Consider the following 144,179-nt stretch of genomic DNA (forward strand, 5'->3'; position numbering starts at 1 on the left):
TCCTCGAGGGCCTCTGTCGAGCTGACGTCACCGGATGTTATAAGTAGGACGCACAACGCCCATAGCCTCAGTTGTAGTATTTTCCCAGACTGTGTGGCACCAATCTTCTGCCAGTATGACCACAGAAAGCCTTGCGGAAACGTAAGCTGCAATCGGATAAGAGATTCTGTAGCGGGGCAGGCATGGAGGGAGCGATATGGAATACGTCGTCGGACCATCACATCGAAAGAACATTACCAGGTAAGAAAGTATCTTGTTCTTCAAGGGGATTGGGTCCTCCGACGTATTCCATATCTATGACAGACTCCCAAAGCAGTAAAAACATATGGAGGAGGAAAAATAATTTAGAATATAGAAATTTAGAATGCCCAATCAAATTACAGAATAGAGGACCGCCTTGCCAAAGGCCATATCGTTAACATTAATAGAATCTAGGGAGTAGTGTCTTACAAAAGTATGGACCGAAGCCCATGTGGCTGGTTCACAGATGTTACAAATAGGAACACCCCTCTGCAGGGCAGCAGAAGCATCCATACCCCTAGTAGAATGGGCCCGTAAGCCTACCGGAGGGTCCTTACCCGCCAAGCAGGAACATTCAGAAATTGCCTAGATAATCCATCTAGCCAAAGTCTGCTTAATAACAGCTTGTCCCAAACGCCTTCCAGCGTATTCTATAAAGAGCTGATCATCCACTCTGACCCGGGACATGCGTGAAATGTAGAAACTTAAAGCTCTCCTAGGATCCAACCTATGGAGCCTCTCCTCTTCCTTACCAGGATGCGGAGGAGGATAAATGCTGGAAGAATGACCTTCTGTCTTAAATGAAATTCCGACACCACTTTCGGAAGAAAGGAAGGACGAACCCTAAGGACAACCCTGTCCTTATGAAACACTGTGAAGGGTGGCCTAACAGAAAGTGCCTGCAACTCACTCACTCTGCAAGCGGAAGTAACCACAACTAAAAATACAGTTTTAAGGGTTAACAGTCTCAAAGGAGAAGAATGTAAAGGCTCAAATAGAGCACCCATTAGGAATTTTAGAACAAGGTTCAAATCCCAACCGGGCACCTGGAGAGGTGACGGTGGAAACACATTAGTGAGCCCTTTCAGAAACTGAGAAATTAAAGGAATTTTGAAATAAGAACACTCCTCAGGCGAGCGCTTAAATATGGACAGCGCCACCAGGCAACCTTTAATGGTACCCACTTGCAGGCCCTTGTGGGCTAAAGAAAGCAAAAAAGACAGAACCACAGGAATGTCACATGAAAAAGGATCCACATTCTTAACCCTGCACCAGTCGCAGAACTTTTATCCAACGGCAACGGTACAGGGACTTTGTTGCAGGCCGTCTGGCCGAAAGCAACACCTCCATCACGTCTTCAGGGAGGTCCCAATCCTTATACCTCAACCTTTCAGAAGCCAGGCATGAAGGTTGAGGGATCTGACCTCTGGATGAAGAACCTGACCCCCTCCCGTGAGAGCAGATCGCCTCGGTAAGGAAGGCGACGTGGAGGGTAGATGGACAAGTCGAGACGGTCCGGGTACCACGTCCTTCGGGCCAGTGCCGGAGCAATGAGGATCATCCGGGAACCGAACCTCCGTAACCTCTGTAGCACTTGCGGGATGACAGGGACTGGAGGAAACGCGTACAGCAGTGGGAAGGACCACTCCACCACGAACACGTCACCCAAGGCGCCTCTTGGAGGAAATTCCCACAAGCAGAACCTTTCACACTTCCGGTTGACACTGGAGGCGAAGAGATCCACTTGTGGGGTCCCCCAAAGGGCAAAGATCTCCAGGAGAATCTCCTGAGCCAGCTCCCACTCGTGAGAGATCGCGCTCTGCCTGCTCAGAGCATCCGCCTTCTCGTTTTCGTCTCCGGCCAGATGAACTGCCGAGATCGAAAATTCCTGCTGGATGGCCCAGAACCAGAGCTGCATCGCCTCCCTGCACAGAGGAAGTGACCCTGTCCTCCCCTTTTTGTTGAGGTAGTGCATGGCCACTGTGTTGTCCGTCAGAATCAGGACATTCTTCCCTCGCACAGTCGGCAGAAAAGCCTTCAGGGCAAGCCTGACGGCCCTCAGCTCCAACAGATTGATATGGAGTCTGGACTCCGACGGAGACCAACGACCGCGGACTGTTAACTCGTTGGCATGAGCTCCCAATCACGTGAGGGATGCGTCCCGTCACAATCGTCACCTCCGGCCAGAGTAGCCAAAACAGAGTCCCCTTCATCAGATTGCCTTCGACAGCCCACCACAGAAGGTCCTGGGTGACCGAGGGCGGCACCTGAACGGGGTCCGACATCCTGCCGGAGAACTGTGACCACTGCATCTTGAGAGCCCACTGCAAAGATCTCATCCGCAGGCGAGCCTCTGGCACCAGAAGAATGCAAGATGCCATGAGGCCGAGCAACCTCAAGAACTCGAACGCTGGGAGACTCTGGGCATGTTGAAACTTGTGCGCCATCTGCTGAATGTGATGAGCCCTCAGCTGGAGAGGGAAACACTACCCCGGGGATGTACTGGAGCCGCTGGGTTGGCGTCAAGTGGGACATCTTTAAGTTGCGGGAGAAGCCCAGCTTGTGAAGGAAGTGGCAGGTGACTGACAGATGATCCCGGACTTGCTCGGGAGAGCGCGCCCTGATCAACCAATCGTCCAGGTAGGGGTAGACGTGAATCCCCCCCTTTCCCGAGATATGCTGCCACCACCACCATGAGCTTGGGGAAAACCCTTGGGCGGAGGTCAATCCGAACGGCAAGACCCAAAACTGAAAGTGCGAGTCGCCAATCGCGAACCTCGGGTACTTCTTGTGCTTGGGATGAATCGGCACATGAAAGGAAGCGTCCTTGAAGTCGAGAGACACCAACCAGTCCGGAAGTTGAAGGGCCTGGAAGACTTGAGAGAGTAACCATCTTGAACTTGTCCTTCCTGAGGAGCTTGTTCAAACCATGCAAGTCCATGATGAGTCTCAATCCTCCGTCTTTCTTTGAAATAACAAAATAAGGGGAATAGCATCCCTTGTTCCTCTCCGCTACAGGCACCAGTTCTATGGCGCCTTTCTCCAGCAGGCCTTTGATTTCCTGCGCAAGGAGCGGATCCGGACTCTTCAAAGAGAGATTCCCTGGTGGATTGTCGTGAGGCCTCTGCCGGAAAGGAAAACAGTAACCGTGAGCTATGATCTCCAGAACCCACACATCTGAAGTAATGGCACGCCATTGTACAAGATGCTGCAACAGCCTTCCCCCAACCAGAGAACCAATGGCACATGGCCTCATGACTGGGCTGAAGCGGCTGCAGCATTGCCTGAGGGTAAAGAGGCAACTGCCTGAGCGGCTTTGGCACCTCGAGTACCTTGCTTTCCACCTCTGGTATTCCTACGGTGTCCTCTTTGACTTGCAGCTCCTCTCGATCTACCAAAAGATGAGTAATATCGAAAGGAACCTCCCCTCCATTGCTGTCCCCTAGGACGAAAAGGCGGAGGTTGGCGAACTGCAATGCTCAACCATTTCGCTGCTGCTTTGGAGGTCTGCAACCTCTCAAGGCTCTCGTCAGCATTGCTGCCAAAAAGATGTTCACCATGAAAGGGCATGTTGAGAAGCTGGGCTTGTACATCAGAAGCAAACCCCGACTTCCGCAACCACGAAAATCTGCGCATTACGGTGCTCGCCGCCATGGACCGGCTGACGCAATCTGCCATGTCCAGACCCGACCGAACTGATTCACACATGGCATCCTTGCCATCCTGAACATGAGCAAGAAAGACATCCCGTTCCTCCCTTTCGGGAATACGTTCAGCCGCCAAAGAGACAATTCCACATAGTATGAGTAAAACGTGCTAAGGCACACACAGAGTTGGCTGCCTGTAAAGCCATAACCCCTGAAGAAAACGCTTTCTTCGACCAGCCATCAAAACATTTGTCGTCCCTATCAGGAGGGATGGTAGGGTATGACGCCTGTTTTGCCAGGGCCGTAGCCGCCTGCACCACCAAGCTCTCCGGAGTGGGGTGCGTAGTCAAGTAGCTGGGGTCGCAACTGGCTGGACGATATTTCTTCGGCAAAGAGTTGCTCACTGCCGGGAGACTCTCCGGAGCAGTCCAAGCCGCTGCCACCCTTCTGTGCAAGGCCATATGGAATGGCAGTACCGGTTAAGCTGGTGGACCTTGGTCAAGGATATCCGCCAGGTCATCCTGCAGAAAATCCACTGGGGCGCAGACCACCCCAAGTATTCCGTCACCCCCGACATAAGGCGCTGGTACGAGGACTCGGCGTGCGTGCCAGGCTCAGGCCTACCGAACTCAGCCTCCAGAGAGGTGTCCAGACCACTGGCGTCGTGCAAAGACTGACACAGGTCTTCCAGCTGGCTATGAGCAGACATGAGTTCATCAGGAACCTCATCAGGAATCATGCCTTCATCAGACCCTTCATCCACCTCAGGGATGTACTCCAGAGGCTGGAACAAATCCCTGAATGAGGGCACAGAAAAAGGCTCAAATACAGGCCTTACTGACTTCTGCAGGGCCTTTCTCAGAGTTTCCACCGGTCTCCGGGGCACCTCCGATAAAGCCTCCTCAAAAGGCGTCAACACACAGGCCTCAAGGACGGAGCCTTGAGCGTGTCCTTCGACAGCCTGGGCGCCGATGGCGTTGGCGGCTTCCTCGGTGGCGGCGCCTCGGGAGAGTCCCTCGACGACCTTGCGCCGAAGACGTTGATATCTTCTTCGAAGACCTCACCGGCTCCGACAGTCTCGAGGGCGTCGAGGACCGGGACCTGGAGAAGGCATGGCTAGACCGATCCACCTTGTCTGACCGGGAACTCGAAGGTGCACGGTGATCGCGACGACCGCTCGAGCCCAAAGGCGTGCGAACAGTGTCTCTAGCACGTTCCCTGCCGGCATCTTTCGACGACGCGGACGGAACAAAGTCCTGCGACGGAAAAATCGCCATCATCTCCTTAAGAAATGAATCCCATTCCGAAGGAGTGGAATGCTTGTTGGGACAAGCAACCCGCCGACAGGCGGAGTCCTCGGACGGGGAAGGCGACCGGTGACGGCGCTTCCGTGAGTGACTCGAAGAGGCAGAGGAATGGCAGGACCCACTCCGGAGCCAAAACCCCCTGGATTTACGCCGACGATGCAGAGAGTCGCCCCTCAGATCGCCAGTCGAAAGCCCAGTGGATTTCGACTTCCGGGGCTTGGACACCTTACCGACAGAAAGCTTCTTCGAAGTCAACGACTGGCAATCGTCACAATCCTCTGTGGTGTGGTCCCCACTGAGGCACCAGAGGCAGGCGTTGTGCGGGTCCGTCAGCGACATCTTGGAACCGCAGTCCCAACACTTCTTGAAACCCAGCCACGGGGTTGAAGACTGAGACATCATGGAAATCTTCACAAACTAACAGGTTCGAAGAACTGAAAGTATAGAACTCAGGAGAACTGAGGGGCGCCGAGATCTCCGAAGCGAACACGTTTGCGGAAAAAAACGGAACTGAGGCTACGGGCGTCGTGTGTCCTACTTCTAACATCCAAAGACGTCAGCTCGACGGAGGCCCTCGAGGACAGTGTATCGACGTCATCGACGCAGGACGCCGAAAATTGTCCAAAGCAGCACAGCTGTGGTGATTACCTGTCATAGATTTGGAATACGTCGAAGGACCCAATCCCCTCAAAAATGAGTTTCTCAATAAAATTGACATCAATCCCCAAGCCTCTGTGGGAGTGGAGATTGAACTAATTGGATGGTTCTGGGGAACTCTAAAATGTAAAGATAGAACATCCAGCCGAAAAGGTATATGTAACAAGGGAAAACTCTGCTTTTGAGTTGGACGCACCAGCAGAAACTTAAAGTGAGGTTAGACCCCAACGCAGAGGATTCTGTATTCGCAGTGGAGAACATCAACATGAAGGAGAATGCGATGAAAGAAGTAAGGAAAGAAGTCTTCCGTGACGCGATTGGATGTCTACGTGGATTTGTGCATAAAATCAGAATGAAGAAGGATCATAAGCCAGTGGTGAAAAAGTTACGCAGCATCTCTCTGTCGATGAGGGAAGAAGTAAAGGTTAAGCTAAAGAAATTGGAAGACCAAGGCATCATAGAAAGCATAGAAGCCAGCGAGTGGGTGTCGCCTCTTGTTGTCCAAAGAAAAAAGACAGGAAAGATTAAGAAGTGATTACTGGTAGCCAGGATGTGACGTTCAAACCGAAAGAACAGTTCAGGAGTGTATCTCCTTTGTAGTAGGAGTTTAAAGTTTGTGCGTGTTCAAAGTATCCTATGGTCATGACAGATATCCCTGCAAGACCATAGAACAAGCTGGGTATGGATGTGTTAGGCCCAGTGTGGAGTAATGATATGATATGGTATATGGCATTTATAATGTGCCTATACACAAGTGTTTCAAGGCGCGACGAGGCAAGGGGGGGGAGACAATGGGAAGACAAACAACGATCCTACTAGGCCAGTTGTCATTCAGATCACGCAAGTGCATGGGAAGGGGGAAAGGAAAAGTGCACAGGGGGAAGGGAGAGGGGAAGTGCAGTACATGGGAAGTGGAATAAATATGACACAAGCAGCCAGCTAGTGGCAAGTGCAAGGAAGTGCAGACGTAAGTGCTAGTAGGGGGGACTGAAGGGATACAAAAAAAAACAGTCCCCAAGTGCAGGGGTTGCCAGGGAGGCAGTGCAGGTGGGTAATTGATGGGGCCTGGGCCAGAGATCAAAAAAAAGGGTGGCGAGGCAGCCAGTGCAATTTCGGTCAGGAATTCAGCAATGGAGAGGAGGAGAGAAAGCAGAAGCAAAGAGGAAGTTTTTGAGGTGTTTCCGGAACCGGAGATGGTTCTCCTCAAGTTTCAGGGAGGCAGGAAGGCTGTTCCAGAGAGGTGTCCCTGCTGAAAAGAGTGATCTGCCACCAACTCGTTGCTTGGAGAAGCGACTGACCCTAAGGGAGTTGGAGGCAGATGAGCGAAGAGCTCGAGAAGGGAGATATTTAGGTAGACAGAGTTGAAGGTATTTCGGTCCCAGACCCCAGAAGGCCTTGTGTACAATGCAGAGGGTTTTGGACTTAATCCTCGCAGCCACTCGGAGCCAGTGCAGAGATTTCAGTCCTGAGAGATACGATCCTTTGGCTTGAGGCCAAGAACAAGTCTCGCAGTCCTGTTCTGGATAAGTTGCAGAGGGCGGAGAGTAGAGGCAGGCAGATTTAGATAGAGGCTGTTACAGTAGTCCAGCTTGGAGAGGACCAGGGCTCTGGAGACAGTGAGCTTCTGGGGGAAGGAGAGGAAAGGACGAATACCTCTAAGGAGGTGCAGCTGGTAGTGTGACTTCTTGGAGACGTCAGATGTGAGGGGAGAAGGAGAGTGCAGAGTCGAAGATGACCCTGAGGTTTTTAGCCTTGCAGGAGGGAGTGGGAGGAGGGTCAAGAGAGGCTGGCCAGAGAGCTAAAGGGAAGGAGGGAGTGGGGGTGCTGATGAGTAGAATCTCAGCCTTACTGGCATTAAGACAGAGGTCGTTGGCGGCACACTATTCCTGAATGGCAGTCAGAGATGAGGGACGGAGAGGAGGCGGCTGAGGGTAGCCGGGAAAATGAGCTGGGTATCATCCACATAGCACTGAAAGTTGGGACAGAGAGCGGCGATGCGGTGGGCAAGGAGTGCCAGGTATTGGTTGAACTGCCAGGGAGAGAGGTTAGATCCCTGGGGGACACCACAAGTAGAGAAGATGTCGGAGAGGAAGGACCCAAGTTGGACCAGAGGAAAAGAAGTCAGCCACGCCAGAGCCTGACCAGTGATACCCACGTTATCATGGAGAAGGTTGAGCAGGATGGCATGGTTGACCATGTCAAAGGCAGAGAGATCAAGCAAGATAAGAACGCAAGGGCTGTTAGAGTCGAGGTTGGTGAGCAGGTCTTCACAGATGTTCAGGAGAGCAGTTTCTGTGCTTCTGGCAGCTCTGAAGCCAGACTGATGGTCATGAAGACAACCAACAGATTCAGTGTGGAGATTGAGCTGGGAGATGGCCAGTTTCTCCAGGAGCTTGCCCAGGAAGGGGAGGCAGTCCTTTTGACTAGTTGTGATTGATCTATTAACCAGATGGGTGGAAGTATTGATCAGACCATACATCACTGCCAAATCTGTTACTGATTTCTTGGATGAAATTAGTGAGCGTGAAGGTCTTCCAAGAGTAATTACAGCTAATGGGTCTCAATTTTGCTTGAAAGACATGGAAGACTACTGCAAAAATAACTCCAAGCACAGACGCAGTGCCAATTACCACCCACAAACCAATGGTGTTGTGGAACGTTTCAACAAAGTCCTCAAGGAAGCCATTTGTTGGGGGTGATCTAATGGTTTGCATTGGAGAAGGCTGTAAGAGATGTAATTGTAGCACACCGTTTCACCCCACATTACACAATGGGTGTTTACCCGTTTTAGTTTAGCAGACCTGCAAAAAGAGAACAGAGGACAAAGAGGCAGACGGGGATGAATTTTATCCGTACATGCTCATTCACCCAAAGTCCTCAGAATGGGAACCGCCGTCCAAGATTGCGGTGTATATAAAAAAAGAGGTTAAGAACACTGCTGGCAAGAGAAGCCAGGAACAAATTGAGGGCAGAGTGCCCAAGGCCACACCTGCCAGAAGGGATCGCAAAGACCCCCGACATTGATGACTGCATGGTGACTTTCATGGGGAGATACGCCAAGGATATAGAGAAAGTATTAGACAGATCCTGGCGATCATGTCAGGACAGAACATCGGATGTGGTCCTACCACTTGCTAAGATAATGGAGATGGCAGAAGAGGGGAAAGAGAAGAGTGAACCTATCGACCCAACCATTTTATCAGGCTGGGCCCAGAGGGCTATATGCCTACTGGGTAACGCAAACAGCGCAATCATGGTGGAAAGGCAAAGGTCAATTCTAGTAAAAATGGACCCCAAATTGAGTCAGTTGGCCTAATCGGAGGCAGCAGCTTCAGTGAAGGGAAGCTCTTTGGAGACACATTAAAGAGCAAACTAAATTTGTCAACTCTTATATGTGGCGATGGACAAAGCCAAGCCTCCCTGAAGAGGGGATTCGGTAGACAGGCTTTCGACAGGCCTGGAAGAGGCAGGGGCCGCTCCTCCGGACGTTTCTACAGTAACAGGTTCCAAAGTGACAGGGATCACTGGAAACAGGACGAGAAAACCTAACCCATTCTTCCCGTCAAGAGGACGAGGAAGAGGGCGAGGGTTGAGACACCCTGGAAACCAAAACCAGCATAACACAGGTGAGAAGAATTGCGCAGGCGCAAGAGACACAATCACAAACTCCCACATTAGGGGGGAGAGTAGCGAAATGTGTAGAGAATTCGAGATTAATCTCTTCAGATGCTTGGGTTATAGGGTTTCCACATAGATTGGATAAGTTTACCAAAACAGGAGAAATGGCTGAAGTTGATAAGGCTCAGCACAGCAGACGAAGAGTTACTAGATACAGAAATAAGAGTTAGCCCAGAAAGATACTATAGAACAAGTAGCAAACATAGGAGAGAGCTTCATAAACAACATGTTTATAGTGAGAGGCTGTCACAAGACAAGGCCGATAATAAGCTTAAGGGAACTAAACACATTCATAGTCTACAGACATTTCAAAATGGAGGGCATACACTTGCTGAGAGATATTTTGCAACAGGGGGATTGGCTTGCGAGAATAGATCTCAAAGACGCTTATCTGACCATACTTATGGCAGCGGAAAAACTGCGGTTTCTGAGGTTTTGCTGGCAAGGACAAGTGTGGGAATTCACCTGCCTACCATTCGCATTTGCCCCTTGGTGCTTCACAAAGGTGATGAAACCGGTTGTGACTTTCCTCAGAGAGAGAGAGAGGAGACTAATCATTTACCTGGACGAAATGTGTATAATGTGTCAAGACAAGGAACTGATCAAGGAACAGGTAGATATTACGATAGATCTGTTACAACGACTAGGATTCCTAATAAACTGGGAGAAGTTGTACCTACAGGGAGACCAGAACAGGGAATTCCTGGGTTTCAGATTAGACACAGTACAGGGAACATTGAACCTCCCTCTGAGCAAGGTGAACGACAGAAAGAAAGATACGGATCAGGCTAACTTCAGAGAAGATATCCCCTGAGAGAGTTACCAAGAATAATGGGACGCCTAGCTTCGTCAATACAAGCGATATTCTCGGGACCCCTACATTACAGGGCCCTTCAGAGACTGAAAATACAACACCTCAGGAAGGGAGCAGCATACGAACAAAGGATACCCCTGTCTATGGATGCGAAAGAGGAACTGCAATGGTGGCTACAGCACATGGATGCCTGGAACGGAAGGGCAACATTTGGCTCATCCCCGTACATAGTGATAGAATCAGATGCCAGCAGGTGGGGATGGGGAGCCAGATGCAGAAATCTGTCAACAGGGGGCAGATGGTTGGGAGAAGAATTAAATATCCACATAAATTTCCTAGAGCTTCTAGCAGGATCTTTTGCAGTGAAATGCTGGACTCCGGAGAGGGCACGATGTTGCGTACTCCTCAAGATGGACAATGTGTCAGCAGTTCGTCATATAAACAGACTGGGAGGCACAAAGTCAAGAATCCTAGCGATGCTAGCTAAAGAATTTTGGCACCTGTGCCTACAGAGAGGGATATCAGTAATGGCAGAATATCTGCCTGGCTGTCAGAACGGGGTAGTAGACTGGAACTCCAGATTCCTCAGGGATGGCAGCGACTGGAAGCTGGATGAGTGTGTGTTCCGGGCACTGATGCAGAGATGGGGTCCATGCAAGACAGACCTCTGTGTGTCGAGGTTAAACAGGCAACTTGCCCGTTTTTTCAGCTGGCGACCGGACCCGAGGCGGAAGTGATAGACGCTTTTCTACAACAGTGGGGTCAGAGCAGAGAATACGCCTTCCCTCCCTTCGCGATGATTGCGAGGACGCTAGCGCAGGTGAGGAGACAGCGGTTATCCATGATACTGATTACGCTGGATTGGAGGGGTCAAGCATGGTTTCCGGACCTGCTAGAGATAATTTACGACAATCCGATAGCATTGCCGAGATTAGATCTCATAGTGAGAGATCCTGCAGGGGAAGGTCACCCTCTAGTGGAGTCAGGCAGTCTCAGCTACATTTCATGGGCAATTTCAGAAAAGCCTGGTCTAGGCCAGGATTATCAGAAGAAGCTGAACTGATTATCGACGAGGCTTGGGGACCTGGGACCAAGAAGGCATATAGAACAGTCTGGTCAGGTTGGCACAGTAGGTGTGTGGCAAGGGACATACATCCCTCTAGAACAGACGTAGTACATGTAGTGAATTATCTGGCGCAGTAAGCAGCCCAGGGTAAGGCTTTTAGGACAATACATAAAGCCCGATCAGCTATTTCTGCGGGTCACCCAAGAATTGAAGGGTTAGCCGTGGGGGAACATTTTTTAGTTTGCAAACTACTAAAAGGGGTTAGAATAAATAGACCTCCGAAACATAAATATGATCAGGTATGGGATGTAGACAAGGTCTTAAAGATGTTCTTGTCATGGCCGGTCAATGATGAGCTATCTAGGAAGGCTTTATTAGCCAAGTTGACTGTTATTATGCTTACTGTCATGCAAGAGGGTCTCAGATGTAAAAGCTTTAGAGATCAATAGTAAGACATTATCTCCTCAGGGCATAACCTTTGATATAGTGAAGAGAACTAACATGTGGTTGAGATCTATTTCATACCAGACATTCCCAGGACAACCAAAATTATGTCCAGTGAGATGCATTACAGAATATGAGTCCATGACTAGGAGAAGGAGACCCCCAGGGGTAAATCAGTTGCTAATAGCCATAAGGAAACCGTTTGGGGCAGTAGTGACAGCCACGCTAGCGAGATGGATTAGATGGGTGGAGGCGCAGGCTGGAGTAGACACAGATGCATATGGGGCTCACTCAGTGAGAAAAGCAATGGCTTCTAAGGCGTTCCTATCAGGAGCCAGGCTAGATGATATCATGAAGGCAGCGTACTGGTCGAATGAAACAACACTTCAGACCTTTTATTTTAAGCCAGTGGAAAAAATTGCTATGTTGGTGATAAGTAAGCTTTAAACAAGCATAATATCAGCCTCTGTGTCTTGACATAGAATGCAGATTTTCCACACATTCGTTACAGAAAGTCATAATTCTATTTAAGACAGAGGCATTATCCCACCCAATAATCGATGTTGTAAATGTGAATGTACTGCATTCTGTGATGAAATGTTATAAAAGATGATATTGTTGTCAAAAGATATATGGAAAGGTTTTTTCATGTTGATTATCCACCCTGGGGACATTAGACTAAAATATGGTTTGTGATTCAGGTACTACGGTGGAGAACAAACCGAACGGATTATGGTTCATTGGAAGCAGGAGGAATAAAAGGTCGTGGTTTACAGCATTTACCGGTTGGGACGCGATGTTTTTAAAAATTGTACAGACAGAAAGAGGAAGGATGAGAGTGTTAAAGAGTATAAAGGACATGGGGCCTCATTACGAGAGTTGCTCTAAAAATCCGACATTACCGGCATGCCGGTAACATGTCTGTGTAGCCTTGATCCCGCAAACAGCAGCTGATCACGAGTGTGTCCGTATGCGTATACCTGCATGCCGGTAACGGTTGTACCGCCATGCTGGTAACGACCCTCAAACCCCCAGATAGCGGCATCATGAAATGCACAGATACCTCCTCCGCCATCGGCATCCCCCAAAAAGTGTTACCGGTATTAACACAGTGGTATTAACGGGTCCGTTATTACCGGCACCGGAAGCAACGTCATCGCGCCGGAATGGGAAATGCTCCGGCAGCCATCTTCAAAAACACAATCCATTGCCATCCTCTACAGACTGGACATGTGCAGGCAAAACCCCTAACACCTTGGAGAAGATGTCGAAAGCAACCCAGAAAGGCACTGCCTGCTTGGGCAAACCCAGATTCAAGGATGAGGAGCTCAACATGTTAGCTGATGCGCTAGTGGAACATGTGGACGTGGTCTTCGGTGCGGACCTGAGGCGTCCAGCACAGCTCAAGAAGAAGGAGATTTGGGAGGACATAGAGAGGAAAGTGAGTGCGGTTGGCACCACTGCACCCACTGTGAAGGACTGCAAAAAGCAGTGGGACAACCTACACCTACGAGTAAGAAACATCGTGTCGGCCAATCGCAGCCAGGGGCTGGCAACAGGCGGCAGTGCCCACTCACCCATAAAATTGGCAAGGTGGGAAGAGACCTGCAGCACATTAATTGATGTTGAGTCCATCGAAGGAGTTGGTGGAGCGGAGTTAGGAGTCCCATCATGGGCAGATTAAGGTGAGTGTCCCCACAAACACCTGACATCCAATGATCATAGTTGTCCAACAAATGTGATTGTGATGCGAGCCAATACATGGCCCATCATACACACATTCACATATCCCTGTCCAGATGCTGGCCCCACCACTGTCACCTCAAAATGCATGCTGCATGCCGCTCCCATACCCAAATACACACCTGATACACAGATGAACCGCACGTGTCACACAGCACGCAAGACACAACACACCCGTAGGCCCCACAGCAGACACCATGGTGAACATGAGAACACCTGAGGGATGGCAACACAACCATCGACATCATCATCTACCATGCCTGCCAGTTCTACTCAGACCAGCCCTGGGCGCAGTTCCCTACGCAGCACTCGGCACTCTGAGATGCAACCCCCTCCTCCAAAGGGTGGTCCGCAGGGGCACTCCGCACATGTTGACTGGCAGTGCATCCGGACACCTATTGTGCCATTGATGTTTTGGGGTGTTGGGGGGAGAGGGGTGTATGGGTGGAGGGGGAGGGGTGTGTGTTGGAGTGAGGGGTGTTGGGGGGAGGGGGGTTGTTGGGGGGATAGGTGTGGGGGTGTTGGGGGGAGGGCGGAGGGGTGGAGGGTTCATTCACATTGTAAATACCATCTGTACAATACACCCGTTGTGTAAAAAAACAACACATGACTGGACATTGCTTCTTCAGTGTGTGTCAATTTATTGCATGACAGTGCACAGTGCCCATATACCCCCACACCCAGTGTCCAGAGTCCCACATACATAGCACCCTCTGCATCCCAGTGCATCAGAAAGAATGGTCTATGACTGATTGGCGCACAGCACGTCCCTCAAGTGTATGGCGACCTGGTCGATGTCCGACATCTACTCCTTCCTCATCTTCAACTTCACCTGGTGGTGGCTGATCCATCTCAGGTGGCAGAGGTACGTTCCGCCGGATGCATATGTTGTGCAGCATGGCACATACCATGATGATCTAATTGTAAGGGGTAACCATCTGCACAGGCTGCGCTTGTTACCTGTTGTATGCTCACTAGGTGTGATAAGTTTGAACAGAGTGGATGAGGAGTGTTCACAAAAAGACACAACTGATTTATGGTGCAATTGATTAGTAAATCAAAGAGCCCAGCTTTAATTCCTCAAGTCAATACTAGGACATATTGATTTAAAGTGCCCCAAAAACAAATGATACATTCTTGGTACACATGGGTACACATTTCATGTGAGAAGCTTGATACTAAAAACAGATAAATACCGGGCAGTGTCCTGCCGGGCAGTGTCCAAAACAAAGTCCATGCATATAATGCCAAAAATACAGAAAATGCCAAACAAATGCCAAAAAATGCAGAAAATGCCACAGATGTCAAGAAATACAGAAAATGCCGTCAGGAAATGCGAAAAAATGCCAACACGTGTTTCAACCTATGAGGTCGTCATCAGGGCATATAGATACATATAGTACATTGGGCTATAGTGCTGATGCTAAATCCTGAACTGTGTTCATTCTAGAAACCTGCCAGGGGGGGGGAGGTGTCAAAGCAAGGAGCAATTGGAAATGGGAGAGAAAAGAAGAAAAGAGAAAAACATACTGTTTAAATTACTGTGTTCATAACATGACTCTAAAGGTAAGTATGCAGGCTATGAAAAATAAAGCATACCTTATTGTAATTGTTCTCTGTCAAACTATAGAAAAAATGGAGCAACGGACGGTTCCAAAAGCATATTACTGGTCAGTACAGTGTGCTGTGAAATATAAAGCAAATGGAGCGTATTTAGTCTATTGAGAAAAGCTTGCTTAGGTAGATAATATAATCACCGATTGTTAGTATCATGTGCAATAAATGAAAGGCAAAAAATTATTACCTTTACTTCTAGACAGGTCGTGATATATTGCTCGGCAGAAATGCCGTTGGTGTGGCAATAATGCAGTAAACAGGTTCGTGTTGGGTGTGCTGATTCCGGATATCTGGCCGTAATCTGTAAAATGAATATAACACCGTGTTTATGTGAGATGGATTTAAATGCGAGCAGTGTAAGTTGCTAAATGCGATAATAAATGCTTACCGGCTTGTGAATTAGACGTGCTCAGTGGCAGGCAGTTTCTCAAACGCTGAATGCAATCGCAGTTACGAGGGGTTACTATAGTAACCTCTGCAGGGTCAGTCAGGTGACGTAGTCACCTGACCAGGTTGCTAAGACTCACGAACCTTCTCAGGCCCATAAATGAGGGTGCCACCCGACCTGCTGAGGAAGCGAAACCGTGCCTTCAACAGGCCAAAGGTCTGCTCTATGACCGCACAAGTGCGTGTATGGTCACGACTGAAGTCCTCTTCGTGCCTGTTCTGCGGATTCCTGACAGGGGTGAGGAGCCACGTCTTCAGGGGATAGCCAGCATCACCTGCTTGGGAGCACAAACAGGTATGTGTAAGGATATTCCTCAATTTCCATTTGTGCTCGGCCTGTACATTGTTCATGCTCATATGCAGTATTTCGTCAATGGCAGCTATTGACTTCACATCTGCACAACTATCTGCCCTGTACACTACTTGGCAATCCATGGTGCTGGTCTTGGGTGACGTACACGATTTAGGGGCCTTGACATTGGAATCACCAGCCACCCACATGGAGTGACAAGGTCCATGATGTATACACATGTGAGGGTTGTGTGGCAGGGGATGAGACCAAATGCATGTTGGGCAATATTTGATGCATTAGGCTGATGGACTACATGATACTGCTTGTTTAGAAAATGATGCATATGGATTATTGTAGACGCCATGCACGTGTCCCTCGACGTCTTCACACTAGTCACAATGGCACAATGTGATTGTTGGTAGTGTCCGCCAGTGTAGGGAACAGTACCTTAGATGAAGCAGGGTGTCGACTTGCATGCTGGTACTCATGTGCTGTGGGCGATTCCCGCAGCACCAATCGCACCCATGTAGATGTTGCTCACTACTTGATGGGTTCAATTTGAAGCATCCTTGTTGCATGTGTTCTCCCCTTTGTATTCATCGCACATGTTGCCATGGTGTTATGCAGAGTTACTGTCGGGGAGAGGCAGTGACAGCAGAATTGCCTGAGGTGGAATTCATACTGCGCACTCATGAATGCTTGACCATCGAGGTGCTTCAATGCGGTAATGGGTATTCAAGCTTTGTGAACATGTGCTAGTGCATTGTGGTGCTGAGGGTATGGTCAGGTGATGTCCAGTGGACATGTTCAAGGGTGTGCGCTGATTGCGAGTCTGACATTTACACATGTGTGTGTGAAACAGCAGGTGTAACAGGTCTTGCTACTTGGCACCGGGCACTGGACTGGTTCGGATCCTGGATCCCTTTACATTTCCTGACAATGCCTGCCAGTGCATGGAATGCTATTTTGGTGTCATTCGCCTCCTGTGGTGTCCGTGGTAGGGATGTGTAGGCCCTTGCGTGCTTTAGGAGTGCATCCAGCACTTGGTTTAGCACAGCGGAGAAACACGGTTGCAAGATGCTATGCAGCTGGCCCACTGTGTGCTGGTATGTGCCTGTGGCCAGGAAGTGGAGCACAGATGCCACCTTCAGTAGAGGGGGGATGGTGGTGCGGATGTTTATCAGGCTGACCAAGTCTTCATGTATTAGTTCCACTACGGTGGTGATGGTGTCCCTGTCCAGGCGGTACAGGGTGTGGATCTGTGCTGGGGTTAAGTTGAATGGATTGGCCCTTATATGTGGGATTGGTGGCTGCCTGTTGGGAACCACTGCCTGCACTGGTGGAATTTGCTGGGCCAGTCTCACCCACCTCCTCCTCCTGTGTCTCCTCTGTGTTGCCTGTTGTACTGCCTGCTCAAGGAGTAGCAGTGCAGGCATGTCCTCCAGCTCCAGTATGGCGACTGCAAGTGGTATCATTTTGATCTTGGAAGGGGTGTGGTGTGTGGGTGTGCTCCTTTTGTGCAGTGCCAGGCTCCATTGCCTCCACCTGTGCTGATTGCATGCACCTGTGGCAGTTGGGAACACAGCAGTTTCCTATTAACGGGTGATCCGTGATGCCGGTATTGCTGGCATCATGGTGGCCCATCTTACCAGCATCTGGTTGCCGGTATGTGCATGTCCATGCAACTCGTAATGTCTTCTTCCTTGCGGTATGCCGGTATTACGGGTATGGAGCCGCACGCATGCCGGTACAGTGGTGCATGGCCACAGCGGGTCTCTTTCGATGCCGGTAGGACCGGCATTGCAGGTCGAGATGGGCCGGTCCCGTAAACGATGCCGGTAATGCCTTACCGGTATCATTACCGGACCGTCAACCTTGTAATGAGGCCCATGGTGTGTGATGATTGGGGAAAGGAATGACGTGACTTATTATTCATGGGCATCAAAAGAATGAAACTGTCACACAAAAGACATTGTGGGAAATGCAGTTTTGGATGCATTTATTTTTGATGATGTTTGTTTGATTTATGCTGCTCTAGTTTTAAGTAAAGATTGAGAAGCATAATCCTTCGCCTCTGTGTGACTTTCTGTAACGAATGTGTGGAAAATCTCAATTCCCTTTCACAGACATTCGCAAGAACAGGCAATTGAGAGAAGTTCATGGTAGTAGAAAGAGGATCTCGCCAGTGATAGGAGTGACACAAGATTAAGTGTACTTTTGTTGTGTTCAACACTGTTTGAGTAAAGCAGAAACCTTTGTGGAAAATAAACAATGGACAAAAGGCATGTGCAAATGAATGGAAGAAGACAATTTCAACTAGTAAATGCTTAAAGTGTTAAAGACATTTGTTAATAGTTAATGCAAGCAGTTTAAGAGACTATCTCCAGCAAACATGTGTAAGACATTCTAAAAGGCAAAGCAACATGTGCAAAATATTTGTTAAAGGCAAAGTTAAAGCTACTACAGTTAGTATCTAGAAGTGTTCTAGCTCTAGTTTCTAAGCGCGTACCAAGGTCAAGTATTCTTTTGGAAGGTGCTGATTGAGCAGAAGCAGATCGTAGTAATTGCAGCTGGAGAGACTAGAATAAGGACTCTCAAATCCTAGTGCAATATATTTAGGGTTTACTAGAGTCAGTCATTTGGAATATATTCTATGTGACAAAACCACGCCTCTAAGCAAATAGCAAAGCTTGAGCAGGTAACAGATTTGTAATTACAGTTTTCCTAATGCATAGTTTCTACACAGTGAATATGTAACCAAGTGTATTTGTTTCACTACAGATACCAGAGGCGGGCCAGAAGGTAGAGAGTCTGCTGTATCTCTTTATTATTTTATCCACTACCCCCTTCCCTTCCTTGGGATTCTCAACTCAGCTGTAAACAGGGTTGAGCGGGGAACTCCTGGTGAGGGTCTGTGGGATCAGCATCAGCTCCTGCGGATTCCAGCAAGCCAATCCTAACACAAGGCACCTAAAGACAAATTACAGCTATGTCTGCCCAGTGTGCGATATCTGGGCCATGAGATCTCCACTGCAGGAAAAAACTTGTCCCAGGATCGGATTGCAGTGATCCATAAAGTCCCTAAGCTCTGAACCAAGAAGCAGATGAGGGCTCATTAGGGTGGTCAGTTACTGCAGCCAATGGGTCCAGGGATACGTATTCCATAATCAGGCCTCTTCAGAACCTCACACATGATTCGACCCCTGATACCCTACCATGGTCTCAAGAAGCAGAAGATGCCTTTGTCGCCCTTAAGCAAGCAATCGGCACGGCTTAGGCTTTAGGTTTGCCCGATTATAGCAAGCTCCTTGTCTTGTTTTACGACAAGCACAGCGTGTCTGCTCAAGGTGTGCTGACTCTGTTACATGATGGTAAGCATCAGCCTGTACCCTACAACAGTGTAGCCCTAGATCCAGTAGCTGCGTGACTCCCAGCGTGTCTGCGAGCTATCACCGCAGCTTGCCTGTTGATCGAGAAAACTGACTCCCTAGGCCAAGGACACCCTGTCACAATTGCAGTTCCCCATGCTGTCTTGTCAGTGTTACTAAAAGGGAAGACCAGCACTTGTGGAATTCCCGGCTTACACAATATGAAAAGCAACTAATTTCTGCTGCAAATGTAACCCTGAGTCACTGTTCAGTCCTGAAACCTGCCTCATTGTTACCAACCCTTAAAGATGGCGAGCTGCATGACTGTCAAGTTGTTGTGGATACACTCGTCACCCCGTGTTGATCTATCTGATGTACCTTTACTGAATCCTAACCTTATTCTTTTTAGTGACGGATCTTGGATCTGTGTTCAGGGGAATTGGTTTCTAGGTATTCTTTATGTACCCCCATGCTGTTCTAGAAGCATTTTGATCATATCAGCACAACTCGTGCCCTCACATGTGCGTGTACTCTGGCTCAAGGTCGATCTATACCAAATCCAGGTACGTTCAAGGGGTGGTCTATGACTTCAACGTTCTTTAGAAGCAGCGTGGATACTTAACCTCCACGGGCAACCAAATCTTGAAGTATGTTTCATCTCTATTGAATGCATTGTTACTCCCTGCAGCTTGAGCCATAGCGAAATGCAAAGACCAGTCTCTTCATAATCCTCTACATCTACAAGGAAATGGGTGGTGCAGCTCGCTCAGAAGCCTTAAATGGGACCCTGGCTCCTAAGGAATGTCTTGTTTGTGTTGTAGTTCCACAGTCACTTATTCCTTCCCTTTCCACCCCGACGATTCTCCAAGGTCAAGCTCCAGAGTCTGAGAAGGTAACCTGGACTCAACGTAGGTGTAGCATGGGAGTAGACTTCCCGTGGCATTCCCCAAACAGCTGCCTAATGGCACCCAAGGTACTCCTCCCCATTCTGGTCCATGAGGCTCACGGCATGGCTCACTAACTAAAAATACTACGATTATGCTACTGCAATGGGACTGGATAGCTCCCGGTTTAGCCTCAGAGCTCTTGTGAAAATTGTGCAACCTGCTTGACAAACAATTTTGGGAGAGCAGAGCCGACGAAGTTGTCAGTTCGTCCCATACTCGATGGTGCTTTTTTACACATGCAGACAGTTCATACAAGTAGGTGCGTAAATGACTGATCTGTATTGCTTGGTCCTGATGAATGTGTTTTCGGAGCGGGTGGAGGCCATCATTGTTGGAAAGCAGTTGCTGTCAAGGTAGCCAGAGAATTGCAAGCTGAGTTTAAACCCCGGTTTGAGTTGCCTCTTAATATAGACAGCGACCGAGGTACCCATTTTACTGGTGAGGTTATTTGGGAAGTTGGCAAAACTCTACAGTTCCATTGCGCTTACTACCTGCGTGGAAAACCTGTGATGAATCGGCAATGATTCCCCCGGAGTACCCGGCCTTGGTCCCTTCTCATGCAGCCAGGGAAAGGCACACGCTTTCTGATCCTGATCTTGGGGGTGGTGGTCTGCAGGAGGATCACATGATGGGGGTGACGGGGGATGGAAGCAGGTCAGGAAGAATGGGAAACCTTGTTTAACTTTCTCCAAAGCCCCACTCTTAAGGGCTTATTGTAAAATGACAGAAATAAGAAAATCTAATCTTTCCGTTAGGGACCTCAAGTCCCAGAATTCCCTAAGTACTGGGATGAAGAAGAGGGATGAAGAAGCACAATGTTGCAGGAGTGGTCAGCTCATTAGTGTAGATGACGCAAAGCTGAGGGAGACAGAGGCTTAAAAGGCCCCATCAGGTGCAGGCCACAGAATTGTTGGTGAACAGTAGAAGTAGTCAGAAGCAGAAGCAGCATTGTCCGTGCTGGGAGCCCAAGCAGAAGGAGGAGGAGCAGGAAGATGGCTGGATCATTGCTGGTCAGATATCCACTGCCAGTCCTGGGAGAGTCTGTGCCCCCAAAAATCTAAAACGCAGTGGTCGTTCAGCGGAACAAGTGCAGGAGAAAAGCTTTCTCCCTTGTGACCTCGTTTGCAGAGGCTGCGCAGCACGAAGCGTGCAGGAGGCTGACTTGCACCAGAGGGCCTCAAGGTGGTCTCCGGTGGCTGGTGTGCACGAAATAGCCTCAGGAGGAGCTCAATTGGAAGTGTTGTGGATGAAGGCAGACTTACCGGAGAAGTTTGTTGGATCGTGAGGAGCCACAGCAGCTGAAGTCATGCGAGAGGTGAGGGAAGTAGAGGTGCACATCTATTCCGGTGAGTGCACAGGTTGTCCGTGACCCCGGAGCGGTCTGTCCCTGCTCGCGTATTGGAAACAGGCACCTGGCGAGTGAAACTTACTTGAAGTAGTATTAAACAGTAGAAGCAGCAATCGTGTGTCAATGAAAGTGAATCACACGTTACTTGTGCACTGTCCGGTCCAGAAGCCTTGTCCGCAGGAGCTTCTGAGCCCCACAGTCCCTCCAAGACGTGTAGTCAACTACTGATTAAAAACAGCAAAAGTCTCAACACCCCCGAGGGAAAGGGGAAGTGGATAAAACAAAAAAAAGACAGGTCACTCGCACTCCAACTAGCTGAGCACCTACAGAGGATGAGAAAAATAAAGATATGATTTCCTTTCTGTTTAAAGTACCCCTCCAAAATTCCCATGTAGTTTCAAATACCCGTTATGCCTACCTGGATTGCTGGCAGGCGAAATTAAAGAAGGATCCTTGCTGCAAGACCTCTCAATCCAAATAGTTACTCAAGAGGAGACTTCTTTTGAACTTGCATTATTTTAAAAATCAATATGTTTTCTTCAATAAAGAATTGAGTTCATAAAATACAAGTTGTAGACTGCAATACTAACTCCCAAAATAGCTGCTTTCCTTAGTATAAAATGTGTTAATCTTAAGTTTACAGGTTAAACTGTTCCAAAACCATCTTGCGCATTAAAATGTCTTTTTTCCCATTAGCAGTGAGCGCACCGTAATATCTGCAGTGTCCTTTAAAACATTCCTTTCTTATAAACACAGCTTAAGCAGTTCTAAAAGGGTTACTCCTACTTTCATTAGTTCGAACGAGAAATGACTGAAGCATGCTGCTCTCCGGTTCAGAGTCACTATCTTTGTGAACACTCGTGAGGGAGAAATGTACGTAGCTCCTTCATTCCGTTTATATTTAAAGACTAGCTGTGGATTGTTTTGATTAGAACGTACAGACCGGATGAGCCGCTCAATATTCATACCCCTCTGGATATATAAAGTCTGCTGTGAGGCCAGTGCAAGAGCCACTTGGAATCAAACCCAACAGGTTTTATGAGTCCTTAATGCGACCTGTGGCTAACCAGACTGAGATGCTAGTCTCCGGAGTCTGCGCGCGAACGGCGTATTTCAAAGTGGATACTCAGCGCGGCACTTGCGCAAAAAATATAAACACAATTGCTGATTTTGACTGAACTTTGTCTCACACAGAATACACATAGATCAGCGCTCATTTCAGGAAAAAGCAAAATTGACTCAGTTACACATTGCTCCGTGTGACAATATTCATAACCTTCCTCAGTTTAACCTTCTTACAGCTGTTGAGAGGATTATGCAGAGGAAAGCGTTCCTACCACCTTGTAGCACTCCTTCAACGTTTACTTTGCCTGCTACCCTGCCAGGCCTATTATCTGCAACAGTTAACCATTTGGGTGTACTCCCCTGCCCGAACAGCTATTCAATACTACAAATGCTTTTTGTGGTCAATGTCAACTGTGTTACGCTCACCTGGCTCCCAGAGGGGCGTCGATCTGAACTGGACAGCTGCGGTCTCCACCAATGTGACGCGTAGTGTCGAGATGACGGACTGGACTGGCCCACCTAGCTTTGTTTGCTTGGCCCGTAGGAATAGTCTTCTGCAAATGGAGAAAGGGAATTAACCAGCCGTGGAGTTGAGCGTTAACCTCCCCCCACTCCCGCTGTTCTCCCCACTGATCACCTTTGATGTCCCCTCTTATAGTCTCACCTGATAGTTTGGAAAGATGAGCTCTCCATCCTGCATTGAGCGCAGGGGCGTGTAGATTACCAGTTGCTTCATTGGCTCGAAGGAATTGGTGAGTTCCAGAACAATATTGACTCTGAGATTCCCGGCAAGACGCCGTAAGTATGTAGTTCGTAAAAGTTCAAATGTCTGACTTTCACTCTTGTCCGATTCCTTGCAGGTTGCAGCTTGACCCTAGCGAAGAGTTCCTCGTGGCAACCGGTAATATTCAGGTAAGGATTTGTATTATCCAACACAGTTCAATTAAATAATGTCAATATGTAACCTGTTGCTTTCTCCCTTATTCAGGCGCTGAGAGAAAGTATGAAGTCTCGGGGAATAATGCCTCCGGCGGTAAAATCAGGTAGGTCTATTGTGGTGAGGAGGTTTCCCCTTGTTTGCCCCTTTGTTTCACCTTGCTGTCCTTTTGTTTCCCCTTAGGGACCGGGGTTGGACGAGGATGAAGTGGAAGCTGCGCCGACCCGTGAAGAGGAATAGTACCCCCGGTGGTAAAATCCGGTAAGTCTATGGGGGGGGGGTAACTAATATTGCCTCTGTGTATTCCCTTGGCTCACCTTGCTGTTCTTGTCTTCCTCTTAGGTGCCGAAGTGCGGCGGGAACATGCAGAAGGATGCGGTGGAATGTGAAGATGCTGCGAGGCCGGTGAGTTCAGCGCGGCGCTGCAGCAGGCGAGGCGACGCGCATAAAATAACTTCTTTCTTCCAGCTCGAAGGTGCGATGGATCGGGAATTCAGGTAAGGATCGAAGGTATTGCTCTTGTTCTAACCTTTTCTCCTTCTTTCTCCCTTTTTCTAGGATCTCCAGACTCGAGGCGGGCGTGGCAGAAGACTGTATGCAGACTTGAAGGCACGGTGAGCAGAATAACGCGAAGCGTGTGCTGCTCTTCGGGCGTGGTTTAAATAGCATCCAAAGTAGTCCCAGGTAAGTATTCCTCCCCAGCCCCAAAGGAGTAAAAAAATAGTCCCTAGGTAAAGTAGTCCCTTCCAAGCCTCTTTTGGCTTGGAGCTCTTGCAGCATGGTCTGCATCAGGTGAGTTTGCAGCATGGTCTGCATCAGTTAAGTTTTAATCTATGAGCCTGACTCTCCAAATGAGCCTGGCGCCATAGGCGAGAGGATTGCACCCAAATAGCCCCTAGCAGGGGTTGTTGGGCTTGCTTAGAATAACTTGATGCCTGCTTCCGGGGTTGCTGGACTTCGTCTGGGTCCCCGGGGGTAGGCATCATGACAAACTCATAAGAGTCCAACAGCTTCACAACATTCAACAAATGGCAGCATTACAAACTTCAACAACTTTGGAAACCAACATTCGGACTGATGCTCTTCAATACCCTAGTGCAAATGATTCTCCTTCCCTTCTGATTATCTGCTCCCAGAAGGGCAGCCTTTTTGCCACTCTTGGTTCCCCACTGCACAAGCTACCAAAGACTGTTTGGGATAGGGTTTCTTCCACCCTCTCCCCGGGTTTTGGCAATGTGTATTTGTCCCATTTTGTACACAATAAGCAACGACGTTTCAGAGTTCATATACCTTACATTAGTCCCCTTTTGTCGTTGGCAATATTGTCTAGCTTGGACTTACTTTGCTTTCACGTAACTGAAACCAATGGCTTTGATATACGTTGCTCTGGGGGGCGACGCCTTACAATCCCAGGAGTAAAAAATCGATAATCTATTTCAAAGAGAATGCCATGAATATAGGATCATGTAAAGAAAACACGGATGTCGCAGGTCACTGTATCCAGACAGTAGTAAAGCCTAACCGTTACCACAAACAGTGTAAAGCAAAAGTGATTCCAGGACTCAGCGCCATCAAATATATGCTTGTTTAATTGTGTTGCATTGTCACACATTCAAAAGCGAAAAGAGCCCATAAACGATAACATGTTTCGGCTATGCTAAGCCTTTTTCAAATCTGGGCTACACAATATTACACAACCAATCATCATATGCATGTGATAATGTTGCCATAATTACATCAAGTAAAGTTTGTAGAGAGGCATGATATCAGCATAAATGCAATGATGAAGTTACAAGAATTGTGACACTGACAGTATCGCGCCATTCCACAGTACAGATTATTACATCAAAGTATTAATGAAAAGACAGAAAAACAGGGGTTGGTTAAAGGGGAGGATACAAGGGTATAGAAAGACATAAAAAAATGAACAATGTTGCAAAAATCAACCAACGAAATAAACCAATGGGGAGACAACACAAAGGAGAGAAAACCAGAAAAGTATAGTGATTAGTGAAATCAATAATAATTGAGCCAATATAGGCACAAGGTCAGCGTATTAACTAGTTACGTACGTGGTGTTAATGCTTACCCATAGTAGTATGAGACAAATCCACAAGACTATTGTCACTGTAGTAGTAACGGGGTAAGATCCCCAGAACAGAGTCTGTAAACAAGTAAGTGTAATTTCAAGTATTGGTATAGCAAAAATGTTGATTAAGTTCTCATTCTAAAAGAAAGTATTCATGCCAAAAATCCCCTATGTTTAGTGCAAGTAACGTGTTGTGATGTCCCTACTTAGTATTAATCACAATGTGTCCGAAAGTATCCGTGGGCTAGGGTGTAATACAAATACAAGAAAGAACAGGAATCCCGTATGCTAAGGGATACTTTCCCTCACTCCGCACCGTATTGTTAGAAGTTTACATGCAAACTCATCCCAAAATGTCTTATTACAAAACAGAAACACTGTGGTTTATAGCTATCTGGCTAGGTATCCGGATTCACGAGTCTACATCTAACAAGACCCGTTGAAAAACAGAGCATTCAAAGACCAGAGCTCATTTTGGCTTACCTTACCTCTGCGAACAGGCAGTCACACGCGTCAGCGAAATCAGAGTGCCGACCGGGGGCGCCATCTTGTTATCTCTACCATGTATGGTGTCCATGGCAATGCGGTAACGTTGCCACGGAGATCTGCGTCTGACGGAACATTTGAAAAACGTCCGCCGTGACCTAAAGTATCATTAACTTCCCACCATCTTGGAGGTGGCAGCCGCCATTACCAAGGCGGTCCCTGAACCCACTACTAACTGTTGTCACCAGTTAACATTATGAAACTTTATCTACCTCATGCTGACTCAATCAAACGTGATAATTTGGAAGAGTACTATATGTAATGCAAGAAAAAGAATTAATTACGCGACATTATAGAAAAACATATCACAGTAGGGGTACCAGCTTTGCACCTGCAATGTAAATCTCCAGGAAAATAAACACATTTCACATTCATTGAGGTGTACAATACTGCAAGTCTAAATGTACTAAAGAGCTATGTTGCAATTTGCCAACACTACAGAAAGGAAACCATTTCATAATCACTGTTAAGACCTGTGACAGTGGAATTGAAATAACAGTGTTCGCGCTTCAGCTTTCCTCAGTGCTTTCAGTCTGTCACCACCCCTTTTATTCAAAGTCACTTGCTGTAGACCAATAAATTTGATCTCAGATTTATTGTGCAGTTGATGTACCATCTGCCAATGTTCTGCTAGTGGAATCGTTGGGTCCTGGCTGCCAATCTTTGCCAGGTGCTCACGTATCCGGATTCTGAAAGCTCGCTTGGTGCTACCAATATAAAATCTTTTACATACGCAGATGATACAATAAACAACAAATTTTGTTTAACAGTAAATTCCCTGTTTAATGGCCCAATGTTTGCCATTAATGTCTTCAAACTCCTTCGTAGGATCATGTGCATATTTACACTGCGGGCATGTGCCACATTTTCTGAAACCCAGATCTTTTCTATATAGCCATGTGCCTTGATTATCTTTCGTAACGTCCGGCAGCAGGGATGGACTAAGTATGCTCGCTCTTTTGTAGATTATACGTGGATACTCACCCACGAAGTTACAAATGTGATCATCCAATTTGAGTAGGTACCAATGTTTGAGTATTTTCTGTATTCTCCGGTGGTCAGAGCAATATCGGGTAATGAAACTTATTACCGTATTCAAATCAGAGTTCCTCTTTGGTCAATATCCCAAAGTGTCTTGTTGCTTCATTGGTTTTGTTTTCATATATGCCCTTGTCACAGATTTATTTGAGTAACCCCTGTTCCTAAAGCGTTGTTGTAAAAGAGTACACTCCTCTTCAAATTTATCTTCATGTTGGCAGTTTCGTCTCGCTCGAATATATTCACCTGATGGTATGTTGAAGATGGTTGAGTGAGACTGACAGCTGCTAGCATGCAACGTCGAGTTCACTTCTGTTGGTTTCCTAAATGTCCATGTCTGTAGCTTATCGCCATCTGTATGTATTGTCAAATCTAAGAAATTGATTTCGTGTTGATCACAGACCCCTGTGAATTGTATATCAAAGCAATTCAAGTTCAGAGCTGTCACAAAATCCTGAAACACATCTGTGCTTCCATCAATGATACAGAAAATATCATCTATATACCGTAACCACATCTTGTTTTTTGTCCTGTAAACAAATTCCGGATAAACGGCTTTGTCCTCTAGCATGCCCATGAACAGGTTAGCTAGGGCTGGGGCATACTTGGCACCCATTGCCACCCCTTTAGTTTGTTGATATATTTGGTTGTCAAAAGTGAATACATTGAGATCCAAAGTGAGCTGCAACATTTCTTTGATCATCTGGTTATGATTGTAATAAGAAGCTGATTCATTTCTGAAGGTATAGTCAATTGCTATCATAGCCCATTTGTGCTGAATGGAAGTATATAATGCCTTCACATCAAGAGTAGCTAGCAGAAAAGTCTTATGCCAAGTAAAGCTCTGTAATTTCAGTATGAGACTAGTAGAGTCCTGTAAGTATGAGTACAAAAGGCTAGCCCTTGGTTTAAGGATAGAGTCAAGGTATTCCGATATTTTCTCAGTAGCCCAACCAATCCCACTCATGATTGGGCGGCCCTCTGGTATAGTATCAAAATGTTTATGGATCTTAGGCAAGAAATACATAGTTGGAGTCAAGGGTTCCTTGATTCCTAGAAAGGCACGTTCCTCATCAGTGATTAAGCCTTTCCTATGCCACATCAAGATATATGTATCAACTTGTTGCAGTGCCGTAAGTTTGAAGTTGTCATTTCTTGTAACATAGCAGCCGGGGGTTGTCAAATGCCGAGAAGCCATTGCTAAATAGTCTTATCGATTCATTATAACAATATTACCCCCCTTGTCTGCTTCTTTGATCACTATTTGTGTATCCGATTTCAGTGATTGAAGAGCTATTTTCTCTCCTGATGTCATGTTATTAGTTGTTCTCTTGTGCTTGGTTCCAGCTTTGTTCAATTTATATAAATCACATGAGACTGCTTTATAGAATGTATCAATGACATTATCGGGTGCGAGTTGTGGCGCAAATTTAGATTGCGCTTTCAGTTCTTTAACTGTCAATGTATCAGATTGAATTTTTAAATCGTCCAAAAGATGAGTACTTGGTACTGGTCATCTTCTACCAATAATCGTATTAAAAAAGTATCCTCAATATCTTGGATTGACATGTCACTGATTGGTATATTCAGTTCCTCTGCTCGGAAATTCCCTGGAGCTTTAGTTGCGAAGATTTTTTTTAATTTAAGTTTTCTGATAAATTTGAACAGATCTATGTGAGTGTCCACTTGACTGAAGTTACATGAAGGTGCAAAAGACAGGCCCTTATTCAGAAGAAGTCTTTCATTATGAGATATATCCCTGTGAGACAAGTTCAAAACTAAATCTCCTCTTACTTGGTACTGCTCATTTCCTTGGAGCTGGCTCTTGGCTGCCGTTTGTTTTTCTGCTGTGAGGCTTCTGCCTTGTCCTTTTCGCCTAACCCCCCCTCCTTCCTCTCCTCCTTGCACCGGTGTCAGAGTATTGTTGTCTACAGGCAGTTGAAAACGGACTGATTTCTGAGCGAAGTTACGGTTGCCCTTCTTGTATCGCTTGATCTGATTCATATAGCCACCTGGCTCCTGCGACCTTGCACTTGAACTTTCTTGATTATCTATTTCAGAGTGCGCATCCGAACTGGCTGATGAGGTATTGGGAGTTGAGTGTCTCGAAGATGGTTTGGAACTAGAGTCATATTTGGTCTGAAATGTATACACTCGGTCTTCCTTGTAATCGCGTTCATCTCTATAACATTTTCTCAGTTTCCTGATTTTAATCTCATCCTGGTAGGTTTGTAAGATTTCATACATTTTATCATAATTTTTAGTTTTAGTAGCTTCGTTAGACTTCATGTCCGAAATTTCTTTTTTGATGATTTCTATTGCATCCACTGCTCTCTGATGTTCTCTAGTTGCATGCTCTATCAATAGGTCCATCATTTTCATTGAACTATTGCTCGAATTTGCTTCCCAGCCTTCAGCTAAATCTTTATCCAGATCATTGTTGAAATTCGGAAAAATGAGGATCCTCAACCCTCTTGGTACTCTGTCATTTGCTACATAGTTTTCAAGCGAAACTTTCTCCCAATACTTATCTATTTCTTTCTTGGATATTCTTTCTAGTTTAATGAATTTAGATCGTAAATCTTCTCGTTTATTGCCAAGGTCCGAAAAAGCATGGGTCATATCTCCCCGGGTAGTGAACAAATTCTTTTGTTTCTTCCTCTCGGTTCTTCAAATAAGCTGCCATTCGCGAAAACTTTGAATATTTGTAGATTGAGGTAACGGGTCAGTCCCAATGGCAACTGCAATAACGTAACTGAAACCAATGGCTTTGATATACGTTGCTCTGGGGGGCGACGCCTTACAATCCCAGGAGTAAAAAAATCGATAATCTATTTCAAAGAGAATGCCATGAATATAGGATCATGTAAAGAAAACACGGATGTCGCAGGTCACTGTATTCAGACGGTAGTAAAGCCTAACCGTCACCACAAACAGTGTAAAGCAAAAGTGATTCCACAACTCAGCGCCATCAAATATATGCTTGTTTAATTGTGTTGCATTGTCACACATTCAAAAGCAAAAAGTGCCCATAAACGATAACATGTTTCGGCAATGCTAAGCCTTTTTCATATCTGGGCTACATAACACAACCAATCATCATATGCATGTGATAATGTTTGCCATAATTACATCAAGTAAAGTTTGTAGAGAGGCATGATATCAGCATAAATGCAATGATGAAGTTACAAGAATTGTGACACAGACAGTATCGCGTCATTCCACAGTACAGATTATCACATCAAAGTATTAATGAAAAGACAGAAAAACAGGGGTTGGTTAAAGGGGAGGATACAAGGGTACATAAAGACATATCAAAAAATGAACAATGTTGCAAAAATCTGAGTCCCCCAGCAGCTTTGCTGGATTTTTGGGGTTTATTTTTTCCTGCTAAGAGTGAGGCTCTTTTTCCCCCACTCTTAGACATGATTTGAGGTGTCCCTTTGACTTTGTATGTGTTTTATGGGCTATGGGGTCCTTTACCCCATAGGGCTTAATATGTTTTTGGTATATGGGTTACACAGCACCCTCCATGCAGTAACCCAGGGGTGTCGTAGCAACCCCCAAACATAGACTCCATACCCTGGGACTAACTACTGTCTCCCAGGGCATGTAAAGTCACCATTGGTTTTACTAGTCCCAAATTATTAACAGAAACCGGTACAAACCATCATATTGTGGACGTACTGGTCTGGGCAATTTGATTGCCCCGGGGTCTGTTGTTCGAGGGGGCACTGTCCAGTCCCCCCCAACCGGGTTTTGGCTGGTGGCAGTGGATACTACTTTTTATATTCGACCGCAAATATATTCCTATGGGATTTTCCCATTGTTCGAGGCTACCACTTTTTAAAATAGCCTCAAACATACTGGCGGTTTATTAAATTAATATAAAGTCACTGGTTGGTATTTTTTGCCGAAACTCGGTTCCAAAATGGCGTTTGTGTTCGCTTCTGTGACTCCAACCCAAGCCGAGCCCTTTGTTCCACTTTTTGGCGGGCTTCTCCACAGAAGCCTCCAAAAGTGGTGCCACTCTGTCTGGGTACCACAGGGGGCGTTGGAGGGAGTTTAGGCACCCTGGACTGAGTTGCCTCAGCAACTCAAGTCGCACTCTTGTGTGACTGGCCCAGTGGTGAGCCGCCCGGCTCACAACTTAGCATGTTTGAGTGACAGCTAGGACTGATGAATGGGGGTTTTCTGCATAAAAGCAGGGCTTTGGGGACTGGGACTTCAGACGTCGCCACAGGACCAAAGAATCCGAAGAGGGAGAAGCTGAGCCGACCTGCAACGACGACACCACCGGTGGAGCCCTGCTGAACCGTCTCACCACTTTTCCCGACGACAGAGGAGATCTTCATTCCGAAGAGTCTTCCTTTGACTGGTGGGGATAACCAGTTTGCCTGCCTTTTCGCCTTCCTGGATCATATCGTGGCTGCCTTGCCTGTGCCAAGCACCCCGGCAACCGGGATACCACGTTTTCTCCACTACTGCGAATAAAAGGGTAGTACCTTTTAACCGGAGAACTCCGCAGCTGGTTTCTTCCCTGGCAGTGCAACGACCTTCAGCCTTCCTCCACGTCGAGATCATCTTTTCCTCTGGATGACGCCGCGACTTGCACCCGCTGCCAGGAACAACTGCCCCCGCTGGAAGATCCTCTCCACTTTAAAGGTACTGTGTCCGCCTGGCCTCCCTCGCAAAGGTCTGTGTGGGGTGACTCTTAAAGCCTCAATTTACCACTTGGGTTGGCCCTAGGCTGGCTAACTGAACTTTTCTAAACTGAACTGATCCCTTTCTGAACTCTCTGCAAGACTCACCAAGCCTTTTAAACTGTGTGATCTTGAGCGCATTGGTGTTCTACTCTCTCCAAGAGGGAGCCTGGTCTCTGAACCTTTTGCTCACAAGTAGACTGACTTTCCTGCCTTGCTGAGTGCTTCTAAAGGATTGTGGTGTGTGCTGTTCCTAATTTCTGCTGTTTCCCTCCCTTTTTCTTAAACTTATTAGAGTGCCATCTTTAGTTAAGCGCTCACCTCTGTCTGGAAATAAGTGGTGTTAACTAAGACTTGTCTAATAAGGAATAAGGAATAAGGGATGTATATATATTAATAGTTACTGTGTTTTTGAACTTGCTTATAATAATAGTGCTGGAGTGTTTCTAAGTGTGTCTTTAAATAATTATATACTTGTTACCAATGCTCTGGTCAGTGTTTGCTTGTGCTACTGTATTTTGGTACCTATCTTGTATACTCTATATACTGTCTAACTCTTCTTGAGAGAAGTCTGGCTGCTCAGCCACAGCTACCAGGTAAATCTGGGTGGTACAGACTGCTACGACTTGGGTTTACTGCCAACACCTGTAGTCGTAAGCCTTTTGCAGTGTTCCCTAAGGGAACTACACAGGTTTCTGCCTACCATTCTCCAGCATGGGTATCTATATCTTTCAAAGATTTACATGCTGTGAATATTCCCAGTCAGGCTGGGAATCCTCGGTAAAATAGAGGAGTTTAAAATAAACTGAAAACTTCAGTCACTTTAGTACTATTTCGTTGTCGATCATACTGCCCATAGCCAATAGGAAATACTCTCTTGACTCCTCCCCTGTCTGCCATCTTCAGATTTGGCAAGCGCATGTGAGTAGCAGTAAGAGCCAAATGACGAGCCATAAGGGGACGAAGGGAGCTTTGCATGTGAATCTATGAAAGACACCAATGGTGGCGAAGAGGAGTTATGGGTAAGTAACTTGTTCCTTCTCCAGCATTGTATCTTTCATAGATTCACATGCTGTGAATAGATTACAAAGCAGTAAAAATAACCAATACACAAGGGTGGAGGAGCTCCCTGTATCACTTACCACAGGACACTTACCAACCTTATGCGAACAGGTCTCATAGAACTGCCTGGCAGACTCTAGACTCCTCTGCCAAATCCCTGTTGGAGTAGAATCTGGTGAATGTGTGCACCGATCTCCAGGTGGCTGCTCGGCAGATGTCTGGCAGCGGGATGTCAGAGAAATGCAGTGATCGTGCCCACTGCTCTAGTGGAATGCGCCCGGGGTGTGCCCGGGAGCGGTCTTCCCGCCTGCTGGTGGCAGAAGGAGAGGCAGGCCGCAATCCATCTAGCAATCGAAGATTTGGAGACAGCCTTGCCAGGCCCCGTAGGTCCAAATGCGACAAACAGTTGATCCGTTAAACGGAACGACTTTGTGCGGGCCACATAGTACTTGAGGGCACACACCACATCTAGTGTGTGCAGGTTGCACTCCGCCGGAGATGCGGGAGAGCCAAAGAACACTAGCAACACCACCTGCTGGTTAAGATGGAAGGACGAAGGTACCTTAGGTATGAACTTTGGATTAGTTCGCAATGCAGCCTTGTTTTTGTGGAACATCAAATACTGCGTTTGAAGAAAATGCCTGTATCTCCCCTACTCGTCTCGCCGAAGTCATTGCCACCAAAAATGACGTCTTCCATGATAATTGCTTGATAGACGCCTGGTGCATGGGCTTAAAAGGGGGTCTCAAAAGCCTTGTCAGCAGTACGTTGAGATCCCAGGCTGGTGCGGGGCAGCGGATTGGAGGGAATGAATGAAATAGTCCTGGTAGGGATTCCTTCACTAGCCGATGAGACCAGAGGGAAGGTCTTCCCGATGACCGGCAGTATCTGGAGATGGCGGCTACTCTAATGGAGGAGTGCGTCAAACCCTACTCCGCCGGAGACGAGAGATACAGCAGCAGTTCCTTTAGCTTGATGGTCTGGGGACGCAGGTGATGGCTCCTGCACTACACCTGGAAACGCTTCCACTTGCTCTTTTAGCATTTCAAAGTAGCTGGGGCTCTTGCCTTAGCCAGCACCTCCCGGCAAGCCTGCGGTAGGGAAAGGATCACAAATTCTAGGAACACAGGAGCCAGGCCGTCAGATTGAGAGAGGCCGGGTAGTGGTGCAGAACCATTCCCTGGTTCCTGGGCAAGAGCAACTGGTGCGGGGGCAGTCTGATTTGAGCGGTCCTCGAAAGAGCCAGGAGCTCCTAGTACCAATACTGTCCCAGCCAAGCAGGGGCCACTAATATCAGCCTGCACCGATACGGTTTGAAAGTGTATAGGACTCACGGCACCAGAGGAATTGGGGGAAATGCATACAGGAATGTACCCTGTCATGGGAACGCAAAGGCGTCCCCCAAACTGTTCAGGTGGGGAAACCGTCTGGCAAAGGTCTTGCATCAGCTATTGTCGCATGTGGCAAACAGGTCGGTCTCTGGGGTACCCCACTCCTGAAACAACAGGTTTAGCTGGTCTTTGTGCAACTCCCATTCGTGACAAGAGCGCAACTCCCTGCAGAGAGAGTCTGCCAGGGTATTGTGGACCCCAGGTAGATGAATGGGAATCAGGAACATGTTCTATTGCAGGGCCCAATGCCAAAGCGCTTGGGCCTCGCTGGAAAGCTGTGGGGACCTGGTCCCCCCTTGCTTGCGGATGTAAAACATAGTCGACGTGTTGTCTGTGTAAATCCAAACCACTTTCCCTCCGAGCAGCAGGAGGAAAGACTTCCGTTCCCAGAAAAGCGCCCATAGCTGATGTGCTCGGTCTTCGGTCTCTGACCACAAACCCCTGGTGTGCTCCCCATACCCCTATGCAGTAGGCTCCCAAGCACTCTAGGGAAGCATCCGTAGTGACAGTGACCTGAAGATCCGGGTGCCTAAAGGGTGCACCTTGCAGGATGTGTTCGGTCACTGACCACCAGAGCAGGGCCTTTCTGAAGGCTGGAGTCCGTGTAATGCGATCCCCCCCAGGAGCTTCAAGCTTGTACCCATCTGTCATCCAAGAATTCTTGAACTAGTCTCATGCGTAGTCTGCAGTTGGTGCCTAGTGGGATGCATTAAGACAACATCCTAAGCAAAGACTTGTAGCTGCAAACTGTGGTCGACAGGGTCTTGCTGAGGCAGTGCATCTTCTGCAGAAGGGTAGTCACTCTCTCGTCCGAGGGCATGGCTCTTCAAGTGCTGGTGTCTAGCAGGGCCCTGAGGTACAGTGCCCTCCGAGAGGGGGCCAGCTGCAACTTTGGGAAGTTGATGGAGAATCCCAACGGTATGCCTACGGTATGAGCTGGGGCTCATCTTAATTAAAGCAAGAGTTACTTGGAACCTACTGAGCCGGTTCAGAAAAACAATGGTCAAAACTCCTGTGTCCCAATTCCAAATGCTGCATAAGCCTGACAACGCCACGGTCCATACTACATTATTTGAATGGAACCTACTCTGCCAGGCTCTATTGAAGGAGTATGACATCAGCCTCCTTACGTTATTAGAGAACCCATATCTTGCAAAGACGAAAATATGGAGAACTGACTGGATAAATACTTGTGACTCAAGAACAAAATCAAAACTGATGCATGAGGTCCCGGGAGAAGCGAAAGCATATGGTCAGCGACATACTTACTTAACCAGTTTACCAGATCAGTACTCAAGAGCCTTGTAAATGCGCTTCAGATTGAATCTGTTACCAACAAAAGAGCGTCTGGGTACTTGGGCGAAGTATGCTGACATTGACCCTGTATGCAGATTTTGCAAGAAGAATAAGGAGACCCTCAAACACCTGGTAATGTCGTGTATAGCTTTTGATCAACAAAGAGACATTTTGGGCAAATGATCAACGAGCATCAGCTCACGAGTACAGAAGACTGGTGAAAAGCACTTTTTGAGGGGCACAACAGAGCAGTTTTATTTGCTCTAATAAACCTTGTGCGAACGATAAAAAGCGGTCTGGATACCGAGAAAGAAAAACTGGGAGTATGCAAACCGGAGAATCCCGCTGTAGGAGGAACTTGAGTCAGTATTTGTGATGATAAATGACCATGTTTCCTACTGTTAATAAAAAATGGAGGGATGGAGAGAGGGACGAAAGTTACCTGTATTGCGTCTTTTTAAAGGTTTGAATAAACCAATAAAATTAAAAAAAAAATTTAAAAAAAGAATCCCAGTTGAAGACATTGGATCGTGACGGCAGTGTTGGCCTCTGCAATAGAGTAGGAGGGGGCTCTTATTAACCAGTAGTCTAAGTAAAGGTAGACATGGACTCCTCTCCACCGCAGGTGAACCACCACTGGTCATGGCATTTGGTGAACAACAGAGGGGTCGATCTGAGCCCGAAGGGAAGAGGCTTGAACTGATAGTGCTCTTCTGCCACCACGAAACAAAGATAGCGCCGGTGTGCAGGGCGAATAGGAATGTCAAAGTATGCGAGATAGAGGGACGCTAGGAAATTCCCCATGTGCAGCTGGGAGAGGACTTGTTGCAATGTTACCATGCAAAAGGTTTGTGCTTTTAGAAACTTGTTGAGCACCCTTGGGTCTAGTATGGGTCTCCAACCCCCTGGTTTGTTCAGCAAGTCCTTTTTTCTTACCAGGAGGTGTCAGAAATGTGAGGTGGACAACCCCTTTCTGCATCTCGTTCCTGGGGACTTTTTCCCCAGGGCTCTTTCGTAGCAGAGACTGCACTTCCTGGACCAGGAGGAGCTGCACTTTTTCTGGTCTGCGTACCAGAGGAATGTCTGGAGGGTACTTTATGAACTCCATTGAGTGCCCCTGATGGAGGAGGGACAGCACCCATTAGTCGGATGTTACTCGTACCCACTCGTCGAAGAAGTTTGATAGACGACCCCCCACTGGTGTGCTGAAGTGGGAGGCTCCGGCTCTCAGCCGGTCATGCTTGCTTGCCAGACTGGCCCCTAGGCTGGAAGGAGCCTCAGCGTCGACGGAAACCTTGTAGGACTGTGTTCACTTCCTGTACTGATCCCCCTGATGAATAAGGGCTCTTGTAGGACAAGGTCGACTGGTACATACTGCGGGTGTCCCACAAATCTCTGCTAGAATGCCCTTTCCCCGAACAAACGGACTGGCGCTTGTGCTGTAATGTGCCCAGAGAGCGGGCGGTTTCAGTGTCTGTCTTCATGGCCTGCAAGGCCTCATCCACCTTTTTCCCCAAACAAGACTGTGACATCGAAAGGTAGGTCTGTAAACCGGGATTGGACAACTGGTCGAAGGTCTGTGGCCCTAAGCCAACCTTGTTGGTGTAGAACAACTCCATTAGCCATCTCACTATAGCCTGTGTCGTCGATGTCAATAAGAGACAGTGATTGCATGGTCAGATGCAATCTCACCCTCATGGAGAATGTCCAGTGCCTCTTGCTTCTTGTCGTCCGGCCATAATTCCAAAAGGGGCCCCAACTTGTATCATAACTCATGATCATAGAGGGTAAGTATGGCCATAGCGTTCACCGCCTTGATAGTCCTGGCAGCTGTTAGAATGATTCTTGCCGAAGGCATCAAGGCGCTTGCCCTCCTATTCTGGGGGAACTGAGCAGGAGGAAGATAGATGGGTTGGCCGACCTCTTCCTGGCCGCCGCAGAAACTACGGAGTCTGGGATGGGCTGTCTGCGGAGACAGTCGTCCTCCCAGATGTCCGCCAGTAGTGGTATTGCCATGATGGACTTCCTGCGTTGATATAAGACGCTCTCCTTTCTTTGCTCCTCCGGTGCTAAGCCGAACATCGTAGCTGCCTTAGACATGAGCGCATGGAAAGCTACTTTGTCAGGGGGTCGAATCCCTGAGAGGCACTTCATCTAGCTCATCATCCGCAGTGATGAAATCAAACTCATCTGTTTGACCAGAATGAGTGGGAGACGTGACCTCTTCAGGCACTGTGTCCATTCCCCCATCCGTCAGTAACTCCGGTGCTGACCGGTGTCTTTGCGGCTTGGGAGGATGAGCAATCTCTGGAGGGTCCTGGGGCCTCAGCCGGCATCCACCTGTTGGGTTCAGAAACCAGTGGTCTTAAGGGCAGCGCATACAAGGTCGCCACCAATGTTGTCAGTGATGACAAAAGGTCCAATGATATGTTCCATTTAGGGCAGGGTTGCTGATGCTGGACTGCTTCTGTTGACAGCATGGCATCCCATTGGGGATTGTAGAGGCTGTACCACGCTCGCTGACGGCAGGGGGTTCAAGGATGATGGTCTAATGAGGCTGGCCTCACCCTGAAGTGGACTCTTTGGTGGCAGTGTCCTGGGGGCAAGATGGCTGCTGTGACACAACAGCTTCCTCCTCTTCTGATTGTCGAAGACTCTGCTCTGGGACCAAGAGGCCCCCTGGTAATAGAGCCACCCCCAGGTTTAGAAACAGTTCTTGGACAAGCTGGCCGTGCTTCTGCTGTGTTGGTGCTGGTATCAGGGTCAACAGCTGTGGCGACAATGTTTTGACTCGTCGACGACGGTATGGTCGACAAAGCGCTCGTGGTTGTAGCCGTCGAGGTTGAGGTCAATGACAGTTTTGTAGTCTTGTTCGATGACCATCTTGGTGTCGACGGCTTCGTAGACGACGAAGTAGATGAAGTCTTTGCCAACAAGGTCTTCGTCATCGATGATAACTCGTCCGCAGACTTTTGACGCCGCCGCCGGCTTCGCCTACGAGGAAGCTGCGGTCGATGACTTTGGTGTAGATGACCTGGAGTGTGACAAAGGCGGCCTCATAGCCGACTGTGATAAGGTGGGAGAGGAATGCTCACCAGACTTGGAGCTGGAACTTGAGGTAGATGCTTCCTTGGGGCGATGTAAAGGGCTTTGGTCCTTCTCGTGCTCTGCCTCTCCCTGGGTACCGACCTTCGTGAAGGGCCTGTTCTTGCGGAACAACCTCTAGCCATCGCCTGAGGCTTCCTTCTGCCTTTTCTCGCTTACGGCTTGGTCGTTATGCAATCTGTACCTCTTGAGGTGGTTCGCTGGGCCGTTCTACCCACCCGCAACGGGGCCATTACTTCGTACCGAAGCCAAGCCAGAGGCCTCACCAGCGTCTTCCAGCCAAGCGACGAGATGGCGGTGATGGTCCTTCAGCATCTTGGACTAGAAAGACTGTCAGATCTCGCAGTCCTTAATAACATGTTGCGGGCGAAGGTGAAGGCAATAGAGGCATTCCTCGTGGTGATCCACCACATAAACGTTCTTCAGCTCACAACAGGCACACGCCCTGAACAGGCACTTTCTCGTGGATTCCACTATGAGGCAGGCCCAAGTGTGTAGATGCCTTGTCTTCAACGTTTACCAGCGGTGGGAACGTTGGAGGTCTGTCTCGTTGGTACCGCTTTGCCAGTCGTCCAACGATGACAAAGAAGAAATGTCTTTTTCGTAGAAATACCAAATTTATGGTTCCATGTGTTGATATCCCTGCAAAAATATCGGCATACAAAAATAGCGCCATATTTTTGCGGCGATATTAAGGCATGGAACCTGCGGGAGAGGACCCCGCAACCCCTGCACTATTTTTGAAGAAGCGGGGAAAACCTCAGCAACCCCTGCTAAAATAAAACCCCCAAAAACATCGCCTACAGCCGTTCTCGATGACCACATATATGGCTATATTTTTGGTGGGGATAATATGTAGTGATACCAAATCTATATTGAAGAAAAATGTTGAAGATTTTTGAGTACTCCCAACACTAAGAAATCTGAACATGGCCGACATATGGCCGACAGGGGAGGTGCTAAGGGAGTATTTCCTATTGGCTATGGCAGTATGACCCAGAACGATAGAGCACTAAAGTGACTGAAGTATTCAGTTTAATTTACAAAGCTCTTTTTTAAACGAGGAATCCCAGGCTGGCGAAGGGGAATATTCACAGCATGTGAATCTATGAAATATCCAATGCTGGAGAAAGTGGCATTTGTTGAGAAAACTTCACATTGTCTGCCTCACATTTCGGACCCCTCACAAGCAAGAACAGGGTTAAAGTGGTCCCAAACCTTGCCGCTGGTTTTGTTTGCTATGAGGAATAACCCACAGCGTAAAAACAGATGGTCGGCTCATGACATCCTGATAGGTCATGCTATAAGAATGGGAACTGCACCTCCAGCAATTCCCTATATTTAGAGTTTACCATTAGAAGATGACACCTTGATCGTGTACTGTCCCATGTGGATTAAAACTGTTTTATCTCTTCATGCCCAGATCCTTAAAGCCCCACCTGAGCCAGCCACTGGACTGTGCCACTCCTTGCAGCAAGGACGATGGGTCCTGGTGAAGGTCCATCAGTGAATGTCAGCACTACAGCCAAGGTGGCGTGGGCTCTTTCAGGTGCTGCTTTCTACGAACCCGGCTGTAAAGTGTGCCGGGTGCCCGGCGTGGAGCCACACGCCACATTACAGCAAAATTGCCACCCCATTCGAAGACATCACTGCTGCACCCACCGGTCTTCCTCAGGCTGGCCCCAGTTCTACTGCGATCGCTGACGCTACTACCACCATCCGTGACGTCCTAGACCATTTGCTGATGTCAGACTCTTCAGAAGGAGAGGGCACGGCCCTCTATCAATCAATACGATCATATGCTGAAACAGGCAACGTTTGATTCTTTTCAACATAGTAAGGACCCTATGTCAGCAATTACTAAAGCTGTGTCAGGAGGTTGAAGTCCCGGAAGGGATAACCCTGAGTCCAGCCCCATCTGATGGCATATCATCTTCAGTGTCTGACACCTCTGCATCTCACAACGCAACTGGCCACAGGTACCATCTGCGATCCCGTGGAATACCAGAGAATCAGTAGTTTCAAACAAAGTGGCAAATGGTCAAGTTACACAACATTGGATCTGACTTCTCAACGACAATGAATACGCTTGCAGTGACCGTGTGTGTTCAGAGAATAGATGTCACTGCTGCCAAGTCCCTGGCACCTACGAGTTAAGGCCCCTGCTGCTTTCATTTATTGGTCATGCTTTTTGTTACCATGACCATTACATTTGTTTGGCTCTGGTATCTCAGATATCTGTAGTGTGGACTATTAGGATAAACTCTGCAACATTGATTTGTAGTTCGTGGCATCTTCACAGAGCATGGAAACTTTGAACGGGAAGTTAGTCTAGCAGACTCTTTTCGTCTGTTTCCTTTATCCTACCCGCATGTATAACTGAAGTGAACTTTACCTGCAAGCCAAAAACTGTTGCCCCAAAGGTTCCAACTGATCCCAGGACCTGAAGAAGTGGGCCCCTGGTGTGCCCAATATTTGGGTATATTTATTTATTTATACATGTATATAGTACAGTTAAACCGTGGGCGTCTAAGCGCTGATTATAGCTTAGTATGTTACAAACAGTTAGAAGGACATGGCCTGCTAATTAAATAGGTAGGTTTTTGGTCTTTTTCGGAAAGGGAATTCCAAAGCATAGCCGCAGAGACAGGGAAGCTGGAGCCTTCAGCTTTGGTACGCTTGAATATTGGAGTACATGTCAGGTTGCGTTCAGTTTTGGTGTGTGACTGGAGTGTGTTAGGCATTTTTTATTTATGTTTGGTTTGGCCTTGACTTAGCTATCCAGAGTGCTGAGACCTTCCCAGGGCAAGATGGAGGTTCTCATTACAAGTTCTGATTGACTGGAAGTGGCTGAAGGGCTAACAATGGGCATTCTAAACTGCCTTTCATTGTCAGTAGCCCAGCAGTGAAGTCCTGTTTCAAGAGCTGTTGTGAAAGCAGGCCCAATGGGGCTTCATCTGGCACTTCCAGGATCTGAAAACTTTAAATCAGGAATTTCAGGAGCATCAGTAGGAGCAGTGTAGGAGAAAGTCTTCAGAGAACCTTCTGTGGAGAATGAGCTAAGTGACACTTAGAAGTTTTCTACTGGCCAAGTTATTTGAATTATAATGTTTTCACATGTTACTTACTGACATTCAATTAGAGAACGTTAGTCATACTTAATCAACTGATGTTCATTCAGAAAAGGTTTGATGTACATAGTTTGGGGCTTGCCATAGATGCGTGGGCTTTGGTCCCAACAGTTAGGTTGCTTAGCAACTAGCTCAGCGCAAGCCTGTCTGAACTATCAGCTCTCCGGCTGCCGGTCGTGTTTTAGTTTCAGGATCTCGGTTCGTAGAGACATCATTTACATATTCTGAGGCTCACCTCGTTCGGTGCGTGGTACCAAATCAATATTACATTGACTGAGCAAGTGTCAATGTGTTGTCTCTCCTCATGTGTCGCGGAAGATGGGGTGCATGACAAGGGTCGAGAAAGTACCTTTCCCTTTCTTCGATCATCGTGGTCGGACTACTCGAGTCTCTCAACATTCATGCACGTGCGCGATTTGATGTGAGCTGAGACGCTCGCAAGGACAAGTGCGAGGCTTTGGCGCAGTCGCAGTAAGAAGATTCGTTGTTACTTTTCAGTTAAAGGAAGTAAGTGTGCAGTGTCGGAACGCTTCTCTTCTCAATCGTAAAGGGGTTGTTCGCATATCAGAGACACTTTGCGTTCTTTCACTGAAGGTCTGTAAGTGCGCAGTGAAGTAGCGTTTCGGTAGATGTGCGCAAGTGCGGAAAACGGAACTCTGTAAACTGCATTTAAAGGAGGATAAAGAGACTCTGTAAAGAGACATTAAGACTGTGGCTTCAGCTCCTTACCCTAGTAACTCTATGAGCAGGAGTAAAGGGAGAATAGCCCTCCAGTGACAAGAGACTTGCAACAGTTCAGACAAGGAAACAGGTTAGGAAGTTTCCATTCCAAGTTTTACTCAGTTGGTAGAAAAAACATACCCAGGAAGGAAGCAGTGGAAGTAAGAAAGCTTCATTCTAAAACAAGTACAAGACTCCTCTAGGGTTCTAGGAAGAGGAGTGCCGGGTATGGTTTTTATCTAGTTTGGTAATGGATATGCATTTAAAATCTAAAGGTAATTAAAGTCTTATACAAGGGTTTTTGAATGCTTTTTTTTCCCCTGCATGCTCCAGAGGACAGATATCGAAGGCTGGCATTTATTATTTTATCCCTATTCCCCTTTCCTTTATGAGTGTACCTCCCTCAGTTGTTACATTCAGTTCAGGGTGTTACATTCTTGAGGGATTGTTGGGGGTTCAGCAGCTTCCGCAGACACTAGATTCGTATATAGCCTGAGAGTACATAGGCGTTAGCATAAGCGGTCCAGGTGGGCCTAACCGTTGCTTGTTTGGAAAATCTGACAGGTAGCCCGGGGCCATGTTGTCAAGGCAGCGGTGGGTGATGGTGAGGATCTTAAAGTTGATCTGTTCCCAGACTGTGAGCCAGTGCACTGCTCTCCTAGCTTCAGTGATGTGGTCCTGTATGTTATTGTTGTGATTAGACTAGTGATATACTTTTGTTTCCCTGCGACTAACATCTTTCGCACCACTTGCCTTGAGAGTGCTGGTCCCTCTGCACAACCCTGGGTTCACAAGGAAAATACTCATCTGTATCTCTCCAGGCAGTATACTTGTATATTTCATCTGACCGATTGATGGGCTTGTGCCCATTTGCCACATGATTTATCCTCCAGTCTTCCTATTGCACCCATTCCCTTACAGTGGGGAAGATGCCCTTTGGATTTTAGGTTGGTGACCCAGTCCCTGGCTACAGGACCTTGTAGGGATGCTCATTCCCACTTGGGTTTTACTAGTCCTCCAAATTTCTCCACCCCTGACCAGCTAGGAATTACACCAGCCGCACTTTCCTCTCCGGCATTTGTTCTTCTATGCTACACCAACCAAGGGTCTCTGTACACGGGAACCAGCAAGTGGCCATTTTACCTGTCTATTAACTCTAGTGTAGTAATTAATAATGTAATCTTTGCCTTTGAACTAGTTATGTCGCTATACATACTATGATAAATGCCGTTCCTTTGTTAGCAATGGTTCACCGAATATTGAGGTGCAGTCTGTGCACACTGCACAATGAGATGTGTGCAGTGGGCACAGGAAGGCACTGGATTCTGTGCTTAGTGCTCATCTCTTCCCCCTAAGGCTGAGCCTGGGAGTGGAGGCAGAGTGTGCCTGGGCTGCCATGCTCCACCTCCCCCAAAAGCACGTTGGAACTTGCCATACTGTGTCCTGAGCCGTGCCGTGTGAGCCTTGCTCCTCAGAGTGTGCAAAGACAATGCCTGTTCTTTGGGCTTTGCCTGGGATGTGTAGCTCTTAGGAAAACAGACTGGCATGAGCCAGGTAACTGCTGGCCGGGTTTCCCCGTCTGTACCTTGCAGAGCTTTTCTCCTGACACCAGTCAAAGACCCCTCTCACGGTCTGTGCCAGCAGACCCTCCAGCATGACAACATGTGCGCCGTCACATGCTAATGGGACGTGTTTAGCAATACGCTTCAGTGTGGATCTTCGCCACTTCAACGGTCACAAGAAGGAGGTTCAGTGGAGAACGTGTGCTTTCCCAGCCGCATATTCACTGCAGATGCACGCTAAGATACTTACACCTACCTACCGTAACTCCTTTAAACAGGTTACTGCCCAGATGGCATGAATTTATGGGTGCACGCTCTCCCTGTCAGATGCGGTTCCAGCAGTGGCACAGTATCTGCAGTTTGCTCATGAAGCCTTCAAAATCGGGCTGTGGGACACACTGCTCTATTTTCCTATTTGTGTTTACAAAGGCTGCACGCGCCGCTTTTGAGCTTTAGTTTGATAGTCTATTTTCTTTCCTTTTACAGCATACTTACTTCATCCTCTAAAGGGGCAAAGCAGTCTTCCCACTCGCCCCTGTAAGTCACGTCCTTCCTGCAAGGTAGGCATTTATTTCCAGGTATTTTGTTGTTTGGTTGATGTGGAAACTAATAAAAATATATATTTTTTAAAAAACAATTATGTAAATAGAGTCGAGAGACTCAATAGACACTTACCAGGAGGCCCTGTGGTGATGAAAGTGTGTCTTCAGTCGCTCCGGGATGATTATAGACCAAACAAAATGGCCGCCTAAATACACAGCGGTTATTAGTGACGTCATCACGTAATGAACGTGAATGACATCATTAATGTAAACAAATGTTATGCGGCCAAAATAAAGCCGTAATTCGATCCAAATTAATATTTTGTTAGTATATTGTCCATTTCCCCATTACGGTCATCTCTTGACTGTAGTTGATAATGATAATTAATGTAAATGTAACCTGACTAAGGCCTACAGAACAAGGCCATCCCCTGTCCGTGCCTGTCCATGCCAGGAGGATCATAGAGAACTACCTCTCCACCTTGGGTAAGGCACCACCCCCACTAACTCTCGTTGACTACTTCTGTGGCTCTCTGCCACACTACTGTCTCAGTAGTGCTACCATATATTACTCAGTATTGCAGTGGCCATATCCTCCGTTGCAGCTCCCAGCCAAGATTATAACAATACCAGCCAACATTAATGACTTTCACTTGTTTATCTGTATACGTCAATCTGGTGACAAATTGACGTACGGCCTAGGCGCACGTACATCCTAACCTACGATCTTGTTACTACCAATATTTTGCACTTCTAACATAGCCTGCATGTCTAATTAGGGCACCCAACTGTACTGCCTAACTTAGACTACATACACGGCTCAGCCGCATTGCTAAACAGAGTTTGTATGCACGATCGACTAGAGGTCTAGCATTTGTCTATTCTATTGATTGTACCCAATTGCACCATTTGTAACCTTCGTATCGCCAGCCAGTAAGGTATGCATCCTGTTATAATGGTTATGTTACCTACTCTCTGAGTGTATTATTGAAGCCTGTCCTCACCTACCAAGCTGACCTGGTATTTGGAATGTTAATTCTTCCAATCTACTGACGTGCTAGGTGCACACAGACTTCACATTTACCGAATTTACCCCCGTTTAGTCTGTCAACATGCACTGTACCCCTGTTTCCTCCTCACCACTGATCCCTTTCCCTGCTAGTTTAACACTGCAGCCCGCACATCGACCTACACTATGCACCATAACGCACATCCTGCTCACACTTTGGGTCCTGACTTGGATACCTTACAGCACCTACACATCTCGCCCCACTACCACACAGCACCTGAGAAACATGAGGTTAGGTGCACGACTCTGCCATACAACTCTCAACCAGACCCCTATACTAAGTATAGTCCCCCTGAACCAATCACCCCACCGCCATCCACGCCACAAACTAGAGACCAGATATCTCTAAGGCACCCATTGTTGCTAACAGACCTATATTTGACTTCTATATTAACTACTACTAACCAAACTACACTCACATACACAAGCCAACCCTGTGCCACACAGGCCAGAAACCATAGATTAGCATCTCAAATACACCTTTTGACCTATCGACAGAACCGGGACCCTAACAACCACTCACCAGCACCTAACAACCTAGCCACTGTGCTGACATCCAACACAAATGCCCCCCCCCCGCCTACCACTACTACCAACGCCAAGGACATTAAGGTCAAAGGCGCGCTCATCAATGCACGATCCCTACCTGCTCATGCCTTATTACTGATGATCTGGATTTCCTGGCCATCAATGAAACGTGGCTGCATGCTGCTTCGGGCCCCGCCCTGTCCCTGGCGATCCCTGACCACTATTCCATCATTAGGTGCGACAGGGATACTAATCAAACAAAGGGTGGAGGATTAGCCTTTATCTTCAAGAGCTCACTTGAACTTAGAACTGTACCTAACCTCCAGATCCCTTCCGCTGAACTACTCTCCACTAAACTACCTACCTCTCCCAACCAAACTGCTACAGTGCACCTTATATATAGGCCCCCAGGTCCCATTTCCACATTCACTGAGGATATCTCCTCCATCCTTGCCACTAATACCAAACCCAACTCACAAATCCTTCTACTTGGTGACTTCAATCTAGGGTACCAGGATGTGAACGATACTAAAGCCATTGACCTAGCTTGCACACTAACTGATTTTGGCCTCACACAAGACGTTAAAGAGCCTACCCATATTAAAGGACGCACCCTTGACTGGGTAGCAGACCTGAATTGCTCGCTCAATCCGATTTCTGTGACCCCTTGCTTCTAGTCTGACCATTACAAAATAGTCTTCTCTAATAACTCCAACCCTCATACATCAAAACCCAACCTCGCCCCACCCATCCACACTCGCAATAAGAAAGATGTCACGTTGGAGAAACTTCTACCGTTGATCCTCCCTCTGCTTAATACTGCATCAACCACCTGCTCTGACCCCACAGTCCTAGTAGATGCCTATAATAATGCCATGTTAGAAGTCCTCAATACCATTGCAACACTACAACTGCGCAAACAAAAACCTTGCCTTCACCTCAATATCTGGTTTACGCCACATCTCAGAGACCTTCGAAAAGAAAAGAGAAAGGCTGAGGCACATTGGAAAAGTATATCACTAGTCAACAAAAATAACCTAGCCAATGCCTTCTCTACTTACAAAAATGCTGTAATTGCCAGCTAAAAAAGACGTGTATAACAAACGCATATTGCTAGCACAATCTAACACAAAGGAACTCTTTACGATCCACAAGGAATTGGAGTCTCCTGTAGCCCCTCTGGACACTTGCACCCCTGATACTGCCTGGTTTACTAACATTGAAAAGGCACTTCTAGATAAAGTCTCTCTGCTGCAAGCTAAAATCAACGCTAAAAGAAGCACCTCTCAGAGTCTGCACTTAACTTTTCGGGTTACATCCTCCCTACGCCTAAACACGCATTCAAACCATTCATCTTTGCACCTCTTTCTATTTGGGAAGTTGAAAATATTATCAAGAAGTTCAAACCATCTAATTGCCAAGGTGACTCATGCCCTGTCCCTATCATCAAGGAGGCTGCATATGACATTGCGCCTTTTATCACAACCTTTATAAAATGCTTCATTCAAATCTGTTATTGTCCTGGATAACCTCAAGGATGCTTGGGTCATCCCACTAATCAAAAAACCTTCTCTTGACCAGAGTAACCCATCTAATTACAGGCCTATAACTACTGTGCCTTATTTACTAAACATTCTGGACCGGGTGGCCTATTTACAAATCCAGGATTACCTTGAAACAAATAAACTACTGGGCCTTAGACAATCAGGTTTCCGTCCCAGACACGGGACCGAGACCGCCCCAATTGCCTTAAAAACACAAATTGAGGGTCTAAAAGACGAGGGCAAGGGCAAGTTGGCACTCCTACTCCTCCTTGATCTCAGCAGTGTTCGATTTGGTAGACCATCGAATCCTTTGTCACCACCTCAAAATAGCTGCCCATTTCTCAGACGCTGCATTATCCTGGATCAGCTCCTTCTTGGCTAATAGAACCATGAGGGTCTTCTCACCCTCTGCCTCGGTTGAACCAGCACCTATGCTGTGCGGAGTCTCTCAAGGATCCTGTGTATTGCATACACTTTACAATGTGTTTACTAAGCCACTCTTTGACATACTTGACTATCTGGGTGTCTCATACACCAACTATGCCGACGACACCCAGATACTCATCCCGATCACAGGTGACTATGTAATTGATTCTAAAGCACTTGATGAAATCTACACAGTCATCCAGGCTTGGATGGCACATCATGGGCTCTGCCTTAATGATGAAAAAACCGAGCTACTTGTCCTCGGCTCTCACCACAAACTCTCTAAACTTGACACTGCCTACAAATCATTCACGATCGACAGCAACATTATTAAAGTGTCTAACGTTACAAAAACGCTTGGCATCTACCTAGACTCGACACTATCCCTTACCAGACAAACAAATGCTGTTGTCTCGGCCTCATCCTACACCTGCAAACTCATTACTGCTTGCAGACCCTTCTTGACGACGGACAACTGCACTATCCTCGCGAGAACTCTCATGTCAAAAATCGATTACTGCAACGCCCTCTATTTAGGGACTAGCCAAAGAAACATTGATAAGCTAGAGGTTACCCAGAATAATGCCATCAGGGCAGCCCTCAATGTCCTGAGGAGAGCACATATCTCTGATGCTAGACGCAATCTTCACTGGCTCCCTGTTGTCCATTGTATATCGCTAAAAACCCTAGCCTTAACTCACAAGGCCCAGAACAATTTAGCACTTGCATACTTGACCAACCGCTTCACGCAGCACACAGCATCCAGACCCTTGAGGTCAGCCCAGGAACATACATTGTCTATACCCAACTACAAGCTTCAGGCAGCCGGGGGATCTAGTTTCCCTGTGCTTGTGGCCAAACTCTGGAACACCATACCCACTACACTCACAACAGAACGGTCCATTCACTCCTTCAAGAACAAAATCAAATGCTGGCTCGGTGAGTGTGATGCATCTGCTGCCTCCACCTATCCACACTGGTATTGTATTTATATCTGCTGCTCATCAGTCACAAGCCATCTCTATAGTAACCACTGATATGCTGTATCTGTTCATTTCCTGTGTGTCCTTTAACAATTGCACTGTTAACGCTATGACTTGCCCTTTACTTTTTGGAAAGCTGTTTTGATGTATGTCACCACTTTTATGTAAATTATGCACCCAGATGCCCCTGGGCAAGCTGCGCAATACAAATAAATACAAATACAAAATGCAAGCTTATAGACTACTGATCTACCTTTTATTTTTTACTGCAGCAGTGTACTGGTTAATATGTTTATTAGGCTCTCCCTTCTGGCTCCTTGACATTTGTTGATGTCCCGTTTCTGTCCATTCAGCGCAGGATTTTCCCCTTCCACCACTCCAGCCAAGAGCTTTTTCCAGTTTATGCACCAGGCGATTCGTTTTATTGTGCAATTTAGAGTCTCCTTACTCGTTGCGCGAGAGCTGCCATAGGTTTTCGTCCTCCCAATTAGATGTTTATTTTTACATTCTTTTAGGCCTTTTCATCCTTTACACCTGGGTAGGTTTCAGCACCAATTCAGGCATGTCATTTTTTTTCTCCATATTTCACAGAATTGCATTCCTTTCCTGTGACCAGTCCTTCATACCCAGCTATATCGGCCCATTCCCCATGAGCCGACCAGGCAAGGGTAAGACATAGGCTATTTGGCGATAACCGTAGAGAGCCTTCTTGCTTTCCTGACAGGGGGAGGGCGACTTAAGTTCACAGGCTTACAAAAAAGCGGATGGCCGGTGGGCGCAGCTGTCCGCCACACCAGCATTGGAGCCCTGCTGAATGAACCCTTACCTGCACGCAGCTAGCTGCTCTTAGTTCAGGTGCGTTTCAGGACATACACCTCTCTCCTGTGATTGTCACTGTATTTTGTGCTCTCCAACGGTAGCATTATGATCGTAGTTAATGCTGTGGCCGGATAGACATGTCAGATGTTAACAGCACCTGGACTTAGCCGTTGACAAAGGCGCTGCAAATACTAATATGAAGCATTTCACTGTTAGCACCTGCATTCCTATGTATGCATACATTTTTAGGCAATTGAAATTGTGATGGGGGTTTGCACTTGCATGCCAGTGTTCGTGTGAATTCTCTTCTAAGGCTAATTTCCCTTACCTATAGAGTCCCACAACAGCTTTGCTGGATTTGAAGGGTTTATTTTTCTCTCCTGCTAAGAGTGAGACTCGTTTTCCCACTCTTAGACAGATTGCTGATGTTTGTTTTAGGCTATCTTTTGTGCTTATGGACTATGGGGTTTTTCTCACCCTCATAGGTATCATCTTTTTACATGCGTGTTACACAGCACCCTCAGTGCAGTAACACAGGGGTGTCATAGTGACCCCCAAACATAGACTCCATACCCTGGGACTGACTACTGTCTACCAGGGCATGTAAAGTCCACACTGACTTTACTAGTCAATAGTTATGAACAAAACCAGTACAACCCATCTTACTATGGAAGTACTGGAAAGGGTTAATAGTTAATAGTTTTTCCCTGGTGTTCATTTTCGAGAGGGTACCGTCCAGTCCCTCTCTCCAAAGTTTCTGGCTGGTGGCAGTGGTACTACCATAAATATTCGACCGCTAATATTTTCCTATGGGATTTTCCCATTATTGGAGGCTACCACTTTTACTGACAGCCACTAACATACCGCCGGTTAATTTTATTATTAACTTTACCCGGTAGGTTTTTATTGCCAGATCTTTGATAATATTTCTTTCTCGTGTCTTTCTCTGAAATCCTAACCCAGGTCGGGGATCCTTAGTTCGTCCTTTTGGCGGGCTTCAGCCCTCCTTTCGGCACCAATGATTCTGGGGTATTTATAACAGGAGGGACAGCCTCGGAACAGGCAGGACAAAGAGGCTAGCAAATAGTTATATAAACAAGTGGTGTCTTGCCTACTAATATTTGGGTTTGCAATGATTTAGATGCAATAAAAGTTTCGGATCCTCTGAGATTAGGCAGTAAGTCATTATCAATTATGCATTTACTAAATCATTGCAAACCCAAATATTAATAAGCAAGACACCACTTGTGTATATAACTGAGTCTGGGGTAGATAGGATGTGTGGGAGGGGGAATAGGCACCCTGGACAGGGTTACCTAGGCAACCCAAGTCGCACTCTGCCCTGATAGGCTGGGGGGTTATCCCGCCAGGATAGCCACCCCACTGTGAGTGACAGCTAGGCTGTATGAATGGGGGTTTTTCTGCATAAAAGCAGAGCTCTGAGGACTGGAGGACAAGACGTTGCCACTGGAACTAAGAAACCCGAAGAGGAGAGAAGCAGAAGACATCTGCAACGACTGAACCACCGATGAAGCCCTGCTGCAGATCCTCACCACTTTTCTCCAACGACTCGAGAAGATCTTCACCTGCAAGAGTCTGGTGGGGCCAACCAGTTCGCCAATCGCCTTCCAGGACCTGCCTTGGTCGAATCGCCAGTGCCCAGCACTAGGAGACCGGATAGTCAGGCACCCGTCCACCACGACCACGATTTAAAGGAGCAAACCTTTTATTTTGTTTTGGCCGCACCGCGGCCGGCTTTATCCCTGGGCAGTGCAGTAACTCGAACCTTCCTCCACGACGAGAGCCACTCTTCCTCTGCTGGATCTTCCAAACTGCAGGAACTGCCAGGAACAACCGCCACCGCAGGAGCCTCTTCCACTTTCAAGGTACATTGTTCCGCCATGCCTCCCGTTTCGTTGGGTACTGATAAAGGTGTTTTAAATCCTTTACTTACCTTCTGGGCTGGCCGCCCCTTTCGTCTAACATTATCTATTTACCTTCCGCAGCCGCCTTTTCAAATCGTTAAACAAAGACTTGACTGCAGCTACTAGAACCGTTTGATCCTGGGCACTTGCCTTGTACCATTGACTCTGGCACAGGCCTATTGACTCTGGCTAAATCTGTTACAACTGCCTTCTCTAGATTGCTTTTCACTAAGAAATGTGTTGGTGCACCTAAACTCTTATAACCACCTTTCTTTCCCCTTTCTATATTGTCGAAGTGCCATTTTGCTTGGTTTTCACCTAAGTATTGCTTATGCTAAAGTACTGCTGTGCCTAACTTGTTCACAATCCAATAGGGAAGTGTTGCTGGTGTGTTTAGGAGTGTAACCCTGTATGACCTGTCCTTTCCCTCCCTCTGAAGAAATTGTTAGAGTGCCATTTCTGCTTGGTTTACACTGTGCCGTTTTGCTCAGTTTTCACTCTTGCTCAAACTTGTCTACAATTTAAATAGGGAGTTGTGTATACTTTCCTTGACTGTTTTAACTTGCTTTAATAATAGTGGTTTGTGTGTGAACTTAAGAGTGTGTAAAATAAATAAATATATTCTTTTTGATACAAAACTTTAGTACTGTAGTCCTATTGTGTAAACCCTGAATACTGCTCATCTCCCTCTTGAGATGTGTCTGACTGCTCAGCCACAGCTACCAACTAAATCTTTGTGGTACAGACTGATACCAAAGGGGATTTATTGCATATACCTGTAGTCTTAATGTTCTGTAGTGCTCCCTAAGGGAACTGCATAGGATTCTGCCCAACAGCCAGGGGAGTGATTTGAATGGTAGAGGGGTCACAGCAGACTGTGCATTCTCACAGCAGTCCTTAAGTGGGTGCTTTACTGCTTTCAGGAAAAGGGCAGAGTTAACAACTTTTAACATTGAAGCTTCACCAGGATAGTCTCATCAGAATATGTAAAGAAGTTAGATGCCCCCACACAAATACATTTGCCCCTCCCCACATTCTCTGAAGTTAGCACCGCCACCAACATTTGAAGGGGTAGGCACCCCCATCTTCCTACCCTCTGAAATCGTAGCCTAGGTGCACCCCCTGGTGCACCCCTCAAAGGGGCTGATGTGTGCACTTGTTATTGGCAGATCGGTGAAGAAAGCCTTTCCTGAAACTGGTGCCATTATCGTTTTATTGTGTTTCTGCAGACAGATGCAGAAAAATGTAATTGCACTAACACAGTAAATCTTTCCTTCTCGTGTGGGATAAGTTGGAAGGATTGGTTTGGCGTAAAGTTTTGAATCTCCCAAAAGGGCTACCAATGTGTATGATGAGGCAAAAGCTGAAATTCCAGTCCCTTGAGTCCATAGTGGTATGTAAAACGATGGCCCTCTACCGGAAATGCATCGAGGAGTCTCTGGCTCAGCCCTTCGAAATTTTGAAAAGTGGGCACGGACAGCTGGCCAAGTGGAAAAAATCTTGAAGGGAAGGTATATTAAAGTATCCGAATTATTGTGCAACTCATACAGGGTCAAGAAGACGCTCCAGGAGTGGGGCTGGATCGCCACTAATGAAAAATGTGTTAAGGCAAAACTGGGGCATATACAAATTGAAGATGGAAAGGGGCTTAATGTGCTTCCAGAGTACCTTCGAAGGTTCCCTTTGCCAAAAATCATGGATAAGCTTCTTCGGTGTCGTTTAAACATCCTGAACACAAGGGAGGTGCAGTGGAGAAGGAAGATTCCAGGGGTATTAAATCTGCAGTACAGATTCTGCAAGACTGTTGATTCGGTGGAATCGCCCACGAATTTAATAATGGCCTGTGAAGCCCTAATTGATGTGAAAAGCTTATTTTTAAAAGGACGTCTGATATGGGGAAAACCCAGTATCCTCTGGATAGGTGGAAATGGTTGCTGATGGGTGATCAAACTGGTTTAGTAATTGCATCCATAAAAATGTTGGAATACCTTTTAGATGAGCATGGAAGGGAGGACCATTGAACTAACTTTCAAAGATGTTTATGGTGATGATAGTTTGTTGAATGGTATGAACTATATATCCAGGACTCTCAAGAGGAGGTGGGTGATTGGACAATGTAAAAATCCTGTTTTTAGTTTTTCTTCTGTCTCCTTTCCTTTCTTTAAATATGGATTTAATGGTGGATATGTTTATATTTTAAAGGTTTATTTGTATCTTGTAAACAACTTGTTTGTTTTTTGGATCATGAAACCAATAAAACATTTAAAAAAGAAGAAAACTTTAAAGCTGCTATGTTCAAGACTTCCATCGCCCATCTGCCACAGCAATATCAAATGCTCACATTAGCCCCCTCCCCATGGATGCAAGCCAACATATGACATTATGTGTACTTTTTCACTTCCGAGGGTAGGGGCTTAAGTGTGCACTTTATTTTTATTCAGCATGTGTTATGTGAACGTGATTAGAATAACATTTTGGTACAGTCCGTCTAGTCACTTATTACTGTGGCATGAACATAATTCAGCCAAACAAAAGGAGTTGGGGGTTTTAAATTGATCTCAAACTCTGGCATAGCCACTCCGGGAGCAAATCTTCTCAGACCATCGTTCTTAAGCCTGCCAATGTCCATGCCATTACAGAAAAGGGAAAGACCAAATGTAATCAGGCTTGGCCCCACAAAAGTGTGCACCCAGTCCAGCGCAAATTACTGCTGGATCACAGACTCAAGCAAAACAAAAGGTGATGGCTGGCTGGAAGGGTTTGAAATCCTAGAACCTCTGGTATTGTTCTGCGCATTGGGCATACCTCCAGACCAATTTCTTTACTCTCCGAGTTTAAACCTTCTGCCTGCCATTGCTTTTGGGCTGACAAACTCATTTTGACCTCCTACTTCTCTAACCGTTATATAGAGGTTGTAATTGTATGACAAAGTTAAATTGGACCACCAGCATCCCTCTTTGCCGAATTAAACTAAAATAAATGTATGTAAGAAGAACTAAGGTAATTTCTTGGTGGCATCTCGTTTGTGTTTTGTGTCTTAGTGAAAATGTGTGACTTTTCCTGGCAAAGTATTATTTAAGATAATGGTTAAAAAATATTATCTAAGATAATGGTTAAACACGTGTGTGTGCTGTACCGTGATAGTTATCATACCATCAAAAAATCAATATCGTGACATCCCTACTTTGAACGCAATTTTTCATTCTCCCAGTATGGGTATGCTACATATTCCAGAACTTACTTCATCTGTGGGGGCAAGGCTTACCTCTGGTTGCACATCAATTGGGGAGGGAGTTGTTAGATGGGGTGTATTAAGCCTGCAGTGCGTCACACTCCCACATTTCCCGCTCAACCCCGCCCTAGGAGAAGATATAATTGGCAAACCTTTGTTTCAGCAGTGGGATATTTGATATCAGCTCTTTGAGTTAAAATAGAGAACGGTTGACTCAAATGCGAGTTCAGGTTCCTTGTCCTTGTTATCACGTGAACTAATGGCCATCTGGACTACGGTGTTCCAAAACCATATGGCTCTAGATATTGTTCTAGTCTTGCAGTCGTAAAAAGTGAGTGCTGTACTTTTATACCAGATTAGGCATGTAACACCACTCACATTACTCACATTCGTCATACTGTAAGCCTCCTGAATACTAATACAGACACATCTTGGTCCTTTGGATCTTGGATTTCAGGTGTATTTGGACCCGGAGCCCTGCCTGCGTCTATTAGTCAGAACTTGCTTATAGCAGTAGTTACAATTTTAAGTCAGTTCCGTCTGTAAACGCCTCAAGTTATCGAGTATGCAATACCTGTTCTTAAGTTTCCCAAACTGCCCAAGTGCTTTACTGTCATGTTACTGAAGACACAATTTGTTACAACACACTAGGATGCATAGTATGTTCCCTTAAATGTGTGTAATGACACTGGAGTAAAGGTCTCATAGGAGGGGACTATGGAGGAAAGGTTTGGGAACCAAAAATGTTTACATACTCCCCTGGCATATTACCAATGTATACCGTTATGCACACACTGCAAACTGCCATGTTTAAACCACTGCTTCTAGCTTATGTGAGGCAAGGCAGTAGATTATACTGCACATGGCTTTATCATGAACGCGTCAGGTCAGAACCATGAGTAATTCTAGGTCATTTAGGAGATTACATTTTGTATTTAGTTTTGGACACCTTTGGTTTTATTTAAAGAAGGGGAAATCTAATCTTGGCCTGGACATTAGTGCTCAGTTGGAATTGGACCTTAACTATTCTGTTCGCAGAAAGAGAGTTCCACAAACCATTGTGGCTGTGATGGATCAGGCAGCTGATTGGAGAAGAATGAGCATGGCTGCTGATTGGTGGATTAGGAGCTCTTAGAACTTGAACTGGCATTCTCACCTGCCTTTCATTGTCCTTCCTCAAGCAGGAAGGTCCTGTGTTTGTTAAGACGAGATTTCTGAGGCCTTTCCAGGAAAAGCAGAGCTTCAGAATCAGGAAGAAGACATTAATAAGGCAGAGCGACGTGGGACAAGTCCATCTGTGATATTGGTGGGAGCGCAGCACTCTAGTTTGAAGAAAATACATTTATTTGAATGTGACTTTACCAGGGATCTGTAAATTTGCCTCTTTCAGCATATTAGCTTTTTAGTTTAGATATTTAGCAGGGTTCAGTAGGGATATGGTGACGCGTATCGCTTCTTATGGATTTTCAAATGGACATTCAGTTAATTTGAAGTGTATGCCTTGCGCGCATTAGTATTGTGGCTGGCAGACAAGTTAATTAGAAGCGCACATGGGCGCTTTGTCAACAGACTTCCAACCTAGTTTTCTCAAGTGCGCAAGCTCTGCGGGATCAGCGGCTGTTTCTTAGCAGAACCGCATTGCGTTTGGCAGCAGCGCCTGGAGGGCAGTAGTGTTCCTAGAGACGAACAAGTTACTTACCAACTGTATTGTTCTTTCGACTGGATGCAGAGGGCGCTGTGCTCGAAGTCGGGGCGTCGATTGTCTCGACGGGCTCCGTACCTTGTCGACGTCACTGATTTTATAAATAGCTGCGCCCGTTGGCTTCAGTTCTGTTTTTTCGATGAAATATTGGAGGAACACCCAGGCGTGCCTCATGAATGATGCACTATTTGTAAGAGGAAAGTGTAAGAAAACGCAAACTGTACGGCGGGGTAAGATGGGAGGGGCGATGAGGAATACGTGAGGGGAACATCCAGTCGAAAGAACGTTACAGTTGGTAAGTAACTTGTTCTTCAAATGGATTGTGTCCTCCCACGTATTCCTCATCCTACGATATGCTCCCATAGCAGTGGCAATTTTGGAGGTGGGCGTACTAGATACTGTTTTCATGGACGGAATGAAGTACTACCCTGGCAAATAACCCCTCATTGGAGGAGGAAGCATCTAAGCAATAATGCTTGATGAAAGTATGCATCGATTTCCATGTTGCAGCTGAACAAATATCCGCTGCAGGAACTCCCCTCTTAAAAGCCGCAGAAGTAGCCATCCCCCTAGTGCAAAGGGCTTGAAGCCCATCTGGGGGGGTCTTTTCCCGCCAATCTGTAGCATTCAATTATAGCCAGAATGATGCGCGGGATATGGTTTGTTTTGTCACCGATAATCCCAATTTATGACCTGTATAACCTACAAAGAGTTGGTCATCTTGACGTAATTTTGACATTCTTGAAATGTAAAAACAGAGCCCTTTTGGGGTCCAGTCTATGCAGTCTCTCCTCTTCTTTCCCCAAATGAGGAGGAGGATAGAATGTTGGTAATATGATTTTTTGTGACAAATGGAAGTCAGAAACTACTTTTGGTAAAAAGGAAGGTTTAACTTAAAGAACTACCTTGTCCTTGTAAAAAGTAGTATATGGAGGTTTACATGAGAGAGCCTGTAGTTCACTAACCCTGTGGGCTGATGTTAAGGCCACAAGAAGGACAGTTTTTAATGTTAGAAGCCTCAAAGGACAAGAGTGCAGAGGCTCAAAAGGTATAAACGTTAGAAACTTAAGTACTAGATTTAAATCCCAAATTGGGACATGAAAAGGTACTGGAGGGTATAAGTTAGAGCAAGCCCTTTCAGGAATTGAATGATTAATGGCATTTTGAAATAGGAAACCTCTTCTGAGGAGCGCTTGAAAATGGACAGCCCAGCAAGATATCCTTTAATTGTTCCGATCTGGAGCCCCAGATTGGCTAGATATAATAGGAAAGAAAGCACCATTGGGGTGCCACATTGAAAAGGGTCCACATCCTTATCTTTGCACCAGTTACTGAACTTGTTCCAACGACATCGGTACAAAGATTTAATTGCTGGCCTTCTGGCCGAAAGCAAAATCTCCATACCGTCATCCGGAAGATCCCAATCCTTGTATCTCAACCTCTCAGAAACCATTCGTGAAGGTTGAGTGTCTTGACCTCTGGATGGAGAACCCAACCTTCCTCTTGTGAGAGAAGATCCTCTCTTTGCGGAAGACTTATTGGAGGACAGATGGACATGTCCCAGAAGGTCCGGGTACCACGTCCTCCTGGCCCAATCCGGGGCAATTAGGATCATGGTTTTCCTGAACTTTGTCAACCTCCTGATTACTTGAGGAATCACGGGGAGTGGAGGAGACGCGTACAGAAGTGGGAACTTCCACTCCACTACGAACGCGTCTCCTAGAGCTCCTCTCGGAGGAAATTCCCTTGAGCAGTACTGTTCGCACTTCCAGTTGATCGCGATAGCGAACAGATCCACTTGAGGGGTTCCCCAAAGGGCGAAGATCTCCAGAAGGACTTCCTGAGCTAGCTCCCACTCGTGGGAGACTGTGCTCTGCCTGCTCAGAGCGTCTGCCGCCGTGTTCTGCTCTCCGGCTAGGTGAACTGCCGATAGAGAGATTCCTTCTCGTATTGCCCAGAACCAGAGCTGCACTGCCTCTTTGCACAGTGGATTTGACGCTAAGCCGCTTCTCTTGTTGAGGTAGTACATGGCCACTGTGTTGTCCGTCATTATCAGGACATTCTTTCCCTGTACAGAGGGCAGGAAGGCCTTCAGCGCTCCATCGGAGTCTAAACTACACATCAACCTATTGGAGCTGAGGGCAATCAGACTAGCGCTGAAGGCCTTCCTGCCCTCAGCTCCAATAGGTTGATGTGTAGTTTGGACTCCGATGGAGACCAACGACCACTGATTGTTAGATCGTTGGTCTGTGCTCCCCATCCCGTGAGTGAGGCGTCCGTTACTACTGTTATCTCCGGCCATGGTTGCCAAAAAGATTCTCCTTTGAGGATGTTGTAGTTGCAAGCCCACCATAGTAGATACTGAGCAACTGCGTTCGGGACTTGCAGAAGATCCGACATATTCCCTGAGAACTGTGACCACTGAGTTCTGAGTGCCCATTGAAGAGATATCATTCTCAATCTGGCCTCTGGTACTAGGAAAATGCAGGATGCCATGAGGCCGAGCAACCTCAGAAAATCGAAGGCCGGTAGATGCTGGGCATTCTGGAATTTTGTTAACATCTGCAGAATGTGGAGAGCTCTCACCTCGGGAGGCAAGGCTTTTCCAGAGGAAGTATCCAAGACTGCTCTGATAAACTGGAGCTTTTGGGATGGTACCATGTGGGACTTTGTGAAATTGAGGGAGCAGCCCAATTTGTGAAGGAAGTGGCAGGTGATCGAAAGATGTTCCTGAGCTTGTTCGGGAGAACGTGCTCTCATCAGCCAATCGTCCAGGTAGGGGTAGACGTGAATCCCCCCCTCTCCTGAGACTCACTGCGACCAACGCCATTTATTTGGTGAAAACCCTCGGGTGGAGGTCAACCCGAATGGCAGAACTCGAAACTGATAGTGAGACGTGAAAGTAAGCATCCTGAAGGTCCAATGATCCCAACCAGTCTTGGAGTTGAAGAGCCGAAGGATCTGAGAAAGGGTGACCATCTTGAACTTGTCCTTCCTGAGGAACTTGTTCAAGTTTCTTAAGTCCAAGATGGGTCTCAATCCTCCGTCCTTTTTTTGGATGAGAAAGTATGGGGAGTACCAACCGTTGTTCCTCTCTGTTACGGGTACTTGTTCTATAGCACCTTTCTCTAGCAGGGTTAAAATTTCCTGCAACATGAGTGGATCTGGAATTTTGACAGAGTTGGTTCCTGGTGGATGGTTCTGAGGCCTTTTTAGGAAGAGGAGACAGTAACCTTGAGCTACTGTTTCCAGTGCCTAAGCATCTGAGGTAATGCCCCGCCATTCCTTCAGATGCTGAGAGATCCTGCCTCCCACTGGGGTTTTGTGTAACAAGGTCTCAGAGTGATTTGGAGGTGGCTGCAGGAGCGGCTGAGGGCAAAGATGCCGCTCCTGAGGCTGGTTTCGCACCTCTTCCTCGTCCGTCCACCACGAGGGACATTTCTTTTGCCTCTTTGAAAAGCCTGTCCTCATCCTCTACCCAAAGAGGAGAAGTACCGAAAAGAACGACCCCTCCAGGAAGATGAGCCCGAATAGGGTTTCTGAGGCTGTCGCATGGCGGCGCTAAGAGATTTAGCTGCCGCTTTTGAGGTCTGAAGTTTTTCTAGGCTTTCATCAGCCTTACTACCAAACAGCCCCAAGCCATCAAAAGGCATGTTGAGAAGTATGGCCTGCACATCTGGAGCAAAACCTGACTTCCTCAACCACGCAAATCTGCCTAGTACAATGCTTGCAGCCATGGATCTGCTGATACCATCAGCAGTATCCAGTCCAGACCGGAGGCATTCCCCCATTGCCTCCTTCCAGTCTTTGACAATATTCAGGAAGCCTTCCCTTTCCTCGCCTTCCGGAATATGATCAGCCGCTGCCAAAATGCAGTCCCACAGGGTATGGGTAAACCTGGCCAGGGTACTGTCATGCTGAGAACCTGGTGTCTGCAGAAGCTGCTGAACCCCCGACAATCCACCCAAAATGTGGCACTCTGAGCTGACATATATATAACTGCTCAGTTTACCTCACTTTCAGGGGAAAGTGGGAAGGGACAAAGAAACAAACACCAGGCTGGAAGCGATCAACTCGCTGGTTCTTCACCTGTAGTTAAAACAAACATGCAATACACCTCATTACTCAATGGGTTACTATACTAACCTTAAACTCTATATCCTTTAACAAAATAGTCAAAAAACCATACCTGGTACTTCTCTTCAGTAAGCCCAGAGAAGTGATAAGCAGACAAGACTTCCTTACTTGTGGACCAAGATCATTCAGCCTTCTCAGTAGGTCCATGAATGTAATATTTAACTTTGTAGTTCATCTGCTCAACCCTAAGATTCTTGAACAAGGTCTAAAGTTCTTCAAGTAAGTTTAAGGAAGTTCCTTTAAGTTCTTGTATTTGTTTTTATATTTTCTTTGTTTAGTGTCTTTTACTCAGGAACGAATTTTAAAACTTGCGATGAAATCTTCACATGGAAAGCCAGCACACGTGCTAAAATCCAAACCGCGGGTAAAACGCAAACACGCTGAAAATCCAAAACCGCGGGATTAAACACACGCGCTTTACTCCAAGTCGCGGGAAATACGCACACGCGCTGAAAATCCAAAACGCGGGAATAAACACACGCGCTTTACTCCAAGTCGCGGGAAATACGCACACGCGCTGAAAATCCAAACCGCAGGAAAAAACACACGCGCTTTTCTCCAAGTCGCGGGAAATACGCACACGCGCTGAAAATACAAATCGCGGGTAAAACGCACACACGCTTTTATTTTATCACGTAGAAAAAACCCTTGCGTATATGAACAGTAAACGCGAGTCCAAAGTTCACACTCGCGCTTCACTCTCACGCGCAGAGACACACGCGCGGGCTCAAAGTAACGGGAAAAAACTCACGCGCTAGTTTGAAATGACACGTAGGGATGAAAATAAACGTACGCGCTTCAATTTTTTAGATACAGATTTGCGATTTCAATCCCTTTAAATTAATATAACCTTTTTACAAAGTTCATCAAAAATGGAAAGTCACTTATCTTGTGATTGAGACTTGAAAACTTCTTTTCTCAGAAAATTGGAAATTTCTAACTCCTGTCCTGTGTCTCCACCAAACTCCATACACGACTCCTGTTATACTTTCAGAAATTCCGCTCAACTGCTTGAAACATGTCACCCTTGAATAAGTTAAGCAGGAGCTGCAAGGCACACAACCTCTCAGCTGGGCAAAGACGATGAAAGGCAGTTTAGAATGTTCATTGTCCTCCCTATAAACAATCTCCAGCCAATTAGAATTTAGACTGAGAACCTCCATCTTGGCTTGGGGCATTTTCCATAGACTGCAATGAAGGTTAAGGGCAGAATTGGCTGTTTAAAAATATAACCCATAATAACTTCCCAAAACCTTTCTATACTAAATATGTGTCTCCCCTGACCCAATGTAAATGAGTATATGATACTGTATGTAAAGAATATGTCGCTCCAACCTGACAGTACCTGACAGGTACAGGTGACATTGGTTGACTTAAGAGCCATACTACCCGAAGCAAAAACTTTACGAGCACAAGCATCGACTTTCTATCCTCTCTATCCGGGGGGATAGTAGGATATGCAGTCTGTCTTGAAGTAGTTGCTGCTTGAATAACAACACTTTCTGGAGTGGGATGTCTGTTTAAATATTCAGGATCAGAACTAGACTGTCTACATTTCTGGGGAAAAGTAGCAACAATATTTTCAGGAATTTCCCAGTTCTTTTCCATTGTTCTCTGAAGTGCCCTATGGAAGGGGAGAACTGGATCCTTCTGAAGACCCTGAACAATTATGTCCTTCATATCGTCCTGTTCAAAAGTGGGTGAGGTTATACCCCAACCCATATATTCTATCACTCTATTCATCAGACTCCTGTACCCTGAATCGGCATGTTCTGCAAAGTCAGGCCTAGCAAACTAATTCAGGTGACGTGTCAATGCCACTAGCAGAATGCAGAGACTCGCACAGGTCTCATCTTAGATTCCGGGTCTATAAGTTCTTCTGGAACTTGTCTAGTGCCATATTGTACTCCAAAAGGAGAGATTTCCTCATCGTCAGAGCCAGATTCTTCAAAAATCGAAGACAAACTTAAAAAAAGTCCGATTTTGGTAATGGAGTAAATCTCTCTTCCTCCTGAGTTTTCGTCAAAGGAATGGAAAGATTCTTCGAAGTAATCTTCGACGACCCCGACGAAGACTTCGACACAGGTGATGGCGTCGACGAAGTTGGATGACTTCTGTTTCTTATGTGGTATCGGAGAAATACTCGACTCTCTGAGTCTTCGATGACTTGGCGTCGACTCAAGTTTTTCGAGTTTCCTCCATACTGCCAGGTTTTACCACAGTAGTTCCCGACTTCCCCTTTGTCATCCAGTGGAGCGACAGGGGTACGGCTCTTCTGAGGTTTCTTTGAGGGGGCCGAGGCTGCATTCTCAAATACCTCCATCATCTTCTTTCGAAATTCCTCCCATTTTCTAGGGGAATCCGACTTAGTCGGGCATCGTTCCACTTCGGTCGATGAATCGGAAGATGACGAAAGGATATCTACGTCTCCTTTTCACTCTCTTAGAAGAGGAAGATGAAGAGCGCCTCAATCTACTATGAGATCGAGATCTCTTAGAGTGTCTATGACGATCCGATTCTTTCAAATCGCTCGATTTTTTATGTTTTTTGGACGAAGCCTTTGAGGCTTTAGAAGCTTCCCTCCCCACCGCCAGTTTACCTTTCCTCTCACGAAGGGCCTTCTCCATCATTGACTAACAGGAGCCACAGTCGCTGGTTCGATGACTTGAACCGAGGCACCAGAGGCAAACGCGGGGAGGATCTGTGATCGAAATCTTCGATCCACAGTCGATACACTTTTTAAACCCAGTCTTGGGTGTTTAAGGTGTTGAAGACGACGACATTTTCAGTAGAAAATGTCAAAGCGCGCCTTTCTCAAGAGCGAAGCAATCAGAAAAACAGAAATGAAGCCAAGGGGCACGGCTCGAGCTATTTATACCATCAGGGACGTCGACAAGGTACGGAGCCCGTCGAGGGACAATCAACGCCACGACCTCGAGCACAGCGCCCTCTGCTGAAGTTTTTTTTCCAAAGCAGCGAAGCTGGCGATAACGAATTATCATAAGATGAGGAATACGTGGGAGGACACAATCCATTCGAAAGGAATCTTCTGAGCCAGCTCAAACACACAGAGTCAGTGTTTCTCCAATCAACACGCACATGCAATGTTACCATTATGCTACACTACTCACGGAAAGAAAAACAAGTATTTTCACTTTTAATCTAAAATGAATGAAACGCTTTTTAAACTAAAATGCAATTTTTTAAATGTAACTTAATTTCTTCTTAAAGGATTTGTGGTTTAAGGAAGGTATTCAAGTCTACAGGAAAGTGCAAGTGTCAAGACAAGTAAGACTTTACACCAAAAGAAGTTTAATTTTAAGTCAAAATACTTCACAATTTCCTGGACTTTATTCAACTCCTCCCAGCTCATTGAGGAGGAAGAACAAGTAATAGTCATTAACTTGGGGTTTGGAAGGTCAGGTTGAAGGAGTAACCTTGCCTTCTTGTTCTTTTTCGCCCTTTGCAGGTTTTCAGCCAATTGGAAGATCGAAGCCTGGTTTCTTTTCTCCACTTCCTCCCCTTTCCCTTGAGGATGTTGGGATTTCTGCTGTAGAAAGAATCAGCAGTTGACCAAACGTCTCAGAGTCTGTGGCGTTCAGCAGCTCCTGCGGACAAGAACACCAGGATCGGAAAGAAAGCACTTGACTAGCATGGAGGAATGGTCGCCTTTGCAGTTCTCGCTTCCGACGTATTTCCCTTTTGGCACATGCAAATGTATTTTATGTTCTCGCTTTCTTAGGCAGAAGTCATATTTCAAGCGCTCTCGCCTGCTTTAGAGCGTGTGTGAATCTATAAGGAGTATTTTGACCTGGACTAAATGTATTAAAAGTTTCTCTAAAGACAAATATAGTCACGGCCTATGTGCCAGAGAAATTATGACCTCAGAACAACGTAGTGCCATGGAACTAGGGTGTGGGAATCACCTAAAAAAAATAAGACATCAGGTGCAAAAGGAGAATGAAGTTGGCATCTTGCCAAGATGGGAGAAGGACGCCTCAGGATCTTATCGACCCCACGATTTCGGCGATGGATGTCCCGAAAAGTCACGAGGGGTAACACCACGTGTCAAGTATTTGACAAAAAAAGATGACAATGCTCCAACCTGTTCCACTCCTTTAATCACACACATGGGAAAAACTCCAGAATCACGCTGCGGGAAGCAACTTTCGCCCAGACAACCAGAACATCGAGAAATGACTTGCCACTGCAAGGACAAGAGGGCAAGTCTGATGGAGTCAATTACAGAAGCCAAAGCAAATTTGTCCGTTGCAGCAGCTATACAGATACACAACAACGTGCTAGCTGCGACATCGCAAGCCCTACTACCTTTCATAAAATTATACGAAAGTGTCAATGAAGCATTACATACCAATGGAGCAACCATTGGACAATTAGCTGAAAAACTATCATTGATGGAACTCAACTTTACTACTCAACAACAGCAAAGGATAAATGAACACAATGAGATGGAAGATGGATTCAAAGGAATAGTTCGGCTAATTGAAAAAAATTCAAACGAAGCCAGGACCCAAATGGACGATTTGTCTAACTTCATGAAAAAGGTCTTCATGAATCAGAATTCAGTACTTCCAATTCCAGAAAACCCAGGAAGTGGCACTCAGCCAGATACAAGCCCTGGAGAGCCATCCATTTCACAAGGATTACCAACTGACAATAACATTCGAGCCTGCGCTTCACTCAGTACACTCCACCAGGAGAGTCCCGACACAAGCGCAATAAAGGAAGTCACAAAAACGAAAGAAATGGTCATAAACAGTGCCAATCCAGCGCAAAGTCATTCCCATGGATTAGGGGTCCCTATTCCGCACGATGGAAAATTATCAAGTGATGGCTTAAAAAGCCTAGTTCCACCGAGCATTTGGGACCTGCCTCCCATGATACCAAGCTGTTCCAACTCAAAGGCGTCTTTCGGCATTTTTCTCGGTGGAGCAAAAAACCTCCAGAGTAGAAAGAATCTAGGCACCATCCAAGTCGAAGGACAAGGAGAGGCAGCAAGAAATGTACCACACACAAAGAGGAAAGAAAAGACAAAAAATACAGCTGTTAGGAAGCAAACTACAAATTCGAGGAAATTCATAAGAAATTTAACAACTCCTCCTAAACTTAAGGCATCTTCAAGTGAAAAACCCCTAGGGAAAACGATTAACAAATTATCGTTATTTACCACCGTGGAACCACCAAAAGAATACGAAAAGGAAAATGAAAAGAAAAAAACACTCAGCGATTCGACTGCAAATGAAAAAGACACAAGGACAGCGCCTAAACCATCAAGATCAAATTCAAACAAACGAAGGAGAGTCGCCTTAGACTCTAGCTGTGATTCGACCAGCGATGGACTTGAAGAACTATGTAATTTGTCAACTTACTCATATGATGTAAGTGAAACAGGCAGCTGTAAATCCCACGTCACTCTTAAAGAACAAAGAATGAGTTCTCAAGAAGTCCAAACCCACAGTCATCAAAACAGGTCGAAACTAACACTACCTCCTCGCCAAAAAATGGGAGGGAACTGTGCTACGACTCCCATGACGTTTGATAACCAAAAGGATGAAGGAAAGACGGTCCACCCCCGAAATTGCACGGGAAAGCGAGTCACCGAATTAAATCCAAAGTGCACAGCTGCCTACAATAAAAAAACCGGAGAATTTAAATCAAAGACTGACAACAACGCACAAAATCGCACATTACCAAAAAAAATCAAACTGGCAAATGTGCTGAGCGACGATATCGATGTAAATCTGAACCGTGGAAACGTCATGCGCCTGCTGCATTCAGTGCCATTGTTAAGGACAATTACATCTGAAGACATACAAATTGTTGAATATATCTCAGAAGCTCGAGTTGATAATGTATTACTTCATGTCAGCTCCCAAGCAGTCAGAAGGCTATTGATAGGCGCAAGGGACGAAATACTAAGCCTTGGGTTTGAGATCTCGGAGGATCACCAACCGACAAGACAAAAAGGAGTAGATGGCGCAGAAATGCGAGTCTCAAAGAGCCCCGCGAGAAATCGGCACGACTTGACTTGCAAGTACCCGAATTCAAACTCAATGTCTGCTACGAATAAAAGGCCCACTTACCATTCTGGCAAAAAACATTAACTAGGTAATGATGAACAAGATTCCGTTAACACCTTGATCTCATGGAACACCAGAGGTTTTAGCCATCTATATAACAACTTTCCGGTGGATCTATCAGACAATTTTATAATTTGCCTACAGGAAACTTGGATGCGTCAACCCCCGGTAAAAGATGGATACCAGATCCTAATAAATTCTGCAGGCAAAGGCACGAAAGGTCGTCCTTTCTCGGGGCTATTGACGATGATAAAAACAGGAACAAGTTGGGAAGTGGTGGACTCATCTAACCCAAACAATTACGTCCAATCGACCCTGCTTGAAAGGAAAAGTAGTGGAACAGGAAAAGAGCATTATACATCTCTATACTTACTGTTACTTAATGTATACTGGAACCCAGCAAAAATCTCGGCAGGAACATTCATTCAATCAATAACAACAATAATTGACAAAAACGTGAGGAGTCTCCAAAATCTTTGGATCATTGTGTGCGGCGATCTAAACACTTCTTGGTTTAATGCAAACCAACAGAAAAACAACCCCCGCGCACACGAAGAAAGCAGGGATTCTTCCAGAAGAGCACGTTGGTCTGACGCCATGGAATCCAGGGACTGTACCATGGTTAACGGAAACGTCCCCGGCGATTGCCCACCACAAATTACGTGGCTAAACATGGGGATAAAGAAAACATTAGACTACATTTGGGTCTCAGAAAATCTGATGCATACAATAACGCATCTGCAGATAACACCGACAACGACCAGTGACCACTACCCTCTGAAAATGTCCTGGCAACCAAAGTGTAAACGCATGAGTGGAACGGCTTGCACCAACCTAGAAGTAAATTCTGGCAGAAACAGACTAAGACTGAACACCAAACAAATACAGCAACTAACGTCTACGTTCCAGTCAGAAAATAAAGGAAGTTCCGAATTCACCAACTACCCGGCAATTCTTCTAAACTTGAGCACGCACCCCTTAAGACCGCCTCATCCAGTACTAAACCACAAACACACGTGGAGTAACAGGTTGAATAGCGAAAAAAAGAAATTGAGAAAAGACTTAAAAGAACTACGATCAAGAGCTGGCACCAACAGAGTACAAGAAATCAAACAATGCAAACAAAGGTATCGAAACTGGCTAATAGCATTTGCAAACCAGCGAGACCAAGAACGCGGCGAGACGATGCTCTCCTTGATAAGAACACACAACACCAGAGATATCTGGAAAATTTTAAATCACGATCATCAAAATCAAGCTGCAATAATGGCGAACGGAGACCCGGAAGGTGCCTGGGTGACCCACTTCCAGAAAGTATTTTTCTGCAACCTGCAATCACCAGATGAAGAAAACAACTCTGTTGCCCCGTGCTGGGACACAACAGAGACGGTGGATGATATAGCTCACGCTATAGCTAAGCTAAAAAACTCCAGAGCAGCTGGCCCGGACGGCATCACGAATATTATGCTAAAACATCACTCTCGTGAATGGGCCAAATTCATAGCTGAACTGTTTACGACAATAGCAAAAGCCAAGAAAATTCCATCATCTTGGTCTGAGGCAATAATTGTCCCAATTTATAAGAAAGGCAGCAGGGACATCCCTAGCAATTACCGACCTATTGCTTTATTAGACACTATTGGAAAGGTATTTGCCTCCTTCTTACAGGAAAAGATTTCAGCTTGGGCCTTCCAGTCTGGGCTAAACGATGTAAGACAAACTGGCTTTACTAAGGGAGTTGGCACAGAAAACAACCTTTCCATACTGAACCTCTTGAAACTAGAAGCCTTGCGAAAGAAAGAAAAATTGTTCCTGGCATTTATCGACTTGCAACAAGCTTTTGATGGAATAGATCGAGCAAGGCTTTGGGGAAAGCTGGAAATGCCCCGATAATATACTAAATCCCATAAAGGCCCTGCATAAGTCAACCACGATAAGAATACGACTAAACGAAAATGGCGACCTTTCTCAACCAATTACCACAAATAAGGGAGTGAAGCAGGGCTGCCCGTTGGCAGCGGTACTATTCAAACTCTATATTGCGGATGTGTCAGGAACACTAGCCAAAACGCTTTGTTTCCCCCCTAGAGTCAACGGAAATCCTGTAAGCTGTTTGATTTACGCAGACGATCTGGTCTTGATCGACAAGACACAAATAGGCCTACAGAGGCTATTGAATACGTTGAACATTTACATGGTCGAAAATGATCTAAGGATCAATGTGGAAAAATCCAAGATACTGAAATTTGGCCTTGTTGAGGGCCAGAGAAACAAGAACTTCAATTGGACAATAAACAACGTCAAGATTGAGGAAGTGAACGAGATCCGCTATTTGGGTATACCCTTTAGCACCTCAATAAGAGAATGGAGTTGGGTTACAGAAATCGAAAAAAAAATTAACACACTAGCTCTCCAAGGAGCTAAAATCAATTCACAATATGGAAAATTTTCCTTGATCCCGGTACGATCTTTTTACCTACAAAAGGTAATACCAGCAATTACGTTTGGAACAGAGTCAGGCTGGAACATTGACTATAAGATCTGGTCTAAACTAGAAGGACTGTTCTGGCGACGCGTACTAAGACTGCCCAAATACTTATCAACGATAGTAATTCGTTATGAATTAGGCTTGGAGCCCTTGCACGGAGCCGTCATTTGGAAATCGATGGCACTGTTGCGAAAGATGTCAATGATGAATCCACAACCAGCATTTGAACTGTTCATACCCTCTAAAAACTGTAACACAGAAACATTACAAGACCTGTGGTTCGGGAAAGTAAAAGCAAACATGCAGGCCGCAAATATCACTATGGAGATGCTCCTGGAACGTCCTCTGACTGCCAAGAAAAAAGTGAGAGAATGGCTCTGGATCGACAACTTAGAAAAATATCAAGGTCTAAAGACTACCCTGGATATGAGCCTAACCTTGAACAAAATGGACCAATTGCCTAAGTACTTGAGTAAATTCCCGTCTAGATATCACAGAGACGCTTTCTTACGACTAAGAACAAACATCTATAAGACCAGGCAAGCCTGCTTTGTCCGCCACATTGACAATGTAAAAGATCCTAAATGTAGGTTTTGCGCTAACAACCTGGAAACGACAAAACACATACTTACTGAATGTCAGTTGCTTAAAGATGTAAGAAGCTTATACCTGCTTAAGTTCGCCTCACTAACTGACAATATGGACGATTTGTGGACGCGAATTTTAAGTGGGTCCTCAATTCACTTGACCTGTGCAGCTATAAACTTTCTGGAAAAAATGTTAAATTAAAAGCTTCCAGTCCATGAAATTAATAAGGAAGAAGAAGTGAAGTGAAGAAATTCATGAGGAAAGTTGACAAGTGTAATAAAAGTTTGTAAAAAACTAGAAATTACAATAAAAATAATAAAAAAAAAATATGCTGTCCTCCCAGATAACACCAGCACGGCAGAGTGCAGCTGACATCAAAGGCCTGTATGATCTGGGTTTGTTCTCCATCAGCAACAATGTTTCAAGGTGAGACCTGGCCTTGTGGCACACCCCTTCCACTGAAACGCATGTGTTGTTTTGGGTATAAGAGGGTGGAGCACGGACGGAGTGGGGGGGTTCACTTGCAAAATGTTCTTTATGTATGTAGTATTATTTTGCAGATACCCACCAGATTCCAGAATAATGAATTCCTGGTAGTGGTGCGATTTTTGAAAGTTTTTTAAAAAACATTTTTAAAAAAGAATTCTCATAACTAGGACATAGGATTGCCGAATGAAATAGTATTTTCTTCATTTTTTTCTCTACCGTTCTTTTTTATTGTTTAGTTTATCATTTTTAGATCAAAGACAGTTGAGTCAAGTATCAATATACTTCACAACAAGATTCTGTGAATCACAGCGATTCCCGTTACACAACTTTATTATTTGTGGTATTTAATATCCACATAAAAAATCCCTGAGGATGGATATGCTTATCCGAAATGCATTGGACGTTTGTCTATGCCATTAAAAAAATAATACAATAATAGTTAACTGAACAGAGTGTTATTGTGGCATAAAAGTGAATATTTACTTGTAATATCATGCAGTAGATCCACAAGGGTGCTGATCAGATTCTGACAAAAGATCTTGCCAGTACGTTTTGTGGACTTGATAAACTCTCCATGTGCAAGAGAGTTCTGTCGTGAACCAAACCAATCAATAAGTAATCGTTTTTGTAATTTTGATTAATGTATTTGGTGCCCACTTTGATTGGATAAATGGGGTAGGCTTCACCCAGTTTGTAAAAATATCAACTATGAGCAGGAGTGTTCTGTGTGTCCTGTGTGAACACATTGTCTCCGCACTCTGAACTGTTTGAACGCTGCAGGAGTCTTTCTTCTCTAGCCCTGAATTGTAGGAGGAGGGGCGGCTACAATACAAATACTCACACCGCCAGCAAAGCGAGCAGAGTGAGAAGGAGTGTTCTCTGTGTTCTTGTGTGCCTCGTCTGTTAAGGATCCTTGGATTTCACACCCAATGCGACTTTACTAACATGCCGGCAGAGCTGCGCAGTAAGTCACGGGTCGCTGACCCTCCTCCTATGAGTTACTTACAGAATGATTTATCGTTATGCTTAAATCCAAACATACAGCAGGTATTACTTTCTAACAGCATGGTTGTATCTGTTTCTTAGAATTCGAACACAATGAAATCTGACTCTGGGGGAAGCTATTGGAAAGTGTAAACAATGGTCACAGGCCTCTCCTGGAGTTCTTGCTGCACTTGCTTGAATTGTGTTAATTACCTGCAGGTACTGTGCTCAGAAGAGCAAGTAGGAAATGTTTTATCATCTCCCCAAGAGGACCAGTGTACTGGTAATGCAGAGTCTGTGGAGCCCACTAATAATGCTTTGGGCAAATTAGGGGCTGGCTCGCTAATATGTTCTCTTCCCCTGGATAGTTTGGTAATTTTGGATGAATCCTTCATCAGGCTGTGTAATGCCATGGATGTTACAAACATGCCTAATACGGTTACCACTCGGCAGGGGGCAAAGCTTACAGTCCCGCTTATGGCCCCTGGTCTAGGGCAGGTGGCATTAACTTTGGCCCATTTTAATGACAAACATGTCTGTACGCTCAAATATATTCGCTTGAGGAGGCAATCGGAAATCCTGCTGAAGGTTGACTGAAAGGGGCCCGCCTCTTATCACAGTATTGCATCTGGTCTTGGAATCACTCCTTAGATTGTATAACATCAAAGACACTGTTGCTGAGAATGTAAACAAACTTAATGTGATGCAGGAGAACTTTCAAAAGTTTTTACTTTGTTGGGCTTAAGGAGTTTGTGTCAGTCTGCCTATGGGGTCAACGTACGGATTCCAATATTGGCGGTCAGGGATTTACATCCTGGGTAACAGGTTTATTCCGCTCCCTTGGAATTGGATGCCCCTTCATCTTTTGATGGTCCCAAGTCACAGCCAGGGCAACAAGTCCAAGAAAACCTGGTTTCGACAGTGATTAGTCAAACACCGAACAGCACCACTCCTCTATTGGAATGGCTTTCAAGATTGAGCACCTCCCCAGATCTATTTCAGCCATCGAACCCAGAAAGTTATAATATTACTGAGAATGAACCATCTGGGGAGAACGTGGTTCCCAACAACAAGAAACGCCCATCGGAACAAAAAAAGCAAATCCGAAAACTGCCAGTGGCTAAATTGAATGGGCAACCCGCCTCTTTAAAATGTTTAAGATGTTTGCCGGGGAGGATGAAATCATCTACCTCAACTCTCAGTCGAGGGGGAAGAGGTTGTCTTGGGTGTCACAGGGCGTAATTGGCAGTTCCAAGAGCAGGTCTTGAGATGCCAATAAGAGATCCCAGGCTCTCCCCACTACCTTTATTATAAAAAAAAGTACTGAACCCTACCAGCTCTATTTCTACGCGGGACACAGGCACAGGTCCGTGTTTTGCTTCTTCGGTGGGGTCCACTTTGACAGCTTTGATAACCTCTTCCCTGGTTTACAACTCTGCCCAGATTTAACCTGGGGTTCAGGGGAACCCCAAACACCAACAGTCAAAAATCATCTCTTTGCTATTACCTGGCAATAAAACTAACTCTCAAACGATTGACTCTGACCTCTCCATATGTAAAGGTGGTCCAGTGATTCCCAGTAATACTGCCTACTCACAGACTATGAATAGTTTGCGTATCACAATATTGCAACAGGTAAACCCTGGAAAGTTGGCAAGTGTGGTGGGGTGAGAGTTATGAACAGGGGGAAAAACACTGTAATTTGAAAAAATCTCTCTCAAAGATTCTGGGTTGGTCTTCTGCTCGCCAAACTAATGATAAAACCTGGCTAAACAGGTCAAAACATTTGGAAATATTTAAGGAAATACTGCTACTTAGATCTCTTAAATCTGAAGATATAGACCTGATCACATTACCATTGGTAATTAATCACTTTATGGTGTGTCACTTCCATTCAGCAATGGTGGCAAATATGGTCTGGGAACAGAGGGCCAACCTACATACATTGGGCTTTGATTTGATTGGCATTGAAGCACCTGAAGTGGCAAAGTAATTTTTGGTCCCAGAGTTACAAGGGACGAAGGTGACAGGGGTGGATGTACAGACAACTATCAATGTAACTGCTGCAGGTGTTTTAACTGTGCCCCATTCTTTATGCAGGCTGGGCAGGGTTGGTCATGGGTTGAGTCAGCTTTAAAAACCTTTGCAGGACTAGATATGGTCTTACGCAACCCTAGCCTTTCCATCCTGAATGTTATGTGTTGCAATGTGTGTGGACAAGTTAATCTGAATAGCTTTTTAAGGGAGTCACTGTTTGTTAGGCGAATCAACGTCTTGATCCTTCAGGAAACCACGTCTACTACGCATTTTGAATTGGAGGGGTTTCGTACCTTCTCTAGTCTTACCACTCAAGCTAACATGGGTTGACAGAGTGGCAGCCTGGTTACTGGGATCGATTCCAATTTGGATGCAACTTTGGACCTGGCACATTCATAAGGAGGAGTGTTGGCTATTAGCCTTACCACACAGTGTGTGCATTCCAGCATTTTATTGGTCAATATATATTGGAATCCTGCATAGGTGACATCAAGGACTTCTAGTCAAATTTATCAGACCTTTTTGGGTACTGGTTGGCAAGTGAGCAGCATTATTCAATAGTTCTTATGGGCGATATCCACTCACCCTGCGCGTAGGGTGTTGAATGGAACGCTAATTCAATTGCTCATATCTCTCATAGTAATCTTATAAGGGGCTTGGTCTGGGACCACTTCTTGAAAAATTGGGAACTCACTAGAGTATACGGGTAGATCACCAAGACTCCCCCCTCATACACTTGCATAGGGGACACAATTCTTCTAGGATCGATTATATTTTTACATCAGGCTATCCAAGGATAAATTGTGGTCATATGAACTGTTTCGATCCGGGTTTGGGAGATCATCTCATTCTTTTTTTAATTTTACCTTTTACTTTCTTTGTTTGCCTTTGGATAGGGGTGGTTTAAGCCTCAGATGGAATAACAGATTGGGTCTTGAATTCACCCAATTATTGACAGAGGCGGTCACGAACACAGGTTTGTTGGCCCATTCTTACAGCCCTGCCGGGAGAGAGAAGAGGACCTGTATAGTATTATCATGGCATGTCTGAAAACCATCAATCTAAAATACTCTGGTTCAAATACAAAGCTAACACACACATTTGATCCCAGAATTGTGGCCTTGAAAATGGCCATGCATAAGGGACTTGTAGCTCTTAAGAGGAAATGGCTACAAGGGATCGAGTACGTGAATTGCACGAAAAGGATCTGTCAAATCCATAAGAACTTGACAAAATCTTTTCGGATGGATCTCTTTCTGTGAGACAGCCAGCTTATGTCGATTGACGGATACAAAAAGAAGTTGTGAGACCTGCTAATGGAAATAGAATCTTCGGAGGAGGCATTAAGTGACCAGGGGGGCAAAATGTAAACTTGTTAGACAGGACTGGATGGCTACCGTTGACTCTATTAATACCTATTCTTCCTATACCGAACATGCAAAGTTTGCACGAAAAGGGTATCTCTCCCTTTGTACTTAACTAGTTTCCCGTGCAACAAGGACAAGTTCTTTACATGCATTTTAGATTAAATCAGCTAGCCACGAGAGAACAGACTAAGCACTGGGAACCAAACTTTGCACTAGGCACTTTAATGAATTGCCGGTTTTGTACAACTTAAGACGCACAGGAAGCTCATTGCCACTTGGATATGGAATGGCTGCACTTTATTTCTTCTAGAGTCAGTGGGCCTCATTACAACCTGCCAGTCCGGGACCATGCAAAATCCGTGACGGCGGTAAAATCGTTTCCGTGTCCGCAAGGTTGCGGAAAAACCGTCCGATTACACGCTGTCAGTCGCGCGCACCACACGGACTCGGAAACGTTGTTACCGCCGTCACGGAAAACCCCACGGAAATGGAAATAACGAAGCCACAAGTGGCGCAAAACCCGTTTCCGCCTCCGCCACCACGGACACGGAACCGGAAATACCATGATCGCCAAAACAGGAAACAGAGAGGCGGCCATCATATAAAAGCACAATCCATTGCCATCCAGAGCCAGCACAAGCACAATCCTAACTCTGAGAAGCCAAAAGGGACCACCAGCATGTCTGCCAGGATTCCTGCTCAGAGGCAGCGCAAACAGCGCTTCAGCGAGGCGGAGCTAACCGTCTTGGTGGAGCACATTGTGGACAATGCTGAGATGCTGTTCAGCGCCGACCAACGGTGTGCCACACAGCAGCGGAGGAAGGAGGTGTGGGCCGAAGCTGCACGCAAGTGCACCGCCGTGGGCGTGGCAGTGAGGAGTGTGAAGGACTGCCACAAGCGTTGGGACGACCGGAGGCTGAGGGTACGCAACCTCATTTCCACGCACCGCCAACGCAGCAGTGGGACAGGCGGAGGACCCCCTTCCCCACTGAGGCTGCAAGCATGGGAGGAGCGTTGCAGCAGCGTCCCCCACCTAGAGGGAATCCATGGGATCGGGCAGGCTGAGGCAGGAGTGAGCCCACCTGCAGATGCCGGTAAGTGCCCAAACATGAATGCCACATGTAAATATGCAGTCCAGGCAGTGCATGTGTGGGCCAAAGGACCCATTAACAACCCCCCCCCCCCAGGCAGTGCATGTGTGGGCCAAAGGACCCATTAACAACCCCCCCCCCCCCCAGGCAGTGCATGTGTGGGCCAAAGGACCCATCATGATCCGTATGGCAACCAATATCACTGAATGCAGACACCAGCAATCAGATGCATGTGACAAACACTATTCAATGTACAATTTTAATGACGCATGTGATGCACCCATCTGCCACCACAACAACACTAATTGCATGCCCTTTGTGTCCCCACAGCCGTTTCAAGTGACAGTGATACTGCACAACAGGCCAGCCAATCTGCATCGGCAAGTACACTAGCCACCGCCACCACACAGGAGGATGCTGCCGGCAGTTCTGCACCTCTGGCCACATTACCAGCCACTACAGATGTGCGGCACACCACCACCACCGACATCCCCACCGTCTCCACACTGGCGGAGTCTAGACAGGTGCCACGGGAACCTATCATGGACACCCAACACAACACCGAAGGCAGCAGCACTGCAGAGGGGGCGGCCTGCAGTGATAACAGTGCCCCGCAAGAGCACTCGGAAATGGGCCCACAGGGGGAGATGCCCACATTGGAAGACCTGGGCTCCTTCCATGAGCTGGGGTTCAGCCCCACTTCACTGGGGAGTCCCATGAGGTCGCCCACCCCATCCATGGCCGAACTGAATGCCCGCATGCAGCGGATGGAGAACCAGCAGGCTTCCCTCACCCAGCTGGTGGAGAGGCAGCTAGAGGAATCCAGGCTGCAGAGGGAGAGCTACAGCGCCTCAGTGCGTCGCCTGTCGAGGTCCATTGGACGCTTTGCGAGCACCATAGTGACCCTTGCACGCCATGTGCGGGAGGGCAACGACCACACCTCCAGGCTTGTAGAGGCCATGTTGGTTGGCCAACAGGCAAATCTGGCACGGATGCCCTCAATCCCAGATTCTGGCCCATCAAACACTACCACCCCATCCAGCTCCACTACTGCCAGTCCAAGGAGGCGCTCGAGTAGGCCAACGGGTTCTTCGGGCAAGGTTGCACAGGCACAGAAGCGCACACGGAAGTGATGGCATGTGTGTGGGGCAGTGCAGGACACATGTGGACTACAAGGGTGTGAGAGGGGTGGGCACGTTTGGGTGGTGGGGTAGGTAGTTTTGGGGGTTTGGACAATGGGCTCTGGGTGGGGGTGGGCACGTTTGGGTGGTGGGGTAGGTAGTTTTGGAGGTTTGGACAATGGGCTCTGGGTGGGGGTGGGCACGTTTGGGTGGTGGGGTAGGTAGTTTTGGGGGTTTGGACAATGGGCTCTGGGTGGGGGTGGGCACGTTTGGGTGGTGGGTGGCCCCGGGTGTACAGCTTCCCTAACCAATGCACCTTCTTCCCTGTTGTTATCACATCAATACATCACCATTTCAAATCAAGACATACATGTGTGGACATTGATCATTTATTTTGCAGTGCAACTATTAATTCATTGTCGTCACCATGTTTGTGCATTTCTGTGAATGTGCTGTGACTCAAAAGTAAATGCGAATCAGGGCATCCCGTGCTCTCTGGCCATCATGTGGACCCCCAGGGGGAGGCAGTGCCATCCCATCCCCATCTCCATCCCCATCCCCATCCCCATCTTCCTCATCTGCGTCTGGTGGCATTGGGATGTTCCTGCGCAGGCATATATTGTGCAGCATGGCACATACGAGCGTGATTTTGCCCGTCTTCACTGGACTGTACAGCAGTGATCCGCCAGATCTGCTCAGACAGCGGAAACGGGCCTTCAGCAGTCCAAATGCCCTCTCAATCATTCCACGTGTGCGGATATGTGCCCTATTGTATGCCTCTTCATGCCTGTTCCTTGGTCTCCGTACAGGTGTCATCATCCATGGCGTGAGTGCATATCCCGCATCACCTACATGGGATGTAGATGGGGGAACATGTCAGTGTTTGTGGCATCATGTCCTCATCTGCTGCTGTGCATTCGTGTATCATTCATTCATGCATAAGTACCATGCAGTGTATGGAGGTATGTCTTGGGCATCACGAGGTATGTCGCTGACTGCATATGGGCCTACACATTAACTTGCATGTTTACTGTGCCCTGCGAGCGACATTTGATTGTGTGCATGTCATGGTGCAGTGCTGTCCACACATGGCAGAGGGACTCCACTGTACGGAAGTAGTAAATACACGTCGTCTCATTTACACGCCTCTCATGCTTTTTGGGGCAGTGTTTCAATTGAGGGTGGGTGTCTGCAGTGGCACAGGGTTCATGGGACAGTGCCGGGATTGGCTGTGGCAGCGTGTGCACGGGCACATTGTGGTGCCCTGTCATGTCTTCCTTCATGATGTTTGGCATCCGCTGTGTATTTGGTAGATGGAAGGGGGGTGATGCATGTGCGGTCACAGCGGCACACTCACAATGCTCATTGGCCTGGACACACAAACACCACTCCGACAGGGTTGTAGCATCGTCAGCTGTACTCACCCAATAGCCATGTGCTTTGTCCGGCATAGCGTTCCATGTACCGTGGCAACGTGGAATTCCGCAGTACCATTGAGTCATGTGATGAGCCTGGGAAACGTGCGCAGCAGTGTGTAATCAGTTGCATGGCATCACAAACCATCTGGACATTCAAAGAGTGATACTGTTTCCTATTGCGGAACACCGCCTCAATTGCATGTGGTACTGTCAGCTCGACGTGGGTGCAGTCAACTGCGCCTATGCAATTTGGCATGCCTGTATGGCATGGAAGGCCAACTTGGTGGCAATGACCTCGGGGAGGGTGCGGGGTAGGGCTATGTGTTCCGACACATGGCGCAACAGGGCATCCAGTACCTGTACCAGGATTTTTGAGAAACACGGTTGTGATATGCCGTGCAGCTCACCAACCGTGTGTTGATAGGGGCCAGTGCCAAGGAAATGCAGAACTGAGACAACCTTCAAGAGGGGGGGGGATGGCGGTGGGGGTGTCAATTAGGCTGCTGATGTTGTCCACAATCATGGCGGTGATGTCCAGGATTGTTGCGCGGTCCAGCCGGTATAGGGTGTGGATCTGTCCTGGGGTGAGGTTCCAGTGTGAGGCCCTGATGCATGGTATTGGTGGCTGGCAGTGGGGTCAGGCTGGCTGGGCAATGGGGTTTGCCATAGCTGCAGGGTTGGCTGGTTGCCGCCTGCGCCTCCTCCGCCTCCTCCTCTGCGCCATTACTGCCACCATGTGCAGTGCTGCCTGTTGGCTGAGTAGGCCCAGTCCCAGTGCTACTAGACCTGCTGCCTGCATGGTTCTGTGTTGTGTTGGGCTGGGTGTGGCCCTTTTGTAGGCTCCCAGTGGCCTGCTAGGTCCAGCTGGGCTGATTTGGTGCACCTGTGCCCTGATTCAGTTCAGCAGGCAGTGTATAACGCCATGTTCGCGGTGGCGGCGGTTCCGCCACCGTGATCACGGTATTTACGCCATTTTTTTGCCGGTATTTCCATGTCCGCGCTAGTTGTGATGCTCACGGTGTTTTGTGTTGACGGTAACGGAGGGGTTTCCGTGCAGACGGACTTAACGGGAACCCTATTTCCACGGTGGCGGTTTAGGGTGGTGCTATTACCGGGGCCGCGGGTCATGATTGCGCGGACATGGAAACGGTGCCGGTATGGTTTTACCGGCAGTGTTAATTCCGGACCGGAGTACTTGTAATGAGGCCCAGTGTTTTGAAAAAGAACTTGAATGTTTTAAATCTGAATATTCTATGAATTTGATCTAGTCCAGACTAATGGGGGCGAGGGGTTAGGAAGGATGTCTCGTTGATCATTGCACTTTACCATTTCTTTACAGGATCTTTTAGATTAATTGATATGATTTTAAGGTTATGTACGCTACGGTTATGAATTGTTTTGTGTAAGGTTTACTGAAAACCATATCGCAATTAAAAAAAGGGGCAGGGGGATATTTCAATTATGACCGAAGCATACTCCCAACCCATCACCTTCGGCAATTGAATGAAGTCGCACTGTATTTCGGGAAATGGCTTACTGAGGGCAGCATGTGCTCCTTGATCGACATGCTTGCTTTCCCCAAAATCTTGTTGCTGGCATACCAGACATTGTTTGCACAGCTGTTGAGCGACTACCCACGAAAAACTGGGGCAATACCATCTCTTCGTAGTTTGATGCACCATCACCCCTTTGCCCACACGTGTCATTACATGTAGCACACATGCAAAATAATGTCAAAGATTTAGGCACCACTAAAAAATAATTTCTGGGACTGCAAAAGCCTGACAGTGTGGAGAACACCTCCCCCTTTCTCCTACACTTGCTCTACATCGAGAGCATAATCCTGTAGTTCAGCAAGTTCATCATGGAAAGAATAGGGTCAGGCAAGTGGCTGCACTTGCATTTGGGAAAATAATTTGTCAGCCAAGGAAACAGGAAAGGGCAGCCCGCCTCTCCGCTTTGTAAGCAAAGGCATTTGCCTGTGCGAGGTCTGTAGGGGTCTAAAGAGCATCTCATTTGGCTACAACAAGCTCTACAGGTGACATTAATGAGTGGAGAAGGGAATCTGCGTATAAAGAGATTGTTGTGTGTACCTGCTGCAGTTAAGAAGCCCCTTTTCTTGCAATAGTAACCTGTAGGCATGTACAATACCAAAGGTGTATCATGAATCTGTAAATTGTGGCCCCCAAGTGTATATGGCAGTGATAACGCAACTCGCACAGAACAAATCAGGAAGCTTAGCACTTTCAACTACCTCAAGTGCGGTACATACGGCATACCCTAATTTCAGCACCATTTTCTAATTTCTCAAACACAGCCCATACGCATAGCTTTCTTACTGAGGGTTTTATAACAAGGTCTCTTACAAACCTTTTCTGGGTTTGGTAATGGCTGTTGGAACTAAGATGTCATCAGGTGGCCCATCTTCCACTGGGCTAGGTAACAGCGGAGCTGGGTCTAAAACAAACAGAACATTGTGTCAATGTAACATTTATGGAATTAAGCAAGTTAAGTTTCTTTTTTTAAGACATGAAGCAGACTAATGCTTTGTTTTTGTTTTCAACAGTAATGGCACAACATGCTGATAACATGACAGGTAAAACGAACATCACATTTTCAGAGCACTGTACAGCTAATGCAGCCACTGCAACTGACACTAAGACAGGCAGCAGTCCATCTGCAACTTGGTCTAATGAGGTGCACTAAAATGCAAAGGCAGATGTTTGTCATTGTGTTTCTGATTCAATACCACTTAAGTGCACACTCTCCTCACAAAATAAAAGTCTTTTGTGATCTGGTAACCCTGGGCTGGTGCGCTAGCAAGAGGGCTCTCTTTACCTCTAAAGCTGGTGTTAGTGACAAGGGCTCTGGAGTGTGCTGATGTGTCATTTCTTGTAAAGGGCGCACCATATTTGCATAATATTATATACTGGCGACAGTACCTTGTTGCCACCAAAAAGGATCTCAAGCGATGAGGAGTTAATGGTTTGGGCACTTAAAGATAGCTTCGACACAAGCATATGTTAGGCTCTTAGCCCAGACCGAGTTGTGCCTCAAATAGTGTACTTTTTCCTTGCATAGTTAAAGCTTTTGTTTGGATGCCATGTGAACCTTTTCTGCTGGAGCCGGTCGGCTCACCACTTAGCATGTTTGATTGACAGCTAGGCTGAGTGAATGGGGGGTATAGTGCATAAAAGCAGGGCTTTGGGGACTGGAACTTCAGAAGTCGCCACAGGACCTGAGAATCCGACGAGGGAGAAGCTGAGCCGACCTACCATGACGACACCACCGGTGGAGCCCTGCGGAACCGACTCACCACTTCCCGACGACAGAGAAGATCTCCCGGCTGGAGAGGCTGCTTCCCCTGACTGGTGGGCACAACCAGCTCTACCTTCTTTCTTCGCAGCCCAGACCGGTTTGTGGTCGAACTGCCCGAGCGAAGCACCCCGGCGGCCGGATAGCCACTCACCACTGAACCGCGAATCAACGGACCGCTCCTTGTACCTGAGAAACTCTGGGGCTGGTTTCTTCCCTGGACGAAGCACCGACTTGCATCTGCTGCCAGGATCTATCTATCTATCTATCTATCTATCTATCTATCTATCTATCTATCTATCTATCTATCTATCTAGGTTCTTGTATTGCGCCACTAACCCAAAGGCCTCAGGGCGCTCACAGAAGAGAGAGAGAGAGCAGACAACAATGACAAACAAGTAGCACAAAAAAGACAGTGACCAGGGGAGGCCCGTCATCACACAGGCCAATCATGATGAAGAGAAATGACAGAAGGAAGACCAGATATCAGAGTGCAGGGTCGGAAAAGTTGAGAATGTCCTAACCTTTATCAAACAAGAAGGTCTTTAGTTGCTTCTTAAAGGTAACCACGGAGTTGCTGTTAGCAAAATAACTAGGGAGTGAATTCCATAGAGCCGGAGCCCAAGAATCAAAACTAACACCGCCAAATCTTTTAAGGGCAAATGGTGGTTGAGCCAAGATGATGTTACTGTTAGAGCGCAAAGAACGGGTAACTTGCTTCTTTCTGAGCCTAGCTGTAAGATAAGATGGTGCTTGACCGAACAGACATTTAAAGACTATGGATAAACCTTTATGATCTAGGCGCTGTTTAACTGGCAGCCAATGCAGGCTACGCCTAGCATCGGAAATGTGCATATTACGCTTAAGGCCCATTACAGCCGAACTGCACTGTTTTGAATAATCTGCATGGTTTACACGTTGGCCTGCGAAGTACCAATCATCAGACTATTACAATAGTCCAGCTTGCAGTTTACAATGGCAGCTGCGATGAAGGCAAGATTTTCTTTAGAGACAAACGGACAAATCTGCCATAAGAGCTGGATATAATAGTAGCAGGAAGATTTAAGGTAATTGACCTGACGGGTGAAGGATAACTGAGGGCCAAAAAAGACCCCTAGAGTTTTTACAGATTTAGAAACAGCAATGACGTGTTGGCCTCTCAGAAAGTTGTCATACTTTGTATCAAGTTTCTTTAATCTCTGCTGGGTGCATAAGATCAACAGCTCAGTCTTAGCGTTGTTAAGGGCTAATGAGTTAAATGCCATCCACTTCTGGATTTCAGCAAAGATAGCATTAATATGTTATGCATCTTTTAAGTACTCACCAGTAAGTTGGACAACAATCTGCGTGTCATCGGCATAGTTGGCAAAATAAATGCCCATGGTTGACAAGAGCGCAGAGGAGACGTGAGTAAAAATTAAAAAGTAAGGGGGAAAGACATGAACCCTGTGGGACACCGCATAACAATAGGGATGCTATAGAATGAGCATTATCCTTGAGCACTGCCCCCGCTGGAGTTTTCTCACCACTTTAAGGTACTGTGTCCGCCAGGCCTCCCTTTCTAAAGATTGCTACAAGGTAATAATAACCCCTTAACCTTCTGGACTGGGCTGGCCGCCTCGATCCTCTAACTGGTCCCTTTCTTTGGTCCAACTCCTTTTTGAACCATTACAAGACTTTTGTGCACTGCAACCGTGTGACCTTGGACACATTTCGTTTCGATCCTCTTAAAGCGGATCCGGCCTACTGACTCTGAATTCACGGTTTTACTTTGCCTTCCTCCCTTGTTATGTTCTTGTAAAAGTGTTGGGATCTGTTTCAATTTGTTCTCTGCTTTTCTCTCCCTTTTTAAAAGGAACTATTAGAGTGCCATCTACGTTAAGCGCTCACCGCTGTCTGAAAATAAGTGGGGCTTTACTCAAAACTTGTCTAATATTCTTTTAACGGAGTATATATCTTTTAGTGACCGTGTTTTTGAATTGCTTACTATTAGTGCCTGTGTTTTTCTAGATGTGGTTTTAAATAAATAATTATATCTTTTACACCAAGCCCTGGTCAGTGTTTACTTGTTCTATTGTGTTCTCTTGACCTATTTTGAATACGCTGTATACTGCCTAACTCTTCTTGAGGGAAGTCCGACTGCTCAGCCACAGCTACCAAGTGAATCTGTGTGGTACAGACTGCTACCAAACACCTGTAGTCTTAAATCTTTTGCAGTGGTCCCAGAACACACCTCAATGCCAGACAAGAAGTCAAGGCCAGTATATATGGAGGCGTGTAAGGAACTCATGGTGGCAACAGTAAAGACAGACAGGTGATAACAGTTCAAGGGCGTTTGTTGAACTTGGTACTGGGTGAGATAAATGCCTAATCTAAATCTAAGATGGGAGAAAGCTACGACCATCAAATGGTAATAAGGTAGTCCTAGTGACATCTTGTCAAATAAAAAGGGCCTACACTAAAATAAACTATTACCAATCCTTACCACTAAATTACAAAAAGAGTGTGGGATAAGGTTCACCAAAAACGAAAGAAGTGTTCACAAAATGTCAAGCCAGGATGGTAGGCTGGGTCTCCCTTCCCTATGTTTTTAAGCACAGGAAAAGGCAGGACTTTGAGCACAGCACACTCCTGGGCCACTCCAGCACGAGGCTCACAATTCCAGTTCAACGATACCGGAACCTTCAGGGTCAAGTCTCTTCTCTGCAATGTCTTTTGCATAAGAAGGCCTGACTGATCAAAACAAACGAACAAAAAGTTCCTTCTGTAATATTTGGCCCTATCATGTCGGACATCAATAATATTCTAATTGTACTTCGGGCGACGGTCCTTCGCCCCTTGATCTCCCTCCGTCGGGCTTAGATACTTCTTGCAACTTGGGCCTCCATCCGTCGGGTTCACTATGGCATCTCAAACGCAACTTGCAACTTCCACTGCAGACAACCCTCGGACGGGTTCACTCTTGTCTTCACAGTATTCACAGGTGTATTTTCACCCCAACTCACAGGCATCCCTCAAACCGGGTTCACGTTTTTCCAAATATACAGTTCATGCGGGATTCACTTCCCTTAGCTTCCTCTTGGCAATGGGTGAGAAACTTTCGAGTGTACAAAGGATTTATTGCGACTCTTGTAGGACCACTCCGACACCTCACTGCGCCCTTTCCTAGGGCCTTCTCGGACTTGTAATTCCAGACGGAAAAGGGGCCAGCAAGAGTCCTTCCTCCGACTCACAAATTGTGTCAGTTCTGCTGGTTTGGCATTCTGTTGGAGTCGAGGACTGTACCACGGTAGCCAGCATGCCTCCCCCCCTGTGTTATCAATGTGGAAGGCCCCCATGAAGCATTGACATCTGTTCCTCCACACGCCAGCTGTAACTCACAGTCTTATGTTTTCCCTTTCAGAGGCTTCGCGGGTCTGAGTTGTGAGGGCAAGGGCGGTTTCTCCAGGTCTCACCGCATTTCAACTGCTGGTTCTGTGTAGCTGTTTACTCATGCGTTCAGCCTTGCTCGTAGTGTGCTCTTGTGCACTGCCTTTTATCCCTGTGGGGAGGGTAAAGGGCCATCAGGTGTGTGTCATTATTGCCAATTGCCTCACTCTGCCTAACCCTTGTGTTGGGACAGGTCAGGAAAACGGCTCTGGTGTTAGTCTGTTGTCTGTTACGGTGTAGGAAAGTGTGCGTCGGAAAAGGGGTTTGGGGGTAGAGCTTCTAAATATCCTACAGGGTAGGATGGGGAAAGGTGTTAAAAGGAATGGGGTACTGGGTCTCAACCTTCGCTGTCACACTTCCACTTCCCGAAGACCCCTCATCCAGGTGATCCTCCCCCACTGGTCCACCCCCAGGGAACTGGATCCAATAGAGATGGCAGTGTCCTGGCCACCTGGACGACAGATCTCTGGGGACTAGCAGGTGAGACACCTTCAGGATTCTCACAGGCGGCACGCCGTGACCTCAGTCCCACCCTTTTTTCCTAGCACTTGGACGTTGAAGGACCACGCAACTGGCTATCTAGAAGATGGGCAGAACAGGCGGCCAATGCATCTGTTGCAGGAACATCATCAAAAAGAACATTACCAAGCGGTAAGTGATTTGCTCTTCTTTTTTACATATTTTTTTTTATTGATGGTCTCAGCAGTTACAACAACACCCAGACAACACAACATATGGTCTTATAATACGGCAATATCTACAAAAATATAGAACAGTGCACATTTCATTCGGCTGTTTCAGTGTCCAAGAGCATGTCACATAGATTCGCCCTGAAGGGGCCCCAGATGTCCTTTGGTCGACTTGTGGTTAGCTGCGTCAGCACATACTGTTCCTCGCATTCATTAGTATACGTCAGTGCACGCAAGAAAGTGTCCATGGTGGGGGGGTTCAGACGTTTCCATTCCTGTAATATACATTTCTTGGCAATGACACACGACACATTAAACAGTCTTCTAATCTTTTTGGAGCATTTTCCAATATCCCCAAACAGATATTTTTGGGGGGTCAAGTGCGGGGGAATCTGTGTAACATCCATCAACATAGCTGCGACCCTCTCCCAGAACCGTGCCACGATGGGCATGCCCAGTACATACGATAGGATCCCGCTTGCGGAGACTCACATTTGGGGCAGTTGCACCGAATCATCAAGTGTGAATTTAGCAATTTTGGCTGGGGTGTAGTGCAATCTATTAAAGGTTTTAAACTGTATTAAGCGCAAACCCGCATTGAGGGACACCCTTTTTGTAAGCGCGCAATATCTTACCCACTTATCATCAGGTATTGGCATTTCCATAATCGCTTCCCATTTCTCTTTCATTTGGTTGGCCGTGGAAGTATGGGCCTGTATTGTCCTATACAATTTGGATATTCCCAGCCCGCCCTGAGTTGTGATCAGTTGTATGCATGGGTGGGTGGGGGGTTCGTCAGAAAAGGATGGCCAATGTGCTTGATATGCCGATCTCATTCGATAATATTGTAACGTTCGGAGTGGACCCCCTCCCATTGCTTTCGTAAATACCGCAAGGGTTACAAACTTCCCGTCCATATACAAGTCTCCCACCTTCATCTCTGTAGTAGGGTCCCAGGCCTCCTGTATACTGGTATCAAATGTGGGGGGAATGTTTGAGTATTTCCACAACGGGATCTCGGGGTTATATGGGATCGCTATTTTCAACTTTTTATATATAGCTCCCCAGGCTTTCACGGTGCAGCTCACAGGGTCAAAGTCACATGAATCCTTGTGTCTTGTATCAAAGATAACTGATCTAACATCTGTTGTTACAGTGGTATATTCTTCTATCCACGTGTGTGGTGAGTTATCTGTTTCGTCATACCAATATTTCGCGAACTGTGCTTGCGCCACCATGTAGTAAAGCTCAAAGTCTGGCGCCGCTATCCCCCCAGTCTCATATGGTTCTGTCATTTTTTCCCAGCTGATCCTAGCCACTTTCCGTTCCACACAAATGATATCGCCATGGATCGGAGCTTGGAGAAAAATTCCCTTCCCGGCCAAATAGGGATGTTTACAAATAAATATAGTAGTTTAGGGAGTGCTATCATTTTAAGGATGGCAATTCTGCCATGTAATGAAATTGGGAGGTGTCCCCATACCTGTAGTTTGTTATTAAGTGTTTGCAGGGCCTGCTCGTGATTATCAGTATACAGAGTCTGTCTGTTGCTAGAGACCAGTACTCCCAGGTATCGGATATGACGTTCCGACCACTTGAGGCCGCACATCCGAGCAGGGCATTTTGTGGAGGGGGTGAGTGGGAACATTTCTGACTTGGCGTTGTTCACCGTGTATCCAGAGTACTCTGCAAATTCGTTGATGTCCGACATGATAGGGCCAATATTTTTATCTGGTTCGCGGACATACAGCACGGATCGCTGCCGCCATGGGTTCTATTGTCAAGGCGAAAAGGATTGGGGAGAAGGGGCATCCCTGCCTGGTGCCCCTGCCTAGTTCAAACTGCTCAGATATTGTTCTGTTCGTGCATACTCTTGCACCTGGGTTGGTGTATAGCAGTTTAACATATTTGATGAAATAGGGGCCCACCCCAAACGCCTCCAGCAGCACAGGGACCAGTTCCTCCCGAAACTCTTTGTAGAATTCGGCCCCCATCCCATCCGAGCCCGGTGCTTTACCAGACGTGAGCCCTTTGATTGCCTCAGTGAGCTCCTCTGCCGTTACCGGTTGCTCCAACATTAATTTGCTTTCCTCTGAGAGTTTAGGGAGATTTAGAGTGACGAGGTAGTTTTTGATCTCATCAGGGGATTTCCTATCCCTGTTCGCATAGAGATTTTTGTAAAAATTAACAAATTCATCATTAATTCCCTGTTCATTCGTTGTTATCTCGGCATTTGCCATTTGTATCGCAGTAATCAGGGTCGCATGCTTTTCCTGTTTAACCAAATTAGCCAATGTTTTCCCTGCCTTATTCCCCTCTCCGTATCTTCGAGCCCGGGTAGGGGCTGCTATACATTGTATTTCCCTTACAGCTAGTCTATCAAAATCTCTAAGAGATTTGTGTATTTCAGCCAGGATATCCCCGCTGTGCGTGCGACTAAGTTTCTTCCAGTGCATTTATTTCCCTCTCCACCCCCTCCAGTTCACTGCGCACAGTTCTCAGGAGCCCGGTGGTTTTGGATATCAGAGCTCCTCTCGCCCAGACTTTAAAGGCTTCCCACACTGATGATATATGTTCCACAGACCCAATGTTATCCATGAAAAAATTAGCAATTTCGGCATGCAAGGTTTCAACGACATTCAGATCTTTCAGAATATCTCTGGGCATTCTCCATCTCCGCGTCGGTCTAGGGGCATCTCTCAGGTTAATCTCCAATGTCACTGGGGAGAGTTCAGACAGTGTGCGAGGAAGGATTTCACAACTCTGTAGGGCATGTGCCATGTCTGAAGACATAAACCAATAGTCTATACGTGACTCATTATCATGCACCGAAGAGTAAAACGTATACCGCCTGCCAATTGGGTGGAGCACTCTCCATGCGTCCAGCAGGGACAGTTGTGGGATAATTTCCTTTAAGGTTGTTGCCGCTTTAGAGGGCACCCTAGTTACATTGGCGGATCTGTTCAGGGTCTGGTCTAACACCACGTTAAAATCCCCCCCCCATAATACAGTAGCTGCATCATGTTTAGTGAGGATCTCCAACATCTGCAAGTAGAAATCGGGGTCGTCTAGGTTGGGGCCATAATTGTTCATTAAGGTTATTTGTTTCCCTGCTATTTCCCCCCAAACCAGTACGTACCTACCCTTTGGGTCTGCTAAATGGCCCTTGGCCACAAAGCCCAGCGAGTTATGTATAAGAGTACAGACCCCTCTGGTCTGTGACGAATAATCAGTATAATAGCGCAGTTTGCCCCATTTGACCAGTAGTTTCTCATTGATCGAGCCCTGTGCTTGTGTTTCTTGCAACATTAAAATGTAAGGCCCGTGCCTGGTTACATAATTACCAGCCTTCCTAGCCTTCATAGGGTTGTTTAGGCCCCGGACATTCCACGACATTAGTTTTATCTTCAACCCGTCACACATTCTTTAAACTTACACAATGTGCTGCGCCGTAGCGACCATAAACGTACAAGTAACCAACAATTGAGTGGCAGCAGTATCTGCGAGACCATATTTCGATTAACTCCCAACTTCTCACATTGCATATTTTCCCCATTGGACTCAAACTCATCTAGGTGGTTGCAATGGTGCAAAACATTCCCTTTGCCCCCCCACCACCCACATCATCTGCCCCAACTTGACGATGGACCCTAGTAACTGTTAGGAACATTCCTCAGGGTGCTATGTTGCCGTCACAAGGCTACCCGATCGGGCTCAAAGCCCGCTGAACATTACTCAGAGCCCCCATGGGGGCCAAAACACTCCGAGACCTCAAGGTCACATATTTAGGACGAATTTGCCCTGTTGAATTTTAGGCCTCTGCTACAGGCAAATTTCTTCCGTTCTGATCAGGCCCGCGGCCCCTGGGGGGCAGCGGGATGGTGGACTCCACGTAGGCCAGGGCCGCAGCAGGAGTTTCAAAGAAGTGTGCCCTTCCTCCATATTGGATACGTAACTTGGCTGGGAATATAAGAGCATATGGAACCTGTCGAGCTCTTAGCAGTTTTTTGACTGGTTCGTAGGATCTACGACTTGCCTGAACCCCAGTAGCAAAATCTGGGTAGATGTGTATACGACTCTCTTCATAGTGCAATGTCCCAAGTTCCATTGCCATCCGAAGGATCATGTCTCTATCCCTATAATTGAGCATTCTCGCAATGATTGTGCGGGGCGGTGCCCCAGGTCTCGGAACCGGAGCCAGTGTGCGGTGTGCTCGTTCAATAAGGAAGTGTTCTGAAAATAAGTTCGCTCCGAACAGGGTTTTGAGGAGTGTTTCTACTTGTATTTCCATTTTATCCTTGCCAAATGACTCTGGAACACCTACAATGCGCACATTGTTTCTTCTCGAGCGTGATTCCAGATCCTCGCACTTGTTCTGTAATTTATTCAGGCTCTCTTTGAGCTGGGCAATGTCCTGGTCGTGCCGGGCCACCGTGTCTTCAGTATTCCCAATTCTATTATCTGCCTCAGTCAGCCTTTGATCATGTTTGTCGACTTTGGTCTTCAACGTTCTAATCGTTGTTACAATATCGTCAAGCTTCATGTTCAGTGCTAGGAAACCATTCTGTACTAAGTTGGTCAGGTACTCGACTTTATCACCACTCTCTGTGTCGGGCACGTTGCTAGTTGCTGTTGATGGGTCAGACTCACTACTTCCCGCCTGACTGCTTGTGTACGAGTCCATCGGCCACTTCTTCTTGGCGCTTGCTCCTTCCGCCACCTTGTCCTGCTTCCTTGTGTTCCCCATGTCCCTAGATTCGTTGGGCGCTCCAGCCGATAATATTTGCCGCCGTAGGTCAGTTTGGGCTGCTAAGGGATGAGCTTATTCGGTATCACGAAGCACCACCAGGACAAGCCCAGTGTAAGTAATGTCTCAACGCCGGGGCGTTCCGTCTACCCGCCTCTGCCACTGGGTTGTGTTCCCCCACGTTACTGGGTTCAGAGTATGTAGGCCGCACAGGAATGTGCCAACCGTGTGCCCGACAATTAATGAAGAAGTGTAGTGTCCACAATTATTCGGTCCGGCACTGTAGGCTGGAACATCCTCGCCTGTAGGTTCCAACACTCAAGCAGCGTTCAGTACATCGTCATTCAGTGCAGCTGTGGCCACGTCCAGATTTTGCCATTCACTATGCTGCGGGGCCACTCAGCAAGGCCCTCCCGTATCCCCTAGGGAGACCTTAATATCCCGCAGCCCTAGGGTTAGCCATACCGACAGGATAAATCAGGGCGACTTCCCGCTGCCTCACCAGGGTCTTTATTAAACAGGGCGGTGGGTAGCCCAGTGTCCCTCCACCTCCAGCCTACCTGTGCCTCTCGCCGTGTTCTCGCTGGATTCCCACTGACGAGCAGCCGCCCAGCCTGTTGGGACAGGGCTCACATCAAGCGTCAACGCCCGGGGGCAGACGCAGCCGAGGGCCGGCAAAGGGCGAACGGAGCCCGCCCGGTCCGAGCCGCAGTCTCCACCTCACCGGAGCGCCCAGCTCGCGGCGCACCGCAAGGCCGCGTCAGGATGGCCACCTCCCGGTCGGTCACAGCATCGATCCGGCCACTCCTCGTTTGGTTGGGGACGGATGAGGGTGGGGGCCCACAGCAGCCGTCCGCGCCCAGAGGCAGACGCACCCGAGGGGTGGCAGAGGACGGGCGAGGTCCGCTCGGTCTGCGCTTCAGTCTCCGCTCCGCCCGAGCCCTCAGCTCGCCTCAAGGCCGCGACACGATGGCCGTCTCCCCGGGTGGTCACAGCAGCAATCCGGTCACTCCTCGTGTGGTAGGGAACGGATGAGGGCTGGGGGGAATCAGACCGTCCGGATCGGGTCACACCGCTCTACCCCCCGAGCCTCGCTATGCGTTTTTCAAGGCCCGCCAACTCTATGCTCCAGGTGGCCAGAGCATCAGCGACCCGAGGCAGCAATCATCCGGTTCTGGGGATCGGCTTGCGTCACTGCTCCGTCCTGCAGAAAACACAACTCGACACTGCTCCACATCCAGGGCATCAATCGATCTGGGATTTTTCACGTAGGTGCACCAACACCCGTTGCACGTCTAGGCGTGTTCAGCACCCCACAGCAGACCGCGGTTGAAGGATTAATTTCCTGTCAGATATTTCGCGGGTCGGAGCGCACTGATCAGGGGGCCATTCCCGTCGTGCGCAACAGCGCCCCAAGTGATTTGCTCTTCTAATATTTTCCTTGCTTCCATGAATTCCTCATCTATGATAGACTCCCAAAGCAGTACATTGATCTGGAGGAGGTAAGAAAACAAGTGCACCACCTAGACCAGTAAACTCTGGAGGAACGCCCGACCAAAACGGGCTTCCTGACTGAGGAGTCCGAAATGAAAGCCGGGCACAAAGTTGTGATGTTTTTGGTTACAGACTTATTCAACTTAAATGGGTAGGGAAAATACCTCTCATACCCTATTGTAAAGAGAAGTTTCCTTACCTAAGAACCAAAAACTAAAGAATGGTCTTTGTCAGGATGTCATACATCAAAAGCTGTCCTTGTGTGCAAACGTTGAATCCTGACCCTCACACAAAAACAAAATACTAAAATGACAAGGGAAATGTCTATGATCTGGTATTTGCAAAACAAATTCTTAAATAAAAGTAGAATGCTCCAACGTAAATCTTCTCCAAGACAAACAACTGTTCAGCCTTGTAAGTTCGTCAACAAAAGTTCCTTCTAATAACACAATTTCTTTCTTTGTTTAACAAACACTGTTTCTGCTTGACATTCCTTGTAGGTTTGCAATTTGCCTAGTATACTCCCCTGCCAGGACTTCTCTTCTACTTTAACTGCCTGGTGTACACGTACCAGGAATTCTTGTATATTATAGTCCCTCTTTACTTCCAAGTAGCATATATCTGTCTTGGCAAGGTAAATCTACTTGTTCGTGCACCTTCACTGCCTGCCCCCGCTCACACTCTGGGCAACTCTGACATCTCTCCAGGCTCTCTCACGGCTCTGCTCCTGTTCGCTGGCTTCCTCTCGACTGCCGGTAAGGACAACACTGCTACTCTTGGATGCTAGACGAGCAGGAATCCTCTTGCGGTTCCTGGCGTCTCTTCAACTCCTTCATCCTCCTAGTCTCAGTACTTAGGTGGTTGTGGGAATTGAAGTCCATGGATGCTTTCTGAAGCATAATACTTGGAGTCTTACTCAATGTTTTTATATGGAGGATCAGTTCTACATGAAGGAAAACTAGAACTGAAAAAGCTTTTTCCTATTTTCTCTATGGGGGGACAGATACATGGCAATAGGCCATTAGGGTATTGGGCAACAAGGGGGCCTTCCTCATGGGAAAATGGGGGCATACTGCGCCTCATTAAATTAACCCATACCACCTCCCTGGTGGCCGTCTCCTCACTTGTGATCCTCCCTCATATAGCCACTCGCAAGGTCATGATCAGGTAGCAGCTGCCGTGCCCTGGCCACATGGGAAGTGGTTATCACTGGGGAATCCATGAGGACTCCATTGGATTCCTCACATGACCTAAAAGGGAATACAAGCAGTAATTCTTAGCAGGTGTGTGCAGAGACACCCATGTTGCCGCCTGGCAAATGTCAAGAGAGGGACTCCCCTCTGAAGGACAGAGATGGCAGCCCAACTCTGATAGAACGAGCCCTGAGACTCACATGCACATCCTTACCAGCCAGATCATAGCATTCCAAGATGCAGAGAATGATCACCTTGACAGGGTCTGTTTGGTCACAGCACGGGCACCAGTGTAACCAATGAAAAGTTGGTAATCTTTCCTGGCCTCTCTCGTCTGAGAGACTTAGTTGCCGAGGGCCGGCACAGGGTCCAGCCGATGGAATCGTTCCTCAGCCTTTGAAGGATGAGTCTGTGTAAAAACACAGGAAGATGGATCTTTTGAGACAGATGAAAACCAGAGGCCATCTTTGTAAGAAAGGATGGCATCACTCCCAATGTCACCTTCTCTTCGGAGAAAACCAAATAGGGATGTTTAACAGAAAATACCTGGCGCTCACTCACCCATCTCTCGGAAACAATGGCAATCAGGAAAATCATCTTTACGGTGAGTTACCAAATATGTACAGGAATAGGAATGGAGGGGCTCAAACGGAGCTCCGTAGGTATTGTCAAAACTACATTTAAATCCCACGCTGGATCCGCAAACTTGGAATTATGGTCCCAGGGACCTCTAAAAAATGAGATTGCATTGAGGTATCACTTTACAGCGCAGATCTGTAGGCCGCTTGGACCGAATTAAGGGTTCAAATCCCTCTTCCAGTGCCAAGCTGAAAATGTACACCACCTGCAGGCATAAATAGAATGTTGCAGTCTCCAACCTGACTGGAGTACAGATACGATGTAATCCGCCAAGTCCCACACCTTGTACCTCGGCAGCCAAGCATGAAGGTTCGGGCTGCTGAAGTTCTGGTGGAGAAACTGCCCTCTGACTGGGAGAATAGATACACACTCAAGAGGCACCAAGGAGGGTAACTCCGGGTACCAGGTCTTCCAGGCCCAGTCGGAGCAATCAGAATCAACATGTCCCAAGCAGGCATAATCTCCTGACAACTAGTGGAATGACAGGGATTGGTGTGAATGCATAAAAGTGATCCACTTGATGAGTTCCCGACAAAGGGAAAATCTCCTCTAGACCGCCCTGGTAGCTCTCCCACTCGTAAGTTTGGAGCAAAGGCAATCAGGGCCAGCCTTATCGCTCTCAATTACAAGAAATGTATATGTTCCAGATCCTCTGAGGGAGAACACAGTCTGCTTACTGTCGGTTCTGACAGGCGAGCGCCCCCAGCCTGTCAGATGCATTGGTGACCATCGTCACTTGGGGTAAGGCTTGATGAAACAAAGCACCTCTCAACAAATCATCTGTCACAGTCGACCGCCATGGTCTTGGCCATTTGGGTTGAAACCTGCAGGACGTCGGACTTGTGGCCTTGAAATTGCAACCATTGGCAACAGAGCCACTAAAGCGATCTCGTGTGCAGCCACGGCTCCAGAGCCACTAAAGCGATCTCATGTGCAGCCACGGCTCCAGAACTACTAGGATGCAGGAGGCCGTGAGATCTAATAGATGCAAAAAGGTTGAGCCAGGGACTTGTCCCTGTGGTTGGAGGAAAATGACCATCCGAGAGATGTTCGCCACTCAGTCCTCGGGCAGAAATGCCCTGCCCTGTTAAGTGTGCAGGGCCGCCCCTATAAATCAGAGGGACTGCAACGTTGAAACCTGAGAGTTTTTTTTAAGTTCAGGGAAAAGCCAAAGCTATGCAACAGACTAATGTACGGAGTAGGTGCTCAGACACTAGGCCAGGGAGTCGAGTTTGGACGAGCCAGTTGATCAGTTAGCAGATAACAGGAACGCTCTCCCTCCTGAGGCCAGCCAACACAACTGTTAGTAGCTTGGTGAAAACTGTGGGAGCAGAAGAAAGACCGAACAGCAGGACTTTGAACTGGTAGTGGTGCTGGCCCACCACAAACCACAAGTACTTCCTGTGCTTTTGATGAATGGGCAGATGGAAGTAGGCATCCTGAAGGTCCATTGAAACCAACCAGTCCTGTAGTTCGAGAGCTTGCAGTATCTGGGCTAGAGTAAACGCCTTGAATTTGTCTTTGTGTAGGAACAAATTCAGCAGCCGCAGATCCAGTATCAGACGTAAACCCCCATCCTTCAAAACCAGAAAATAAGTCGAATACCACCCTTGCCTCGTCCCAAGCACCCTACTAGGTGTAGCATGCTCTTGGAGAGAAGCTGACAGACCTCCTCCAAAAGAATGGGATCCGGAGGCAAGGTGTTGGTGTCAGGCACATAGTGCGGGGGGTTGATGCATGAATGGGAGACAGCAGCCCTGTTGGATGACCTGCAAGGCCCATGCATTTGACGTGGTCCTGGACCATTCAGAGATGAACAGGGGAAGTTCCCCCACCCCCATTCCCTAGCAGGGGATTTTGTGCCAGAAGACTTCAGAGGTTTTGCAGCTTGTGGTGCTGAGGGAACGGTGGCAGCCCCTCCAACTTGGGAAGCATCTATTCTGCAGTTTTCCCAGACCCAAGCACTTTGCTGTAACCTTTAGGGTCTTGGACTTCTGAAGGGCAGCATCTGCTTTATTCCCAATCAGGTTCTGTCCATCAAAAGGCATGTCCAAAAGCTTAGCTTTACATTATGCGCAAAGCCAGACGTCCTCATCCAGGAGTGAGGCACAACCACTGAAGCTCACTCGATACTGGACTGCTGTACTCACATCAATTAATCGTATTATGGACTCCTCTTATCCGCTGGACCCAAGAGTCTGCCTGCTAGCGGTTCCCTGGGGGAACTCTGGGGTGGGGCGGGCTCCCGACATTGGGCTAGTGCATACAATGCTCCTTGCGGCAAAGGTAGTTAGAACTTCCTTCTGAAAGTCGGCAAAGTTATCTAGTAAGGAGGACTGGTGGGGCTCAATTGTGGTCTATGCTAGCTGCAGAGAAGGTTGTATTTTGTGCTGACAACGAGGCCCAGGCCTTTTTCCAGAGGTGGGGAAAATGTTTGAACTATCCACTGAGAGAAACCAGACGGTGTCTTACCCGCTACTCCCTGGGGATCTCCCTCAGATGGCCAGGGCACGGTCATAGCCGTTGGATCCAGAGCCTGGGGGAGGACTAGTGCGGGAGGATCACCTGGGTGAGAGGCCTTCGGGGATTGGGGGGAGGCAGCCGATGGTGAGACAAAATATTCCCCCTATTTTGTTTATCCAACCCATCCTATGTTTTATGATGCTCCGAGGTCCCAACTTCCCCCACCCCTTTTCACACAAACAGTGGGCCGAGGAAGAGGGTGGCAGAGTAACAACATTAACTTTCACACATTGCACTGGACATGTCACGCTAAATCAGACAGGCAAAGTCAGGGACTTGACTAGGTGCACACACCTGATACCAATTAGCTCTGTAAGGATATATTTGGGGATTGTATTGATATTATGCAGTATGCCATATCTAAATGCAGCCATTTCAAAATAGGTGCTTAATAGGTGAAAAATAGTTTTCAGTAACAGCCAGCAGGCACATTTTTTAGAGCATTTAGTAAAATGTTTTAGCACAATGTGCTGTCATTTTAAAATGTAGAGGTTCACATTTTACAAATTGGATGTTTTTATGTGTGCGAACTGCATTAGAAATACATAATTAATTAACCTTATACTAAACTGCCTAACTAATATATTAACTTCAACCCCTTACGATATTAATGCAGTTTTTGTGCACAATGAAATGCATTCTATGTTTTTACATGCACGGTTTAAAATTTACTTCATTTTCCATGAAGAGATGCACCCTCAATCCATGTTAGCGTTTTTTTTCCATGGAGAGTAGAAATATGCCACTGGAAGGAAGGAAAATAGAAACAGTTGCTTTGCAGAGCTGAAATCTTCATTGTCTTGAAAAACGAGGGCTGGTACAGGACACATTGTTTTATTCTGATTGGTAGAGCTTGAGGGTGGATGGGTGTGATGCTGGAAATGCATGTGAGGGACAGGGCCTCCGTATCCTTGTCCTTTACTGCTTTTTATCATGTGTTCTGTCGTGTTTTCTGTGCAGGAGTTCATGTGGTACTCCTGGCAGTGCAGCTCTCTCTCTTGATTTGACCCGTGGGATACCCTTATGGCACCCACAGGTAGGGGTACAACCCTGTGCCCCTAGTGTATGTTTATGGGCACCTGTGTGTGACCCACAGAGCAGGGTACGGGCTGGTGGCAGCCCCGTGCTGAAATGACTGGTGCCCTGAGCATCCTCCATTTTGGGATGCCCAGGCCCTGTCATTAGAATCGGTAGATCCCCGATGGAGACAAAATGGCCCCCATGGCCTCTTGCCTTCCAACACCTGTTAACTTGATCTTCCCGAAGTCCCGGGAAGCCCTGCCTCTGTCCCTTCCCCCTGACTGGCTGTTGGGTGAAAGTACCATGTATGGCAGTGTGGGGAAGTGCCGACCAGACTGGCTGGAGCCTTCTCAACGACTGTATGTTGGGGGTGGGACCTGGGTAAATGGAGTGTGTGACGAATATGCATTCTATGTTATGGGTGTCTGGTATCTGGTGTTTGACACAATGAGACAGCCCTGCCTGAAACCGGTATGAATGCAGTATGGAGTTTTGAATGGCTCGGTACTTGTCCCAATACACATAACTTGTTGTGAGTGTCTGGAGAGAAGTGAATGCCTGAATGCACTATGTGCCTGATTGGCTGCCTGCCTGCATGAATGCCCTTAGTCATGATTGGATGTTTGAGTGTGACCCAGATGAATGAATGGGAGATCAACAGTCTATCTGGGGACCTCTCACTGCTAGGAATCGTGTTTAGAAGCTGAAGTCCACTACGATGAGTAACTGGAGTAACTGAAGCTTGACCTTGAACCCCTGCTGGACGAGAAGAATTGCTGTTGCTCTCCTTCACAATCTGAAAGCTGTTGTGCCTCCAAGAACTGACCCAGAGAGGACCTGGTAAGGCACCCTCTTCCCGAGCTACGAGGGACCATCGTGCAACAGCTGATCTTTGCCCAAGCTCCCTGGTAGACAGACATTCGACAGGCTGCAGACCCGATACGGGGACTGCTCCGGAACTCCAAAGAGAAGCGCCCAGACTGTTGTCCGCCACTGTCGACAACCGCCGTCCACGACTGGAGCCGCCGTGCTCCCGTTTTGCCTAAGAACTTCATTTTGATCCAGGGACGCCTTATCCGCATCGTCGCCTCTGTATCCTGCTGGAGAAGGCCTGACCGTCGACGCGCCGAGGAGCATCCGCCGGTGGGTTTCCCGCCACCCAAAGACCACTGAGACGCCAACGACTCGACGCCCTTGCTGGGCCACAGTTCTTCAAACTCTTTGCGGTCCAGAACTATCGACACCAACGTGCCCCGCACGCCTCTGTAACGCTCACCTGAATCCCGTAGAGGCGCCGGTCTTGACTGGGCGTATAGCGTATCTTCAAAGGTGATGTGTAACACACGGCTGGCTCTTTGGGCTGGACCTCTGTGCACTGTATGTCTGGCTCGAAGGGTAAGATGTCTTAGGTAAGTGAACGCCGTGCTCTCCATCTGCCTCGAGGCAGGGTGCTGTAACCAGTTTCTTCACTGGATAAGGGGAGCAGGCCTCTTGACTTCAGAGGACTGCTGTCTGTCGTTTACTGCACGAACGGTAAGTTTCGAGTAATTCTAATGTCTTTAAAGTCTTTAGTAATGATGTCTCTTGTTTTGCAGGGTTCCGGCGATGGCGGATGGCGGGCTGAAGTGAGTTGAAGATGGAGCCCGTGTGATGAATAGAAGCGCCTGGAAGCACGTAAGTAAGCGCTTGTTGCCTGCTTCACGATGCGCTCTGTCTTTTTATTTTGCAGGTACAAGTTCGGGGCTGCTGGAGGGTGCCGGAATACCCACTGGGTTAGATGTGGAAAGGAGTAATGGCACGTGAGTATTAAAGTTCCCCAATGTCTTTAAACGCACCTTGTTTTGTCTTTCAGATGCGGGATGCAGCGCCGAAGGCCTCCGGAGCGTGCGAAGAGTTGGTAAGCTTTTGTCTTTCAGATGCCGGAATGCAGCGCGAGGCTTTGGTGACAGCCGATGGACCAGGTAAGTGAAGAGCTGTCACTGAAGACCGTAATGCTAACCTGTTCTTTCTTGTCTTTATAGGTGTTGCTGAAGACTGGATTCAGAATGGTAAGCCTTTTTACTTAGGCCCAGGATCAGATGCAGAAGACACGATGAGCGTTCTGCTGCTGAGGATGCAGAATAACGCAAAGCAAGATTCATCCATCGGGTGTGGTTTAAATAGCCTCCTGTAGTGCTTAGGTGTCTCCTTCCACAGCCACGCCTAGGTAAGAAAAGAGTTCCTGCTTTCCAGAAGAGTTCCAGTGTTCTGAACCTAGGGAGTGGCTCCTGCCCCACCCAACAGGAAAAGTAGTCCCAAACAGAAGAGGATCAGAGGCTCAACTGGCAGGCAAGTAAGCAGCATGGTCTGCTGCAGGTAAGTCCACCCAAGCATTATGAGCCCAGCGCTTCCAGCGCTGGGACTGGGCATATTTATGAGCCTGGTGCCACTGGCGCCAGGACTGGGTCCAAAAGGTCCCAATTGGGACTGGTTGGCACTCGGAACCTGGGTTATGGATCTGCTTCCAAGGGAATTGGGAAAACCCTGACCTTTTGGAAGCAGAGATCATGACAGCCTCTTCCTTGCAGGACGTTTACGCGTCTCCATCAACGAGCACCGCTAGGAACGACGCGGCCACTTCACCGTCGTAGCTCGACCTGTTCTCCGTCGGACATTCGACGACCAGTGACTCCTGCCTAAAAGGCAGGACACTCAAGAAGGGCCGTCGATTCCCCGACGAGGAACGCTACAACAGCAGGTACTTTGGGGTTGCAGAACTATTGGAAAGTCTAGTGTGAACAATATATGAACTGGGCTTGTATCTTTCTTCTACAGGTTTCCCAGGTGGAGGGGATCTCCACTCAGAGCTGTGTTTAACGGTAGCGACCAGTATTCTGCCGATTGTTCAACTATCTTGCTTTCCTTCCTCTCTAAACTGCTGGTTTCCTCTTTATTTGATCTGTGTGTCATTCTGACCGTATGCACTTTAATGAGATCTGATAACATTAGTGGTACCACTTTAGAACTGTATACATTTACCATTGTTGATTTTCGGAGTACAAAGTGAGTTATCGTGATAGTGTATGTGACCTTGAATATTAATTATATAAAAACTGTTTTAACCGATAGTGTGTGGACATTCCTTTGTGGATGCTTGGGGACTACACTGTACTTAAGAACCAGCCCACATCACCTCCCGAGAAGCTAGGCCTTGATTGCTCGACCACAATACCAATAATAGAGAATATTGGCAGAGGTTCTCTGGGCCTCTCCTCTACCATATAGAGAGCAGAGGTACAGACTACCCCCTCCAGTGCGAGTCTTTACAATGGGCCACGTCAATAGAGGGCTGACCTAAGGGTGATAGGCAGGAGGAGTTTTCTTAAGTAATAACCAGGGGGAAAAGTTCAGATCGTGCTGGGACAGAGACAGACAGTGCTACACAATAAATGCTTCTGGACTCCATGTGGGTGTGAGCACTAGCTATGAACCTAAACAGCTGGGAGCTCCCCGCACATGCAAAGGAGTCTTAGCACTGGTTCTGCAAAGTGGCGAGGTCGTACAGATAACATCCTGACAACGAGAGATTCAGACTTCACTGGCCTGGGTGAGTTAGTGCCAAGTGAGGAAAAATAATGAATGGGAGATGACAATTTGTTGGCAGTGCAGGGAGTTAGAAAAAAAATACTGCATTTTCATATTTCTCCATGTTTAAAAGTGCTGAACACCAAATTCATTTTTTGCAATGTGCCTGTTGTTTTCTGTTCCCTTTTATATTTTGTAGGCGATGCTGTGATATCATGTGGTAAGATGTATTTCTGTTTATAGTTGATATATAATACAGAGTGTAAAAAAACAAAGGCTGGGAATTTGGTGTCGGTCATGCATCTGTGAATCATTTCTATACAGGGGAATCACAAGGGTTTGATGTTTATACCAGAGCGGTAAAGCCTTTGCTAATTTACCACTGTAGCTAAAATAGCAAGCAAGGAAAAGTGAGTAAATACCTGCAAGGTAGGAAGGTGTGTGTAGGTGTTGTGAGTGAGTCCTTCTTTGCATGCTGAAAAGAAGGCAGTGTCAGATGAGACACAGATTACTGGATGTAAATAAGCCAGTAATACCAGCCACATACAATAGGTGGCATTCTGAATAAACTCACTGGGTTCTCTAAGGGTGTAATAGGTCTAGGGGGTTCTCTACAGACGACCAAGAGAGGGGTTCTCTACTGGCGACCAAGAGATATTCTAATAGAGAGGAAAGATTTGTTTTATGATGGGGCTGTAGTACAAAAAGCCATGCTCACCACTATACCACAAAAATAAGGTAATTCTGAAAATACCACAAAGTAAGATACCACTAAAATTACCACCAACACAAGCGAATACTATATTATCACCAAAATAAGGTAATATTAAATTATCTCTAAATGTAAGGCCAGTTTACCACCAAAATATCACAGTAAGAAAATACCGCCAAATCCCGAATTTGCCCTAATAAGATAAAACCTCCTACACCCTCCTCACATGAATAAAAGTCAGAACCCAAAGAGACACTCTGAGCAAGGCTGAACACGAGTACGAGCAGGGCTTCCGGGACAAAGGCAGACCTACAGGAGCAAAGCGACGGACCAATGGACGAGAGCAGCAAGTCGAGAACTCCAAGAGTTCCTTAATGGAGATCGTTGCATCTGACAGGCTGCGAGGGACATGTGGGGAAGGCCAGATTCCACAAGTGAAGATTGCATTGTGTTCCGAGGATGCCAGCGACCCTCCCGGATGAATGGCAGAGCTGGGGAGGTGAGAACACGCCTGTGGTACTAACCTTGACTCGTGAATTGGGAATCGCAAAACATAGAAAACAACGCACACAGCCAGTGAGTTGGCAAGCGACCTGAAAGACTGGCGTGTGAAAGTTTGAAGTAGCAACATTAGATCGCAAGTGAAGACGGCACACATGTGAATGAGACGCAAGGAGAGGCAGACCTGTGACTTTGTAGTAAAAGACAGCTGCAAAGCCAGCGATACTAAGTAACGGAGTAGTCCGGCAAAAGGAAGTAGCCCACACAAATGTCTCTGTGAAAAGTAAAATGTTTAAAGCGAATGAACAGCAAAAGTGAAATAAAGAAGTTTAACTCCTAGAGAAGGAAGGGGAGAGTGAAAGTTGAACTGTAAACTTTGAGTCGAAGTGTTCCTGCAGTGGTCAGTAAAGAAAGTCATGCACATTTGAAAGTCTTTTACATCCGAAAGTGGTTTGAGCCCGACAGAGGGTGACCCGAAGTGAAATCGGCTTGGGGAAGGGAGCCCCCTTGCAAGTTTGTGTTGAACTTTATCTCGTGAGAGGTCTGAGCCTGACGGAGGGGGACCTTTGTGAACTTTCTGGTTGAAACATTATTTTGGAAGTCAAAAAAAGAGACTTTAACGTGGAAGGCCAGACAGGCCTCAATCCAGGTTTTCGAACTGTTTATTGTGTTGGAAACCGAGCCAGAGTGTGTCATGCTGCCTAGCCTTACTCCGTGAGGTCTAACGTGGAGAGGAAAGCTGGTTCAACCACATTTATTCGCTTGAACACTGATTTTTGAATACATTTCTCCTTTTTACACTTTTTTCTGCACAAGAGATAGGGCAAGCATTTGGTTTTTCTTAGCATCTTTGTTAGGGGAATTAGTAAAGTACACAATCACCCTAAGGTATCTTGGCGCAAGAGGGCAAGGCACACAGCCAACCAGAACACCCCTCTGCCTAAAACAAATGCTTTTACAGACTTTTGAAAATGCCAGATGATTAGATACGTTTTTTTATGGCCAGCAGAAATTAATTCCATAGCTGAGCTGCTGCTATGGGAAAAACTTGTCCCCCGATGAACACACGGCAGAAAGGCGGCACACAAAGCAAATCTGCAGAGGCAGAGCGCAGACAACGCTTAGGACAGTAGCGGGTACATTTCGTACGAAGATATTCCGCACGCTGGTCATGCAGCGCCCTGTGGACGATACATAGCACTTTGAACCTGATGCGTTGGATCACCTGGAGGCAATGAAGGGCCCGAAGCACCGGTGAAATGTGGGCCCTACAAGGCAAACTTGTAGCCACGTGAGCGGACAGATTTTGTAAACATTGCAATCGCCTGACCAGCCCCTTCGGCTGCACCAGGTAAAGGAAATTGCAATAATCCAACTGGGTAAGCACCATAGCTGCCACCACCGGAGGACGAAGAGGGGTAGGGATCATGGGAAGCACTTTCTTCAATACTTTGAGCTGAAAATGACCAGCTTCGCAGACAGGTGCTACTTGGGTGTCCATAGACAGAGAAGCAGACAGGACTACACACACGTTTTTCACCTTCACCGCCGGAGCTGGAAGGGGGCCAAGAGAGGGGGACCAAATGGGGAACACCCAGAGTGATGGATCAGGAGGACAGCCCACCACCAACACCTCAGTCTTGTCTCCGTTCAATTTTAGCAAATTGTGGTTCATCCACTCCCCCACAGCAGCCAGGTACCTCTGAAGGCCCAACAACATCTCAGCCTGATCAAGAGCTAAACTGATCAGGATCTGGGTGTCGTCAGCATAAGAGTAGCACCTGACGCCAAAGGAGCAGATGAGACACACAAGTGCCCAGATGTAAATATTAAATAGAATCGGAGACAAGGAGGAACCCTGCGGCACCCTGCAACTAAGATGGCATGGGGAGAAAGAAAAGGGGGCATAGAGAGAGCCTGAGTACGATCCACCAGGAACGAAGTGAACCAGGCCAGGACTTGCCCAGATATACCCATCTGGGCAAGACGGGACTCCAGAATGCCGTGGCCGACAGTGTCAAACACAGCTGACAGGTCTAACAAAATCTGGGCACCCACACCACCCGCGTTCAGCAGCCTGGCCATATCGTCCTGGACAGAGCCATAATATCACTATATGCGGATGACATACTCTTATTTATATCTGAAAGACCCTCAACTCAACGCACAAGTCACATTAGATGTCCTCGACAACTATGCATACTACTCTGGGATTAAATTCAGCAGGCTAAAATCCTGTGCGTTTCCACTGGCCAGACTCAGGGGCTTGAAGGAAACTGAACTGCCAAATGTTGGGATAAAATGACAACCTGAAATGTTCCGATACCTGGCAGTCAACATGAAGCACATCCCGGAGCTTACACACGAACATAATACAGAAGCAGTAATAAAAGACCTCCGCAAATATATGACATTTTGGTCAAAATTACCACTTGCAATGATGGGCAGAGCAGCAATTGTCAAAATGATAGTCCTTCCTCGATTCTTGTATTATTTTGTAAACATCTGCCACTATATCACACCACCCTTCTTTAGGAAGCTGGAAACACTAATCAGAGACTTCCTATGGGGACCATCCAGGCATAAACTGTCTTTAACTACTCTTACGCTACTTTACAAAGAAGGTGGGATACAGCTCCCCGACCTCCAAATGTACTACCTAGTGGCACAGCTCAGCCACGTGGCGAGGTGGCTCTCAGATGAATTAAACGCCGAATCAAGACTATTGCGACAAGCACCCTCCGGGCTATTCCCTAAAGAGACACTCTGGAACCCACTGAAACAGACAAGACGTCCCGATGATTGCAAAACTAGGCAGACAGATATGGTCTAGAACCTGTTTTATCCTGCAACTGAAACACCCCTATTTCCCCAATAACCCCATCCTGGCAGACGCATGCAAAACCCAGACGGATCTCCCAGTAGCGAGAAGATGGGAAAGAGCTGGAATCTATACATGGGGAGACATGTTCGATGAGGGCAAATTCAGAGAGTTTGAATCACTGCAAACAAGGGAGGGACTCACGAGCGGTCAGTTTCTGTGGTACCATCGACTCATACAGACTGCCAAGAAGAAATGGAACAACTGGCCAGAGGAATCTACCGCAGACCCCCTTCTACAGAAGATGCACGACCTCACAGATGGCTGGAAACCAGCTCTACAGTCGGCTGATGGACATACCCAACCCCAAAAAGGGCAACACTGAAGGAAAAGTGGGAAGCAGATCTAGAGATTACGCTGACAGACAAAGAATGGGAAAGAGTATTACTTTACCCCGAAGAGGTGTCTAGAAACGCCTGATTCAGGCAGATACAATTGAACGTCTTATATAGGACGTACATGACCCCACAGAGAGTAGCCAGTTTCAACAAACCGGCATCGTCAAAATGTCCCTGGTGTGAAGATGACAAAGCAGATCTGACCCACATGTTCTGGACTAGTGCCAAGACGACAAAATTCTGGTCCAGGGTAAAACAGACCTACATAGATGCTGGGATACCAAGATATGAGTGGAACCCAAAAGAATGTTTACTAGGCGCTCATCCCAGAGTAAGCAAATACAAACACGTAGTCAAGCTGATGGACATCGCCTGCATCCTCGCAAAGAGAACCATAGCAATGGCATGGAAGTCACCAGGGGGCACGAGACACGAACGCTGGATCAAAGAGCTGGAAAGATGGACTGAAGCAGAAACCAGAGCCTAGCAAGACGGAGCCAACGCAGGTGGAGATAACGCAAACGACACTCTCGATTCGTGGAAGGCCCTTCTGCGTGATATACACTTTGCTGCCGACCATAGGCCCCCTTCAGAAGTCCACCCAAACCAACATAGTCGAACTAAGAACCATCTAAGCATCGGGAGCCCTCCGACCTGGGTCCCCTCTAACACCCGAACTGTTAGCCCCCTATGCCCCCAGCCCAAAGTGAATGCTGAGAACACTATAGCATAATATGAAGACTGTTTTGGTTAACTGTTTACTATGTTAATACTTGTTAACTGTTAATATTCGTATACAATTGAACAAATGTCAATAAAATACGTTACAAAAAAATAAGTCGCCCTGGACCGAGACAAGGACACTCTCTGTGCCCCTGCCAGGCCTAAATCCAGACTGGGCAGGGTCCAAGAGGTGAGAGGATTCATAAACATGGAAAGTAAGGGTGACACCAAATACTCCAAAAGCTTTGTGAGAAAGCGGGGGGTGAATAGAGATAGGGTGGAAATTGGACAGAACAGAGGGGTCCAGTGAAGGCTTCTTCAAGAGAGGGATTACCATAGCAGCTTTAAGCTCTGGCGGGACCAGCCCTGACTGGCAAGAGTCATTAATAGTTACCGTGATCTCCGTCGGGAGATGTTTTTCCTAACAGCCAATGGGACTGCGTCGGAGGGGGAGCACGACCTGATCTTTTGAATGGCAGCCAGCAACGTCTCTTCAGAGAACCTCAGAAAAGATGACCACCCAATCGGGCCGACTAGGCCCCTAGGTTCAAGTAAATTGTTCTCACTAATAGTAGTAGTATGGGGGCGTGGCTAGGCAGCGCACGATGAAGACGTGCCTGCTGTGAGCTCCGCCAACGAGCCCCGTAACAGCGTTATTTTTATACTTATGCACCCACAGGACGCAAAATAATTCAAGGGAATGCGAGCGGCACCAGAGGCGAAGCAGCAGGTCATAATCCTGGAATAAATCGGAGCTCCGTGCGGAGGGAGCTGCCTAGACGAGCCGGAGCCCCTGGAGCCGCCGAAACAACATGGCGGTGCGCGCCACTTCATCTGATGAGCGGCTGGGGCTTCGCTGCCCTGGATCGCGCTCCCAGCCCTCGGTTTGAGGCGAACCAGCCCTGCAAGTTGGAGACTTTCCTTAAACACGCAGGTGGAGAGCGCGGACGCGGAGGGGCCTGCCTAGGCGTGCCGGAGCCCCTGGAGCCGCAGGAATAATATGGCAGTGCGCGCCACTTCATCTGATGAGCAGCTGGGGCTTCGCCGCTCCCAGCCCTCGGTCTGAGGCGAAGCAGCCCTACAAGTTGGAGTCTTTCCCTGAACACGCAGGTGGAGAGAGCGGACACGGACTGAAGCTATTATGGGGGCAGGTCCTCCGTGTGCTCTCAGAACGCCGCCTGCCTTCCCGCCTTCTTCTGCGGGATCGGAGCTCCCCATACTTTCGATTGCTGCGATTCCTGGTGCGGCTGAAGTAGGGCGCTCGGAGCGAGTCACCTACTAGCACGGGAGAGAGTGCGCCGCATCGGCGGGGGTCCATTTGCACCATTTGCCCTGAGCTGAAAGTTTCAAGGACTCCCCAAAGCTTTCTACGCGGCGCGCCATCTTGCCATTTTGCCTGGAAGGCGGAGTGGTCTTTTCCGATCCGCATGCTGGTGGCCCCTGCGTGTGTGTTCAGATTGCTGGGCCCGGAGGCGGAGGAGGGGGGCCCCCCCTCTATCCCGTTGGCGGCTGGTGGGGCGAGTGGCTGGAGCTTGGGAGGTGCTGTGTTTGAGTAGCGCGGTCCGGGGGGCTGCGGGTCTACAGCGACCGAGTGGGCGGCCTGAGGGGGGGTCACCGGCCTGCTACCTGATGGTGGGTTTTGGCCCCACGCTCACGGGAGCCTAAATGAAGAAGTGCCCTGCTATGACGACTGTTAGGGAGAATTCTCTCTTTAGGCTGAATTTCCTAACCTAGGGAGTCCCCCAGCAAGTTTGCTGGATTTCTGGAGTTTGTTTCTTTCTCCTGCCAAGAGTGAGACTCTTTCTCCCACTCTTGGACATTATTTATGGTGTTCCTTTGACTGTTAATGTGTTTTATGGGCTATGGGGTCCTTTACTCCATAGGGCCTCATGTGTTTTTACTATGTGTGTTACACAGCACCCTCCGTGCAGTGACACAGGGGTGTCATAGTGACACCCCACCATAGACTCCATACCCTGGGACTGACTACTGTCTCCCAGGGCATGTAAAGTCACCATTGGCTTTACTAGTCCCAAATTATTAACAGAAACCGGTACAAACCATCATATTGTGGACGTACTGGTCGGGGCAATTCGATTGCCCCGGGGTCTGTTAGTCGAGGGGGCACGTCTCCGTCCTCCCTGATCGAGTTTTGGATGGTGGCAGTGGATACTACTTTTTATATTCGACCGCGAATATATCCCTATGGGATTTTCCCATTATTCAAGGCTACAAACTTTAATTATTTAATTCTCATAGCCTCGAACATACCGGTTTATTTATTTAATATTAATTCGCCGGTTGGTATTTTTTGCCAGGACTCGATTCTAAAATGGCATTTGTGTTCTCTTCTGTGACTCCAACCCAAGTCGAGCCCTTTGTTCCACTTTTTGGCGGGCTTCTCCACAGAAGCCTCCAAAAGTGGTGCCACTCTGTCTGGGTACCACAGCGGGTATGGGAGGGGGTTTAGGCACCCTGGACTGAGTTACCTTGGTAACTCAAGTCGCACTCGTGTGATTGGCCCAAGTCCGGCTCACCACTTAGCATGTTTGATTGACAGCTAGGCTGAGTGAATGGGGGTGTGCTGCATAAAAGCAGGGCTTTGGGGACTGGAACTTGAGAAGTCACCACAGGACCTGAGAATCCGACGAGGGAGAAGCTGAGCCGACCTACCACGACGACACCACCGGTGGAGCCTTGCGGAACCGACTCACCACTTCCTGACGACAGAGAAGATCTCCCGGCTGGAGAGGCTTCTTCCCCTGACTGGTGGGCACAACCAGTTTACCTTCTTTTCCTCGCATCCCAGGACGTCTTGTGGTCGAATTGCCCGTGCCAAGCACCCCGGCAACCGGATAGCCACTTACCACTGGACCGCAAATAAAAGGACCGCTCCTTTTACCTGAGAACTCCGCGGCTGGTTTCTTCCCTGGCAGTGCAATGGACTCCGGTCTTCCTCCCCGACGAGATCCTCTCTTCCCCCGGACGAAGCACTGACTTGCATCCGCTGCCAGGAACAACTGCCCCCGCTGGAGTATTCTCACCACTTTAAGGTACCGTGTCCGCCAGGCCTCCCTTTCTAAAGATTGCTACATGGTAATAATAATCCCTTAACCTTCTGGACTGGGCTGGCCGCCTTGACCATCTAACTGGTCCCTTTCTTTGGTCCAACTCTTTCTGAACCTTTTCAAGACTTTTGTGCACTTCAACCGTGTGACCTTGGACACATTTCGTTCTGATCCTCTTAAAGTGGATCCGGCCTTCTGAACTCTAACTTCACGGTTTTACTTTGCCTTCCTCTCTTGCTGTGTTCTTGTGAAAGTGTTGGGATCTGTTTCAAATTATACTCTGCTTTTCTCTCCCTTTTTAAAACGAATTATTGCCATTTGCGTTATGCGCTCACCACTGTCTGAAAATAAGTGGGGCTTTACTTAAGACTTGTCTAATATTCTTTTAAGGGAGTGTATATCTTTTAGTGACCGTGTTTTTGAACTGCTTAACATTAGTGCCTGTGTGTTTTACTAGATGTGGTTTTAAATAAATAATTATATCTCTTTTACACCAAGCTCTGGTCAGTGTTTACTTGTTCTACTGTGTTCTTTTGACCTATTGTGAATACTCTGTATACTGCCTAACTCTTCTTGAGGGAAGTCTGACTGCTCAGCCACAGCTACCAAGTGAATCTGTGTGGTACAGACTGCTACCAAGTGGGTTTACTGCCAAACACCTGTATTCTTAAATCTTTTGCAGTGGTCCCAGAGGGAACTGCACAGGTTTCTGCCTAACAGCGACTATCTGATACTCTGGTGATAGACGCTTGAATGAATCCTCAGTATTAGCAGCTGCATCTGTTCTTCCCACAAGATTGGTGGAGGAAATTGTTGGCCCTTTGAACATTTATCCACATTATGGGGCTTCAGCACTAAATGCCATATAACACTGGCTTTTGCTTGGGACTATAATTTTGAAGATTACCAGTGATGCCCAAGGCGGGAGCCAAGAAGAAGGAGCAAACACAGGGGATAGAGGCTTTCTTGATGCCTCAGCCAATTCCCCTTCCCCAGTGCCGCACAGTTTCAGTAGAGGTCCACCCAGCCCCTACTACGGACCCCATTACGGATATAGCGCTCACCAGATCTGACTTTGCAGAAATGCTGAAGACCTTTAAACAAGACATTACCCGTGAAATTAAGGAAGAGATAACCACCTCGAAAGACACGTTAGCCAGGTCTTTAGCGGAACTAACCTCCCATTTGGGTGGCCTCGAAAACAGTCAGCGATCTGGAGAATACTACCTGCGAACTAACACATGACACTGAGGTGCTTTCAGAGCGAATGCGCATAGTGGAAGACCATTTGGAGGAAATTTGGGCCAAGCAAGCAGATTTAGAAAATAGGTCCAGACGTAATAATGTACGCCTCTGGGGTATTCCACGGCAAGTCTCTGATCAAGAACTACCTAGCTATGTCTGTGAGCTATTTCGTGACCTTTTAGGCCTTTCTCCCTCTGAAACTCTGATCCTGGACAGAACGCACCGAGTGTATTCCTCTGTTCAAATGAGGAGAAATCTTCTCCCAGACGTCCTCACTAGAGTTCACTACTTTCATCAAAAGGAGGAAATCATGTTGGCGGCCAGAAAATCTGAGTCAATACAGTTCCGGGGTGCTTCGATCCGGCTGTTCCAGGATCTCTCCCCGTATACCTTGGCTTGCCGATGCCGTCTGCAGAAGGTTTCTACATGGCTCCACTCCCAGAAGATTCGCTACCGCTGGGGGTTTCCCTGTAAACTGATTTTTGACTTTAACAACCAGCACTACGTGATATCCTCGGAGATGGAGGCAGGAGAACTTATGTCTGGAGACGTCGCTGCATCCACGCTGGGACAGGAGGCATCTTCGGAGGAGAGGCAGGGATCATTGCTCACTCCAATGGAGAAAAGAAGAAAGCCGAGGGGCTGGAAACGGGTAGGTGGTTCTGGCCCCCGCGAGGAACAGACTGTAGTTGGAACTCATGCTCACCTTTCTCCAGACAACTCAGATGGTTCCCCTAGGCATCCTCGTCTCTCCTGGACTGATGAGGTGCCTGCCTGATAGTAAGAGGAGAAATGATAAAACATAGGAGATGTTTCCTGGGCTATCCCACGAGTGACTGGTGACAGGACCCCAGCCTATGTGGTTAATATCTTCTTTGAGTATTGCCTGCCTTTAGACCTGGCTGATGTGTGTCAGGGGCGAGAGCTTTAACTTTTAGATAAGCGAGATCGCGGACTAGTCAAACTTGGGCAAACTTGCTGGCGGACCATGATGTTCTGGGGGACCGCAGAAAAGAAACCTGGACATGAAATGAGATCCGTGTGGGTGCATAAAATTGCTTGCAGCTTTAAAGTGGGGCGCTTTGGATGGAATGCGCCCGTTTCGTTGAAGGTTATTGTTGGTTACATAGAAGTTACAGTTTATGGAAGCTTTTATAACTCGCTTATTAGTTTGAGTTTTTATGCTGCATTGTTCAACAGTGCAAATTGGCTCCCCTTTTCTCCTATTCTTTTTGTTTGGTATTATTGGTACTCAGTATTCTTCCCATGTCCTTTTTTACACTCACTTGGTATTCATATGCTGGGTCAGTCTTGAATGGAAGTGATAGACAAAACAACTTGTATAACATTCACTCTAAATTTGTGACATCATCGAAATGTTTGAGGGTCTGGAACGAGCTGGGGGTCCCCCTGAGAGCTAGCCCCCAAACCCCTAAGACCCGGGGTGGGAGAGTATTGACGGGTGCAGATGGAGTAATATCTTATACGCCTTACTATTTATGTCAAGAGAATATAATACACGAGAAGATACTGATGTAACAAATCTAAATGTAATTTGCCTCACCCTCAATGTTCAGGGCCTAAACTCCCCGATTAAACAAAGAGCGTTATTTCACCGACTGCCGACATATAATCCTACAATATTATTTTTGCAAGAAAAAAAAACTCACCTGTTGCCAGCTGATAAATTTCACTCGAATGACAAACTCTACCCAATCAAAATTTGTGCTTTCTCGGGGATGAAGAAGCGCAGAGTTGCTATCCTTGTCCGAAAGGGGACCCCATTGAAGATCCATAGAACCAAGCTAAATGCAGAGAGAAGATATGTCTTAGTAGTGGCCACATTATATGGGAGGAGGGTGTCATTGCTGTCGATATATGCCCCTAATGTTAACCAACACCAATTCTTTACCTCCATATCCGGAATGCTGAGTGAGCATGCCAAAGGTGACCTTATAATTGGAGGAGATTTTAACGTGGTGATTAACCCTTTGGAGGATAAATCACTCCCCCCCAACTCTGGCTGATAAAAAGAATTTTATGGCTCTGACCTTTCTCCTTCGGGAACACTCATTGAAAGAGTGGTGGCGGTTTTTTCACCAGGGAGAGCGGGAATATACCTTTTACTCTCCTGTGCACATGGGTTTCTCCAGGCTAGATTTGGTCCTTCTCTCTGACACTCTTATCCCCAACACCATAGAGGTTGAGATCCTCCCGAAAGCCGTATCTGACCATGCCCTGGTATTAGTCTCCATGTCTCCACACAGCGATGTCTCGGAACCTCTTCGAACTTGGCGGCTGAACAAACTCATATTGCTAGACCCCCGAGCTCGCTCTTGCATTGCTAATTGTATAGACCAATATTTTACAGACAATGATATGGGGGAGTTAGAGTATGCAGTAGTGTGGTATGCAGCGAAAGCTTTCATTAGAGGTCAGGTTATAACCCAAACAATTGAACACAGTAGAGTTTATAGACAAACCCAAGCCCAATTAGAACTAAGGCTTTCTGAAACAGAGGAAGCACATAAAGAGAATCCACTAGATGTGCACTTAGAATGGTTCGTACGGCACAGAAAGCACTTGAAGCCCATCACATGAGCCGTGCAGCCCTCGGTATAATGCGCACTAAACTATTTTATTTCTCTAAAGGGAATAAAGCGAACCGTCTGTTAGCGGCTAAACTTAGGCGGCAGGCAAAACGCAATCATATAGATTCCCTAAGAGAAGCGGGGGGTACGGTAGATATTCACAGAGTCTGGAAAACTTAAGATTGTTGAAGAGTTCCTCCAGAATCACTCCTCCCCACATGTAACTGACCCACAGCTAGCTAGAGAATTTATCCAAAAAGCCGATCTCCCGCAGATATCCCCTGAATTTCGCGAATGCCTGGAGGCCCCGATAACTACAGAGGAGATAGATGGGGCGATCCGTTCCCTCCCGCTGGGTAAGGCCCCGGGGCCAAATGGTTTCACTAATAAGTTCTATAAGACCTTCCGAGAAGAACGGACCCCTCACTTAACAAAATTATTTAATTCAGTATGGAAAGCGGGAGTGGTCACAACATCTATGGCGGAATCAGCTACCACATTGGTGCTGAAACCCGGGAAGGATCCTACAGACTGTGCCTCATATAGGCCAATCGCATTACTTAATACGGACGCAAAATTGTTGGGGAAAATAATAGCGACCCGCTTATGTCCGGTTCTCCCGTCACTGATAAATAACGACCAGACAGGTTTTATACACAATCGGTCCACCTACGATAATGTACGCCGTGCTATTAATCTAATTGCCCTTGCTCCGAAGATTCCAGGTAACTTATCCATATTATCCCTGGATGCCCACAGCGCATTTGATAGTATGTCTTGGGGATACCTGGAAATGGTACTAGAGGGGTTTGGATTTGGGCCGAAGTTTTCCAGATTGATACTCTCAAATTTCCAGATTCCCTCGACCAAGATCAGGGTCAATAAAAGTTGGACTCCGCTAATTAGGGCTGCCAACGGTACCAGACAGGGCTGTCATTTGTCCCCACTAATTTTTGCCCTAGCGAGGGAGCCTTTTGCTCAGCATGTTCGACTGCACCCGGATATTCTGGGCTTTGAGGTGGAGGGACAATCTCATAAAATCGTGCTATACGCGGATGACTTGCTCTGCTTCTTGAGACACCCCCTGCACGCTCTCCCCCCCCCCCCAAACCTTCTAAATGAGTTTGCTACGATATCTGGCTTCAAGATAAACCCTGCTAAATCTGTGGGTGTGCCTCTGTCTGAGAACCCTAATAGGCTCAATGAAATACAAACAATGGCGAGCTTTCCCTGGTCCCCAACAGATTCCATATTTGGGGGTAAAGCTAACTCCAACCTACGCAGGTCTTTACGAGGCAAATATCCCCCTCTTATTTTAAGAGTTAAAGGGGTGGTTGCAGCGATGGGATTCTCAGGAAATTTCATGGTTAGGTCGTCTTAACGCGGTTAAGATGACACTACTCCCCAAGTTATTATATGTATTCCACTCTTTACCAATTGCCATCCCTGAATTTGAACTCAAACCTCCAAAAGGACATATATCGGTTTATTTGGAAGAAGAAGAAGAGGCCCCGTATTTCTAGTAAACTCCTCATAAGGGGGGGGGATGATGGGAGGGTTGGGCTTTCCCTCGATACCGCGCTACTATAGAGCTGCACAAGTGGCAATGATGCTTTCTTGGGGTAACTCGCCGGACCCTCCTAAATGGTTAGAGGTCGAGCAGGCAGCTGCTCCGCTTCCTCTGGCTCATTTTCCATTCCTCCAAAAAGAGGCGCGTAATTATAGAGGTGGGATATTGCCAACCACCTTATCCACTCGTCAGAGCTGGGATAAAGCGCGTTCACAGAGGGGCATCCCATCGGGTCTGGGGCCACTATCCCCCATCACTCAGAACCCGGCTTTCACTCCAGGCCTTGCATCTTCAGCGTTCCAGATCTGGTGCCGGGACAAGCCCTTGCGCCTGGGAGACTTATACGTTGATCAAGAGCCTTTAACCTTTCATGCAGGGATAGGTTTGATCTCCCGGAGACGGAACGCTTTCGATACATACAATTGCGCCATTGGATTACTAATAGAGACACTCGCAGAGCAGCTGGAAGGGCCCCTCTGGGAATCGAACTTAAAATTCCTGAAGGTCAACAGTCCCACAGGATCTCACAGTGTTATAAACTATTAGAAAAAGCTTCAATAGATGAGAAGCTCCCATACATGAAAGCCTGGGAGAGAGAGCTAGGCCTGGAGATTCCAGAGGATTCTTGGCAGAAGATCTGGCACCGAACTCAGACTAGCTCTTGCTGTACCCTAGTAAAAGAAAATGCCATAGAAATGTGTTTCAGCCGGTGCCCTTCCCTTCCCACCCCCCCAACAGACTCCACTCCATCAACTCGGAATATCCGGACACATGTTGGCATGGATGTGGCGAACGAGGGGATATGGCTCATATGTGGTGGCATTGTCAGATCATCCAGTCATATTGGCTGGAGTGGAGGTCTAAAATTAAAGAAATCACAGGTTCCTTGCTTCCCATGGACCCCAGGATATTCCTGCTGGGAGATGTCCCAGAAGATGGGTCCTTCCCTATGTCCGGAAATAAAGCAGGGTTGATTTCACACTTACTAGTGGCTGCTCGTATCACCAGGGCCCGATTCTGGAAAACGATAGAGGGCCCGCAGATAGCCTACTGGTGGATGAAAATATGGGAATTGTTGGGTTTAGAAAAGCTTACGGGAATGATGGAAGGAAAACTCTCGAGATTCCAGAGGACCTGGTGCCCCTTCCTAGACTTTGTTTCTGATAAGGAACACATGTTCTTCCAACCACAACTCCTGAAGCATTTCATGAATTCCTGATCCAACCATAGATTGGTAGCGTTGCACTTATGCACTTTTGATAGAGAATATGCATCAATGTTAATCAAGTTTATGAACTCTTGATACTTGATATTGTTTAATGAATTCATGTCTCCGATCAACTAATGGAAAGATAACTGACCAATGAACTTAACTTTTTTTCTTTTTTCTCTTCTTCCGACCCCCTCCCTCATTACCCCCGATTAATTTACAGAAGACATATTGCACTATCTACTTTGTATCTAACACTGTTATTTAATACCAAATATGTGAGACATTGTGGATTGTTGGGGAGGTAAAAGATGTTTCTCGAATGAAAGGAAATTAATTGTTGGTTGAATTGTTTGTAATACCTTTCATGTTGAAAATCAATAATAATATTTAAACAAAAAAAAAAAAGAAGTATTCGCCGCCATGGAGATGTTCGTATGAATAGTCTTGGTTTTAGTGATAACATTTTGTGACAAAGATTCACACAATTCCTGAGTGGGCGTAACATTGGGAGTCATTTTCACTGATGAGGATAGAGATCTAACTGCCGAAAAAAGAGCTTTTTTGTTTGGCATAATGAAGACTCAATTTTCTTAGCTAGATACAATGTTTTCGCAGCTGTAATAGCTAACGAATAGGATGCAGAGCAGGCCTTATGTTGTACTCTCAGAGTAGGGTCCTAAGCCTTACGCCATTTAAGCTTTGCCTGCCTCAATTTGAGCCGGACAACCTTCAGTAGGTCGGAAAACCAGGGCTCAGATGGCAGCGAGGTTGAATATGTCGCAGCGGAGCCACCACATCTGCTGCCTCATGCAGTGCATTAGAAAGTACAGAGAGGGAGGTGACAGTCATCTTGCCCTTAGCAGTGACAGAAGAGACCATGCCTTGAATATCGACTGTGCACCACGATCGCTTCCAGATTCTGCCAGTAGGGATCTCAGACTGCACCCCTACTGCTTCCAGCACAAAGGTCACCAAATGGTGATCTGTCCACAGTACGGGTTCAACAGACTGAAAAATCAGTACTGTTTTTTTTGCAAAGATCAATTCTAATGTACTGCCTAACTTATGAGTGGAACCTATCACATGTTGCTACAACTCAAGGTCCAACACATTGTCAAAGAAGGAATTCAAAGCAGGGGACCTTGGCCAGTTACATTTCAAATTAAGGTCCCCAAGTACCACTAAATGCGTATATTGTACTTGGAGATCTGACAATAAATCAGCGAAAAGTTCCAGGAAGTTCCCCTGTGGGCCTGGAGGGCGATAAATGAGCAGAAAATAACAAATAAAAACAGGTGAGACAACGCATTTAAAAAGTAAAGCCTCCATGGCCAGACAATGGGTGCAGCTTAGCTGTGTGACCGTAAGTTCAGACCTAAAAATAACCACAATCCATCCTCCTTGCTGGGGTGGCTGTCGGTCAAGGTGAATAATACCATAATCAGGGGGGATAGCCTGGACAACGGCGGGCGCTGAGCTTGCCTGAAGCCATGTCGCTGTGAGGCATAGCCAGGCCGGGAGGCAATCTGATAGAGATGGTAAATTTTATCTGCATGTGTTGGAAGGGAGCGAGTATTCAGTAACAATAGTGAAAGAGGGGAGGAGCCTGGTGCACCAGTCAACCACTCCTGCAAAGAGGATGTTCTAATAACAACTGGACCACTCCTCCAGCTGGGTGGAAATGTTATGCAAGGTGGGGCAAGCAACAACAGATGCCTCCTCGAATAGTATAGGTGCCCATTCTCCCCGTCCTCAGAACGGACAGGCACAGACAGGCTTGCCTTAAGCAAAGGCCATTTTATTAATTTATTTATGTGCTTGTAGAGCGCCGAAAGCCTGCAGGCATCAGGGCGCGTAACATAAAACATCTAAATTACACACAGGACTTATAACGCTCTAAACTAAACTGACTGGCTATCTTGGTGCTGAAACCCTCTTAATTAAAGATGTAGGTTTTAAGGCTCTTTCTGAAGGGAGGGTAGCTTGGCTCGAGTCGTACAGTCAAGGTTACATTGTTCCATTTCTTAGCAGCCACAACAGGAAAGGCCATGCCCAGACCTGTTGCACAGCTGTGGCAAGGCACTGTGATCCTACCTTGCGCCTCCGATCTCAATGAATGCTTTGGGATATAGGGGGCAATTTCTTTCTTGAGCTATACGAGTGCAGTGCCATACAGGCACCTGTGCACTAGTGTCAAGGTTTTGAACTGGATCTTATCTTCGATTTTGAGCCATTGCAGATCTTTCCTTTCCATGGAAATATGATCGCTTTTCTTCATACCTTTGATGATCCGCTCAGCATTGTTTTTCATGATCTGGCAACTTTGTATGCAGTTTTTAGTGGCCCAAGCATCAGAGAGTTTCCATAGTCTAAACGGGACAGAATGGTTGTCCTTGAAATTATGGCACAGTTCTTCTCGCTTATGAATGGACAGATAGATCTAAGTAAGCGCAGAGAGTAGGAATTGTTCTTGTGTAGATAATCGACCTACAGCTCTGCTCCCAAAAATGCCTCCATGATCGTTGCAAGGTTTTAGCCTGCTCTGACACCTGGATGCGTGTGTCCTTGATGTGAAAGGCCTCGTAGTCTCGCCCTAGTTTAGCTCGGGCTTGACGGGTGCTAAAGATCATCATCTCTGTCTTTTTGCTGTTGGAGCACATCCAGTTGCCCTCCATCCAATTCTCTATGATGTTATACAGTGTAGAGATTTTGGCGCTATCCTTTAGATAGTCGCCCTCCAGCTCTACCACTAGCTGGGTATCGCCGGCGTAGTTTGTAAGAAAACACGCCAACGTTTTCCAGTAATTCGCACAGGCAAGTCATGTACAAGTTGAAGAGGAGAGGGGATAAGCTAGCCCCTTGTGGGACCGCATAACCTATGTGGGCTGCTTTGGAAAATGTCCCCCCCAATGGATCTGTGCCTCCCGGGTCAGGCAATAAATGTCAACCATGCCAATGCTTCCTTGGAGCAGCCGGCCATTTTTTCCAGGACCACTTGTAATAATTGGTGATCTTTTAAATCAAATAAGGTGCTCAAGTTGATTTTACAACTCCACTAGGATTGCATTATTTATTATTTGATGGTCGAGACTACTCCCACCTTAGTTGTAGGGCAAAGTAGAAGTTTCTCCAACCCCAACAATTCCAACAAAGGATTTACAAAATAGTACCCATTGTGTCAGTGTCATACTTGTGATACCATGCCTCCCCTACAGCATGGACTCAACAAAGACTTTACCTGACCAGCCCGGTGGAGAGCAATGGGTCTGCTTGAATGCCCCTAGTGTGGGGGCGTGTTTCAGGGGGGCACAACAGACTCTTCGGTGCACCTTGCCCTGGTTACCGCCAATGTACTATTGCTCTTGCTCACTGCACCATTGTTGTAACTCTGCATGGGGGTGCGGGGGGATTCTGTTTCTATTTTGTTCGATTTATCTTAGTAGTTGTATCCGCTGCTCTTACCGAAACTTCCCGTTTGGTGGGAGCTCCAGTGTAGCTGCAACATATGCAACTTCTTGCTCGAGTTTTCATTGGTGTTTGTTAAAATATCAATAAAATATATGGGATACATTACTCACCGTAATCATATTTCTGATGCTTGTATCTGCTTAGATTCACATGCTGTGCATAGCCCGACATCTAGCGGAAGCTGCGGAGTATTACAGTTGTTGTTTTCGAGACTCGAAAGGGACATCAACAGGGCGTGCCAGGAATACTATCCCTAGTGTGACGTCCACTGTACCCATGATCCATCACGCGTCGAGGTCCCTCAGATTATTTTTCTGACATGAGGTAGCATGAGGTGTAGCGCGAGTACAATTGTATCCAAGCAGATACGTATCAGACAAGCTCATAAGCATCCATGCGCCTTCTCTCCGAGGGGAGGAAGGGTGGGTCGCATGTGAATCTAAGCAGATACAAGCATCAGAAATATGATTACGGTGAGTAATGTATCCCTTCTGAGGTTTGTGGAATCTGCTTAGATCACATGCTGGGCATAGATTAGCAAGCAGTGGAAGAATAAGGTGGGATGTGAGAAGTTTCATGAGCGAATAAATGTCTTAGAATCGCTTGTCCCACTTGTGTATCTGTCTTGGAATGAGTGTCAATGCAGTAGGGCTGAATGAAAGTATGTATAGAGCTCCATGTAGCTGCTTTGCAAATACTGTCTAAGGGGACATTTGCAATGAAAGCCAGAGTGGCTCCAGTACCTCTTGTGGAGTGGGCCCCTGGCGTAAAAGGCAGTGTCTTATTTGATAGGGAATAGCACAGTTGGATACATCCGACTATCCACCTATAGATGGCATTCTTAGAGATGCAATCTCCTTCTCTGCCTGGCGCTATGGAGACAAACAGTTGATCTGTCTTTCTTAGTGGTCTGGTCTGGTCTACGTAGTAGAAGACCGCCCTCCTCACATCTAGTGTGTGGAGTTTTACCTCAGCAGAGCTTTTGGGTTCCTGGAAGAAAGTCGGTAGCTCAATAGACTGGTTTACATGGAATTAAGGAGATTAATTTAGGTGAGTGCGTAAAAACCAATTTGTCCTTATGTATAGTAAAGAAAGGCTCCTGCACTGACAGAGCTTGGATTTCACTGACCCTTCTTATGGAAGTGATGGCTACTAAGAAGGCAGTCTTATAAGTCAGGTGTTTGAGACTAGACTTGTGCATAGGCTCAAAGGGGGGGGGGGTCCCATGAGCTTAACGAGTACGACATTAAGGTCCCAACCTGGCGGTGGGTTAGAAATTGGAGGGTGGAGTCTCTTTACCCCTTCCATAAATTCTTTGATGACTGGTACCTTCCACCATGCAACCTTGTTATGGGAAGTGGTGTAGGCTGACAAAGCCGGCAGTTGTACTTTTAGGGAGTTAATCACTAACCCTGCATCTAGTAAGTGGAGCATATAGGTTAGAATGTTTGAAAGAGTACAATCAATTGGGTTGATTTGCTTATTCTGGCACCAAATTACAAATCGTTTCCATTTATCATAGTAACAGTGCCTAGTTTTCGGTTTTCTCGATTCCTTCAAGATATCCATACATCTCTGTGGTAGATTGAGATGTCCGAACTCTATGACTTCAGGAGCCATGCTGCCAAGTTCACAGAGTGTGGTTGTAGGTGCACTGTTAGTCCTCCTTGCTGGGTGAGTAGGTTGTACTGGCACAGGAGTTTGATGGGATCACACATCGCCAGACTGCGCAGATGTGGATACCACGGTTCTCTTGCCCACATAGGAGCAACAAGGATCAGCGTCATTGGTTCCTTCTGTAACTTGTTCACCACCTTCCTCTCATGGCCACAGGCCCCAGAACACAAAAACCACACCATCTAGTGATGGGGCAATGGGTCACTTGACTCACTTATGTCCCTTTGGGACCCATAAACACAGAGGCCCTGGCTGGACTCAGTCCTGGCGCCTTTGGCGCCAGGCTCATATAGAAATGTGAGCAGGAACACTATTTCAGTGCAGGAGTGCTTTTACTTTATTTCAGTGTAGGACTTTCCAGGAGCTGAAAGCCTTTATTCCAGAGAACATCCTCATGTGCTGACTCATCGGGTGTGGCTCTCTAGGCCTGGTCTTCATGTGCTATCTCATGGGGTGTGGCAGGCAGGCTGAACCTGGTGGGCGCGGCTTCAGAAGCTCAGCTATATAAGCTGCTCCATCCTTAAGGCCGGTGCTTCGCGTTACTGTGCACTCGCATGCAACATGACGCGCACCGCCGCTTGGACCAGTTTACTTACCTTTGAAACCAGGCGTTCTCCTGCATACTTACCTCCAGGAAACCGGTGCTTCATCGCTTGATCTGCAGACTCATCTCCTGACATCCAGTGATATTGATCCCGACGCTGCAGCACCGCACTCCGCATCCACGTACTCGGACCCTGTGATGAAGAAGACAGACAAGGTTAGAACATCTGTCCTAGGGCCGCGCTGCATTTGAACCCCGCGCGCCCCCTAGTTAAAACTTACAAGCTACTGTACCGCTGCTGCTTCGTTCCTCATTCCCTCCGGCTGGCGCCTCGAGCTCCGCAGCTTCTGCCGGGCCGGCAACATCACCTGCAAGGGAAGAATGCAAAAGAGCAAACATCAAAAGTGGAACGGACAGCAATACAAGACAATGAACTTTACAATACAACAAAAACAGACGAGGAAAGACAAAGGCAAGCAGGAACACTTACCTGAAGTATAGTGGCTTAGTCACAGCAGGACTGGACTACCACGTGCAAGGGACCAGTGAAGGAACTCGGTCCAGATCATTGAAGCGCCGCTGCCAGAAGCAGCAGGACGGAGTGCTCACCAAAACTAATCAACAGGTGAGCTTTCCAGGGACAGCGCATCCCACGAATACCACGGTTTGGGAGAAGGTGTCTGGAAGGGGATCAGGCGCACAAGCTGGCATACTCGCGCTCCCTATTCCCCACGCAGGAGCAGTTCCGAGCAGCATCACCTATTGCCACCAGTCACCACATAAGAGTAGAGGTCGAAGTCAGATCTGAGCGACCTCACCCCCGGGAGGGCTGCAACCGTGCCCCAACGCCTCAGCAGAGACCAGGTGAGCGTAGCACTTCCTCGTGAGAGGAAGTCGGGGGGGAAAAGCGTAAGCAAACTTCCCTGACCAGTTCATCCATAGGGCGTTCCCCTTGGAGCCTGGCTGGGGGAACCTGGCCGCGAAGTCTGGGCATTGACGATTTTTGCTTGTGGCGAATAAGTCTATAGTTGGGAAACCCCATTGAGAGAAGAGGTGTTCTACGACTTCTTTGTGTAGACGCCACTCGTGTTCCTCTGGTAGGGGATATCTGCTCAATGAGTCTGCTAGAGCGTTAAGTTCCCCTGGAACATGTTGTGATGACAGGAACATTTTCTGTCTGAGTGCCCATTTCCAGATTTTCTGTACAAGTATGGATAGATTTGGAAAGCGTGTACCCCCCCCCCCCGTTTGTTGATATAAAACATTGCTGTGGTGCTGTCCGTCAGGATCTGCACCGACAGGTTTGTTAAATGGGGTTCGAACGCCTGAAGGGCTTTCAATACTGCCAGAAGTTCCAGTACATTGATGTGGTTCTGAGCTGCAGTGCGAGACCACAGACCCTGAGCTGTGTGGTGAAGGTAGTGAGCCCCCCCCACCCTGCCAGTGAGGCGTCGGTTTTGACAATAGAAGGGTTTCCCCTTCGTTAGGTTTTCTCTCATCCACCAGCGAAGATTTTGTACCAGTGTTGGTGAAACGGCCACTAGATCGTCCCACTGACCGCTTGCCTGAGACCATTGTTTCGCCAACCACTCCTGTATGGGGTGCAGGCGCGCGTGAGGAACCAGGTATATGCAAGATGCCATCATGCCTATTAAACCCATCGCTTTGCGCACCCTTATCTGGCGGCTGGCCTGATAATGTGGTATTTGCAGTAACACATTTTTTATTCTTTCCTCTGAGGGAGAGACCAATCCTTCCTCTGTGTTTAGGATAGCTCCTAGGAACTGTTTGGAAGTGCTTGGCACCAGGCTTGATTTTTTCTTGTTGATTGAGAAGCCCAATTGAAAGAGGAGGTTGATAGTTGTTTGGCAGTTTTGTCTGCAAATCAGAGGGGATTCCCCTGTTATGAGCCAGTCGTCCAAGTAAGGGTACGCTGGGATTGCCTCCCTGCGTAGGTGCGCTGCCACCACCACCAGTAATTTGGTGAATACCCTTGGAGCCAAGGCTATTCAGAAGGGCAGCACCTTGAATTGGTAGTGCTGGTTCGCTATTTTGAAACGCAAGAATCTTCTGTGCGCTGGGAACATTGAAATATGAAAATAGGCATCTTTCATATCCAGTGTTGCCATGTAATCCCCTTTTTTAGAAGCGGGATCACCTCTTGCAGTGTAGTCATGCAGAACTTTTGTGGGTTGACATAATTGTTCGCAGACCGCAAATCTAATACTAGGCGCATAGTTAGACCTTTTTTTGGCACAAGGAAGTAAGTTGAATAAATACCCCTGTTTGCGTGGTTGGCTGGGACCACTTCTATGGCATCCTTCAATAGAAGCGCTGTTATTTCTTCTTGAAGGATCCGCTTATGTTCCTCTCAGTTGACCTTTTGTCTTGGGGGGTGGTCGTGAGGACGTTGAAGTAGTTCTATGCAGTAGCACCCTGCTACCATGGACAGCACCCACCTGTCCGAGATGATACCCTCCCATGCGTGGGTGATGTTGGAAATGCGTCCTGCTACTGAAAATGCATGGGAGGGTACCTGGAGCGGAATGTCACTTGCTCTGAGGTGGGGTGCCACCTCGAGCTGGGCCCCTGGCCCGATTACCACGATCTCTACATTGTCCTCGTGGATAGCCCTGAAAGGCTTGTCCTTGGTTGTTGCCATAGGAACCTTGGCCTTGGTTCTATCCTGACCCCCCTCTGAGAATTTTGGGCCCGAAAGCAGCGAAAATTACTGTTACCTCTTTGCCCCATGGGCTTGTTTGTGAGCTGACCTAAGGATTTTAGAGTGTCATACTCATCCTTTGCTGTCTTAAGTGCGTCTTCTACAGCTTTACCGAAGAGCACATCAGGTTCCACTGGCATATTTATTAGGGTGGCTTGTGTTTCTGGCCTTAAGCCTGACTAGCGAAGCCATTCGTGCCGCTTTATAATAGTGCCCTCTGCGATGACTCTCCCTGCATTGTCAGCCGTGTCGAAATTTGACTTCAGGAGACAAGCAGATACAGCTCTTCCGTCTGCTGCCACCTGAGCTAGTTGAGATTTAAGTGGCTCAGGTGCGGATGAGAGGAACACGGAAAGTTCCTCCCACTTATGGCAGTTGTAACTTGCCAGAAGTGTAGCATTGTTAGCAATTCTTGTTTGGTAGGATGCAGAAGAGGCGACCTTTCTGCCCATTGCATACATCTTCTTCCTCTCCTTATCCGGTGGAGCCTCGGAGGAAGCACGGGGTGTGCCTGCTCTTTCTTGTGGTGGTAACAGCCAAAGAGTCTGGTTTTAACTGGCTTCTTATGTATAAAGGATCTGAAGGTGCAGGCTTGAACAGTTTTTCCACACGCGGGTTAACGGCCCGTGTGAGATAAGGTGCCTCCAAAGAAGGTTGAATTCTACGTTGCACAGATTTTAGCAGTGGGCAGTGGGATAAACTGCCCTACTGTCTTTTTGTCTCCCAATAATTGTTCAGCGAAGTCTGTCTTCCTGTACCTCCCGTGTCTCAATACAGAAGTATTCTGCCGCTTTGGCTAAGACTTTGTTGAGGAGGGGTTGATTGTCTACAGGGGAATCTACCACTGGAGGGTCCTGATTAATAGGGGAATCTATGGAATACATGTTCGCCTCCTGGTCTGCATCTGGGTACTCATCGTCCGCATAATAAAGTTAGTCTGTGTTCTCATCAATAAGTTGAGGATCAGATGTTTTCACAAATGAAAGATCGTCCTGGTCTTATGGGAGGAGTTTGAAGGTAATCTGGATTTTTCTCCAACAAATTCGCCATAAAGGTCATTCTTCGCATAACTATCGATGTCCTGCGAAGACCATTCCTTTGAATTTAGGATTACAATGTTGGGAATACCCATATCTTCATTAGTAGGAGGTATAAGCTTTGGCCTAGAGTCCTTAGGTTTCTCTATGGGCTTGGACAAAATTCCCTTTTGTGAAGACCTGTCCCTAGTAGGACTCTTGTCCCTATGAGGGGTCTTAGAGGATTTTGTATGGTGTTTTTCCCCACCCTGGGGCCCAGAGGTGTGTGTAACAGACTTTTTGGGGCCTTACGTCTTACCAGATGAACAACGTCGAACTTCGAGTGTGGGGGCCGAGGCTTCGTCTGCGGACGAAGGACCTTCGGAAGGTGTTTTTTGTGCGACACCCTTTCCGTCTTTCGATGTCTTAGCCCTGTCGTGTGGCGATCTTGACCGGGACTCAGTGGACCGTTCACGGGGTGTCGAACGTTGTTGAGTATTCGACTCATCTGTCGAATGTCGACTGGGGCTTATGTGTTTTATGGTGTGTGTTTTTGTAGCAGTGCCGCTGCCGAGTGTAGTCCCCACAACATGGCCGCCGGCCTGTCCTACGGGGTCGGGGGCTTGCGATTGAGTAACTGAAGTTACTTTGGTGCCCTCACCGTCAAAAGGTACAACTTTGCTGAAGGCTCCCTCTACCTCCATGGCCTTGAGTTGCCTGGCGTAGTGGGCCCAGCACTTAGTGGAACAGTCTTTCAACGTCTTAGGCTTGAAGAGCCTGCACGCTCGACAAGATGTTTCGACGTGGTCTCTCGGGAGACACAAGTTGCAAACTAAATGTCTGTCCACCCAGGGGAATTTACGGTTACACTTATGGCAAAACTTAAATGGTGCGTTTTCCATAATTCTGGGTAAAGGAGATGGCAGCCGGGCGTACAAAGTGTAGGAAGCGAAGAATATGCATTCTAAAATGGCCTCCTAACAATGTCATCCCCTTTCTCTATCCCTACTGTCTGGGCCGAGGCCCGGGGCGGCCTTCCAAGGCCGTACGGTCTGGTGCGATGGTCTCCGATGGCAGTATTCTTTCTCTTTCCTCTGCGTGGTGTTACAGCAGTCGATGAAAGGATAGAAAGAAAAACTATCGTAATTATACAAAGTCAATGGCTTATCGCCGAAATGAATTCCTATATACGCGTCCGTCTAGCATGGCGTAAAAAAACAATCTGAGGGACCTCGACGCGCGAGGGATCATGGGTACAGTGGATGTCACACTAAGGATATTATTACTGGCACGCCCTTTCGACGTCACTTTTCGAGTTTCGAAAACAACAACTGTAATACTCTGCATCTTCCACTAGATGTCAGCCTATGCACAGCATGTGATTTAAACAGATTCCACAAGCCTCAGAAATATTTTTTTTACAGCCGTAGACCTGTAATATCTTTGATTTGAACATGGAATCTGTGTGAAATGCATTCTGGGTGCGGCATTGGTCATTTGCTTCCAAGCTTCAGTGAAGGCCTTATTTCTGAATACCGTCTGCATTTTCTGAATCAGTAGAACATCATCTTGTTTTTGCCCAGGCCAGTCAAGGTTTGTTTTAAATTTTGCAGGAGCCAAAAGCTGTTCTTTCGGCTCCCATGAGAAACAGGGTGTTTACTTTTTACGACATTCCACAGGGTACATCGGACAAGTGTCAGAAGTGCTCTCAGCAGGTGACCTTTCTGGAAAAGTACTGTTCTGTAGTCGAGTATGTTTTACTAGATGAGGCAGGCAGATAGAGACACATAGCTTCAGCTGAACTGGAAGAAGGTGGACACATCTAATACAGTTCTATCCCATTGTGCTGTCTCTCAACGCCAAGCCTAGTTTGGGAAACTGTCCAGTGAAGTTCTTGGCAGGGATGAAGTGGTGCACAACTATGCCAGCAGTGAAATTATCTGTTTTCTTAATTCTGCATTTTATTCTGTAACATTTGAGTTAATAAACGGCCACACAAGAGCCAGTTTTATAATCTAATTGAGAGTGAATGAGTTCTTGTGTTCCAAGAGTACACGGCCTTCCTTTTAATGTATTGGGGAAAACTAATAAGACATCTGTGCACTTATTTGGGAGAGCAAAGTAAGACCCTACAGGGTGATAAAGGGTAGAAATCCTGCTGATCAACATACATGGCCCTACCCTCGATGATCCCGACTCCTATGCTAAGATCCTCAGTATACGCAAGAGATATCCATTAACAAACTATGTGGGATAGAGATATTAACACTATATTAAACTTAAGTTCTTACCACACAGGAACCAGTGTCAGGCCGCAGTCCAACGCTGTAAATACAATACAGCGGGGAATGGAAAGCATGGACCTGACTAATGCATGGAGGTGCTTCCTCCCCAACGAGAATACATGTTCTTCTCCATGGTGCACAATATGGCCTCCAGAATAGACCTAATATTAGTGTTGCAAGCACTGCTAAACTGCATATGCCTAGTCAAGATAGTCCCACGCACATACTCCGACCACTCGCCCGCACTGATGGATATGGAACTGGACGAGCACAATAATCTTCACCCAATATGGAGATTTAAACCTGCAACACTGTAAAATGTGGCATTCAAGACAACCATTAGGAAACACATATAGTTGTATTTCAAAGTAAACAAGGGCAAATCAATGGGTTTATATAAGAGGTGTGGCCATAGAAACTGAGCTAGGAGTCTTGAAGGTTCTACAGGGCCAGCGTTGTGGTCCTGTCAAGGGGGGAGCCCACCCTAATTCAACACGGTTGCCCAAGTGCAGGCAGGCCCCCTGCCTCACCCATCCTTACCTGCGGTGATGGCAGTCTCCAGGCCGCAGAACCAGATAGTAGCCCAGAAGACGTGCACACCGGAGATCGCAGAGGCATCTCTGTCAAGGGGTGCCGCAAACACCACAACCCCAGTGCAGGACATAGCAAAGATAGACGCTGCATCAAGGGGTGCTGTGTCCATCATAACACCGGCAGGCTCCAGCAGTCTATGGGCCTCATTACGAGGTGGGCGGTAAGGGATTACCGGCACCGCTAAGGGCACAAGAGCCGGTAATCCTTTACCGCCCTACTATGAGTTCCCTTTGCGGGTCCTGCTTTAACGGCTGGTTTTTCCAGGCGTTAAGGACGGGACCCGCAAAGAGAACCTGGAGCTAATAACGGTACCGCAATTTGCGGTACCGTTATTAGCACCTTCCCCATTCCCATTGAGCCCTATGGGGGCTCAAATGGGAATGGGGAAGGGCCCTGGGGAATGGGGAATTATCGGTCCCGCCAACCTTGGTATGGACCGGTAATTGCTCCATTCACCAGGGCGGAGTCGGTAGGGTTTTGGAGGCAGCCATGGAGCTAATGGCTCCATGGCTGCCTTCAACCTCGTAATGAGGCCCTATGTCTTTTGGAATCTGAAGCCACAAGGGGCGCCGCTAGCCCAACAGGGATAATTTACATATTAAATAAAAGGCCTTTAGAGAGGCCATTGCCCCCACTATACCACCAGGGAGTATTATTAATTTAAAAGGTCCTGTAGGCATTAAGCAATACAACGTTCATGGAACCTAGCAGGGTCCATACTAGAAAGCGGCTGGCTTAAAGACCTTTTAAGCCCTCCCATGGCCTTCCCTGGTCACTCCCCCTGGAGCCAAGTAAGCCAGTGTGAATGCTTAGGTGTAGGTTAGCTGGGTGAAGCAGGAGGCGGTGGAGGACATCCAAGAGACCAGAAGAGGCCAGAGCGAAAAGAGTGCAGAGGCCATTATAAGGAGGGGGTCTATGGAGTGTTTGTGTGAGGGGGGGCAGAGTGTGAGTAGTAGTGGTAGAGTAGGAGTAGTGGAGCGGAGTAGTAGCAGTAGGAGTAGTGGCAAAGGTAGTAGTAATAGTTGGGAATAAACATAGGAGGCAGCAGGAGTAGCCAGTGAAGGAAATAAGTAGTAGAGTGGTAGTCCGTAGTAGATGGATGAGCAGGGCACCATACCCAGTGTGTCCCTCAGGGTCAGAATCAGTGTCGGACTGGGGCATAAAAGTGTCTCGGGCACCAATGAAAAAGTGTCCCAAAGTTGCAAATGGCAATTCGTTCCTTTTGCGACAGACTGAATAGTACCCAAGGAGGAGGTTTTTGATAAATTGTGATGTAAATTGTGCATTTTAAAGAATATTCATTCAGTAACACTGGTCAAAACTACTAGATCCATGGTGAAGTATTTTATGAAACTGGCTCACATGGGCAAACAAAGCTGCCTACGTTGACCCAAAAAACTGATCCACACTAGCAATTTCCATTTTTGGTTTGGGCATTGCCCTATTGCCCTACAGGCCAACCTGAGCCTGGTCTGAATGGAGGCTAGCAAAGGGGTGAGCAGGACACTATATCCCAGAGTGTCTCAGAGAAGTAAAGGTAGTAAAGGGGTAGCGATAGTGGCGGATTAGGAACAGTAGTAGAAGGATAGTGGGAAGTTCAACAGTGAGCGGGGGAATAGGAGTAGCCATCATCATAGAGTGAAACGGAGAATATAAGCAGAAGAATAGTAAGAATAGAGGTAGGAAAAGAAGTAAGGGCAAAGAATGGAGGTTGAAAAGCAGAGACATTGGAAGGACAGTGACGTGGTGGGAAAAGAATGGCTTAAGAAAACAGTATAGCAAAGGTTCATTTAAGGGAGGGTCTGAAAGGAGTGAGCGTGATGCTGGGCAAAATAAGGCACCATTCATTACTCCCTCAGACTACTAAGCAGGGATAGGAGAGGTAAAGTTCGAAGATCCCTAGGGAGTCAGATAGCCAACGATTTAATGAAAACACGTGGCGCCCAGCTAGTGAAAGACAAATAGGAGTTAGCGATCCCAGTGCTGCTAACATCCAGATAGGGACTTCTGGGTTGGTTAGGCGGGGACAAGGCCAGAGTAGATCAGAGAGGGCCAGCCCTAGCACCAAATATCCCAAGCACCTCTAGGCCCAGTTAACTTAACCACAAGTGATACAGCTATCCCATCTATAAAGAATTTTGAAAAACACCTTTGGACTTGCTATGCGAGTGAGTTTTTTTTGTGGCGGGCCACCCTGTGACAAAGGCTATTAGGGATACAGCGACTTGAGCGATAGTGTTACGCAGGTTGGAAAATCTATGTATAGACATCTCTCTAGTGCAGACTGCCTGCACCAAATCAAAATTGTGTCACACAAATATAGAGAAAACGTGGATTGGGAAGTGACATTTTAGCAGACTGGAAGCTAGTAAGTATGGTGTGGGGGCTTTCCCTTGTAGGAGCCTATCTCGTCTCATGCTTCAGGAGGCAGAAAGTGGTGATATATATATATATATATATATATATATCACCAATTCGGATAAGGCTCAGGTTATACACTAGGCATACAAGGAATTAAAGTCTTCTGGGACTTCTATACAAAACTATATCAAAGCACAGAAAATATCAATGCTTATTGGATGAAAGCCTACTAAATATGCTCCAGGCCAAAGCAAGGGAGAAGCTGAACTGCTATTCTCCATTGAAGAAATCCTAAGCACAATTGATGATCTGCCTAACAAGGCCCCTTGACCGGACCGGCTCAGGTCAGAATTTAATAAAGCATACAGCACTATACTAGCCCCCCCACCCTACTAGCAGTCTGGGAGGAACCTCTTGGCACCAAACAATACCCTGCTATGCTTTAAGAAGCAACAATAATTTTGCACTTTAACCATGAGAAACCAATGGAAGCGTGGCTCGTACACCCCTCCATCACTCATAAATACGGACGCCACAATATATACCATGGTCATATATAACAGACTCTTAACATTCAGGAGTCACATTATCAACCAAAATCAGGCCGGTTTCATTCAAGGTCAATCAACGGCACTAAAGGTGTGCAGATCATTTAAAATCCGACCCAGAGCAAAACACTGAGCGGTCTCAGACACACAAAAGGCCTAAGACGTTGTCTCATGGAAATTCCTATTCGCAGTTTTATTAAAATGTAGCTTCTGAATTTTTAAACTTTGTGCAGTTGCTGTATGCAGAGTCCACGGCCTAACAGAGGGTGAACTGGCTGTTACCCGAGCATACTGGGCTCGGAAAAAGCACTTTGCAGGATTATCCCCTCTCCCATCTGTTATTTTCAATAGCGATTGAGCCTCTTGCGGAACTAATAAAAGCGTATCATGCCCAAAGGGGTTCTCGCATTGCTGGAACACCGGAAACTAGCTTGCTCTATGCGGAAACGCTATTATGCTTCAGGAATCCCCAAGACAACATAAACTGAAGTATGCACAATGCAACATGCTTTGACAACTTTTCAGAGTTCACATTGAACTACGTTAAGTCTGAGAAGTTCCGCCTAACAGGAAAAAAAACGAATAAGCCACATAGCATCTAAAACCTCAAATGGGCTCAGAACAGTATCAAATACCCAGGGATCGCAATATCATGGTCCAGTTAGTCCCTCTATAGCAGCAATTATGGCACACACACTAGGACAGTTGTCCGTTTGACCGCACTGGTGTGATGGTGCTGGTGTGGCGCAAGAACTTCACTAAAACAGGGTCAGAGTGGCCTTATTTTAAGAAAACGTCAATATGGGTTTTTACAAATATACCTCCTGCAATGGATAAGGCAGTACAGGAAGACGAACCACTTAGAAGACATGTTCCCGGGAGGGTCATTCTTACTTATACAGAACTTGGGCATAGACCACATAGGAACTTTAACCGAGATCCTGCAGTACTATACACTGCTTCAAGGCAAAATTGCTTACCATTCCATGGGAACCCCCGAGGAGCAATATGCCACATACATTTCATGTTTTCCATGGGTGCCGCAGAATAGTTGCAACATTATACAAGTTCAACTGCTTAATGCATCGGTTAAAGATTTAGCTAGTAGCATATTAGAGGATGCATGGACTAAAACGTAAAGCTTACCTAAGCAAGCTTCATTGAATGCTGTGAAGTTCAAGCTAATCCAATTTAAGATTCTAAATAGAATATACCACACCCTTGTCAAATTGAAAGCGTTTTGTCCAGCTATAATGGTCAATGTCCATGATGCGGGGCAGATTGCGCAGACTATGTTCACATGATATGGCGGTGCCCAAATCTGCATCATTTCCAGCCACAGAAGTGTGATACATTGTCTACAATTAGAGTAGACCTGGACACTAAGGGCCGCTTGGCTTATTTAACGATGTATCTATATTCAAGCAGAGATTTATTAATTTAGGTTGCCTTCTAGCAAAGAGGTGTATTTTGAGGAACTGTAATAAGAAATATCCACCCCCTCTCGAATGATGGTTGTGCGCCATTACCTGGGAAACACAACAAGAAACTATTATTTGCTACATTGCCGCCGACCTCTGAGCCCCAGGATATTTGGAGCAAATTTAGAAATTACTTGTGAAATCAGGCACCAAATGGAGATGGCACCTAGTGCGGTAGACTGTGGATCATAAGACACTGTAGGAAAAACAGCTATGCTGCTGCTATTTTAAGGTTTATAAGCTGGTAAAATAGCACAGCAAGCTGAGCGCTCGCCACCGACGTGTGTGTAGCCTGCGGATGCAAGCTCGAATCCTGTCAGGGCCAACTCAGCCTTTTATCCTTCCGAGGTCGATAAATTGAGTACCACGCAGTGGGATGATAATATCAACGGTTATCCAGCGCTTTGATGCCTCTGGGTGAGTTAGCGCTATAGAAAAGCTTTTTTTTTTTAAAAGAGACATTGCCCAAACCTACACGGTATCAGGTACACCACTAAATTGATACAGTAACATTGTAGATGGAGCTATTGAAGTTCTTACTAATTCTGTATAATTATTCAACCAAGCAAATATTTTTATTTTTTAAAAGCAACAAAACATAAGCTAAATATCAAATCAATACCTTCACAAGAATTTGAACCAAGCCTATGTGGGGCATGTGAAAACCCTGTGTCTCTTCTCAACAACTTATTTCCAAAAATAAAGAACTAATCAGGTATGCTTCACTGTCAGCATAAACGAGAAAGCTATACCCTTCAGCATCAACTAAATAGAACACACAATTAATGACACACATGATTCTGATGTATAGACACAGGTCTACTGATCATTCTACTTTCATAATGTATAGGTAACATTTCTTTAAAAGTCGTTTAGGTCTACCTCCACCTATAGTATTTACTGTTTTAATGAGCAGAGTTTGGAATCTTTACTGAGACATGCAATGATTAATTTCAGTGAAAAGTCTTGGTGGATGCTATACAGTAGATTTTGAATTTAGTGGGACATGTGACAAAATGTCTGAATTGGATTGCCACTCCTTTAAGATCATGTATAACTTTTCCTGCCAGAAAATTGGTAAATGGGTGCACGGCAAATAACAAGTTACTTACCAACTGGTAACGTTCTTTCGATTGGATGTTCCTCCAACGTATTCCACATCTTTGACCTGTAATGTCCACAGCTGTGCAATTCGGAAACATTTGCAGCAGAGGGCGTCCTGCGTCGATGACATCGGGTCGATGTCCCTCGAAGGCCTCCGCCAAGGGCGACGTCACCGGATGTTATAAATAGGACGCACGCCGCCTGTAGCCTCAGTTTATGTTTTTTTCCCTCAGAACGTGTGGCACCAATCCAATGCCTGCTTGACTGCACATAGCCTTGCGGAAACGTAAGCTGCAATCGCCTAGGAAATTCTCCAGTGGGGCAGGCTAGGAGGGCGATGTGGAATACGTTGGAGGAACATTCAATCGAAAAAACGTTACCAGTTGGTAAGTAACTTGTGTTCTTCAAATGGATTGTGTCCTCCAACGTATTCCACATCTTTGACAGACTCCCAAAGCAGTACCTGAAAATGGAGGAGGGAAAAGAATTTAGAGTACCCAATCAGATGGTGGAATAAAGAACCGCCTTACCAAAGCCCATATCCTGACCATGGATCGTATCCAGGGAGAAATGTTTAACAAAGGTGTGGATAGAAGCCTATGTGGCTGCATCACAAATACTCCTTATAGGAACTCCCCGTTGTAGGGGTGTGGAAGTAGCCATGCCCCTAGTGGAATGAGCTCGCAACCCTTCAGGAGAGTCCTTACCCTCCAATCGGTAACACTCGGTAATGGTGAGGATAATCCACATGGACACGTTCTGTTTGGTAACAGCCTGACCCAATCGGTGTCCAGTATATCCCACAAAGAGTTGATCGTCCACTCTGACCCTGGACATCCTAGAAATATAAAAGCTCAGAGCTCTCCTACGATCCAACCTATGTAGTTGCTCCTCTTCCTTACCAGGATGAGGCGGATAGAAAGATGGAAGAACCACCTTCTGGCTCAAATGAAATTCAGAAACTACCTTAGGCAAAAAAGGAAGGACGTACCCTTAGTACAACCCTGTCCTTGTGTAACACAGTAAAGGGCGGCCTAGATGAAAGTGCCTGCAATTCACGCACTCTGCGAGCGGAAGTAACCGCAACCAAGAACACTGTCTTGAAGGACAATAATCTCAACGGACAAAAGTGCAAAGGCTCAAATGGAGCACCCATTAGAAATTTCAAAACCAAATTCAAATCCCAAACCGGCACCTGGAAAGGGGACGGCGGGAACACATTAGTCAGTCCTTTAAGAAATTGAGAAACCAAAAGGAATCTTAAAGTATGACCATTCTTCAGACGAGCATTAAATATAGACAGCGCCGCCAGTTAACCCTTAATGGTTCCTACTGGTAGGCCGCTGTGGGCCAAAGAAAGTAAGAAAGACAAAACCATAGGAATGGAGCACTGAAAAGGATCAACATTTTGTCCTCTGCACCAGTCGCAAAACTTACACCAACGGTACAGGGATTTTGTTGCTGGCCTCCTGGCCGAAAACAACACTTCCATCACATCATCCCGGAGGTTCCAATCCTTATACCTCAACCTTTCAGAAACCAAGCGTGAAGGTTGAGAGTTCTGACTTCTGGATAGAGAACCTGACCCCCCCCGTCTCTCTCTCAAGAGAGAGAGCAGATCCTCTCAGTATGGAAGACAGCGTGGCGGGCAGATGGACATTTCTAGAAGGTCCTGGTACCACGCTCTGGCCCAATCCAGAATAATGAGGAAGATTTGGGATCCGAACCTCCGTAACCTCTGCAACACTTGAGGAATGAAGGGGACTGGAGGAAACACGTACAGCAGTGGGAATGACCAATCCCCTACGAACGCGTCTCCTAAGGCTCCTCTCAGAGGAAATTCCCTTGAGCAGAATCTCTTGCACTTCCGGTTGGCACTGGTGGCGAAGGGATCCACTTGTGGGGTTCCCCAAAGGGTGAACATTTCCTGAAGGACATCCGGAGCCAACTCCCACTCGTGAGAGACTGTGCTCTGCCTGCTCAGAGCGTCCGGCGCCACATTTTCATCTCCGGCCAGATGAACTGCCAAGATCGAAATTCCCTGCTGGATGGCCCAGAACCAGAGCTGCATTTCCTCTCTGCACAACGGGAGTGACCCTACCCCCCTTTTTTGTTGAGGTAATGCATGGCCACTGTGTTGTCCGTCATGATCAGGACACTCTTCCCCCGCACAGACAGCAGAAAAGCCTTCAGGGCCAGCGTGATGGCCCGCAGCTCCAACAGATTGATGTGGAGTTTGGACTCTGACGGAGACCAACGACCGCTGGCGGTCAAGCCGTTGGCATGAGCGTCGCATCCTGTGAGGGAAGCATCCGTCACTCCACTCACCTCTGGCCACGGTTGCCAAAACGGCTCCCCCCTCATCAGGTTCCCTTCGTTGGCCCACCACAGAATATTCTGGGAGACAGAGTGGAATCTGAACGTGATCTGACATCTTGCCTGAGAACTTCGACCACTGCATCTTCATCGTCATTGCAGGGATCTCATCCGCAGCCTGGCTTCTGGCACCAGAAAAATGCAGGATGCCATGAAGCCGAGCAACCTCAAAAATTAGAAAGCCGGGAGACTGGGCACGTTGAAACTTGTCCACCATCTGCACAATGTGATGAGCCCTCACCTTGGGAGGCGAGCACTTCCCCAAGGACGTGTCTAACACAGCCCCGATGCACTGGAGCTGTTGGGAATGTGTCAGGTGCGACTTCTTGAAATTGAGGGAGAAGCCCAGCCTGTGGAGGGAGCAGTAGGTGAGACTGACGTGAGCCAATGCTTGCTCGGGAGAGTGCGCACAGATCAGCCAGTCGTCCAGGTAGGGGTAGACATGAATCCCCCCCCTCGCCTGAGATACGCTGCCACCACCACCATTAGCTTGGTGAAGACCCTTGGGGCAGAGATCAATCCGAAGGGCAGGACCCGAAACTGAAAGTGCGAGTCGCCAGCTGCAAACCTCAGGTACTTCCTGCGCTTTGGATGAATCGGCACATGAAAATAAGCATTCTGTAGGTCCAGAGACACCAACCAATCCTGAAGTTGAAGGGCCTGGTTGACTTGAGAAAGAGTGACCATCTTGAACTTGTCCTTCCTGAGAAGTTTGTTCAACCAACGCAAGTCCAGGATGGGTCTCAATCCTCCGTCTTTCTTTGGGATCAAAAAATAAGGGGAATACCAACCCTTGTTCCTCTCCACTACAGGCACCAGTTCTATAGCACGTTTCTCCAGCAGGGTCAGGATTTCCTGCACAACAAGCGGATCCGGAAACTTCAAAGAGAAATTCCCCGGTGGATTGTTGTGAGGCCCCTTTAGGAAGGGAAGGCAGTAGCCGTGGGCCATAGTATCCAGAACCCATGCATCCAAAGTAATGACTCGCCACTCTGAGATGCAGAGACAGTCTGCCCCCAACCGGCGAACCATGGGACATGGCCTCATGACTGTTTTGGAGCGGCTGCAGCAGTGCCTGAAGGCAAAGAGGCATCAGCTTGAGCGGCTTTGGCACCTCTATTTCCCCGACCACCACGGGTACTCTTTTGCTGACCCCTTTGACTGGCAGCTCTTCTTGTTCTACCAAAGGAGGAGTAGTAACGAAAATAACCTCCCCTCCACTGCTGTCCCCTAGGACGAAAAGGCGCACAGCTGCACTCAAAGATTTTGCCGCAGCTTTCGAGGTCTGCAACCTCTCAAGGCTCTCGTCAGCCTTGTTGCCAAACAAACATACGCCATCAAAGGGCATGTTTAAAAGATGGGCTTGCACATCCGGGGCAAAACCAGACTTCCGCAACCACGCAAACCTGCAGATAACGGTGCTCGCAGCCATGGACCGGCTAACACTGTCAGCCGTATCCAAACCTGACTGAAGGGATTCGCACATGGCATCCTTGCCATCTTGCTCGAGAGCAAGGAACCCATCCCTTTCTTCCCCCTAGGAAATATGCTCAGCTGCTAGAGAAACAGTCGACAGAGTGTGTGAAAACCTTGCTAAGGCATAAGTGGAATTGGCCGATTTCAGTGCCATACTCCCCGCAGAAAATACCTTGCTAGCCCAACCGTCGAAGCGTTTGTCGTCCCTATCAAGAGGGATGTTAGGGTACGCTGCCTGCCTCGAGGTGGCCGTAGCCGCCTGAACCACCAAACTCTCGGGAGTGAGGCAAGTGGATAAGTAGCAGGGTCGCTAATAGAAGGGCTATAGAAGGGCGGTACTTCTTTGTCAATGATTTGTTAACAGCCGCAAGAGATTCCAGTGACTGCCAAGCAGCCGCAACCTTTTTCTGTAAAGTAAGATGAAAAGGTAACACCGGGTCAGAGGACAGACCTTGATCTAAAATGTCCGTAAGATCATCTTGTAGAAAATCTTCAGGAGGACTGGACCAGCCCAGAAACTCTGTGATCCTAGCCATGAGCTGCCTGTATGATGACTCGGCATGAGCCCCAGGCTCAGGCCTGCCAAATTCCACTTCCGGAGAAGTATCCAACCCACTGGCATCATGAAGGGTTTGCCTTAACTCCGCCAAATGACCATCTCCAGAAAAGACAGGAGCCACATCATGCTCAACAGGGTCCTCAAAGTCAGACCTTTCTTCCTCCTCATATAGGTCGTCTAGAGGGAGGTGAAAACCTGGCCTGGGGACAGAAGAGGGCCTGGAGTCCACCACTGGCCTCACAGACTTAGCCGTAGCCTTCCTTGGAGGATCCACCAGATCAGGGAACTCCCAACTGTACATTTCGGGCAAAAATCCCCAAAAGCGTTGATGGCACCGAAGGCTTCGACGCCGAGAGCGTTGACGGCTTCGACGCTGAGAGCGTCGACAGCTTCGGAGTCGAGAGCGCCCAAGGCTTCAGCGTCAGAGTCGGACGGACACGGTGCTGACCGAGTCGACGCAGGCTTCAAGCCCTTAGCAGCTTGCAGCAGTTTCGCTGGAGACGAGCACTGAGACCTGGAAGCACTTCTCTTGCGACTATCCAAAGCCTTGTCTGAACAGGACCATGGACGTTGCCGATGTGAGTCGCGTTGCGGACCCGAACCCAAAGGCGTGCGAGCCACGGTACAAGACCGTTGCTTGCTGGCTTCATCAGAAGGCACGACCGTAACCGTGCCCTGCGATTGAAAAATCGCCAACATCTGATCCTTAAAGGCAGCCCATTCCTCCGGAGTCAAGGACTACGTCGGGCATGCCACTTTCCTCACGGCTCCATCCTCCGAGGAGGACCGGGAAGGCGACCGGTCACATCGCTTCCTAGAATGCCTCAACAAGGAAGGATTGCGGGAACCACTCCGGGACCGAGAACCCCGGGCCTCCTCCCGATGCAGACAGTCGCCCTTCGAGTTGTCGGTGGACACCCCTTTGGATTTCGATTTTTGGGACTTAATGGGTTTAGAACCCCTACCCACCTGAAGCTTCCCCTTACGGTCCCGCAAGGCCTTGGCAGTCAGCGACTGGCATTTTGAACAGTCGTCGGTTTTGTGACCCTCGCCCAAGCATAACAAACAAATGCGATGCGGGCCGGTGATCGACATTTTTGACTTGCAGTCCCGGCAAGTCTTGAAGCCAGACAGCGGAGTCGGAGTTGTCGAAGAAGAAGACATCTCCACGATGAAACACACGAGGCATGCCGAGTTCTTGAACCAAACACGTTTGCGGAAAAAACGGTACTGAGGCTACGGGTGCCGTGCGTCCTAGTCATAACATCCAGTGAAGTCGCCCTCGACGGAGGCCTTCGAGGGACATCGACCCGACATCATTGACACAGGACGCCCTCTGCCGAAAAAGTTTCTGAAGTGCACAGCTGTGGACATTACTGTCAAGACCCTTACCCCAGGCCCCCACTGGCAAGTCCACTTGCCAGGTAGGATTAGGGCTCGGGGCTCCATTAAGGCCTTGAAGGCCTTGTATCCACTCCCAAGACTCTCTTGGAGCCAGTCCTGGCGCCTCTGGCGCCAGGCTCATACTCTTTGTGGAGAACATGTGTAAAAGGGACTACTTTTTCATTGCGCCTGCAGCTAACATGGAGGCACCCGCATAGCTTGGTTCCTAGGAACTAAGCTATGCGGTATAGTGTTTTGAGTGTGGTGGCTTGGGACTACTTTACCTGGACTACTTTGTTGGGAGGCTATTTAAACCACACCCAAGCAACAAAGCACACTTCGCACATTGCAGACTGCAACGTGACGCTCACAGTGCCCTGTGATACCCACGAGCCTCAGAGAAACGAACAAGAGACAAAAGGGACATCGTTACCAGCATTTTACCTACAATCTCCATCCTGTCATCCGCTTCCAGCTCCAGTGAACAGCTTCTTATGGACACCGCATACATTCCAGATCGAAAAGACCTGAAAAGGAAAAGGAGAAGGCAACATTAGAAAAGGCATACTCCGGCATCGCTAAGCTACGAACAGCACAAGAAGCTTACTTGGCTGGTCACCTCCCGGCCGGCATCGCTACGGAGTTCCACACACGCCAGAGATGCACCGCGACCTGTAAGAAAGAAGGAACACAGGTCAGCAAAGGCAAGACAAGGCAGCGCTGCGCATAGCGCTTACTTACCTCAGTATAGCGCACATCACGCGCCATCATTACCGGCGAGGTCCAACCCAACCAGTTTGTCGCGCTGAAGCTCCGCACACCTAGGGAGAAAGAAAGACATTATCAATCAAAAGAAAGGCAGGCAAGAATAACAGCGCTATACAGAACTACTGCAATAAGACCTACCTTAGAGACACATGAACGGGCACGTGCCAGTGAAGTAACTCGGTCGCCCACGCACACTGAAGACAACGCGCCCCTGCTAGGAAGGCAGGTCGGAGAGCACGCCTAATACCACAACATGGTGAGGAGAGGGCCTGAAGCGCGGAAACCAAAAAGGGTGGTGGGAGGATACTTGCCTCAGTTGGCCAGTCTTGAACCCAGCCCTCCTGTGTTTTCAGGGTGGACATCCTCCGCAGACACCATCCAGGAAAATTGGGGAGAAGATTCAGGCAACCAATCCGGGCTGAGTGGCATCCCCGTGGATACCAGTTGAGCGTAACAATTACATCTCAAAGATGTGGAATACGTTGGAGGACACAATCCATTAGAAATGCTCATTTTCTTTGTTAATAAAAAAGGTCTGATCATGCTTCAAAGAAAGTTCATCTTTTTTAAAAGAATGTCCCTCAGATTCTTCTGTCTTTTGCAACTCGCCTTGTTTGCATTGGAAATAATTATTTCTTCTTCTGTAATAGTTAAAGTTTGTTTTTAGCCATTAAAGTCCAGACCTTTTCAGATCTATTTCACAATCAATGGTAGTGTATTTATGCGTGACATTCTTCTTAAATAATGTATCACTTGATTACATGTTTCATTTGTGATGAGTTTTCATTCAAGATTGATTCATTACAATTTATTATGCGAAGAATGAAGCACAACTGATTCAGAACAATCTCAAAATCAATTTCTCTAGTGCATAATGGTTTACTTTTCAAACATTGTGAATATGGTAAATTGCTCATTTGAGATTTTGGATGAAAAGAATTTGCGATTGTAGACTGAAACAAATAAATCAATTGCTTTCATAACTGAGTGTCTAATGTATTCTTACATCGTCAACTCTTTGGTGCGAATATAATTGAATAATGGCCTGAGTGGGCCTTATCTGCTGAAGTCCCTAACTATTGTCTTCATCACCTGGCTTGGAAAATATGACCTGTACACAACTGTTGCATTTCTCAGTGCTTACATTTGAAGAAAGCATACAAATATTTGCAAATCCTGGGGCATTTAAAATATCTTGCTGAAATCTAAACCAGTTGTGTGTGGTAACTATACTTAAAGGTAAAATTAATGATGTACATCCAGCACTTTGTGTTCAATTAAAACCTCATGGATAGCTTGAATAACTTCCTCAGGTGGAATGTTTGAAAATAAGCTGCAACGTCAAGTGCCACAAGGCTAGTGGTAACCTTTTTGCAAAGAAGTTGTAAATTAAGGGTCATCATGCATTATCAAAGTAGTTACTAATTTGCCAAAAAAGAGAGACACTTGTACAAGTGTGAGTTGATTTGGAGGATTTGCTAAACTTTTATATACTCATTTATGGCCTTTTGTATGTGTGTGCAAAATTGGGCTGGTGATATATATATATATATAGTGTTTACTGGAAATCCATTCTTCACCTGTCCCCCACAATCAAACTATTAGTGAGAATGTGTGGGATCTTCATTAGTTCGCTGGGTTTGTCCCCCAGCTGTCTGCGACATTCCTTTTGGAAAACAGTTTAACCAAGGAGTTAAAGTGGTGAATACAGAGCTTCATAATTATCTAAACAAATTAGCAAAAACCAAACTAAGGAAAGTCAAATTTGATACACCTGATTATTAATATTTTTGAGCTTATGCTTGGCTTGAGGAATTTTCAGAATAACAAAAACATTTCTTTAAAAAACAAACTTAACAAAAATATTTGAGAGTGAATAATTACTTCAGAGGTTGAGAATACCACTGATATGCAAAAAACACGTAGCGCAAAAATCTGAATATAAGTACATGGTTTAGAAAAGGATACAAAATAACCAGATAACAAAATAACAGAAAAGAGAACCTTAAATCAAACCAAACAATCCATATTTCAAGCAATACATTGACTAAACATGAAAACGGCTGTTTGGAGAAGGGAATGCATTTTGTTCTAATTGCTAAAAATACGTAATTTGCCAATTCACAGATGTTGAAAAATTTCTTCGGAAAATTAATTTACAGATGCAACATTGATGCAAGGTGCAAGACACAATGAACATTAAGTGAACAATTGTTTACAAGAAAGATTACTTCAAGTACTTTAATACGTTGTAAACAAATACATTGCTTTAAATAATCATTTCAAAGCTGTAAACGCTTTGAAAGCAGAGAAAGTGGTCGACGAATCTCTAAAATCCAATAAGGAACAAGTTACTTACTTGTAACTGTTGTTCTCCAACATGGGTCTGGCATGGATTCACATGAAAACCCTCCCTCCAACCCCTCTGCGGCTCTTCTCTTGGTCCTACTGCCACTTTATGTGCTACCAAATCTGAAGATGGCTGCCAGAGGAGGGGCTTAGGTAGAGGGCAGTCATTGGCTGGGGGCAGTATGGCCCAGAGACCAGTGATTGGTTATTAGTAAAAAGACAGTTCAGAAACGAAACTGAAACTGAAAAACTGATTTCTAGAGTGTGCATCTAGACAGTAGTGTTTTGTAAAGGTAGGCACAGAACTCCAGGTAGCCGCTTTGCAGATGGACTCAAGGGGAACATTTGCAATGAACGCTATGGAAGCCCCAGTGCCTCGAGTGGAATGTGCTCTTGGCTTGAAGGGTAGTTCTCTCTTAGCAAGAGTGTAACAGAGAGTGATGCATTGAACAATCCATCTAGATATAGTGGACTTTGAAACTGCATCTCCTTCTCTTCCTACTGCCACAGAGACAAAGAACTGATTAGTCTTTCTCAGTGGTCTGGTTCTTTCCATGTAGAACATGACAGCTCTGCGTACATCTGCGTATGCAGACTTTTTTTCTCCCAAGCCGGAAGGGTTTTGAAAGAACGTTGGTAGTTCTATAGATTGGTTTACATGAAATTTCGAGATGAATGTTGGTGCAAACCTTGGGTGTGTGCGTAGAACCACCTTATCCTTGTGAACTGTTACGAAGGGGTCTAGTACAGAAAGAGCCTGTAGTTCACTTACTCTCCTAATGGAGGTGATAGCTATTAGGAAAGCAGTCTTAAGAGTGAGGTATTTAAGAGTTGCCTTGTGCATGGGTCCGAAAGGAGGGCCCATGAGTCTAGAAAGTACCACATTTAAGTCCCATCCGGGAGCTGGGTTAGCTATCGGAGGTGCCCCCTCCATGAAGGCCTTGATAACTGGTATCTTCCACCACGGCACTTTAAGTTGGGAAGTGGTGTATGCAGAAAGTGCCGCTAGGTGGACTTTAATGGAATTGAACACTAGACCTGAATCCAGTAAATGGGTGAAGTACAGAACAATGTTAGTGGGAGAGCAGTCAACCGGGTTGATGCTCTTACCTCTACACCAGATGACAAATCTTTTCCACTTGCTAGAATAGCAGTGGCAAGTATTAGGTTTTCTGGCTTCCCTGAGGATGTCCATACATCTCTGCGGGAGTTGTAAATGTCCAAATTCTATGATCTCAGGAGCCAGGCTGCTAAGTTCATGGTCTGAGGGCATGGATGCAGTGTCCTGCCCTTGTCCTGTGACAGCATGTTGTACGGGCAGGGAAGTTTCACTGGGGGAGATAGGGACATCTCCATCAAGTGAGCGAACCATGTCTGCCGG

This window comes from Ambystoma mexicanum, chromosome 7q (assembly GCF_040938575.1).
Source record: "Ambystoma mexicanum isolate Mex_15411 chromosome 7q, UKY_AmexF1_1, whole genome shotgun sequence".
NCBI lineage: Eukaryota > Metazoa > Chordata > Amphibia > Caudata > Ambystomatidae > Ambystoma > Ambystoma mexicanum.